Raw genomic sequence first — 131,303 nt, 5'->3', positions numbered from 1 at the left:
CCCCCCCCCCCCCCCCCCCGCCGGCCATGAGCAAGCCCACAATCCCGGAAGCTGCCCTTCCCCCCACCACCGCCCTCGACCTTACCCCAGTTTGCCCTGAGATCCAGTTTGCGCCTCAGCTGAGCCTTCGGAGGCTCGGGCTCAGCGGGGCACCATCCCTCCCTCCTCTTTCTCTTTTTACCCTCTGTTGTGTCTTCATTAGCATAAGCGAGGAGGCCGCCCAGCTTCCTCCAGACAGCGGATGTGTTTGTGAGCTTGCTTGTGAGCTGATGTGAGTCAGCCAGACCTTCGAGGGGCGGAGGGTCAGGACTCCAGGCAGCGCTGGCCCGGAGCCACCCGCGAGACGGGGAGCCAGGGCCCTCCAGCTCTCTGAGCCTCAGTTTCCCCATCAGTCAGCGAGAGGGGCCCGACGCCTTCCCCCGCAGAGGCTCGGTGACATCACCCGTCAACAGAAGCACTGCAGTTATGGCAGTCCCCAGTAGGCCTCGTAGGTGTTTGGAAATGCAGAATATTTCAGACGGGGAGCCCACACCGGGTAACGTGAACACCCGCCTGGCCATGCCCCCAAATGAGTGAGACAGGAAGAAAGAAAAAGAATGGTTGTCAGAGACATTTGGAGGTTGGAATCGTAGATATGGGGTCGTAGATCTAAAATACCTAGCTGGGGGCGCCTGGGTGGCTCAGTCCTTAAGCGTCTGCCTTCAGCTCAGGTCATGATCCCAGGGTCCTGGGATCGAGCCCCGCATTGGGCTCCCTGCTCCGCGGGAAGCCTGCTTCTCCCTCTCCCACTCCCCCTGCTTGTGTTCCCTCTCTCGCTGCGTCTCTCTCTGTCAAATAAATAAAATCTATAAAAATAAAAAAACAAAATAAAATACCTAGCTGGTGGGACCCTCCGTGGAGTCTGATTGAGCTCACGTGTGGTCAAATGTGTGGTGCCTCATAAGCATGTTGTAAGCGCTGCAGTCTATTGCCGTCTCTGCTCTGGGCTGTTAACTGTTACCAGCCAGCCTTTAGTCTGGACCTACTGCTGCAGACAGCTTGGGCTGTGCCCGAGATCCACAGTTTCTCAAACCCGAATTGGGTTCTGACAAGCTCCCCCGGGTGGGCGGGGAAGGGGGTGGCGGCGGGGGGGATCCACACACTTGAATAGCACGGTGTCCAGTGGATATCGAACGGTGTCTGAGTTGCTTCCAGGGTCCTGCAAATGGGATGGACACGTGGGCCCCCAAGGCTAAAATAGGATTCCTTAACTCTTAGCTTTTGGGGGTGGCTGTGTATGAATTATACAAGGAAGAAAGGCGTGTAAGTAACACCGTGATCGTCTTTTTACTGCCCCCCCATTTCTTCCCTCTCCACCAAGAGACTGCGAGGAATTTGGGGTTCATTCAGCTGCTCTTCTTGTTTTTTTCCCTTTGATCGCACAGACTGTGTGGATTCTTCCACACCTTACTTTTATGTGTTTATTGATCTGAATCTTTTTTTCCAATTGAAGTATGGTCAGCGTGCAATATCATAGGAGTTTCCACCTGTATTAGTACAACATAGCGATTTGACGATTCTTTGCGTTACAGAATGCTCATCACAGTACGTGTAGTTACCACACAGAGTTGTTATGATATTATTCACAATATTCCCTATGCCGTACTTTTCGTCCCTGTGACCTGTTTCGTCTGCCCCCCACCCCCGACGTCTTACTTTTTAAATTGAACAAATGTCTTAGAGTTGGTTCCATGTCTGTAGTCTAGAATGCCATTCTTTTAGCAGCTGAGGAGCCTTCCCTAAATTATTTAACCTCCACTCTGCCGAGGCCCTTTATAGTTTAGTTCCAATTTTTGCTGTGAGCTTGTATGTGTCTTTACATTTCAAGTGTGTCTCTGGCAGATAACATACAGTCTGAGAGTCTCCATCTGATGATTGGAATGTTGAGACCAGCACTGTCTAGTAGAAATAAAATGCTAGCCGCTTACACGCTATTTTATTGTATTTTAATTACTTAATTATTTACTTAAAGGGCTTGGGTGTGGGGCAGGGCAGAGAGAGAGAAAAATCTTAAGCAGGCTCCACGCCCAGAGCAGAGCCTGATGCGGGCCTCGATCTTATGACCCTGAGATCATGACCTGAGCCGAAATGAAGAGTCAAAGGCTTAACCCACTGAGCCACCCAGGCGCCCCTTACATGTTATCTTAAATTTTCTAGTAGGCACAGTAGAAAGAAACAGGGAAAACTAAAGGGAGTATATTTTATATAAACTGATATATCCAAAATACTATTATACTGACATGTGATCAATGTAGAAGTCATTGAAATATTTACATTCTTTTTATTGCGGTAAAATACATGGAACATACAATTTACCATTTTAAGTCTATTTTTAAAGATTTTATTTATTGGTGAGAGAGAGCGCGTGGGCACGTGCACAGGAGTGGGAGGAGGGGCAGAGGGAGAGGGAGAAGCAGGCTCCCCACTGAGCAGGGAGCCCGATGGGGGGCTCGATCCCAGGACCCCGGGATCATGACCTGAGCTGAAGGCAGACGCTTAACCAAGCCACCCACGCGCCCCCCATTTTAACTGTTTTTAAGGGTATGATTCAATGTCAAGTCTGTTTACAGCGTTGTGCAACCATCACCACTCTCCATTCCAGAACTTGTTCTTCATTCCAAACAAACTCTCTACCCATTAAACACGCCTTCTCCCCTCATCCGCTCGGAGCCTCTGTTCTCCTTTCTGTCCCCATGAATTTGCCTTCTCTTGGCACCTCACAGAAGTGTAATCATACAGTATTCATCCTTCTGTGTCTGGCTTCTTTCAGCGTCATGTCCTCAGGGTTCATCCATGCTACAGCCTGGATTGGTGTTTATTTCCTTTTTAAGGCTGAATAATAGTCCGTTGTCTGTATATACCCCCATTTGTTCATCCGTTCATGCTTCGATGGCCATTTGGGTTGTGTCCACCTGTTGGCTATTGTGAATACTGCTGCTGTGAACGTTGATGTACATCATCTGAGTCCCTGCTTTCAGGTCTTTTGGACGTACACCTGGGCATGGGACGGCTGCATCCTGTGGGAGTTCTGTTTTGAACTTGGAAGAACTGCTGATTTTCACAGTGGCTGCACCATTTCTTGTTCCCACCAGCAATGCATCAGGGTTCCAATTTCTTTCTTTCTTTTTTTTTTTTAAAGTAGACTCCATGCCCAATGTGGGCCTTGAACTCATGACCCTGAGGTAAAGAGTTGCGTTCTGTATGAACTGAGCCAGCCAGGCGCCCCAAGAGTTCCAATTTCTTCACATCTTCGCCAGCACCTGTTATACCATCTCCCTCTCCCCCGACTAAATTTTTGAAATCGGTGTATATTTTATACATAGCACATCTCCGTTTGGACTAGCTGCATGTCAAGTGCTTGGGGGTCATGTGAGTCTGCTCAGCGTGATCAGCCCCCTTTAGACCATTTACGTTTATGGTCCTTATTGATGTGGCTGGATTTAAATCTTCCATCTTGCCATTTGTTTTCTGTTTATTGCCTATGTTTTTTTGTGCCTTTTCTTTTCATCCCCTGCCGCCTTAAGATTAAATGAGTGTTTTAGTATCCCATCTTCTCTCCATTATTAGCTGATTCATGCTACCTCTTTGTTGTTCTGGAGTTTTCATTTTGTGCCTTCGACTGCCCTGTGGGCTTCGATTCTTAGTAAGGTGGGAGCCATGGGAGGCTTTTGAGCTGGGGAGTGACCCGACCTAACATTTCTGTATCCACACTTTTGTATTCAGTCACTTGTGCTAGAGTGTTTCTACCGGCCAGATTCCTGGAAGAGGCATTGCTAAGGCAGAGGGAAGCGTGCATTTAGACTTGGGTGAGCCCTGCCAAATTGCATTCCAGAAAGGCTTTACCATTCTCACCCCTTGCAAACAGCAGCCAGGATTTATTGAGTGGCTGCTCGGTGCCAGGCCCCTGCCGGGCCCTAGGGACACTGGTGAGAAACAGCCTGGGTCCTGCTGCTTACATGATTCTCAGGCCTCGAGTCCCAGGCCAGCTTCTGGAGCTGCCTCTGAGCTCAAAGGAAGGAGAAGCTTTCACAGGAACCAAAAAAGGAGTGGAGAGGCCAGAGAATATTGTAGGTGGTGGAGGAGGTCTGGCACGTCCCAGGTGGCCTTAGAGCTAGCTGGATCAGGAGACGTACTGTATCAGTCTGGGGACCCCATGTGTGGGCTCCCCATCAGTGTGGGGCACATTGGGGTGCTGTTGAGGAGTAAACTAATAGTACCTCCCTTGTGGGGCTTTGTTTGGGAAGATTTCATGGGAAGGCAGAGAGCACAGGGGTTGGTGTTTGACTGGATTATTACCAGAGTGAGGAGGGGATCAGCGTTGGAACGAGTCGACCCGACGGGCCTGACCCAAGTTTTAGACAGTGTTTAAGGCCTGTGTCAGATCATCTTGGGCTTGGGGTCCGAGCTCTCTCTTTCCTCAGGCAGGTTACTCCAGATCTCTGTTTGTTTGGTTTTTTTTTTAAGATTTTATTTATTTGACAGAGAGACACAGCGAGAGAGGGAACACAAGCAGGGGGAGTGGGAGAGGGAGAAGCAGGCTTCCCACCCAGCAGGAAGCCCGATGCGGGGCTCGATCCCAGGACCCCGGGATCATGACCTGAGCTGAAGGCAGACGCTTAACGACTGAGCCACCCAGGTGCCCCTCTCCAGATCTCTTTTATTTATTTTTTTTATTTATTTATTTTTTTTATTTTTTAAAGATTTTATTTATTTATTTGAGAGAGAGAATGAGATAGAGAGAGCATGAGAGGGAGGAGGGGCAGAGGGAGAAGCAGACTCCCTGCCGAGCAGGGAGCCCGATGCGGGACTCGATCCCGGGACTCCAGGATCATGACCTGAGCCGAAAGCAGTCGCTTAACCAACTGAGCCACCCAGGCGCCCTCCAGATCTCTTTTAAAAGAGGATAAAAGTAGGGGCGCCTGGGTGGCTCAGTTGGCTGAGCGTCCCGCTCTTGACTTTGGCTCAGGTTGTGATCTAGGAGCTGTGAGATCGCCGCCTGCTTCGGGCTCTGCGCTGGACTTGGAGCCTGTTGGAGCCTGCTTGGGATTCTCTCTCTCCCTCTGCCTCTCCCCACTTGCTCGCTCTCAAAAAAAAAAGAGGCTAGAAGTAGAAGCCGCCTTCCCCCCAGGAGTGTGACAAGGGTCACAGTACTTTGGCACCCAGCTCCCCATCTCTCGCCCACCCCAAAACCAAAACCGAAACCAAACCCCAAACCCAGCCCAAACCAAGCCTGCTCCCTCTGGGCTGTCACCGTCTCTTAATGGCAGTGCGATCCTCCCAGTGGCCTGGGTTCAGTACTTTGGCATCATCTCTGATGCTTCTTTCTCTGTCTCTTTTAAATTTAAATTTAATTATTTTAAAAGATTTTATTTATTTGAGAGAGAGAGAGAAAAAGCACAAGCAGGGGGAGCGGCAGATGACAGCGATGCTGTCAGCACAGAGCCTAGTACCCACCAGGACCACAGTAAGGCTCAGTAGAGCTTAGCTGCTTTTACTATTGCACTTGGCATTGTTGCCTGCATTCGCTCAAGGCCTGTAGGGGAACAGCCAGATCCTTCCCTGTCCCCCAGGACCGAGACCCCCGAGAATGAGGCCACTTGCCCAGGGTCAGAGCATTGCAGAGCGGGGAGTTGAAGCCAGGTTTGTCTAAACCAGAGCCCGTGGGCTGCCTCCTGCTGGGCCTTCGGGGAGCCTCCCGGGTTAGCTCACGGAGATTCTCCCCCTCTTAGAGGAGAGCCGGCGAGCCAGGCACGCCGTCCAGACGCCACCACCAACCTCAGCGATGCCGGCTCACCCACGGGGCCTCGGTGGGCAGCAAGACCTGACCTGAAGCCAGGCTGTTTATAGTCTGTCTTTATTGTGCTGCGTGTGACTGTTCATATGTTTGGCTGCAGAAATACTAGTGTTTGATTACAAGGTGCCGCCTTGGAGCTGAGGGTGTTCGAGGAGAGATGTGTGCACACTCTATCCACCTGCAGAGCCTGCAGAAAAGCTGCATTTCGGAACACATCTCACCTCCGGGGTTTTGAAGGAAGGATCGGGACCCGCTCAATTGCGTGTAGGGATTGCACGGTGCACGCACCGCTCGGCGTCTTCCTGCACTCTGCTGGATTATATTTACTACTTGTGTTCTCCGCTCGTTGCTAGACGATTCTAATGAGCAGCCGTGTCAAGCCTTGACGGGGTCTGCAGGCGAGGAAGCAGGGTGGGCGGCACGAGTGGGCGGTGAGCTTCTCGAAACCCGTTCTCCGAGAGCTGCCGAGCCTGGAGTCTGTGTCGGGCTGTGGCTGGTGTTGAGGGAGGAAGGGGGGATGGAGTGATGGGCCAGAGGGGGGCCTGCCCTTGAGGCAGATGCTCCTTGTGGGGCCAGATCTGTGGGAACTGGGAGAGAGAGGCCAACTCCCATAAATGTCAGGTAGTGGGATTAAGGGCGGGCTTGCCAGGGCGGGGATCTTATTCCCTTTCCCCCTTGGTTTCTGGCACTTTGTGTCCAGTCTCTATCCCTCTGCTGAGCTCCCTACCGGCTTGTTTATTAGGCACCCCAGATTCAACGTGTCCAACACCCAGCTCCCCATCTCTCGCCCACCCCAAAACCAAAACCAAACCCCAAACCCAGCCCAAACCAAGCCTGCTCCCTCTGGGCTGTCACCGTCTCTCAATGGCAGTGCGATCCTCCCAGTGGCCTGGGTTCAGTACTTTGGCATCATCTCTGATGCTTCTTTCTCTGTCTCTTTTAAATTTAAATTTAATTTTTTTTAAAGATTTTATTTATTTGAGAGAGAGAGAGAAAAAGCACAAGCAGGGGGAGCGGCAGAGGGAGAGGGAGAGGGAGGAGCAGGCTCCCTGCTAAGCAGGGAGCCCGATGCGGGGCTCAATCCCAGGACCCCGGGATCATGACCTGAGCCGAAGGCAGACGCCTAATGACTGAGCCACCCAGGTGCCCCTAAATTTTAATTTTTTTTTTATTCTAGGAAACAACACATAACATAAAACTTAACCATCTTAAACCTTTCGAAGCGTACCATTCAGTAGCATTAAGTATATTCACGTTGTCGAATTGGTGTTTTCTTCTTCTCCTCTCTTCTGTACCAGGTCAGTCCCACAGTGTGGCCTGGGAGCTCTGCCTCCAGAATGTCTCCAGAATCTGGCCTCGTCTCCCCCCCTCCACTGCCCCCAGCCACTGTCACCTCCCACCTGCACCATCACCTCTCCTCCTCCTCCTGGTGCCCCCACCACCCCATACCCCCCAGACGGCAGAGGGACCCTGTTGTAACCTGAGGCCGCTCACGTCCCTCCCATCACTCAGAGTAAGAGCCAGAGTCCTTACAGTGGCCGCGAGCTCCTCTGTCCAGTGCAGTAGCCACGGGCCACGTGTGACATACACCCTAGATTTTAAAGTCTTAGAATGAAGTGCGTAGGGGGGATAAATGCTCTCATTAATATTTTTATATTGATTACACATGGAAATGATCATGTTTGTAAATATCAGGTTATATACAATATATTATTAAAATGAACATATTTAGGGGTGTCTGGGTGGCTCAGTCATTTGAACATCCGACTCTTATTTCAGCTCAGGTCGGGATCTCAGGGTGGTGAGAGATCGAGCCCCATGCCCAGCATGGAGCCGGCTTAAGATTCTCTCTCTCCCTCTGCCCCTCTCCCTCATTAAATTAAATTAAATTAACATTTAAACTCACTTGCTCTTTTCGCTAGAAGTTTTGTTTTTTTTTAAGATTTTATTTATTTATTTGACAGAGAGATACAGTGAGAGAGGGAACACAAGCAGGGGTAGTGGGAGAGGGAGAAGCAGGTTTCCCGCGGAGCAGGGAGCCCGACGCGGGGCTCGATCCCAGGACCCTGGGATCATGACCCGAGCCGAAGGCAGACGCTTAACGACTGAGCCGCCCAGGCGCCCCTCACTAGAAAATTTTTAATGACATAGGTGACTCGCATCATATTTCTCTCTTCCCTGGTTTAGAAGGTGCCTCTCTAAAGTCATTGAAGGAGCAAATGAATTAACATATGTACAGCTTTTAGAACAGTGCCTGATATATCCAACACGATATGAGTAAAGCGTTAGCTGCTTTGTAATTATGGTAAGATAGGCATAACATAAAATTTACCATTTTCACCTTTTTTAAGTGTACAATTGAGAGGCACTAAGTACCCTCACGGTGTTGTGCGATTATCACCCCTGTCCATTTCCAGAATGTTCTCATCATTCCAAACAGAAACTCTGTACCCATTACTCAGCAACTCCCCATTCCCCCTCCCACCAGCCCCTGGTAACCTCTAATCTACTTTCTGTCTCTGTGGAATCCTATAATATTTGTCCTTTTGTGTCTGGGTTATTTCACTTCGCCTCATGTTTTCAAAGTTCATCAATATTGCAGCACGGGTCAGAATTTCGTTCTTTTTTGAGTCTGAGTAGTACTCCATTGCACGGATCAAGCACATTTTGTTCATCCATTCTTCTGTTGATGGGCTCTGCGGTTGTTTCTACCTTTTGGCTGTTATTATACACAGTCTGGTCCCTGGCTTACAATCTAACCTCATCTTCCACTAACTACTCACTCTCACTCACTCTGTTTCAGTCACACTGGCCTTCCTCAAGTCAGGAAGCATGTCCTGACTTGTCCACCTCAGGGCCTTTGCACTTGCTTGTCCCCCTGCTCTGTGGCTCCCTCCTCCTCACCCATGCCTGCCTTTTTTTTTTTTATTAGATTTTATTTATTTATTTGAGAGAGAGAGAATGAGAGACAGAGAGCACGAGAGGGAGGAGGGTCAGAGGGAGAGGCAGACTCCCTGCCGAGCGGGAGCCCGATGCGGGACTCGATCCCGGGACTCCAGGATCATGACCTGAGCCGAAGGCAGTCGCTTAACCATCTGAGCCACCCAGGCGCCCCCCCATGCCTGCCTTTATCACCCTATTTAAAATTGTGCAAATCCCTGGTCCTTCTATCTCTCTGCTTTTCCTCCATAGCATTTAGCAACTTCTGATACACCATCTATTTTACATTTTATTGATCTTTTTATCTCTCAATATTTTATAATATTTGTAAATGCTTTTAATATAAATAATTCTGTACATGAGATGTCATTTCTATTTTAACATTTATAAATATAATTTATAGTGAGCGTTAACATTTTTTTTTTTTTTAAAGATTTTTTATTTATTTATTTGACAGAGAGAGAGACAGCGAGAGAGGGAACACAAGCAGAGAAGTGGGAGAGGGAGAAGCAGGCTTTCTGCTGAGCAGGGAGCCCGATGCGGGGCTCGATCCCAGGACCCTGGGATCACGACCTGAGCCGAAGGCAGACGCTTAACGACTGAGCCACCCAGGCGCCCCAACATTTTTATTTAATAGATAGAAATTAAATACATGGAAGTTTAACTTGTAAATATGTAGTATAATATGTTATATTACCCTTCTTTTCTGTGTCCATCCTCACCCTGGTCAAAAGCGTAAGCTTTGGGTGAACAGGGATCTTTGTTTTGTTCATGGCCGTTCTCTGCCCCCCCCCCCCCCCCCCCCCCAACTCCCCGTGGTTTCTAGAACAGAGCCTGGCACACATGCGTCTTAGTCCTTAATTGCTGAATGGATGAATACTTAGTGAGCAAGGAACTTGGGAGGATGTGAATGAGCTGAAGGAAAGTGTACTGGGGTGGGGGTGGCAGGGGTCGGGGGGGGGGGTAGTTGAGAACAGTTAAGAAAAGGCCCTGAGGCTTTTAGCTGGTCCAGGTCAGGCTCTGGATTGGGGGTGAGGGGCATTAGAAACAGACTGGCAGAGTCAGCAGGGCAAGTGCTTGGGGTTGGATCTTGACCCGAAACCTGGTCCCCTCACCCATTTGCTGGGTGACCTCAAGTCAGTGACATGCCCTCTCTGAGCCTCATTGCCTCATCTGGGAAAAGGGAAAATAGGGAACTATTTGTTTGTTCATTTATTCAACTGGTATTCCCTACACACCTCCCAGTGCCAGGTACAGTCCTTGGCCTCACTGAGCTTCTCTTCTAGGCTCCCACCTCCTGGGGCCCATAGATAAATTGAGTATTTAAATGCCTGCCCGGCACATCTGTGGTGACCCGCAGTTCCTGTTGTCAGGTTAGCGGCTGTGGGTGTCAGCTTTCCTCACCTGTGGGATAAAGGGAGCTACTATGCTGGGTCGTCGGGGTAGCCCAGTACCTTGGGAATGGTACTGGTGGTTCATAAATTGGGGCTCTCATCCTTGGTGTGGTATCGGGCTGGGGATATAAGCTGAGCTTTGATCATGGAGTTGACGTTTCTTTTCAAAAGACAAACTTGACACGGCTGAGAGCATCTTGGGGACACTTAAGTCCTGGGCCCCAACTGCGGCCCTGAAGCTTTGCTGTAGGCTCTTCTGAGTTGGGCACACCTCTTAGACCCTGAAGCATGCAGAGACTCAGTTTCCCCTGCCCTCTCTTCCCTTTCTGGAACTTCTGCAAGAGGTTCCTCATTCGAGCAGGCTGCCAAGTTGATCAGCCTTCGTTTGGTGGGTATGTGAGTTAGCGGGGGTCCTGCTAGCCGCTGTGACAAATAGCCCTTTATTCGCGGAGGCTCAAGATGATAAAATTTTCTTCTTGCGTATGTTATAGACCAGCGAGGGTGTTTCTTGTCGGGCAGCCTCCTGGGAGGAACTGAGGAACCAGACTCCTTCCCTCTTGTGGCTCTGCCCTCCCCTAAGTCTGGGGCCCGCCGTGGATGAGGAAGGATGGAGGAATAGGTCATGTGCCGGGCCTGGAAAGTGCCCATGTTGCTTCCACCTGCTTCCCGGTGGCGGGAGTGCACTCACGTGACCACACCCAGCTACAAGGGATGCTGGGAAATGTAGTCCTGCAGCGCGCCTAGGAGGAAAACGTGGTTTTGGGGGAACACACAACAGCCTTCACCACAGTGGGTGTGTTTTTGTTGATGCTGGTGTAGCCAGTGGACTGGATGGGAAGGACTCAGTACTAGGGGATGGGGCATCTGGATTAGCTGTTTGACTTGAACTGTATGGGCAACTTCTGGGCTCCTCAGAGGACTGCCTCGTGCCCCATGGGTCCCAACCCCAGTTTGAGAGCACTTAGAACAAAATCCACAGTCCTCCCATGCCTCTTCCCCACCCCCACTCTCTTTCTAACATCATTACTAATGCCCTGTACGCACCACACAGTGATCTAGTTGTTCTTGGAGCCGACCGGGCACTTTCCTGCCTCGGGGCCTTTGCACTTACTGTTCCCTCAGCCCTCTGAGGTGCTTTCCCCCACATATTTGCATGGCTCTCTTCTTACTTCATTCTAGTTTCTGCTTCAATGTCACCTCTGTCCAGGACCCAATTTTAAAATTGAAACCTCCCTTTCCCCATCTCTCCCTCATCCTGTATTATGATCTCCTCCTAGCCGTTTACCACCAGCTGAGATTACGTTATAGATGAATTTGTTTATGAAGGTGTGGTGTGCTTCTTTACTGGGGGGGTCTCCCAGGGTGCAGTAGGTGCTCACTAGGTATGTGTTGTGGAGGGAATGAGTCAAAGGTGTTTGGTTGTGTTTTTCTCTCCACCCAGTGGGAAAGTGCAGGGTGTTGCGCTGGAAGGACAAGGTGGGGGGGCCCCGTTGGGAAGGACAGAAACCAGAGCCGGGGAAACCCTTCCCAGGAGCTCTGTGGAAAAAAAAGAATTGCTTACGAGCAATGTGGTTTTTCCCTCCTCCCTCCTTGGTACCAGACTTAAACCTGACCTCTTATCAATTTAACCTCCTGAGGCACCACAAAGAGCAGGTGGTGGTAGATGGCGGGGGATGGGGGGGGAGAACGGGGGAGGGGTCCCCGCTGGTCCTGTCCCTCAAGGCTGGTTTCCTGTGTGTGTGTGTTTACTTTTTAGCGAAGTATAACCATGTCCGTGTTTTGTTTTGTTGCAGTATAAAGGTATTTATGCTTCTGAAATCAGCATTTTGCGCTTAGGAAATTCTACAAAGCAGGCACATTTCACATTCCTTTGTGGTTTCTATGTCTTCTTGCCCATTTTTGGCTCGGGTTGTGGGGGGAGAATATGAGGCCGAAACTTGGTGCCCACCCTCGTGGCGCCTCTACCAACTGTGGGTACAGAAGGAAAGCAACCCAGGATGGCTTTGCAGGGGTATCCCTGCATCACGTAAGGAGGTCCCAGGAAATACAACCGGGACTGGAGGTGGGGGTTCCGGTTCTGCCATTCTTGACCAGGCCTGTGTGTTTGGGTGGTTGGGGGCTACGCTGACAGGAGATGCCCCAAGTGAGTGTACAGGCTGGGATGAAGAGTCAGGTTGGGGTGGTGAAGTGGGTCATGTGATCAGTTTCTTTTTTTTTTCCTCCACTTAAAATTTTAAACAGCTTATCGAGACCTAATTCACATACCATAAAACTCATCCACTTAGAGTTGTACAATCCAGTGGTTTTTAGGATATTCGCCACTCTCCAGTTCCAGAACGTTTTCATCGCCCCAAAAGGAAACCCCACACTCATGAAGCAGTGACTCCCTATTCTCCCCACTCGCCCCTGGCACCCGCTAATCTGCTTTTTGTCTCTATGGATTTGCCTTTCTGAAGATTTCACGTAAATCCTACATTTCGTGGAACACCACACTGTGTGGCCTTCTGCACCTGGCTTCTTTCACTCACCGGAATGTTCTTAAGGCCCGCCCGTACGGTCACCTTTCATCACTGTGTTCATTCCTGTTGTTGTTGTTTTTCTCTTTTCATTTTCTTTTTCACATTTGAGCTACCTGCATGCTGTAAACGTCTCCTTTTTTTTCAAGTGTACAATTCAGTGGTTTTTAGTATATTCACAGAGTTGTGCAACTGTGACCACAATCTAGTTCTAGAACATTTTCATCACCCAGAAGGAAACTCTGTACTTAATTTCTCCCCCCACCCCCTGGCAGCCACTAATCTGCTTTCCATCTCTGCGGCTCTGCCTGCTCTGGACATTTCCTATACACGGGATCCTACACTATGTGGCCTTTTGTGTCTGGTTGCTTTCCCTCGGCGTGACGTCCCCAGGTTCACTTGTGTTGTAAGCGCGTGTTAGGGCCTCTCTCCTTTTTATGGCCGAATAACATTCCATTGTATGGATCTACCACACTGCGTCTCTCCATTCATCAGCTGATGGACATTTGGGTAGTTTTCCAGTTTGTTGTCGCTTATGAATAAAGCTCCTTGGTGGCCATTTCTTCTGCCGAGGTGGGGGCTGGCCTTTCTAGCAGCTTCCTGCCCAGGCCTGTCCTTGCTTTGTTCTTGCAGGCACTCAGGCCTCCTCCTCCCCCTCTTCCCTTGCCCTCCTCCCCCTTCTTCTTCTCCTTTCTCTTCCTCCAGTTCTTTCTGTATTGTATCTCCCTCTCCCCAGCCTCAGCCAAGGGAGTATGAGTCTGGAAATCGTTCCCCGGGAGCCCTGGGCGGGCCCATGGGTCATTTCTGCTCTCCCTGGAGGGAGGCCTCAGCCCCAGTCTGGTGCCCATTGCCCACCCAGGGGAAGGAGCAGAAGGGACAACCTGATCCTTCTAATCCAGCCCCAGGGGAGATGTGTGGGGACATGGCCATGCTTAGGAAACAGCTTTTCTTTGGGGCTTTTTAAAAATGTATGTGTTTATTATGTATTTTTGGGAGCAGCGGGAACACATGCCCAAGTACAAAAACTCAAATGGTAGCAAAGATTTCTAGTGGAACGTCTCCCTCTCTCCCCCCAACTCCCAGCTATCCTCTTCCTGGAGGTAAAATGCTTATAGTTTTTTTTTTTTAAGGTTTTATTTATTTGACAGAGAGAGAGCACAAGTAGGCAGTGAGGCAGGGAGAGGGAGAGGGAGAAGGAGAAGCAGGCTCCCCGCCGAGCAGAGAGCCCCACGTGGGGCTCGATCCCAGGACCCTGGGATCGTGACCTGAGCCGAAGGCAGACGTGTTACCGACTGAGCCACCCAGGTGCCCCAAACACTTATAGTTTTTAGACTTCTTTCCCAAGAGATGTTCTGTGCACATGTAAGCATCACACACGGGCATATGCACGCACACACACACGTTTTTTTGAGGCACTAATAACGGTATTCTAACATTGCTCTGCCCTTTGCCTTTAATAATATATCCTGGAGGTTCTAACTTATCAACTTCAGGGCCTGTCACAGCTGCATAGTATCCCATCCAAGGGCCCTAACTTACTGAACCAGTGACCTTTTGCTGGATATTTAGGTTAGCTCCAGTCTCTTAGAAACAAGGTGACACTGAGTAACTGTACAGTGTTGATTTGCATGAATGCAAGTAGAGCTGTAAGTTAAAATCCCAGAGTTGGAATTGTTGGGGGCAAATTAAAAAAAAAAAAAATTATGAAAATTTCCAGATGTACCTGAAAGTGGAGACAGCAGCGTAATAAACTCTCGTTCCTTGTATCCCCGAGTTCCACGTACATCCAGATTTGGCCATGCTGGCTTTATCGATCTCTGTTTTGTTGTTGTTGAAGGATTTTAAAGCAAATCCCAGATCTCTTGTCATTTTAATGTTACATACTTTAGTATGTATTTAAAGAACAAAAATAAGCATTTTCTTACGTGACCACCACCACATTATCAAACCTAAGAAAATTAAAAGTCGTTTGGTATCATCAAGGGATATGCCTTTTTTTTTTTTTTTACATTTTTGTAAATGGAGATGTAATTTGCATGCCATTAAAATTCACCCTTTTGAGGTGCACCATTCAGTGATTTTTTTTTTAGTATAGTCATAGGGTTGCGCAACCATCACCACATCAGATTCTAGAATATTCTGTCACCCCAGAAAGAAGCCTACATTCACTTCTCGTGCCCTCATTTCCCCAAGTCCTGCCTTTTGCCCTGGGAGCTCCTGGCAGCCCTGCATCTGCTTTCTGTTTCTGTAGATTTGCCACTGTTCTGGAGATTTCATATAAATGGATTCCTGCAACACCCAGTCTCTTTATCTTTTTTTTTTAAGATTTTTATTTATTTATTTGATAGAGAGAGACACAGCGAGAGAGGGAACACAAGCAGGGGGAGTGGGAGAGGGAGAAGCAGGCTTCCCGCGGAGCGGGGAGCCCGATGTGGGGCTCGATCCCAGGACCCTGGGATCATGACCCGAGCTGAAGGCAGACGCTTAATGACTGAGCCACCCAGGTGCCCCCACCCAGTCTCTTTAATCCAGCCTCCTTTGCTCAGCGTGGTGTTTCCGAGGTTCATCCATGCCATAGCGGCAGATCAGTCCTGCCTTCCTTTTTCTGGCTGAATAATATTCCACTGTGTGGATTTGCCGCCTGTTGCTTCCCCACCCATCGGTCAAGGAGCACATGCATCGTTTCTGCTTTCTGGCTGTCGTGAATCATGCCGCTGTGAATATTCATGCACGAGCACGTGTGTGGACCTGTGTTTTCACTTCTCGCGTGGATATGTACGCCTGTAAGTGGGATTGCTGGGTCATACGCTAACTCTCTGTTGGCTTCCTGAGCAACCACCCACCCGCCAGATGTTTTCTCCAATGGCTGCACTCTTACATTTCCATCAACAAGTCATGAGGACTCTAATTTATCCATCTTTTTTATTATAATCATCCTAGTGGGTGTGAAGTGGTGTCTCATTATGGTTTTGATTTGCGTGGCCCTGACGGCTGATGATGTGGAGCGTCTTTTCGTGGGGCGGGGGGGAGCTGTGTGTTATGAATTCTGATCGGTTTCCAATCTGGCCCTGGTCTCTCAGCCTCGCGGTGCCTAGTCTTGACGGAGTAGTCTTCTTATACAGAAACCCCCAATCCCTCTTGCCCCCTGTTACTCAGGGCATGAAATCTGGGTCTCTTGGAGGTCCTCGATCACGCCCTCCCCTGGGGCAGAGTGCAGGATCCAGTGAAGGCAGTTGATGGAGTCAGACTGCCCTGGGGCGGCAGGGGGACCCCAGCTCCATGCCTTACTTGCTGAGTGACCTGGAGTCAGTGTCTTCACCTCTCTGATCATCGGTTCCTGGACAGGGTGATCATGAAGTGCACTTTTTTCCTTTATCAGTGTTTATAACTCACGTCCCCACATGGGAGTAGTATGTATCCCTTTGTTTACTTCTAAAGTTTTTTTACAGAGTGACTGTGATCTGCCAGGCAGTATTCTAGGAGGAGGCTATGCCACGAACTAGACGAAGGTCCCTGCCCTTGGGGAGCTGGCTTGCTGGTGGGGACCCATGATAGGACCCCTCAGAAGGTGCTGAGTGCTGTGGGAAAAAACCGAAATAGGGAAAGTGGGAGGAGAGGGCTGGTGGTGCAAGTGGTCATTTTAACCAGCCCTCCCCCAAAAAGCTGACATTGGAGCAAAGACCTGAAAGCGAGGGGGCCAGCCCTGTTGCTGTCTGCAGGAAGGGTGTTCCCGGCAACAAGAACAGCAAGTGCAAAGGCTCTGAGACAGAGAAGTGAAGACACTTGCCCCAAGTCACAGCCAGTAAGCATTGGAGCCAGGATTGGAGCCAGACAGACCAGAGTCTGTTTTTTTTTTTTTTTAATGAACTTTACGGAGATATAATTTATGTACAATGTGATACATCCATTTTAAGAGTACTATCGCTGCGTTTTGACAAATAGTACCATCCTGTAAACCACCATCACAGTCAAGACACAACATTTGCCTTCCCCAAAGAGTCCCTCCTGCCTTCTTGCAATCAGTGCTCCCCGCCTCCTGGGCTCAGGCAGTGAAATCTTCTTTCTGTAACAATAGATTTGATTTGCCTTTCCTAGAATTGGATATAAGCGGATTCACACAGCATGCACTCTTCTTACGTCTGGCTTCTGCCACTCAGCAGAGTGATTTTGAGATCCGTCCGTGATGGATTTGTCAGTCGTTTGCTTCCGTTCGTGGCTGAGTGGGATCCCATGGTGCGGGCAGGTCACAATTTGTGTATCCGTTCACCTGCTGGTGGACCTTTGGGTTATTTCCAGTGTTTGGCCCTGACCAGTGGGGCTGCCGTGAACTCTCATGTAGTAATCTCTGTGTGGACACATGGTATCATTTCTCTTGGGTAAACACCTCCGAGTAGAATGACTAAGGCAGATAAGAATGTGTTTAATTGGAGTTGAAACGGCCCCACTGTTTTTCAAAGAGGCTGTGATGGTTTGCGTTACCCCCAGCAAGGCTGAAGAGTTCCAGGGGCTCCACATCATTAACCACCACGCGGTAGCGTCCGTCCGTTTCATTTTAGACATTCTGTTGGGTACCTAGTGGTATCTCATTATGGTCGCAATTTAAATCTCCTGCTGACTACAGAGGTTGAACCTCTCCGTTGGCTTATGTGCCCCTTGTCGATCTTATTTTGTTCTGAAATCAGGTTGTTTGTCATCTTCTTTATCGGGTGGTCAGTTTCTTTCTCTGGGCTGCATCCCTGTCCTTTGTCGAAAGGGGTCAGGCGCTGCTCACTTCTCGTTCCAGGGCCAATATTCCAGTTTTTCAAGAAGAGCTGGAAACCTGGGAGTCTCTTACAGAACACATCTCTGGCTTTCCAAAATTTGGCCCACAGAAGGAACTCTGTGTAAAGCAGATCTATATCTGGGGCTTCTGGTTTGCTGGCTGTCAGAGTGACACAGTTGAATGGGGCTCAGTCCAGGCCCTGCAGGGGCACCCACTTCCAAGGACACAGGACCCTGTCTCACGGTCCCTGGGGCCACTCATGGTGCTATCACCAAGCTCCCCAGCACCAGACAGGGACCAGCCCCCCTGGTAGGTGTCCATGGACAGAGAGACAAAGGAGAAGCGAACGAAGCACCCATTTTCATTGCCTTGGTTCACTCATTGTGATAACAGTTAACTTTGAGCATTTGATGTCTTTTGCGTGTGGACTCATTAAATCCTGCAACAGCTCCATAAGCAGGGGTCATGGCAAGAATATTTAAGCCCCGTTGGAATGCAGATTGGCAGTAAAACACCCCTATGCATGTTCAAGCAGAACACCACTGGCCTCTGAGTCTGTTTTATAGACACAGAAACCGAGGCACAGAGAGGGCGAGTCACTGACTCCATGTTGCCCAGCCGAGAGGGACAGAGCGAGGGGCAGATCCAGGCAGCATGGCCCCAGAGCCAGCCGGACTTTCTATTTTGAAGAAAATTTCAAAGCTCAAGACAAGTGGCAAAAATAACACATACAGAGAAATCTTTCTCCAGATTCGCCGGCTTGTGACATTTTACCGCATTTCCTTCCTCACCCTCCTTTTCTCTTGTTCTGTGGGCCAGTGGTGCAAAAGGTATTCTGCCCATGAGTCTCAGTGCTCTCATCTGGAAAATGGGCCAGTCTGACCTGAACTCTACACACACACACACACACAACACACACACACACGTAAGCCGCTGGAGATTAGGAAAGGTACCAGGTGCTTTTTTGGCCCTTGACACTTTGATGTGTGTTTCCGAAGACTGAGGATATTCTCTTACGTAAGCCCAGGATAGTGATCAGGTGCTCCTGGTTGAACATTGACCCAGCGCTGTTATCTGCTCTACTATTCTTTGTATTCTGGTTTTTGTCAGTTGTCCTAGTAACGCCCCGAATAGCTGGATCCCCCCCCACCAAGAGGATCCTGTTTGGGATCACGCATTGCATTTTAGCCCTCTTATCTCTTTCCCTTCCTTCAGTTGGGAGGCTTTTCTCAGCTTTTCTTTGTGTTCTGTGACATTGCCTTTTGGAAAGGTCCTATCTTGTAGAAGGTGCCTCTGTTGAGGGGGTTTGACTTCTGGTTCCTTCCTGTGAGATTCAGATATTCAGATTTTCAGAACCTGCTCTCTTGAGCACCATGAGGTTCTTCCTTTCAAAGGGACACTTGGCCAGCCTGAGCTCATCTTGTTCCCATCCCGGCGGCTGGCACGTTTCAGTTGGGGACGATCTGTGGCACTTACAATGAGTGTGTTTGGGGGGCATGCGGTTTCCAGAAAAAGTGAAAGCAAAACACAGTTTCTCAACAGAAAAAAAAAAAAGCACAAGATCATTAGAAGGAACAAAAGAGGAAAGACGGGGGCGACACTGGAATATCCAAAGTTCTAGAAATGCTGAGAACACAAAAGTGATTCGTAATTCTATTTCTCCGGGTAGCGCAGCCTCGTTAGTGTTTTGGCATATTTCCTCCCAATCGATCTGCTTTTTCCCCCTTGCCCTTGGGGCACTCATTCTTGCACAGTTGACTAGAATGACGTAGAGAGCTAAAGACAGGAGGAAAATTCGGGAAGTCGAGCTCGGTCTAGGGGCGTTTTGGGAACCGGCCAGGCGGGCACATCATGGGTCCGGGAATGCCCGCTGAGAGGTTGTGCCCCTGGAGCTGGGGTTTCCGCCCCACTATGTGGACACCAGCATCCTCCACTGTCCCTGGGAGGAGATCAGAACCTCGGTGAGTAGGGCTGGGTCCTCGCTGGAACTCTCCCTAGGTCCCCAGAGCCCCTCGAGGTGGCTCGGAACCCAAAGCCCACGGGGCGGCTCAGCCCAGCACAAACCCGGCTGAAGCACATTGCGCCTAAGATCGGATCCCCCCACCCCGCCCCAAGTTGTATTTTTCGAAACTTGAGCCTGGGGATTTGAGAACAATAGCTACTATGATAATAGTGCACACTTCTCCAGCACGTCCTCTGAGCCACAGGTCATGTACTTTGTATGTATTGATTCGTTTAAGCCTCACACCGTATCGTGGGGGTGTTACTGTTCCTGTAGACCCAAGGTAGAACAGAGGTACAGAGAGAAGTAACTTGCCCAAGGTTAGACAGGTGCTTGAATAGCAGAGTAGGATCTGAACCCACGCAGTCTGGGCGTGTGTGGTGCTTTCTGGCTGCATCTGAAGCAGCAGTTTGCCTATTTATTTAGCTCAGGCCTCCATGAGCCCATGTGGTGCTTTTGTGGAACTAAAAACAGATGCCCCTTTCTCATGACCCTTTTCTGCCATCTGCCAGAAAATTGTGGTCATATGTATACACAAATCTACAGTGTCCTAAGATGGGACTGCCTCCCCAGGGGAGAGCAGGGGGGAAGGGTCGGGGGATTGTGCAGTGTACAACCTGCACAACTGTACACAGTTACCCAATATTTAACAAATATTTCTCAAGTGTCTACTTCAGAGACCGACAATAAACAAGATAAGCCTATAAAATATTTACTATGTCAGATGTCAATAAGTGTTCCTAACAGATAAAGCAGGAGAAGAGGGATCAGGGTGCAGGGGGTTGGGCTGCACTTTTTAAATAGAGTAGTCAGGGAAGGTGAGGTCACTGAGGTTGACATTTGTGTAGAGACCTGAGGGAGGTTAGGGGAGAGGCCGTGTGGGTTTTTGGGGCAGAGCAATCCAGGCAGAGGGAAGAGTCAGTGCAAAGGCCCTGAGACAGGTCGGTGCCTGGTGTGTTTGAAGACTATTGAGGAGGTCCATGTGGCGGAAGCTGAGCAAGCCGAGGGGAGAGAGCAGGATATGAGGGCAGAGGGTACAGTGGCAGATCTTGTGGGGTCTTGTGGGCCACAGCGAGGACTTTGCTTTTCTCCAAGTGAGACAGGAACATGAGGGTTCTCAGCAGACGAGGGACATGAGCCGACTCATGTTCTAACCAGATGCTAGTGGGGTGGGGGCAGAGAGACCAGTGGGGAGATCGCTGAAGAAATGCAGGTGTAATGTGGCTCTGGGAAATACTTCTTAATTTTGAGTGAATGAATGGATGCTTTCAGCGAAGTGGAAGGAGACAAAGGAGAGGTCAGAGGTCTGTCCCAGGCACCCCCATGCTGGTTCCTCCTGCTTCCCTCTGGGAGCAGAGCAGGGTCTTAGGAGGAACCAGCCACGAGAGAGCTGGGAGCCCAGCTTCCAGGCAGACCCGTTCTGTGACCAGGGGCGTGGTCAGTTGTCACTGTGTAAAATGGGTTAAACAGGTGCCTTGAGGTGGTCAGTAGGTATTTGCTACTTTTCCTCTTTTGAATTGTGAAATAAAGGGTCTAGGAATATTTTTATACATAGTTACTTTCTTTTCTACTTTTTTTTTTTCTCTAGAGAGACCTGCACGCACAGGGGAGAGGGAGGAAGAGCAGAGGGAGAGGGAGAGAGAGAATCTTAAGCAGGCTCCATGCCCAGCGCAGAGCCTGACACAGGGGTTGATCCCACGACCCTGAAATCATGACCTGAGACTAAATCAAGAGTTAGTCGCTTAGCTGACGGAGCCACTGAATAGGCACCCCTACTTTTTCTTTTCTTTTTTTTTTTTAAGATTTTATTCATTTATTTGATAGAGACACAGCGAGAGAGGGAACATAAGCAGGGGGAGTGGGAGAGGGAGAAGCAGGCTTCCCGCCGAGCAGGGAGCCCGACGCGGGGCTCGATCCCAGGATCCTGGGATCATGACCTGAGCCGAAGGCAGACGCCTAACCGACTGAGCCAGCCAGGAGCCCCCCATAGATATTTAAAAAAAACAACAACAGTTTTACTGAGATAAAATTCACATGCCATACAACTCAGCCATGGAAAGCATACAATTCTATGGTTTATGATACATTTGCAGGGTTGTGTAACCATCATTAGCTCTACGCAAATTGTAGAACATTTTCCTCACTTGAAGAAACAGCCCTGAGCCCCTTAGCTGCCCTCGCATCCGTCCTGTCTGCCCAACACCTGGCAACCACTGATGTACTTTCTGTCTCAGTGGATGTGTCTATTCTGGACATTGTGTTTAAGTGGTGCCATAAAACAGGGTGGTCTTTCGCCTCTGGCTTCTTTCACTTTGCACGATGGTTTCGTAGCGTGGGTCAGGATGCCTTTCCTGTTTTCTTGCTAAGTAATACCCGCTGTGTGGATGTACCACGGTTTGTTTCTCTGTTCATCCATTTATGAGCACTTGGTTTGTTACCACTTTCGGAGCTGTTACGGAGAATTCTGCTCTGAACGTCCACGTAGGGGTTTTTCTGCGGACGTGTGTTCTCACCGCTCCTGGGCATCTACCGGGAGTGAGATTGCTGGGTCGTAGGGTAGCTGTACGTTTAACGTTTGGACGAACAGCCAGTGTGGCACACGGTTGCACCATTTTGCATCCTTTCAGGAGTAGACGAGGGTGTGAGGGTGTTTTCTTCCCTTCTGGGGGATCTTTTTGTTGAATTGTCCTGAAAAGTGTGCACATCCTAAGCGTGCAGCTGGATGAATTTTCATGGGTTGGACGCACTCAACAACCAGCTCCCAGATGAGAAGCAGAACATGCTGTACCTCCCTTCCCGACCTCTACATCCCCCACCAGGAGCCTCCATCCCCATGATAACGCCATAGTTTAGTGTTGCCTGGGTTTGTACTGGACATATGAAATCCTACGATGGTGTTTCCTTTTGCTCCACGTCATGTTTTTGAAGGTTCTTCCTTGTGAGTAGATCAGTAGTGTTGTTCCTTTATCGCTGCTGTGTGGTATTCCACGGTGTGGCTCTACCACAGTGTATTCACGTGCTCTCCCGTTGATGAGGCATCTGGGTTGTTCCTGGTTCAGGGGTGCTGTGAACATTCTAGAACATGCCCTCTGGTCCACATCTGCCATTATTCATAAGGGCGGAATTACACGGAGAGTAGCCCCAGGCTCCATGTGATGCCAGGTGGAGGTTATCCGTAGGCTCCCCTACCTTCTTGACACATGCGTGTCCCATGTCACGTGTTCTAGAATCCTTCCTGGATGAGGACTGAAAGCCTTGATTGTGGTCCTTGCAGCTGGTTTTAGCTCTTTCACCCTTGCTCTATAGACTTAACAAATGTTCTCTTTCATGGTGCCCAAGCACCAGACACCCATGCGGTCAGTGTAGACAGGGAGGCGCTGCCTGGGGGTCCTGTTGGGCTTGACACAGTTCACAGGAGGTGCTGTCGCCCCCTAGGGGGCAGTCTGCACATTTGCCCGGAGTTCTGATTGCCCTCCTTATTGTGGTGGCTCCTGGCATTGAGTGGGCAGGTACCATGGGTGTAGACTGTGACTGGATTAATCTGCCTCCTGGGTTGGTGCACAGGGTGGGAGAGGCAAACAAGTCCTGTGGAGTGTCCTGCACTGACCTGGGGAGATGTGCCCACCTTCTCTGTGTCTGTTCCTCTTGCTCACCCTCTGTCTCTCCAGAGTGCCCTTCCCTCCCGCGCCTCCGCCCCAGCTCACTTCTGCTCTCTTCGCCTCCTCTGAGCAGCTCTCTGTGCTGAAGCCCAAGTTCACCACCCTCCCCCACAGATCGGTCTCATCTGAGACCACAGTGGTCACTCGGGCTGTGACATCCCCCCCATGACCTCTTGCCTCCTCTCCAGCTCATGCTGACAGGTTTCTTCTGGGTCCCTCGGGCCTCCCTCCCACCCAGTGGCCAGTCCTCCATTCTGAGCCCGGCCCCGTGGGTCTCTGGCCAGCCTAGGCATCGGTCCCCCCTCCCCGCGCCCCCCGCAGCCCTGGTCAGTCGTGAGTCAGGCGCCTACACTCTTGAGCATTTGCTGTGGCTGCTGAGAATGGTCCGCCTCAGCCATTCCATCAGAGTTTACACAAAGTGAACAAAACAGACCCGGGGCTCACCCCCTCCTGGCGGAGACAGGCAGCAGATAAGATAAATCACGTTTACAGCACATCAGATAGTAATCAGCGCTGTGAAGGAAAGCAAAGCAAGGAGGTGGAAGTGCCGAGGGGGCGGGTAGGGATTGCAGTTGTAGACGGAATCGGGTTGAGTCTTACTGACCTGGTGACAGAAAAGGAGGTAAGGACAAATGCCTACCAGACAGGAAGCAGCATGTGCAAAGGTCCTGTGGGAGGCTTGTGCCTGGTGTGGTAGAGCCGTATCGAGGAGGCTGGTGTGGCTGGAGGGTCATAGATGAGGGGCAGAGTGTGGGAGACAGTGACAGGAAGTGGGGGCAGATGGTGCAGAGCCTGTAGGGCTATGGCAGGGACTTGGGCTTTTACTGAGGGAGGCAGGAGTCCCGGGAGGGCTCTGAGCAGAGGAGGGACCTGGGCTGACTGAGGTTCTCACGTGAGCCCTTTAGCTGCTATGTGGGGATGAGATTGTGGGAGAACAAGGGCAGGGTCAGGCGGACAGAGGAGAAAGAAGCTGGTAAGGCCACACAGGAAGGCCGAGATCCCCACGTGTCTGAGCCTTCATTCAAGCGGACCCTCGGGCACAGCTCAGGCCTTCAGTAAGTCGGCCGGAGCTGCACCCCCAACACTTTTAGGTTCATTGAAGACCATTGAGGTTTTTTGTTTCTATAATAAACTCTTTTTTAAAAATAATTTCAGATCTGCAGAAAAGTTGCAAAAGTAATACAGTTTTCGTATAGCCTGCACCTGGTTTTCCCTAATGTTCACATCTTACGACTTTACCGTGAAACCAACACCGTCCATTGCCATCAACCAACTGGAGAATGTATTCAGATCTCCCTAGTTTTCCCTTAATGTTCCTGTTCCAGGATCCTGTCCAGGAAACCACACTGCATTTAATCATGATGTCTCCCAAGGCTCCTGTTGGCCGTGACAGTTTCTCAGACTTTACTTACTGTTGATGACCTTGTTGGTTTTGAGGAGTACCAGTCGAGAGTTTTGGAGAACGTGCCTCACTTGGGGGTTTGTCTGATGTTTTTCTTGTGATTAGACTGGCAGTTAGGGTTTGGGGAAGGAAGACCACAGCGGTGAAGTACCCTTCTCCTCATGTCACATTAAAGGTACTACACACTGTCGGCTTGACTTATTACTGCTGATATTGACCTTGATCGCATGGCTAAGGACACAGCACTTTTGATTCTATGCTCCCAGCTATGAAAATGGTAAGCGTGTGACTAAGCGTCGATATATTTGCACGTATCAACTCATTTCCATGCCCACAGCTCTGTGGGGTGGACACAACTTGTAACCTGATTTTACAGAGAAGGAAACTGAGGCACGAGGAGGCTCTAATCGCTCGCCCAAGGTAACACATCAGTTAAGTGGCAGAGGTGGGATTTGAACCCAGGAGGTCTGGTTGCAAAGTCCGAGCTCTTCACTGTCATCTGTTTATTATAAAGTACATATGTACACATTATGCAACCATCACCTCCATCTAATTTCATATAAATGGAATCATATGATATGTGAGCTTTTGTGTCTGTACTTTATTTTGAATCTTTTGGTCCCTTTTTGAGCCCCTTTTTTGTGCCCTCTGTCTCTTTTACGAGGATTAGTTTAGTTAAAAGTCAGTGGTATAATACATATAAGTCGACTTACTCTGGAATGTATTCTCGGGCTAAGGGACATCATGCTGCCTGCTTTGGGGATCCTGTGCCCTTCCCTGAGACACCTCACTCCCCTGACCACCTGTCACCTTTGCCCAGCATCAATCCATATATTGATTACCCGTCCAGCTGAATCTGTTTTATCTCTGAGGTTAGGGAATAAATAGAAATTGATGTTCTACCAATGGAACAGAACAGAGAGCCCAGGACAAGAGGCGGGCGTGTGTGGACATGACATGGGGCCGCAGTGGCCCCTGACTCTTAGTAAACGGAGCTGGTGCCAAAACAAAAAATAGTCATCCATATGGAGAGAGATGGAATTGGATCCCTACCTCACACCATATACCCCAAGATAGTTTTCGGATTCAAAGTCACAAATAAACTTAGAAACTGTTTAGATTTGGGGGTGAGGACAGATCCTGAAACAAGATACAAAGGGCATTTCTATGAGAGGAAGCCTTGGGGCCCTGCACATCTCTGGCCTGCGGGCTCCCCTGCAGCCTTTTCTCTCTCTGAGGCTCCGAGCGTGCGCACACACACACGCCCCTTGCCCTGCATAGGGTGCGTTAACCCAGGTAATTAGTAGCTTTGGGACCCTCAGAATACCTTAGATAAAAATGTTTTCACTGAAGAAGGTGCTAGATCAAACCAGGGAGCTTGTATAAGGCTGTGTTTGCACATCCTGCCTGGCTGCCCTCAATTATCCACTCTGCCCTCCGATCCCACTCAGATTCTGCAGGGCCCTTGATTCTGCTCTTTCCCCACCACCCCCTGGGCAGTTGATCCGTAGACTCTGCTGCTCTGCCATCATGTCAGGAATCTGGCCAGTTTTCACTTTTTCCTCCGCCACCTGCGTCTGCCCTCTGGGCTGCCTGCCCCTGTCCTTACCTCCTGCAATCCATTTTCCACTCAGCAGCCAGAGGGATCCTGTGAAACCCGGGTCAGATCATGGCCCACGCTGTTGAGAGCCGTCCTATCTCTTGGGCTCCTTCAGAATAAGCCCAGGACCTCACCTTGGCCCACCGGGCCCTCCATTGCCTAGCCTTTGACCTTGCCTCTTCGACCCCTCTTCACCTCCTTGCTGTTGCTCAAGCACCCCCAGCACATTTCCACCTCAGGGCCTTTGCATCTGCTGTCCCTTCTGCCTCAGATGCCTTTCCCCGTGTGTCCACATCGCTTCTGTTCTCTCCACGTCTGCTCAAACACCTCTTATCTGGGACGATGTCCTGACCACTTCAGCTAAAAATGCATCCCCCTCCTTCCCTACCCCCTTCCCCCGCCACCTTTCTCCTCCATCCTTGCCATTGTCCACTCTGCTGTATGTTGTATGTCTCCATGGTTGGACTCCTGCCAGCAGAACGTTACCTCCAGGAGAGCAGGGATATCTGTTGTCTTCGCTGCTGCCTCCCCAGCGCTGCTGAGAATGACACAACCTTAAATAAAATGGAATCGTTTTTTTGGCCACTGAGTGGGGAACCAAGTTTAGAAGGAACCGGAGAGGAAGCAGGAAGGCAGTTAGCGACTCCCCCGCAGCACTCCAGGCAGTGCTCATGGACATCTTTACATGGACAGTGCTGGTTGCAAAACCCAGGGAAGGATGGGGGATTTATTAAGAAACAGGAGGAAGCGTGGTGTCTTGGAGCCATCGAGGTTAGCTAGTTCCTGAAGACAGCTCCGCTCTGGTGAGAAATTAGAAAGCTGTGCTTGAATCCAGGAAGAAAAGCATTTCACGGCAGGAGGGTGGAGGGAGGGATGGCCGCTCGCTGCCCGCAGATGCTCGGGCATCCAGGGTTTTCACGGACATCAGAAAGCTGTCCAGGCTTCGGTATCCATGAAATCTGGGTTCAAATCCTGGCACTTTCTTTTACCACAGAGTAGCTTTTGGTCTGTGTGCATTTGGCTGCCAGTAATAGTTTACCTGACCAGTGATGGCTTAAATAATATTCATATTTTTTCAACAAAAATTTTTTTAACAAATATCTTCCCCTGTTTAGATGGACTGTAGTTTTCTGTTCAACCTGTTTTCTACTGACGACCAGTGGATTGTTTCCAATATCTTGCTGTTATAAACAAGGACTGCCTACATGTACACCTCACAGTTGTACCTACAGGATACATAAGTGAAATTGATACGTAAGTGAAGTTCTGAGTAAGGGATGCATGCATTAGAATCTGGAGAGCCTCATTATTTGCAGATGCCATATTTGTGAATTCATCTGCTTGCTCTGTAGTCATCCTTGCAACCTAACCATCAGTCCTCCTCACGCTGTCTTGGTCGTCTGCAGACATGCGCAGAGCGGGGGTAAAAATTTGAGCCTCCCTGTGTGCCCGTTCCTAGTGGAAATCAAAAAAGCAAACACTCTGCCTTCTTGTTTCACCTCCCATACTGCAAACAAGTGCCCTTTCATGATCTAACCTCTAGTGCCCTGTTTTTCACACCACCACTTGGTGGTGGTGATTTCACCGTTTAAAAAATGCCCCAAAGCCTAGTGCTGAGGCTCAGCCCAACGCTCCCAAGTGCGAGAAGGTTGGAAAGTGCCTCATGTAGAAAACACATGTGCTGGGCAAGCTTCATTCAGACGTGAGTTATAGTGCTGTGGGCCGTGAGTTCATTGTGAACGAATCAGCAATATAAAACAAGGTGTATTTAAACGGAAACACACATAAAACAAGGTTACGTATTGATCGCCTGATGAAAATGTGACCAGAGGCTCGCAGGGACGTAACCCTCGATTTCCCCCAGGAGTGATAGTTCAGGATTCCCTAATTCAGTGATCGTAGTAACTTTATAGAACATAACTACCATGAATAATAAGAATCGATTGTATGGGCTTTTTTTTTTTTTCCTCTTACACAATAGCTGTGCTTTACTGGGATATAATTTACGTGCAACAAAATGCACACATCTTAAGTACACACCATGATGAATTTTGACAAATAATTACCCATGTAACCATTACCCAGATCCAGATCCAGAACATTTCCATCATCAGGGAAGATCCCCCTCCCTCTGTCCCTCCGCCTGCCCCCTTGGGGCCACCATACCTCTGATTTCTTCCCACCGGTTTTACTTGCTCAGAACTTTACGTGGAGGGATCACATCGTGGGTAGTCTTCTCTGACTGGCTTCCTTTGCTCAGCACGATGCATTTGAGATTCATCTGTGTTTTTGGACGGTAACAGTAGTATATTCCCTTTATTGTCCACTGTGTGGCTGTTACACAGTTTGTTTTTTCATTTACCAGGCAGTGTACATCTACCTGTGCTGTTTCCAGTCTAGGGCTTTTGTGAAGAAGGCTGCTGTGAAAATTTTTGCGAAAATGTTTTTGTACACATTCTTTTCACTATGGTCATAGAGTAGGTATATGTTTAACCTAAGTTAACCCAGGTTTTTCATCCTCTTCTGGAACAAGATGTCTAATGGACCATTCCAGGGATTTGGGGAAACTCAGTATTGCCAGGCTGCTGGGTTCTGATTCTTTTAATTTTCTCCCTTTGGGGCTCAAAATAGCTGCTGCAGCACCAGCCATTGTCGTCATGCTTCACATCAATTTTTCAAGCAGGAAGAAGGAGTAGGGGCAAATAATCTTCCCAATGTAGGGCTCTCTTTATCCAAATGTAAAAATCTTTCCCATGTTCACAACTTAACTGCAAAGGAGGCTGAGGAAGGAAGTTTCTGACCAAGGGGCAAAGGCCTCCGCTTGTAGTGACTCATCCTCGTGAGCAGGTACATTGCTGAATGAAACCAAATGCAAGTTCTGTTGACCAGGAAGTCAGGCTGGGAGTGGCTTTGGATAATGGGCAACCTCTTCAGGCCTGTTGACCCGTGAGGCCACCTTGTCACTGGCTAGGAACCTGTGGCTTGTGTTCAGTATGAGAGCAAGAGCCCTGGGAAGAGAACGGAGACAGAAGCTTCTAGAACAGTCGTTCTCCCGAGTGTGGTCCCTGGACCAGCAGCATCCGCATCACCTGGGAACTTGTTCGAAATGCACATTCCCAGCCCCGCCCCAGACCTTCTGACCATTAAACCTTACTTTAAAAGCCCTTCAGGTGATTCTGGTGCAGTTTCAAGTTTAAGACCCAGTGGTCTAAAGCATGCACAGTGTTTTGGAGCTTTTTTCTCTTTTGTTCCTCTGAGCTCCACTCGGTCCCGACCTCAAAGCCTTCCCTGTTGCCCAGTGTCACGGGAGGCCCTGTGTCCAGTCAACGTAACTATTCCTTCTGTTCTCTTCCCCCACCCCACTGCCTGTTTCCCTCCTTCTCGGAGTTTCTTCTGTTTTTTTATAAACCAGCGTTCAGAAGAAAATGTAAAACCTTTTGAGATACCTGATTTTCTTGGCAAGCCCGCAGCTTTATAGCTGCATTTAGAACAGCAGCGGATGGTAGATGGTGGGGGAAGAAAAGGCACAAAACATTCTAGTGTGTAACTACCTGTATAAACTAGGCTTTTAGGAACTAGACACCAGTCGCTTTATGAGCAATCCACGTTTTATAGGGCACGCTTTAATGTTGTTAAACTAATTCAATGATTTTAGAACTCTAAAGGTCACTGAAAATAAAGATGGTGTAGATTTTAATTGCTCTTCAAATTGCTTTTTCTCTCTCTTCCCCAAAGGGGTGGGAGTGTGTGAGGAATCAACATTTTTTCCCTGTTTTCCTTTTTTGGCTTTGAAAATAGACATAGCATGCCAGTGGCTACATATTCAGGGCCAAGTTAGCTCTTACTGGGAGGGCACAGTCCCCTAGTCTCCTTTGTGTGGATTAGAAGAGTCCTTTCTCCAGGTGGATGTTGCCCTTTTCTGGGTCTCACTGATGTGAGCAGAGCCTTGGCTGGATTTGAGGCCCCACTTGTCCCCATGACTTAATTCCTTTGTGTAGTGAACAACCTGTGCAACTGTACATGGTGGTTTGTGTATATACATTGTATACCCAGGATGGATCTTACAAATTTATGTGCTATACTAGTTTCCTGTGGCTGCGATAACAAATACCACAAACATGGCGGCTCACGGTTCTGGAGGCCACAAGTCCAAAATCAAGGTGTTGGCAAGGCCACCCGGGCAGTCAGAGTTGTGCCTTCTGGAGGCTCTAGGGAAGAGTCCTTCTTTAGCTCTTCCAGCTTCTGTGTCTTCCCTTGTGTCCGTGAGAAGGTCACTGGTCATTAGATTTAGGGCTCACCCAGACAATTTAGGATGATCTCATCTTGAGATGCTTAATTACATCTGCAAAGACCCTTTTTTCCAAATACGGAAGACCACATTCACAGGTCCGGGGTCGTAGACATATCATTTTGGGGAATTACTATTCAATGTGCTACAGATGCCCTGGGAAAAATCGGAAGAGGGCAGTTTCTGGGCATTGTGGCATGTGAGGTCCACTGCGGGAACTCATCACTCAGTGTTGGACCCAGGTGTGTGGGAAATGAGCTGAGTTTTCTGCGGTGCTTCAGGACAGCGTAAGGGGAAGAGGCCGTAAGAGGTGGGGTACTGAAGGTCCTTGCAGGAAGTGTACCCCTGGGGGTGGGGATGGGGGGCAGCTAGCCAGCCTGGCACCATCATGTAGTTCCCACAAGCTTGGGAGCCTGGTGGCCTGGGTTCACATCCTGACTCTGCCATTCTGCTAACTGAGTGACCTTGGGCAGGTTCCCTAACCCCTTTGTCTGCCTCGGTTTTGTCAGCTGTGAAATGGGTATGAGGATCGTGGCACCTTCTACAAGGGATTGTTGTAAGAATGAAATGTAGGAAGATGGAGCACTTAGAACAGCACCGGGCGCTTTGTAAGTGCTCAGCAAACCTTGGCTTTGGTGATGAAGAGGATGATGAAGCAGGAAGTCGTGGCAATCGGGTGGAGGGGACAGACCCGACCACTTCCAGTGCCTGGACTTCCAAACACCAGGGAGCCGTGTGAGGAAGGCTCCTGAGCAGGGGTGGGCCTTGTAGTCGGGCAGGTCAGCCTGGTGGCCGGTGAGGAAGGGAGCCTGGCCAGGAGGAGGCAGGCTTTGTGTTGTCGTTTGTGTGTGGTTTGATTGATGTTTTTACTGGTGGACTTGAGCTGTCATTGCCCACTCCAATTTGTCAGCGCTGGGCAGAAATGTAGGAGGTGCTGAGTGACACTTGTGAGTGAATGAATGAATGAATCAATCAATCAATTTAATAACATTAAATAACATTTAAATAACATTTAAAACACATAACAAGGGGCGCCTGAGTGGCTCAGTCATTAAGCGTCTGCCTTTGGCTCAGGTCATGATTCCGGGGTCCTGGGATCGAGCCCTACATGGAGCTCCCTGCTCAGCGGGAAGCCTGCTTCTCCCTCTCCCACTCCCCCTGCTTGTGTTCCCTCTCTCGCTGTGTCTCTCTCTGTCAAAAAAATAAATAAAATCTTTTTTTTTTTTAATTTTCTTTATTTATTTATTTGACAGAGAGAGACACAGTGAAAGAGGGAACACAAGCAGGGGGAGAGGGAGAGGGAGAAGCAGACTCCCAGCTGAGCAGGGAGCCCGATGCGGGGCTCGATCCAGGACCCTGGGATCATGACCTGAGCCGAAGGCAGATGCTTAACGACTGAGCCACCCAGGTGCCCCAAAATAAATAAAATCTTAAAAAATAAATAAAATAAAATAAAATACATAACAAGCAGGACACCTGGGTAGTTCAGTCGGTTGAGTGTCCGACCCTTGATTGTGCCTCAGGTTATGATCTCAGCGTTGTGGGATCGAGCCCCACATTGGGCTCTGCGCTGAGTATGGAGCCTGCTTGAGATTCTCTCTCTCATCCTCTGCCCCTACCCCCCACTCACTCACTCTCTCTAAAAATAAATAAAAATAAAATAAAATAAATTTAAAATTTGTAACAAGCAGTAGACCATTAGCATGGACTAGGTGGTGCCTGGTGTGGTGTGGAAGGGTGGTCCTGCAGGCTCCCTGCTGGGCCAGGTGTCACCCTGCGGTTGCTGGGTCCTGGGGGTGTTTCAGGACATCCCAAGAGGCCAAGTGGAGTGCTGGGGGCTCAAGCAGCATTTATTTGCCAATCAGGATGGAAGTGTTTGAGTATTTTAACAATAGGTGCAGTCGGTTGTGAACAAGGGTAATATTAACACAGGCTGGGTGGATGGATAGATGAAAAGAAAAATGATGGGATCTCTATGTGAGCAGGGACAGTGGCTGTGGAAAGGAGGAGAGGGCTTGGGGAGGTTTGGGAGGTAGAATGACGGATAAAACTCGGATGGAGTCAGAGGTGTGAGGTCGAGGTTGGTCGTTTGTCTCTGAAGAGGGCTGTTATCAGTTAGCTGCTGCTATGTAACAACCCCCAAACTATCGCTGTTTAACAAATTATCCACAGGGTGCCGGGGTGGCTCAGTTGGTTAAGCGTCTGCCTTCCGCTCAGGTCATGATCTCAGGGTCCTGGGATCGAGCCCTGCATCAGGCTCCCTGCTCAGTGGGGAGTCTGCTTGTCTCACCGTGCCCCCGCCCCTTGTATGTTCTCTCTCTCTCTCAAATAAATAAAATCTTAAAACAAACAAACAAACAAATTATCCACAAATGTAGCAGCTTAAATGAACAATTGTAGTATGCCCAGGTTTTACAGGTCAAGAGTTTGACATGGAATTTGACAGTGGGTCTCTCTTCCACGATGTCTGGGGTCTTGGCTGGGAAGACTGAAAGCCTGGGGGCTGAAGGCCTGTTCATACACGTTTGGCACCTGGGCTGGGATAACCTGATGATGGGACTTTCTTTCTTAAGATTTTATTTATTTATTTATTTGAGCGAGAGAGCAAGGGAGAGAGAGAAGGAGCAGGGGGGAGGGGCAGAAGCAGAGGGAGAAGCAGACTCCCAGCTGAGCAGAGAGCCCGGCGTGGGACTCGATCCCAGGACCCTGGGATCACGACCTGAGCCGAAGGCAGACGCTTCACCAACTGAGCCACCCAGGCGCCCCAGAAGTAGAGCACCTGTTCGTGGTCTTTCCAGGGACTAGATTAGGCTTCCCCATAGCATGGCGGCCTCAGAGTGGTCAGACTTCTATTTAAGATGGCTTAGGGCTTCCAGGTAAATGTCCTAGCGGACAAGGCGGACACCGAATTGCCTTCCATGACCCAGCCCGCAAAGTCACATAACGGCACGTCTGTTGCACTGTCCTAGTTGAAGTAGTCACAAGCTCTTTTTGATTCAGGAGAAGTAGCAGGGTTGCGCTGTGGGGAATTGGGGGGATCAACAACATTGTTGCATCATCTTTGGAGAAGACGAGATGCCACAGTGGCTTCAAACAAAGCCATGTTCCCAGTGGTCGGAATTTGGACTGGGCACAGCTGGGTACTGCTAGTCTTGCCTCGGTGTCTGTGGTCAGGTGAAGGTCAGCGAGGTGGCTGTGCTTCCGCGGCTTGATTGGATGTGAGCTGGGATGATGGAGGTGACGGGCACGTGACTCTTGTCGCCCAGTGGGCTGGCCCAGGCTTCTTCACACGGGCTGGGTCATGGAAGGCAATTCGGTGTCCGCCTTGTCCGCTAGGACATTTACCTGGAAGCCCTAAGCCATCTTTTTTTTTTAAAGATTTTATTTATTTGAGACAGAGAGAATGAGAGACAGAGAGCATGAGAGGGAGAAGCAGACTCCCTGCCGAGCAGGGAGCCCGATGCGGGACTCGATCCAGGGACTCCAGGATCATGACCTGAGCCGAAGGCAGTCGCTTAACCAACTGAGCCACCCAGGCGCCCGCCCTAAGCCATCTTAAATAGAAGTCTGACTACTCTGAGGCCGCCATGCTATGGGGAAGCCTAATCTAGTCCCTGGAAAGACCACGAGCAGGTGCTCTACTTCCGGGGAGCCTGGGTGGCTCAGTCGGTGAAGTGTCTGCCTTCGGCTCAGGTCATGATCCCTGGGCAGAGAGCAGAAGTATGCCCGGTCTCTTGAGGTGTTGGCTTAGAAAGACACACCATCACTTCTGCCACATTCTGTTGGCCAAAGAGAGTCAGAAGGCCAGCCCAAAGTCTAGGTGTGGGGTGACAGACCCCATCTCTTGGTAGGAGGAGCTGCCAAGAGTATGGGACCAGGGAGAAGAATTGCTGGCCACTTTTGCAATCAACCACAGTGATCTTTTTTTCAGATCCCCTTTCCACCAGCCCTGTTCAATTTTGCTGAGCCCTCTCAATCAGTGACACTCAGAGGACAGTCCTTGACCCGTGGAAGCCGGAGAGAGTCCTTGGGATGGGTTGCAGAGATATCTAGAAATGCAAGCTAAGTCGTCAGGGTGTGTCTGGCTGCAAATAATGGGAAACCCTAATAGTGGTTTGATCTGTAAGGATTAAGAAGTCTGGAGGCAGGGGCGCCTGGGTGGCTCAGTCGTTAAGCGTCTGCTTTGGGCTCAGATCATGATCCCAGGGTCCTGGGATCGAGCCCCGCATTGGGCTCCCTGCTCCACGGGAAGCCTGCTTCACCCTCTCCCTCTCCCCCGCTTGTGTTCCCTCTCTCTCTGTCTGTCTCGCTGTCAAATAAATAAATAAAATCTTAAAAAAAAAAAAAAGTCTGGAGGCAGGCAGTGCAGGAGGAGTTGTTAAGAATCCAGTCTTTTTCTGTCCTCCCAACAGCTATCCTCTGTAGGTGGGCTTAACTGCCGTAGGTTTATTGCCTCGTTGTTGCAAAATGGCTGCAGCAGCTCCAGTCTTCTCAACTATACTCGAAGCTGGAAGTGGGAAGCAAAAGATTTTCTCCCTAGAGGAGCTCTGTCTTTATATTCTGGAAGAAAAACTGTCCCTAAGTCTGTGCCCTTTGGCTCTTCCTATCTGCAGAACCATAGCTGCCCTAGCTACAAGGAAGCCTAGGAAAGTGAACGTTTGATACAGGGGTTAGGAGTGCTGCTGGTGTAGTCTAATTATTTTCAAGCTATTTTGACCACAACCCACAGTAGGAAATACGTACACGTACAGACACACAGAATTGAAACCAATCTCACAAGCTGATATTTAACGCTTACCACGGATGATGCCTTTTAATATTTCCTATTCTGTTCCATTCCGTTTTACTCTATACTATTTAATTAAAAGGAAAAAACAAAAAACAAAAAACTCCTGGTCACAACCTGCTCATTTGATTTCACAACCCTCCAAGGCGTGACCCATAGTTTGAAAAAGACTGACTCAGAACAGGCTTTGTTTACATCTTGGAGTTGGCAAGTGTTACCCTGAACGGCTTCAGGCTTCTGTGAGTAAGGAGAGGGGAGGGCTGGGGAAGTGGTGTTTGGAAAACAACAGTTAGGCTTTGCCACATCGGCTTCTCTTCCTGTCCCTTCCCGTCGGCAGAGGATACGGTTCTGTAGACTTGCATGTTGGTTGCCTATCAATCCCCCAGGGGTTGCTAAAACTTTCGCTGGGAAATTAGAATGAGCCTGTTTCTGGAGCCGAGTGGAAGCTTTGAATCCTGCGTCCTGCTAGGCGATCTGGCTTGTGCGCGGCTCCTGATGACAATGCAGAACTCCCCGCTCACATTACCAGTGCAGGAGACATTCACACAATCTTCTGGAAGGACACTTTGTCATTGTTGCGTCAGGCCTGTTCTCCCCAGCTGCTTGTGATTTTTCGGTCCCCGCTTTTCCTGCTTTTTATAGCGCGGTGGTGAAGAATGAGGTCTCCAGAGTCACAGGGTCTGAGTTCGAATTTTGGCCCCCCTGGTGTGGTTTTGGGGGCAAGTATCCAGACCCTTCTGAGTCCCGGCGTCCTGAGCTGTGACGCTTGAGGCAGCGTTCCTCCTGCCCCATTGGTGACGAGGAGGGGTCCGTGGATGTGACGTTAGCATGAGGCCCGATACCAGGGAAGCACTGGGACGGGGTGGGGGGGCTCTTCGGGGTGCATCGGGCAGCTCTGGCTGAGTTTGTGCAGTAGCAAGCGAGCCCCACTTCTCCGGGGCTTTCAGTGGCAAAGGCTTGTTTCGTGCCCTCGTGGATTGGCTGTAGCTCTGTCCATGTGTCTGTCCCCTTTGTTCTGGGACTCAGAGCCAGGTGATAGTTCTTAAAGCTTCTGCTCTACAGGGGCTCAATATACCCACTCCCATGTGGACAGTTTGGGGCTGGCAACTTTGCACACCAGCTGTGGCCCCCAGTCACTTTTTTTTTTTAAGCTTTTGTGTATGCGTGTGTTGAGGAGAGGGGCGTCCAATGCCACCCCTGGTTGAGAACCACGGGTCATGCCCCACCCCCCCAGGGCCAAGGATTGGGTGTGCTTTTGCTCATTAGGGTATCCCCAGGCTGAACACACATAATAGAGCACTTCATAAATGCCCTGTCTACCAGGCTGCTCTGAACAAATGAACGGATTTGTCTGATGGCCTCTGTATGTTCATTTCTTCATTCCCCAAATATTTATGGAGCTCCTTCTGTGTAGGCACGGGCGTCCCGCAGGGGAACAAAGCAGACAATAAACAGTCAGACATGATACTTGGTATTAAAAAGTCTTTTTTTTTTTAAGTAAGGATTTTTCATTATGGAAAATTCCAAACGTGCACCAAGTGGAGAGAACAGCCAAACGTGGACCACCCCCCCGCCACCACCACCGGTCATCAACCACCTTGATCCATTTTCAGTTGCTACCAGTCTTGCAGACCAGCTCTGTCCGGTGAGAGAGCTTGCTGCAGCGATGGAAATGTTCCCAGTCCACGCTGCCCCGCACGGTAGCTACCAGCCACGTGTAGCTGTTGAGCACTCAAAACGTGGCAAGCGGGATTGAGAGTAAACCTTCGTGTCATTGAACTTTCTTAGGTGAATTTTTAAAAAAGTCTTTGATACTCCTCATTGTCCTTTTTTAAAATTTTCGTGTTTTTTTTTTAATGTGGTAAAATACGCATAACGTAAAATTTACCACTTTAGCCATTTTTTTTTTTAAGATTTATCTGAGTCATCTCTCCCCCCGTCCCCACCATTGTGGGGCTCGAACTCATGCCGCCGCCGAGATCAGGAGTCGCACGCTCCACCGGCTGAGCCAGCCGGGCTCCCCCCGCCCCCGCGACCTTATAGCCGTTTGTAAGTGTGCGGTTCAGCGGCATTGGAACACTCACCCTGTTGTGCAACCGCGGCCCCCATCCACGTCCAGAACTCTTCATCTTGCAGAACTGAAAGTCCGCACCCACTGAACAGTACCACCCCATTCCCCTTTCTCCCCGGCCCCTGGCGGCCACCATTCCACTTTCTGTCTCTGGGCACGTTACACGTCGGATCGTGTGGTGTGGGTCTCTTTGTAACTGGCTCGTTTCACGTAGCGTGACGTGCTCGCGGGTCGTTCGCGTTGTAGCCTGTGTCCGAATGTCCTTCCTGAATAATATCCCATTGTAAGTTGCCACCGCATCTCCGTTCATCCATCGGCGTGGGCTGTTTCCACCTTTTGGCGACTGTGGATAACGCTGCTGTGACTTTGGGTGCGCCCAGATCTGTTCGAGACCCTCCTTTTTCAGTTCTTGGGGGGCGGGGGGAATATACCCAGAAGTGGATTTGCTGGAGCATATAGCAGTGCTATTTTTACCATTTTGAGGAACTGCCAGACTGTTTGCAAGCAGCTGCACCATTTTACATTCCCACCAGCAGTGCACGAGGGTTCCAGTGTCTCCACATCCTCAACAATACTTGTTTTCTGGGGTTTTTCTGTTTTGGGTCGTGTTTGATAGTAGCCATCCTAATAGGTGTGAGCTGGTGTCTCCGGTCTCGACTGCATTGCCCTAACGATGAGTGATGTTGAGCATCTTTTCATGTGCCTGTGGCCGTCTGTGTATCTTCTTTGGAGAACTGTCTTATTCAAGTCTTCTGTCCTAATTCCATTGAATTAACCTGAATTTATACGTAGCTGTATGTGGCTGGGGGTCAGCAGTATCAGTCAGCACAGGTCTGTATGCCCCCCGAACACCCACAACTAGGTTCTTTTGGGGGAAATCAGACATTTTACCATTTCACCCCTAAATATTTCAGGGTATGTTTTTAAAGGGTAAGGACTCTAAAGAAAAAGAAAAGCAACACCATGATGCCATTATTACGCTGTTTTTACATTATTTTTTTAAGTAGACTCCGCGCTCAGCATGGAACCCAACACAAGGCTTGAACTCACAACCCTGAGATCAAGACCTGAGCTGAGATCAAGAGTTGGATGCTCCACCGACTGAGCCACCTAGGCGCCCCTCCACTTTGAATCTTTTTTTTTTTTTTTTTAAGATTTTATTTATTTGAGAGAAAGAGGCAGAGATAGCAACAGAGAGCAAAAGCAGGGAGGAGAGGGAGAAGCAGGGAGCTCAATGTGGGGGCTCCATCCCAGGACCCCGGGATCATGACCCGAGCCGAAGGCAGGCGCTTAACCGACTGAGCCACCCAGGCGCCCCCCCGTTCACATTGAATCTTAATCACGATTTCTTAATATTGTCAAATACCTGGGCAGGGTTCAAATTCTGTCTTTCAGCAGCCGGTGGGTTCATTTGTGTCCTTCAGGTCTCCCTGTGACTGCTGGATTGAGGGCTGCAGTATTGGCCAGCCCCACGCGGGCACGTGTCCTGGGCTGTCTTTGGCCGGGGGCTTCTCCATAACCATTCTGTTCAGCCTCACTTATCTCATCTGAGAAATGGGGGTAAGAACGGACTTGGAAGGATTCGAAGAGCCTTGGTGCCCGTTGGTTTAAGTAGGACCGTATGCACGACCCACGGCCGAAGCAGGTGGTATATAAAGCCTTCCAAAGGTGCTCAAGGGTGACACGGGGTAACTGGCAGCAGGTGGCCAAGCCGGAGCTTGGGGACTTTTTTCCAGCCCGACTGGGCTGGGGCCAGAAAGCTTTGATCTCACTTTGCCCCGTGAGATCCTATTCACAATGGCAGTTGAAATTATTACAGCAGTATACATCACTCACAAAATACTTTACCACGTGCGACGATTAAAGGCATTCCTATAGAACAATCCCGTGGGGGGGGGGGGGCGGCGCATACCGTTATCCGCATTTTCCAGGTGGGGAAACTGAGGCACGGGTGTGGGGGTGTTAAGTAACTTGAGGGCACACAACTAGCAGTTGGCAGGGCCGGGGTGGGTCCTGGGGCAGCCTGCGGCAGAGCATACCACCCCGCCGTCCCACAAGGGACCTTTATCAGTCTAGGGGCACCCGATCCCCCCCGTGAGCACTTGGTGGGCCACTGGTGCCCCGTCGCCTCGGAGCTGTTGGCCGCACTGGAATCTGAAGCATTTATTCCAAATGTAGCAACTCTGGCCCCTCTCCCAATTTCCAACCTCCTAGATCCAGGGTAGGTCCTGGGAATGAGTGTGAAGACGGCAGGGGAGATGAGACAGGGTCAGGGAGGCAGAGGGTGGAAGCCGGAGGCCGCTGCACCTTTGCCCTTTTCTCGTTAGCCAACTCACAGAACAGCAGGATCAAGGCCAGTATTGATGCCACGACCTACTGTGCACAAACCACAGGCCCTGTTCTGAGAGACTGTCCACCGCCACATGAGACATGCAGACTGTGATTCCACCCGTTTGACCAGTGAACGAACACATGGAGGCCCAGAGAGGTGAAGTCACTTGCCTGGGGCCACCCAGCCTCCCATGCATGGTGGAGCAGGAACCTGAACCCCCGACTCCAACCCCTGTCATTTCATGCTGGACCTCTTGGCATCAACCCTACAGGAGACATGGGAGGCGGAGTTACCAGACGTGCTGATCATTGACATACCGTTTTCTTTTTATTATGGAAACTTTCCAGAACGTACAGAGTGACGAGAACGGTACCGTGAAGCCCCCAGGTACCCCTCACTCAGCCTTAACAGTTATCAACATCCTGCCACACCCTGTCCCCCCCCATCCCACTACCACTTGATGGTGACGATTTGGTTTTTTTAGAGCTTTTTAAGGTCAAATTTACATGTTTTGAACTAACATGCACAAATCTGAGCTGTGACATTTTAAACCCTCACGAAACAGGCACCCCATCGCAAGGCAGAGCATTTTCCTCTCGTCTAAAACCACCCCCCCCCCCTTCATTTCTCTGCTGTTACTGGTGGAATGAAAATGCACGAATGGGATCGCCTGGGTGGCTCAGTTGGTTGAGCGTCTGACTCTTGGTTTTGGCTCAGGTCTGATCTCATGGGTCGTGAGCTTGAGCCCCACGTCAGGCTCCACGCTCTGCGTGGAGTCGGCTTGAGACTCTCTCTCCCTCTGCCCCTCCCCTGCTCAAATAAATGAATAAATCTTAAAACACACACACACATACACAAGTGAAAAAAATTCTCACAGAGACGTACATTCACCCGCGGGCCCCATTTGGAGAGTCCTGGTCAGGAAGCACCCACTCCTGGCTATAATTCTGCTGGCCCGAGGTTTGCAGAGCTTGGGCCACACCTGAAACTCAGCGCAGGGGGGAGGGAAGACCCCACCCAAATCTGGCTGCTCTGGCAAAGCCACTTTGGGTGCTCGTGGACACCCCCAGACCATGGCAGTGTACCCGGAATCTAGCTGGGACGGGATCCCATGTTCCTGGATCATGTGACAGATGGTTTCTAGATCTTCCCGGGGCCTGGGCCTGCCAAGCAAGAGGGGAAGCCACTGGGTGCTCCCATTCCTCTCGCTTTTTTGAATCTGAACTATTCCAAGCATTCTTAAAATGATAACAAAGGCTGCCACCCAGCTTCATCTTATCTTGACATTTTTGCCATATTTGCTTCAGATTTTAGAAGAGAAACAGCGTGATGAGAGGAACGAGAGGAACGTGCATGGGATAGCAGTTAAGGGCGGGGACTCTGAGTGAGTCTGCCTTGGCTCAAGCCCCAGCCCGGCCGCTTTACCAGTTGAGGGCTCTTGGGCGTATTGCACACTGTTCTGAGCCTCCGCTTCCCCATCTTCAGAACAGGGCTAATAAAAGTGCCCGCCTTGCAGGGATCTAGAGAAGGTGAAGTGGTTCATACAGGTAGAGCGCTTAAAACCAGTGATGGGCACGTACCATATTTGCAATTCCAAATATTTCATATTTGCGAAGCTATCTACTCGTGAGCACGTGTAACCCGCAGATCAATACCGATGCACTTCCCTGGTCACCAGGGGACTTGTGAAAAATCGGAGTGGCCCCGAGTGCCTGTGCCCGCTGAGGTTGAACAAGGCCACACTTTGCCTTCTTGGTTCAGCTCCCATATTATTGAGTGCCATGGTTTTTGCATCTTTGTGCTCTTTGTGGGTGGTTTTGCTGTTGAAAACGGCTCCCGGCGTAGGACTGAAGTGCTGCCTGGTGTCCCCAAGTGCAAGAAGGCCAGGATGTGCCCTCCGGAGAGAACGCGTGTGTTAGATGAGTGTCCTTCAGGCACGAGTGCACAGAGCTGTTAGCCGTGGGTTCGGTGCTAACAAATCAACAGTTTATATTACCTTAGGTGTCTCTAAACAGAAACACCTGTAGACTAAGGCTGTGTATTGATGGGTTGATGAGAAGGTGAGCAAAGGCTCGCAGGAGGCCACCCTGTGTCTCCCCCCCACCCCCCCGCCCTGGGATCGGTGGCCCAGAATTCACAACCACGTGCTCACGGCAGCTGTGCAGAATGCAAGTGCCTCAGATAACGAGAATCGACTGTGTTTTATGAGGTCCAGGTGTCAATAAATTATCTCATATGATGTTCTACCTTGCTGTAGTACATGTGGCTATGTAACGCCCTACCCCGTGCTCCGTGTGTGCACGTCGCATATGGGATCACGTGTAGTGTTGTCTCACCTGCTCTTAAACTTGTGTTTGACCCCTTCTTTTCTTACCTCTTTACACGTGGCTGGGTCAACCCCTCTCCTGGGCTCCCCACTCCCTCCCTCCCCCCATCCTTCTCCTTGTCACAGACTTCCTTACAGCCTCCCTTATTCTCTCCACAGCTGGCCCCCGAAAGGACACTCCCCAAGTCCCCAGCCAGGGGCCCCGCGTAGACCTGGAGTGGACACCCCCTCCTTCCCTTCATGATTCGTTTGTAGCGCAGGTAACCGGCCAAGGGTCCCAGTTCGTGCCTGGAGGGGCGCTTGTCCCTCATTCCACCTCCCTGGGCCCACCCTGACCCCTGGAAGAGGAAGGAACACTCCTTCTTGGCAGAGCCTGACTTAGCCAACACCCTTCCGCCCCTCCCCCTCCGGCCTTGGGCCCCCTGGGTCATCTGGACCATCCCCCTGCCTCCATGCCAACTGCAGGTGGGATATCCTCCCCATTTTCCCCTTTTCTCCAGATTCTTTGCAGGTCTTGCCTTTCTGTCCCCTGGCTGGGCCTTCCCCTCCCACCCCACCCCTGTCCCGGGCTGGTCGGAAAGGGCAGGGCTGGTAGGCCACTGACCTCGTGGTGACACAGGAAGAAGGAAGCATAGGTGGGCCTGGGATATGGAGCTGGCAAGAGCCCATTGTCGCCACTGCCAAGTGCAGCCAGCGCCTGGGAGGGACCTCGAGGGACGGTCCCCATGGCCAACGCTGGAAGGGAGAGTCATTGGTGTGTGTGGAGGGGGTTGTTCCCGCCAGCTTTGCATGGCGTGTTCTAGGCTGGGCGTGTTGACCCAAGGCCCCGGGGTGTGCACGTATGTGTCCCACAGCCCTTGGCAAAGTGTGTGTCAGTTTCGCCCCACCTGCGTGTTTTTGGCAGAAGGGTCTTTTACCTTCATCACATTCTCCAAGGCACTGTTCAGAGAAGAACCTGAACAGTTCAGGACGGTTCACACGCAGGGCAGACCCCTGTCCCACCCCGCTCTGGGCCAGGCCCCGGCGCAGGGAGGCCGGGCAGGCCAGGCTCTGGGCCAGACTCTGGGTTCGAGGCCTGGCTCTGCCCCCTGCTGGCTGGAAAATGAATGACGAGCTCTGGGCCCCTGTTTACTCCTCTGCAACACGGGTGGGGGTGGCAGGACCCATCTTGTGGGGTGCCGTGAGGATTAAAAGAGTTACGGGTGTGTGAAGCACTCAGCACAGGCCTGCACGTGATCAGGGCTCACTCAGTCTTGGTGGATGTCCTCATTGTGGGCATCAGATGCTGGGGAAGAGGTTGGGGGAGGAGGAAAAGGCAGCCGTCTCTGGCTGCTCACCACCCCCACCCACACCCAGAGGCTCAAGGGAACAGAAACTCTGACCTACCAGAGACCTTGGTTCCAAGGAGGGGTCCTGGAAGGGAGGGTCCTGGCACACTGCCTACGTCTAACCTTGTCCCCCTTGCCCCCTTCCTGCCCCACCCGGTTCAGTGGCGATGGATGATGAGGATGGGAGATGCTTACTAGACGTGATTTGGTGAGTAACAGACTCCCTCCACCCTCCCTGTCCCCCCTCCCCTGCCCCTCACCTCCTCAGTGTCTCTCCCCTTCTGTCTTTCAGTGACCCTCAGGCCCTCAATGACTTCCTACATGGATCCGAGAAGGTGAGTGCTGGGGCAGGCAGGGGCCTCCCCGGGGTAGGGGGCTGTGGAACTGGGGGGCTGAGAGACCTGAGCCCCTGATTCAGTAGACATCTGCCTCTTGCATTCTGGGAGCTGGGCCCCGGGGTTATGGCAAGAGCAGAAGAGATGACAGATCCCTGCCCTCATGCCATACACATTTCCTTGATAAACAAAGTAGTAACTGCTAAGGGTGATCGCGGACAGAACCCTGCAGTGTAGGATAAGAAGTAAGAAAAGAATGTCCCCGGCACAACGAAAATGGTTTAAAACAAAATGAATGGGGGGCAGGGGCAGTGGCTTCTTTAGCTAGTGTGGGCAGGGAGGTGACCTTGAAGGCGACCTTGAAGGATCAGAGAGAGGCACCCATGGTGCTCTGGGCAGGGGAAGGGCAGGTAGAAATGCAGGAAAATTTGCTATGTTCGAGGAATGGAAAGAAGGCTGGTGGTACCGGACAGAAGGGGAAACTAGTAGTGGTGAGACCAGAGTGGACAAAAGTCACAGGTCATGCAGGGCCTGGAACAAAGCTGAGCCACGAGGAGCTGTATCTGTTATCTAGGACTGCGTAACAAATTGTCCCAACACTTAGTGACTTAAAACAACTTGTTAGTGCTCTCACAGTTTCTGAGGGTTGGGACTCGGGGAGCAGCTTAGCTGGGTGCTTCTGGCTCAGGGTCTCTCCAGAGGTTGCAGTCAGGATGTTGGCTGGGGCCACCATCATCCGAGGGTTCGTCTGGGGCTGGAGAATGTGCTTCCCTGATGATTCATTCCCACGGCTGTGGGCTGGAGGCCTCAGGGCCTCACCACATCGGCCTCTCCGTAGGATCCTTAAGCAGCCTCACGACACGGCAGCCAGGTTCCCCCAGAGTGAGTGACCCAAGGGAGAGAGCCAGGAGGATGCTCAGGGCCTCTTATGATCTCGTCTCTGAAGTCACACACCATCGCTTTTGTCACCTTGTATCCAGTAGAAGCAGGTCACCAACCCAGCCCACACTCCCAGAGAGGGGAACGGAGCGCCACTTCTTGGAAGGAGAAGCAGCAGATGATTTGTGGAGCAGGGGCGAGTGCAGTGGGCTGAGGGTGGCCAGGGCCATGGGGTGGGCAGCGGAGGGGGTGCCAGGCGCTGGCTTTGGGGGGCAGAGTCAACTAGACCTGCTGGTGGAGTAGATGTTGAGGAGGAGAGTGTCAGGTTAGCTCCTGGATTTGGGCCTGAGCAGCTGAGTGGCTTGTGTCTCCAGAGCTTGGGAGTTTGGGGCTGACTCCACAAGGGAGGATGTTGGCCGTGCCAGGCTGGGGTTCTGGAAAGACGTCCAGGTAGAGAGAAACCGGGGAGGCTCAGTGGGCATTCGTATGGACGCCGGGCCCTGTTCTAGGAGCTAGAGACGCCCTGGGAATTGGACAGGTCCCTGGCCTCCCAGAGCCGGGCTCAGCAGGGCGCACTGGGTGCCCGGACGGTGGGGCATGCCAGCTACTTGGGCCGCATGGAGAAAGGAGTGGCTTAGTCAGGTGGGACGGCGGCTGTTGGGAGGAGGCGGCGACCGTGACGGGTCGTGAGGGGCGTGCTGTCAGAGAGGTGAAGGGGGAAGGCAGGGGCACAGCTTGGGCAAAGGCATGGAGGCAGGATCCTAGGGTTCCAGGCAGGCATGTTGGGAGAGCCTCGGACTCCATGTTGGGCACACCTTGGGTTTTGAACATGCTGCCAAGCCCCGTTCTTTGGTGCCTCTTTTCCGGAGATGGAGTTTCCCATACTCCTTGCACCGCCCACCCCCACCCCCACCCCATCTTTGTCCTTTGGTCTAGTGTAACTTTAAATTGGTTTTTGTTCTAGAGCAGGGCCTGCCCGCTGCCTGGCTGATCTTTGACCTTGGGTGGGGGCGGGTCTTGTTGCAGCTCGATGGTGATGACCTCCTGGATAACCCCGGGGAGGCCCAAAGTGCCTTCTATGAAGGTCCTGGGGTAAGTGGCCCAGGGGTTCGGGGAGGGCCCCAGGCTCTCAATCATGGCTCATATTGCCCCTGGTGGCAGTCAGCAGGAGGGAGGCCCTAACGGCGAGAGGGAAGGGGTCATGATCGTCCCCCTGGGGCACCTTGCTGGGGGGTTGGGGAGGGCAGTCACTGACAGCAGTGTGGGGTGGAGGTGGGACCACAGTGGGTTGGCCTGGCCCACGGGCTCCTCAGAAGAGGTGAGGGAGGGTCCTGGGTCCCGGGCCTTGGGGATCAGTTGCTACAGAGCGGTCCTGGGAGTTGAGGCAGATGCTAGGGTTCACCAGGGACACTCTTCTCGGGAGCAGAGGGTGTGGGGGCCTGGAGGCCTGTCCCTGCTTAGCCATCATGGTGGGGTGTGACCTGGGGGAAGGGGATCGACTGACACAGACTTCAGTCTCCATCTGGAAAACGAAGGCAGGGGTGATGAGCCAAGCCCAGAGTGGGGAACGTGGTGGACATTAATTGAGCACCTACTGTATGCCTGACTGTGCCAGTTGTCCTTCCCTCTTCTTCCTCCCCTTCTGCTGCTTCTCCCTTCCTCTCCCCAACCCCCCCCCCCCCCCTCTCTCCCCCTTCCCCCCTCCTCCTCCTCCTCATCTCTTCTCCCCCCTCCCTCCTGGTCATCATAACTATGATTCGCTGAACACTTACTATATGCTGCCAAGCCCCTTTCAGTCACTTTTATTTAATGCCCACACCAAGTATAATAATATATTCTGAATAATTCATCTTTCATAGTATAAATATCTATGAAGTCCCTGGTCAGGTTCTAAGCCTCCCATATGTGAGGTCAGCAAAAGTCACGACCGTCCTAGGAGGCGGGTTTGGTTGTGGCCATTTAGCGGTTAAGAACTCAGAACTGCCTGGTTCTGGGTTGGGGGCCGAGCAGGGGACCCCTCCTCCAAGCACTCCCCTCTCTCCGTCTGGGAAAGGAGGATGGGGGGCCGTGCCCGTGTCACTGAGCTTGTTACCGACAACAACAATATGGACGGCATAATGATAACGTTAGGTGATGTTTCTCACACGTGCTAAGGTGCCGGGTACCACGGTAAGCCCTCCGTGTGGTTGAACTCCGGACCTTTTAAACTCCCAAGTTTTGATCTATTATCTGGTCAAATATCAGTGGGGATTACGTGCTCTGAGCATAATTATTGCTCGTGTGGTATTTGCTCAAATGATCACACGTATATCGATTTTGTTCGTCCTGGATCGCAATCCGGGACAGCGTGGGATGCAACGTGGGAAGACGTGTCAGACTCAGCGCCGCCTGCACAAAATCAGGTTCAGGGCGGTAGCTGCTCCTGTCTTTAACATGACCGTGGTCTCTTATCCAAAACCTTTGAGGCCAGGCGCGTTTCAGATTTTGGAATTTTCCAGAAGATGGGAGGGTGATGCAGAATGTCACATAGCATGCTCATGTACCTTTCCGTGGACAAGAAGAGTCCCGTTACGTGGACAAATCATGGCCTTCCCCGAGCGCGCCATGTCACTTTTGGTTAGGTTTTGCTACCGAAAGAGTTGTGAAGACATTTGCCATTTTCAGGGCCCTTTCGAGCTTTGGAATTGCAGATTAAGTATTATGGGCTTTTATGGCTCTTTAAAGGATGGTCTTTATTCCATTCTACTGACGTGTACAGACGGTACAGACGGGGAAATAGGCCAGACTGAGCAAGCCCCAGGTTGTACGGCTAAGCGGAGCTGGGATTTGAACCTAGGTCCGGCCACTTCCAGATGGAATATTCTCTCTGCCCCTTCTGCTCTGGCACCAAGGGTCCCTTTGTTTTAGCCGCGCCCTGAGCCAGCCCCTTGCTAACCTCTGCTCTTCCCTTCCCACCTTACCCGGCCTCCAGCTCCATGTGCAAGAAGCTTCTGGCAACCACTTGAGCCCAGAGCCCACGCAGCCGGCCCCCAGCGTGGACCTCGACTTCCTGGAGGATGCGATCCTGGGCTCGCCTGCCGCGGGGGGCGGCGGTGGGGGTGGCGGAGGCGCCGACCAGCCCTGCGACATCCTCCAGCAGAGCCTCCAAGAGGCCAACATCACTGAGCAGACACTTGAGGCCGAGGCCGAGCTGGACCTGGGCCCCTTCCAGCTGCCCACCCTACAGCCTGCGGATGGTGGAGCAGGCCCGGCGGGTGCCGGAGGGGCTGCTGCCGTGGCCGCTGGGCCCCAGGCCCTGTTCCCAGGCGGCACCGACCTGCTGGGGCTGCAGGCCCCGCCCACTGTGCTGACCCACCAGGCCCTGGTGCCGCCCCAGGACGTGGTCAACAAAGCCCTGAGCGTCCAGCCCTTCCTGCAGCCTGTGGGCCTGGGCAATGTGACCCTGCAGCCTATCCCAGGCCTCCAGGGCCTGCCCAACGGCAGCCCTGGGGGCGCCACGGCGGCCACGCTCGGCCTGGCACCCATCCAGGTGGTGGGCCAGCCCGTCATGGCACTCAACCCGCCCACCTCCCAGCTCCTTGCCAAGCAGGTGCCCGTCAGCGGCTATCTGGCCTCTGCGGCCGGCCCCTCAGAGCCGGTGACCTTGGCGTCCGCCGGCGTCTCACCCCAGGGGGCTGGCCTGGTCATTCAGAAGAACCTCCCCACCGCCGTGGCCACCACGCTCAACGGGAACTCGGTGTTTGGAGGGGCGGGCGCGGCCACGGCAGCGGCCAGCGGGGCGCCCTCGGGGCCACCGCTGGCGGTGGCCCCCGGCCTCGGCACGTCACCGCTGGTCCCGGCGCCCAACGTGATCCTGCATCGCACGCCCACACCCATCCAGCCCAAGCCTGCCGGCGTGCTGCCCCCCAAGCTCTACCAGCTGACACCCAAGCCGTTCGCCCCGGCGGGCACCACACTCACCATCCAGGGCGAGGCGGGGGGCCTCCCGCAGCCGACCAAGGCCCCCCAGAACCTGACTTTCATGGCAGCGGGCAAGGCCGGCCAGAACGTGGTGCTGTCGGGCTTCCCCGCACCTGCCCTGCAGGCGAATGTCTTCAAGCAGCCTCCTGCCACCACGACCGGGGCTGCCCCGCCCCAGCCCCCCGGGGCCCTGAGCAAGCCCATGAGCGTCCACCTCTTGAATCAAGGCAGCAGCATCGTCATCCCCGCCCAGCACATGCTGCCGGGCCAGAACCAGTTCCTGCTGCCGGGCACGCCTGCCGTCCAGCTCCCCCAGACGCTCTCGGCCCTGCCCACCAACGTCGGCGGGCAGATCCTGGCGGCCGCGGCCCCCCACGCGGGTGGACAGCTCATCGCAAACCCCATCCTCACCAACCAGAACCTGGCGGGTCCGCTGAGCCTGGGCCCCGTGCTGGCCCCCCACTCCGGGGCCCACAGCGCAGCCCACATCCTCTCGGCCGCCCCCATCCAGGTGGGCCAACCGGCACTCTTCCAGATGCCCGTGTCCCTGGCCGCGGGCAGCCTGCCCACGCAGAGCCAGCCGGCACCCACCGGCCCCGCTGCCACGACTGTTCTCCAGGGGGTCACTCTGCCCCCCAGCGCTGTGGCCATGCTCAACACCCCCGATGGGCTGGTGCAGCCGGCCACGCCTGCCGCCACGGGGGAGGCCACGCCTGTCCTCACGGTGCAGACGGCCCCCCAGGCTCCACCGGCGGTCAGCACCCCGCTGCCTTTGGGCCTTCAGCAGCCGCCGGCCCAGCAGCAGCCCCCGCAGGCCCCTACTGCTCAGGCCGCCGCCCCGCCTCAGGCCACCACCCCCCAGCCCAGCCCATGCCTGGCGTCCAGCCCCGAGAAGATCGTCCTGGGACAGCCGCCCTCTGCTGCCACCACGGCCATCCTCACTCAGGACTCCCTGCAGATGTTCCTGCCCCAGGTAACTGGGGCTGGGCAGGCGGGGACGTGGGGGGGACGGAGGGGGTGGCCAGGGCAGGGGGTATGCTGCGGAGAGGGGCCAGGAGCTGGAGCTGAAACTGTGTGCGGTGGAGGCAGCGACTGGGGAGGGTCTGGTGCGCTAGGGAGAGCATCTCAGAGGTGGCACCCCAGCTCCCAGGGCGTGCGTCCCCCCTCGGTGACAGGGACTGACAGACAAGGAGGCGGCCCGACTGGCTGACAGACTGACCGTCCATCCTCCTGCTGGAGGGCGTGAGAATCGCAGAGAGAGTGGGCAAGACATGGACGGACAGACAGGGTGGGAGGCTGCGGGCGAGGCGGAGCTGGAAGATCGGCAGGGCCCCGGGCGGCCCGACCTGGGGTTGTGGCCTCCCTGGTGCCTGGACCCTGGGGCTCCCGGCCGCCCTGGCCTCTGCGCCCAGCCTCTCAGTGCCCCTCTGCCCGGTTCCCACCACCCCCTTCTCCGAAGCCTCGGGGAGGCCAGGGTCTCGGGGTGGGGAGGCTGCAGGTCCGCGGGGTGGCCTTCTGACCCTGTGCGGGCTGCCCATTTCAGGAGAGGAGCCAGCAGCCCCTCTCCGCAGACGGCCCCCACCTCTCCGTGCCCGCCTCGGTCATAGTCAGCGCCCCGCCTCCCGCCCAAGACCCAGCCCCGAGCACCCCCATCGCCAAAGGAGCTGGCCTCGGCCCTCAGGCCCCCGACAGCCAGGCTTCCCCAGCACCGGCCCCCCAGGTAGATGAACCCCAGCAGCCTCTGTCCTAGCTCAGACCGAGCCTTGCCCCTGCGACTCCTCCTCCTGCTCCCTCCTCCCCTGCTCTGGCTGCCCTGCCTGCCTCTCTGTCTTGCTGGCTTGGGAAAGGTGCTCCTTCGCTCCCCAGAGAGTTCCCGAGGGTCTTCTGACAGTCATGGACTCCCCCTGCAACCCTGGGGGAGCCCACACTCTAGGCAGAGGTGCACACAGCAGGCAGGTCTTTCCTGGAGTTCTCATTTTCATATCTGGATAAGCAGTACATTCAGAGGGTTCATATCTCCAAAGCTACCAAAGGTCTCGCTGAAAAGCCCCTTCTCCTGAACCACAGCCCCCTGCTTTCCCGAGGGCGGTTTCTTGCAGCCTTTCCCACGCATGGACAAGGAGAATGGCACCTGGATTCTTTCCCTCCCGTGGTTGCAAACACGGTAGCGCACTCGGCAGTTTCGCACCTTTGATCACTGAAAGATCCATCTTGGAGACGGTACTTCATTCTTCCATAGGACTGCACGGTACTCTGGCTGTGTGGATGCGTTGTTCTTTATCTCCCCGGTCCTTGTTGTCAGGCAGTCAGGTCACTTCTGATCTTTTCGCTGCGATGAGCGAAGCTGCAAAGGATGACTGTACATATGTCATTACGTAGGGTCAGTTCTCAAAGAGGAAAGTGCTGGGTCCGTCAGAGGCCATTTGCACTTGCGGTGTTGACAGATGCTGCCAGATTGCCCTCTGTGGAGTATCAGTTGGTTTGCCCTTGATCATCAGTCTGTTGCTTGTACCTGTTCTTCTGCAACCTCAGCAGCGTATTGAACTTAGCCAATCTGGTCAGGTGAAAAGTGGCTCCTTGTTTTGTTTTAATTTGCATTTCTTTTACTGTGAATGAGGTGGGGCAAGTTTTCATAGATTGAGAGCTGTTTGTGTTTTCTCTGGAATTGTCGGCCCGTACCCCTTGCCAAATTTAAAATTGGGGTTACTGGTCCTTTTCTTGTTGATTTGTAGAAACTCTTTGCATATTAGGAAAATTAGCCTTTGTCTCCTATGAGTCGTAAGCACATGAGAGTTTAGAGAGCGCCCCCTTTTATGGTGGAGGGGGGATGTTGCACTCATTCAGAAAGGACTGATGGATGGGTAGAGGAGGTCGGTAAGAGGAGGAGGAGGGAATGACATTCAGCAAGGTCAGGGTGACAGAAAGCAGCGTGGGCTTTGGCCTTAAACAGCCATGATTTCACTCTCAGGTTCTGCTACTTGCCGTATGACCTTAAGCGACCAGTTTCTTCTTTCCTTAAACAGATTATTCGGGGAAGAAGGGCACTTAGTACGTGCCTGGCCTTGTGCTGCCCTGAGCAATTCCCCGTAACTGCTGAACCTTGATTACCTCATCTGGAAAGTGGGAATAATAGTTTCTTAAAGGCCTATTAGGAGTAAGTGAGTTAACATAAGCCCTCAAGAAATATTTGTTATTATCATTATTATGGTTGTGGGGTAGAACAGGATCAGGTCCGGAATCACAGTCTAGAGGGACTCGGGGCCAAGATGGCCTTAAGCCATCTCTCCCCCAGGAGGAGAAAGAAGCAGAGGAGGGGGAGGGACAAGAGGCCAGGAGCTGCCTGGCCTTTGAACAACTCAAGCTGGAAGCAGCATCTCTAGAGTGGGTTAGATGCTGCTGGCCTAGGTCCCTCCAGCAAGCGGCCTCTCCTCCCCGAGCCTCCCACGGTCAGCTGTACCAGGGGGTTTGTAGAATTGGATAAATCAGTGGAGGAAATCATTTATTGATGAAACCAAGCACACGCACAGGAGCCCGCCCTGTGCTCACTCTGTGCTGAGTACGCCACAGTGCAGTCAAAGGGAGAGAATGTTCTCAAAGGAGATGTGGGTCAGCTGCAGGGAAACAGCCCGAAAGATGAAAGCATTGAAGGGATCAGTGTCCCCATGAGGAAACAGGGGAGGAACCCACTCTAGGGAGAGTAGGCAGGAACCACGTCAGGGAGGGGGATGTATTTAAGCCAAGGCCTGAAGGAAGAGAAGGGGGGTGGGGAGGGCAACAGCATGTGCAAAGGCCCTGAGGCAAGGACAAGCTTGGGATATCAAGGAATGGAAAATAGGCCGAGGGGAGTGGAGGGAGGTCGGGTCAGAGAGGTTGGCAGTGCCTCGTGGGCCAGTGAGTTTGGACCTGGCCAAACCACTGGAGCGCTTTCAGCTGGGCCGTGGCATGGGCTGATTATATGATTTTCAGTGATCCCTCTGGCTTCCATTGGAAAATGGTGTGGTGGGCAACAAGAATGAAGTCCAGAGATCCTCATGGGACAAGATGACAGGGCTTCAAAGACCAGGGTGGTCACAGCGATGACGAGGGACGTTGGAGGATTCAGGGCATAATCTGGAGCTTGCCTCGGGGATTAGAGGCATGAGGAAGAGGGCATTATGGTAAAAAAGTCATGAATGGTAACATTTCTGTTATTTCTAAGTGCTGTTCAGAATCATTTACAAGCATCATCTCGTTGAAACCTCCCATCAGGTAGGTGATAGATATTCTCCCCATTTTACAGATGAGGAAACAGAGGCACAGAGATTAAGTGGCTTGCCTAAGGTTACCTAGCTGGTAGGGCCTGGATTCGATCCTGAATGGTCAGTGGCCGGAACACCTGAGGTCTCGAGAAAGCCAGACCTGAGCGTGAATCCCAGCTCTGCTTAGCATCAAATGCTCTGAGACATGGTTTATGGGAAATGGTGGCTCTGCACAGAACGGGCATTCAGTGAGCAGGTACCTGTCATCAGCAACTGTGGATGGCCTTTGAGAAGAAAGGTCAGCTGTGCACGTGAGCTGATTCCCAGTCACCCGCACGCAGGCCAACGCGGGGCCAGACACATCGTTGGCCACATGCAGCTTCTGCGCCCACGACAGTGCACGACGGGAGTTCTTGATGAATGTTTGTTGGGTGAGCAAGTGGATGGAGAGGTGGGGGTGGGTGGATGGACAGGGGGATGATGGATGGACAGGTGGACAAGTGGGTGAGTGGATAGACCGAAGAATACAGACACACAGAAATACCAGCAGTGTGACAACTTGTGCACGTGTGCGTGCGTGCGCGTAAGAGCCGCTCCCAGACCGGAGGTGGGTCATTGCTTCAGCCCACGTTCCCCAGGCACCTGCTTCGTGCCCAGCCCCAGCCGTGCCCTCTCAGGGCTCACCCTCCAGGGGTGGATTTTGTCATCAATATCCCGACTCTCGAAATTGTCCCTTGATGGGACCCTGACTGTCTTTTCAGAGAGGGAACACTGACCATCCTGCTCAGGAAGCTCAAGGCTTGCTGTGTGTTGCTTATGGTAGGCTTAAAACACACACACACACTTAAAACACACACACTTAAAACACACACACACACTTAAAACACACACACACACTTTGTCGTGATTCAAAGAGCGTTACCCAGACGTGGTTTTAAAAATTCGGTTTAAAAGGAAAAAAGGGCATACAGTGAAAGCGAGTCTTCCTTTCTGTGGAATTTCTGGCCCTTTCCCCATAGACTCCCACCCCTGTCGATTTCTCTGTGGAGCCCCACTGTGTCCTCATGGCGCAGGCACTAGGGACACTTGGGATCGGGTCATTTTCCATTGTGGGGGGCTGTCCTGAGCATGGTGGCACGCTGAGCAGCATCCCTAAGCCTCCAACCATTTGTTGCTGGCAATACCCCTTCTCCAGGTGGGACAACCATGGCGATCGCCAGAGATGGCCAGGTGTTGCCTGGGGGACGGAATCACCTGGGTGGGGAACAGCCGTCCTGTGCGCATGACAGGCCTCCCTCATTGTCTGAGCTCGGAGCCAGCTAGACGTGACAGCCTGCGTGTGCACATGCGGGCGCGCACTCTCCCTTCTTACACACAGAAGCACACCGTCCCGTTCTTGTGTACCTTGCTTTGCTCGTTCAGCCAGATCTCTTGGACCGCTGACTTGCATGAGAATCCCATTGTACATCACCCCCTGGGATGCACATAAGTGTGTGTGTGTGTGTGTATGCATATCACCGAAACAGCTTTCACAGGATAATACGCTATTTTTTATTTAGTTTCCTCTGTTCTTTTTCTTTTTTTTTTTTTTTAAGATTTTATTTATTTGAGAGAGAGTGAGAGAGAGAGCGCACGAGCAGGTGAGGGGCAGAGGGAGAAGCAGACTCCCCGCTGAGCAGGGAGCCCCATGTGGGACTCGATGTCGGGACTCCAGGATCATGACTTGAGCTGAAGGCAGACGCCTAACGACCGAGCCACCCAGGTGCCCCTCCTCTGTTCTTTTTAAATGCTAGTCACGACCTCCTAAAGTGACTGGAACCATTACTAACAGGCACTAGGTGTGATTTGAAACCCACCATCCGAGGTAGTCGTTAGGCACGGGGGCTCCGGAATCCCAACTCTGCACTTACAGGCTCGGTGACCTTAGCCAAGTCACTTGCCTCTGTGTGCCTCAGTTCCCTTCCCTGTAAAATGAGGGTGAGCATAACAGCGTCTAGGTCACAGGGTTGTTGTGAGGAATAAATAAGCTAATATATGTTAAGATGCTTGAATGAGGTCAGGCGCGTTGAAAGGAAGCCAGGCCAACACTCTATAAAGGGCCAATGGGAAACATTTTAGGCTTTGTGCAGAAGCCGCCCTAGACCATATACGTAAATGAGTGAGCGTGCACGTGTTCCAATAAAACTTTATTTATGGACACTGAAATTTGAATTTCATATCATTGTCACCAATCACAATATCTTTGGTTTCTTTTCCATCATTTTTAAAAAAGATTTACTTATTTATTTTAGAGGGAGAGTGTGCACATGGTGGGGAGGGGCAGAGGGAGAGAGAATTTCAGGCAGACTCCCTGCTGAACATGGAGCCCAACCCGGGGCTCGATCTCACAACCCTGAGATCATGACCTGAGCTGAAATCAAGGGTCGGATGCTTAACCGACTGAGCCTCCCAGGCGCCCCTCTCTTCCACCATTTAAAATTGTAAAACCCGGGGCACCCGGGTGGCTCAGTCGTTAAGCGTCTGCCTTCGGCTCGGGTCAGAGCCCCGCATCGGGCTCCCTGCTCTGCGGGAAGCCCGCTTCTCCCTCTCCCACTCCCCCTGCTTGTGTTCCCTCTCTCACTGTGTCTCTCTCTGTCAAATAAATAAATAAAATATTTTTAAAAATTTGTAAAACCCGTTTTCAGCCTGTGGGCCATACAAAATGATAGGCCAAGCGGGCCAGGCCGGCCGGAGTTGGCCTGTGGGCTGCAATTTGCTGCCGTCTGTTTTTCATTATACAGACACACCGTGAGTTATTTACTTGGTTCCCTATTCGAGAGAGCACTTAAGGTGGTTTCCCGTGTATGTCAACAAATAACACTCCTCTGAATATTCTGGTGCCCAGGCTTTGCACTTTTGTGTGGGTAAATTTCTAGAAATAGAACTGCTGGATCAGAGGGCGGATGCGCTTCCCAAACATTTTATGGAAAGCGCTAACGCAGTTGCGCCTCCATGGGGTTTTTGCCTGTGAAGGCTTCTTCCGGCGGCTTCATCAGCCCCAGATCAGCAACCACTGTGCTCCCAGCCAGGCTGCAGGGTATCACCCCTCTGTGCTTGCTCTCGTTCTGTGTGAATTTGAGCACATCTTTCCAGCTATATCTTAAGATTTTATTTATTTGAGAGAGAGAGAGAGCATGAACAGGGGGAGGAGCAGAGGGAGAAGCAGACCCCCTGCCGAGCAGGGAGCCCGATGCGGGGCTCGATCCCGGGACTCCAGGATCATGACCTGAGCCGAAGGCAGTCGCTTAACCAACTGAGCCACCCAGGTGTCCCTGAGGTTTTCTTTTAGCCTAATTTTTCCCCACCCATTTAAAGCATTTTTAATTTTTACAATTAGGTATTAATGTTCACATGACTCAGTCATCAAAAAGCATTTTTTTTTTTTTTTGAGAGAGAGACAGCATGAGCAGGAGGAGAGGCAGGGGGAGAGAGAGAGAGAATCTTAAGCAGGGTTCATGCTCAGCACGGAGCCCAGCACGGGACTTGATCTCACGACCCTAAAATCATGACCTGAGCCAAAATCGAGAGTTGGACACTTCATGGACTAGCCACCCAGGTGCTCCAAAAAGCATTTTTTTTAAAGTGAGGGGATTGGTTAAGCATCTGCCTTCGGCTCAGATTATGATCTCAGGGTCCTGGGATCGATCCCCGAGTTGGGCTCCCTGCTCAGCCGGGAGCCTGCTTCTCCCTCTCCCTCTCCCTCTCCATGCTACTCCACCTGCTTGTGCTCTCTGTCTCTATCTCTCTGTCAAATAAATAAATAAAATCTTTAAAAAATAATAAAATAAAAAAGGGGGGAGTGTCCCAAACCCATGCCTACATTCCCAGCCCACCTGCCCCTCCAGATAACCACAGTACTTAGCTCTCGTATATCCTTCCAGTTCTTTACACATGTACAGCTTAGCATAAATGTGGATTTACGTTTCTCTCCCATTTCTGTCTGCCCAGAAGGCAGCACATTATATGCTTGCTTTGGTAGCATGTGGAGAGTTTCCGTGATCCCTTGTTAGAGTTGTGAAGTATTCCTCCATGGGGACGGACTGTCATTCCTCTCCTCTGTAAATGCTGGGTAGATGCACACGAGCCCAGTCCAGCTTTGTCCCTCCCCGCACAGCTGTAGTAAACAACTTGTCGACCTGTCATTTCCCACACATGCACGTGCATCTGTCAGGTCATTTCCCGGAAGCCTGTTTTCTGGATCAAAGCGAATGTGTACTTATAATTTGCACAGCTGCTGCTGGATTGCATTGTCCTGGAGTTTTAGCAGATTGTGCCAGTAACCCTCAGAGGCCGTAGAAGAGAGTGTTTTTATGAGATATGGCTTGTTCCTAATGCGATGAGTGAAAAAGGTTCCACAGGGTGCTTTGGATGGGCATTACTCTTAGCACAAATGAGGTGGAGCCTCTCTTGAACTATATAAGCCTTTGTGTTTCCTTCTCTGTGCACTGTCTGATCATATACTTGGCCCCTTTTTCTCACCGGTTGTTATTCTTAGTGATTTCTGGAGGCTGTTTATATTTGATGGAAATGAGCTTTGACTGCACTGTGAATTGCAGCTGTTTCCCCCAGTGTATCATTTGGGTTTTTTTGACGTGATTAGGGGAGGGGGGGTGTGTTTGTCTGTATTTTTAATGAGTACAAGATTAACTTTTTCAATTTTTCTTTTTTAAACGCTTAAAAAGAATTTAGATAGCAACGTTATAGGAATAGTACAGAGAACTCATGGGAGTTCTTTACTCTTTACCCGCGTATATTAGTTATCTGTTGCCGTTAACAAATGACGCCCCCCAGACTTAGCAGCTTTAAACCACGAGCATTCACTTCTCACACGTAGCTTGTAAGGATCAGGAGTCCGGAAGCACTGTGGCTGGAAGGTGCTGCCTCGTAACCTCTCAGGAGGTTATAGTCAGCCAGGGCTGCGGTCATCGGAAAGCTCGACTGGGCTGGAGAATATGCCTCAGCCCCTCCCTACACAGGCTTCTCCAAGGGCAGCTTATAACATGCTCCAAAGGTGGCTTCCCCCAGAGGAAATGATCCACGAAAGGAGAGTCCCGGGATGGAAGGCGCAGCCCTTTCTGTAACTGAAGCTTGGAAGTAGCGTCGGATCACTTCTGCCAAATCTGTTGGTCCCAGAGACTAACCCTGGGCACCATGTGGGAGAAGACCGAATAGTGAGGAGGTGGGGATTGGCAGGGGGACCAGGGGACGGGGGGAGGGCGCCTTGGAAGCTGGCTACTGCCCAGATTTTCCCACCGTAAACGTCTGGCTACATTCGCTTTATTCTCCGTTCTCTTGATATGTATACATTTTTATTCGGAATTGTTGGAGAGTAAATTGCAGACGTTCTGCTTCTTTACTCCTTAACGTCTCAGCCTTTGAGAACAAGGACATTCTCCTACTTGGCCACGGTGGAGGCATCAGATTCAGCCCATTTAGCGCTGAGACAGTACTGTTACCCACTGTCCATAACCTAGGGTCGCTGGTCGTCCTGCCATCATGTCATGCGTTACTCTCCTGATTACACTTAGCTTTCGGGCGCCTTTCTTTCTCCGCACCAGCCCCGCGCACACACCTCCCAGGGCTTCATGAGGTGGCCAGCTGTCTTCCCTACCCTTACCAAAACCTGTTGTTTTCCTCTGTTCTCTATTCTAAATGCTCCCACAATGGGGGAGCCCTGTGAGCCAGTGCCTGAATGGTTCCTCACTGATTGCTCAAGGGCGGATTGCCAGGTCAAAGGGCGTGCGACTCTTTCGAAGTCTGCAGACCAGAGTGCTGTCCGGGTGACACCCTCAGAGCCGCTTCCGAGAGCCAAGGGCCTCGCCGATCTCTTCCTAGAGGTGGCTAGCCTTTGGGGATGTGTGTGGATGGATTGGTGCGGGGGGCTTTGTTTTGAGTTGCCAGAAGTTATTCAGGGTCAGCCTCGGACGGGGTGTTGGAGAAGGGTCCAGGGCGTTCGATGCTTCAAGCAAGTCGTAATCTCAAAATCACGAGTCGGTCCACTTTGGGGGCTCACGGTGAAGAGCCCCAGCTTTGGAGCGTGGCAGCTTTGGTGGCCTTGGGTCACCCCCCCCCCCCCGGGCCCTCTGAGCCTGAGTCATCCTCGGACAACTTGGAGGTCACGGGGGAGGGGGATGGGGGAGGTGGGGAGGCAGGGAGACTCAGGACCAGCCGTTTTGGCTCCCTGGCCTCAGTTTCTCCTCTGTCACCGGGGTGTGGATTCGGTGACAGCAGAGGGGTGCCAGCCCAGTGTCGGGGACTCAGCTGGTACCCCCTGGGGAGACAGTGGCTGCCGAGGTTAGGACTCTGGGGGAGGACAGTGCGGAGGTGCTGTGTCCCGGCTGTGTTTTCGGCAAGGTTGCGGTTATCACAGACCAGTGCCCGGATGTCATGTGCGAGTCTGATAACACACAAGCTCACATACCTGCACGCTCACCCAGGACCCAGGGAGGCCTGCAGCCGCGGCCACGTAGGCACACGGAGGCAGAGGTCACGGACACTTAGAGGCACCCGGCCCCGCCCCTCAGGTGTCATCCTGGCCCCCACTCTCTGCCCCCCTCAGCCCCTCCCAGCCCCCCCTGCCCCGTGCCTTCCACAGCCAGCAGCCCCGTGCTCTGCAGCTGCTCCACCCGTGCTGGCGTCTGTCCTCCCGGGGTGGGGGGCTGGACAGTCGGGCCCCGCGGGGCTGGCAGCTGGGATGCTGCCCCCCACCCCCCAGCCGGCCGCCTCCTTCCCCTCCGCTGCTGTGCTCGCGCTCCCTGGCCCCCCGCCTCCCCGCTGGACAGCTGGTGTGGTGCCCCCTGCCGCCGCCACTGCTTTCTCCGCTGCTGCCCCCAAACCCTGCAGAGCTCACCTTCATCTGGGGGGGGGGGGAACGGGGAGGGGGCGAGAGCAGAGGGAAAGGTCTGGAGATGAGGCGGGGGCAGGTGCAGGGTGAGGTGGAGGACCGGTGGAGGGATGAGGAAGGGAGAGGTGCAGGGGTGGGGTGGGAAGAGGTGGAGGGGTGAGGTAGGGACAGGTGCAGGGGTGGGGTTGGGGGCAGAGGTAGACAGGTGAAGTGGGGAGTTCAGAAACGCGAGGTGGGAAGGATAGGCATGGCGGAGTCCTTTCTCTCAAGACAGGGGTGGCTAGGAAGGAGGGTTTCTGGTGGGCGTGGCTGGGGTCCCCAGTGTCCTGGGGCAATGGGAGCCAAGGTTGGTTCTGACCCCCACCCCCTCGCCTCTACCTCCCTCCCCTGCCCAGATCCCGGCAGCGGCTCCGCTGAAGGGCCCAGGCCCCTCCTCGTCCCCGTCACTACCTCACCAGGCCCCTCTGGGAGACAGCCCCCACCTGCCCTCGCCACATCCCACCAGGCCTCCCTCCCGCCCCCCCCCCCGCCCCCACTCCCGCCCTCCCTCCCAGCCCCAGAGCTTGTCCCGCCCACCCTCAGAGCCCCCCCTGCTCCAGTTCGCCCCGCCCCAGGCACCCCCCACTCTGCCTGGCATCTTTGTCATCCAGAACCAGCTGGGAGTCCCCCCACCTGCCAGCACCCCGGCCCCCGCTGCCCCAGGCCCACCCCAGCCCCCCCTGCGGCCCCCATCCCAACCCCCAGAGGGGCCGCTGCCCCCAGCCCCCCACCTCCCTCCCGCCTCCACATCCTCTGTCGTGGCCTCCACGGATACAGCCACCAGGCTGCCAGCCCCTACGCCCCCCGACTTCCAGCTCCAGTTCCCGCCCGGCCAGGGGCCCCACAAGTCCCCCACGCCCCCTCCGGCCCTCCACCTGGTCCCTGAGCCCGCAGCGCCCCCCCCACCGCCTCCTCGGACCTTCCAGATGGTGACCACCCCCTTCCCGGCGCTGCCCCAGCCGAAGGCTCTTCTCGAGAGATTTCACCAGGTAATCGGAGGCAGGGACCGGCCCCACCACCCACTCTGCAAGCCTTGCCCTCCCCGTCCAGTCTGATGGGGAGTCCCTCCCATGCTCCAGCTTTCTCTTCATCCCCAGCCCTGGCGCCTGGCTGCCGCCACTCCTAGTGTGTGCCCCCTACCCCTCAACCACCTGTCCCCCTCCTCAGGTGCCGTCCGGAATCATTCTCCAGAACAAGGCCGGGGGGGCCCCCGCCGCCCCGCAGACCTCCGCCAGCCTGGGGCCCCTCGCCAGCCCCACTGCCTCTGTGCTGGTCAGCGGGCAGGCCCCATCCGGGACCCCCACCGCCCCCAGCCATCCCCCCGCCCCGGCACCCATGGCCACCGCAGGTAGGGGAGAGGTAGCCCACGCAGGAGAAGTGGGGGGCCTGAAGGTGGGTGGGCAGGGGGAGGGGGACGGGCTGGGCAGAGCTGTGGGGGTGTGAGCCCCAGGGGTCCCCCAGACCTCACAGGACAGGGAAGGTGGAGGAGATAGGACTGTCTCCCCAGATCTGCGGGGGCACTCGATTCAGGGCTGGCGGGGCTGCCGAGGCCAAAGGACCAGAGGAGAGCGGGGCGCAGGCTTGGGGGTCACGTTGTGGAGGGGCCTTTGTGCCAGTGACCCCTGAGCCCTGTCTGCCCCCACCCCCACCCTCAGGCCTCCCTCCTCTGCTTCCTGCCGAGAGCAAAGCTTTTGCCAGCACCCTCCCGACCCTGAGTGTGGCCAAGGCCACTGCGGCTGGGCCAGGGAAGTCCTCCGGGCTGCAGGTAAGAGGCCTCCCGTCGGGGGGGGCACTAGGGCCAGAGCAATGTTACCAGGGAGCCGGGAAAGGGGCTGGCAGGGCGGAGGAGGCCGACAGGCCGTCACAGAGCAGTCTGGGCGGTGGGTCCAACACCAGGACAGCCCAGGTGGGCGCATGCCAGAGAATGAGACAGATGGAGACCCACAGACACCAAGACACAGGGTGACGATAGGAGCGGTGGCTTGCGGGCATCCCTGAGGCCATCATTGGGGGTGGGAGCAGGGAGAGTTCGAGGCTCGAGGAGGAGGGACGTGGGGAGACCATTGGATGAGGGAGGCAAGAGAAAGGAGGTGGTGAGACCCTAGACAGAGCTGGGGGCGGATGGGAAGGCTGGGGTGTCTCACGATGGGGGGCCCGGAATGGAGGGGACAGGACGGAGACTGAGGGGAATGGGGGAGACTGAGGCAGAGACCCTCTGTGGGGAAAGGGAGGGGAGGCAGGAAGACAAGAACACAGCAGGTGGAGGGACCAGGATGCCGGCCTCCAAGGCTAGCAGCCTAGAGGGAAGTCAGGGTGGAGAGGTTTGAGGCATAATGGGCGGAGCCGGGGCAGAAAGAGAGAACCCTGGCAGCCAGGTGGGCCAGACCCGGGACCATCAGCAGAGGCCAAGGCCATCAGATGAGCAGGGAGGGAGCCTGCAGGAGCCTGCCTGGTGTCCAGACCAAGAGTCAGGTGGAGGCCGATACCCACGCCGTGGGAGAAGGGGCCGGCGGGGAGCCAGGCAAGGCCCAGCCCAGGTCTTGTCGGCAGGTTCATGTGCTGGGCAGCACATCCGCAGCTGGGGCCAGGATCCCACCCCGGGAGGGAGGGGGGCCCGGTGGGGAGACATGGGCCGGCTCTCCTCTTTGTCACGGGCGGGGTCGAAAGGGGGTCAGGGCGCCAAGGGAAGGCCCCTCGGCGGCGCGGCCTCTCACTCACCTCTCTGCCCTGCAGTATGAAAGTAAGATGAGCAGTCTGAAGAAACCCCCCGCGCTTCAGCCCAGCAAAGAAGCCTGGTGAGTTGCAACACTGCGCACCCCCCCCGCCACCCGCCTTCCTGGAAGCTTGGGAGCAGGGTGTGGGGACCACCTTTCAGAAGTGGGGTTGCGCGGGCCCCACCTCTTGTTAGCTGTGTGGTTTGGGGCAATATAATTTCCCTCAAAGACCTTTAGTTTCCCTTCTAGAGAGCGGGGTGGTTATAGTAGTGATGAGAGGGTGACAGGTGAGCATCCCTTGTGACTGTGGTAAGACGGGTGGGTGTTTGGGCAGATGGATATGGATGGGAGTTCGGGTAGGTGCATGGACGAATGTGGGTCTGCATGGGCGTTTGGTTGGATAAACGGGTATTTGGATAGATGGATTGATGGGTGTTTGGCTGGATGGCTGGATGGAGAGGGTCTGGGGTGGGTGCCTGCAGGATGGAAGGGTGTTTGGGTGAACGAATGGGGATCTGGATGGATGTTTGGATGGATGGGGTCTGGGTGGGCAGTGGGTAAATGTTGGATGCTTGCCTGCATTCTCTCTCTTCTGCTCTCCTTCTACTGTGTTTATGAAATACTCACTCAGTGCCCAGTCCCGTGCTGGATTCTGAAAACAAGACAGGGTTCCGGCCCCCATGGTGTGGTGGGGGTGCTGGTCTTCAGCTCAGGGTAGAGATGAACATGTCTGGGGAGAGAGAGACAGTCACACAATGAAGAGACATAACTCACTGCCACACGATGTGGTAGAAAACAGCCCAGGAGAGAACTGGATGGTACCACCCAACGGACCAGCCTCCCTCGCTCCCCAACTTCCCGAGGTTGCTGTTGGGCCTGAGGCAGAGTAAGGACGTGCTGACCCCAGGTGGCAGGAGACAGGATAGCACGAGGGGGATGAGGTTCAAGCCCTGGCATCTGGCTCCCAGCTCTGCCTCTTGCCCACGCTGTATGTGCTTTGGGTGGAGGAACATCACTCCGCCGGGCCTCAGTTCCCCCATCTGTAGAGCGGGGATAATGATAGCACCTGGTCCCTTGCGTTGTCGCCAGAGTCCGTGAGACAGAACAAGCGCGTCCGGCCCACGTTAGCGCCATTTCCCTGCTGTCTGTGTTGGGGCCTGGGGGCTCAGGGTCGGGGTCTGGTTTCTCCCGGCCTCACCACCAGCTGTGTGTGTGTGTGTTTGTGTGTCTGTGTATTTGTGTGTCTGTGTGTGTATGTGTGTGTGTGGTCTCTCCCCACCCCACCCCCCAGTTTCCTGGAACATTTGCACAAACATCAGGGCTCCGTCCTGCACCCTGACTACAAGACAGCCTTCCCCTCCTTCGAGGATGCCCTGCATCGCCTCCTGCCCTACCACGTCTACCAGGGTGCCCTCCCCTCCCCCAACGACTACCACAAAGGTGAGCCCCCCACTCCGTCCCCCTGCTCCCCCGGGACTCTCCCTCCCTGGTCCCTAGTGTGGGGAGGGGGGTGGAAAGAGACCACACACACACGCAGGGGCAGACACCCCTCTGCGTCCGCTTGACTGAGGCTCAGGACAAGCAAGCCCCGCTCCCTGGCGTCTGTGCCCCTGGACCTTTTCTCTTCCTCCACAGTGGACGAGGAGTTTGAGACGGTCTCCACGCAGCTGCTGAAACGCACCCAGGCCATGCTCAATAAATACCGCCTCCTGCTTCTGGAGGAGTCCCGGGTAGGGTGCTGGCACCTTCCTCCCTGGGAGGCCCCGCCCATTCCCCTTGCCCACTTTGGGCCCGTTGGGGTGGGGGGCCTTCTCCTTGAAGCCTCGGGAGGAAGGGAGGCTGGTAGTCAGATCCCAAGACCGTTTGGAACCCGTTCCCATCCTTCCGGGTTGCCCACGTGCCCTCCCCCGCCTGGCTCCTTCCCTGGCCCATCCTCTCTTCCTCCCCCTCAGAGGGTGAGCCCCTCCGCGGAGATGGTGATGATCGACCGAATGTTCATTCAGGAGGAGAAGACCACCCTTGCCTTGGACAAACAGTTGGCCAAGGAGAAGCCTGGTGAGAGGGGAGGGGAGGGGAGGGAGAGAGGTCCCCAGCTCCTGCCCCTGCAGTGGAATTCAACCTGGGGGCAGGAAGATGGGGTGCACGGCCTGACCTTTCTCCACCCCACCTTCCTGCAGTGGCGGGGCCTACCCTGACCTCCGGGCTCTGGAACTGGAGAGAACTGAGTTTGTTCTCCTCCATCCCTGTGTGTCCATTCCACTCCATTCTGGCTGGGACATCCCACCACCCCCAGGGGGACAGAAAAGCAGGGAGCAGAGCCAGGACTGGGGTGGTTGCAAAATTTATTTATTTATTTATTTTTATTTATTTTTTTTAAAGATTTTATTTATTTATTCACGAGAGACAGAGAGAGAGAGAGACAGAGGCAGAGGGAGAAGCAGGCTCCCCGCAGAGCAGGGAGCCCGATGCGGGATTCGATCCCAGGACCCTGGGATCATGACCTGAGCTGAAGGCAAACGCTTAACCGACTGAGCCACCCAGGCGTCCCGGGGTGGTTGCAAAATTTAAGGGCCATTCTCTGGCGTCAGATCCTGCTTGCACATTAGGGGGTTTGGGGATTGCTGAAAAGAGTGGTACCCAGCAGTGCGTCCTGAGGGTCTGATGAGTCAAGGGTTTGGCCCCCAGGCCTGGCAGATTGTCGATGCCCATCGCATGCGGGCTCCTCTTAGCTCCTCACAGGCGTCTCATGCTTTCCCTGCCGCCCCCCCTTTTGCAGATGAGTATGTGTCTTCCTCGCGCTCTCTTGGCCTCCCCATCGCTGCCTCTTCCGAGGGACACCGGCTCCCTGGTCACGGCCCAGCACCATCCTCAGTGTCCGGGGCCCCCACCCAGCCCCCTCTGCACCTGCCAACCAAGCTGGTGATTCGGCACGGTGGGGCGGGGGGCTCCCCTTCGGTGACCTGGGCTCGGGCGTCCTCCTCCCTGTCCTCCTCCTCCTCCTCCTCCTCAGCCGCCTCCTCCCTGGACGCCGATGAGGACGGCCCCATGCCCTCCCGCAACCGCCCTCCCATCAAGACCTACGAGGCCCGTAGCCGCATCGGCCTCAAGCTCAAGATCAAGCAGGAAGCTGGGCTCAGCAAGGTTGTCCACAACACCGCCCTGGACCCTGTGCACCAGCCCCCGCCCCCTGCCGCCCTCAAGGCAGCAGAGCCCCCGCCCCGGCCCCCGCCGCCACCGCCACCCCCGGCCCCGGGCCAGATGAACGGCACCGTGGACCACCCGCCGCCCGCCGCCACTGACCGCAAGCCCACGGCCCTGGCCCCCCACTGCCCCCGGCTGCCCCTGCGGAAGACATACCGCGAGAACGTGGAGGCCCTGGGCGGCGGGGCCGGGGAGGGGGCGGGCAGCGGCAGAGCCCGGGGCAGCAGTCCGGCGCCACTGCCCACCAAAGTGGACGAGGCCACGAGCGGGCTCATCCGCGAGCTGGCCGCGGTGGAGGACGAGCTGTACCAGCGCGTGCTGAAGGGGGCCCCCCCGGAGCCCGCGGCCAGCGCCGGGCAGGGCAGCGGCAGCAGGGACCCCGGCTGGGAGGCGCCCCCCGCCAAGCGGCGCAAGTCCGAGTCGCCCGACGTGGACCAGGCCAGCTTCTCCAGCGACAGCCCGCAGGACGACACGCTCACGGAACACCTCCAGAGCGCCATCGACAGCATCCTGAACCTCCAGCAGGCCCCGGGGCGGACACCTGCACCCCCGTACCCCCACGCCGCCCCAACGGCCGTCCCGCCTGCCTCCCCGTCGCCCCTGCACAGGCCAGAGGCCTACCCGCCCTCCAGTCACAACGGTGGCCTCGGCGCCAGGACGTTGAACAGATAACACCGGCCTGGTCTTCGCTTCCCTGGCCAACGTCCTGCGTACGCGGGGACGCCGGCGGGGGGGCCGGGGGGGTAGGGGGTGGGATAGGGCAGCGCGGCAGCCGGGCACGCCTGACCTCAGCCTCCTGGGGGACACGAGCCGGGGATCCCCTGACCGGTTTTTCTTGCCTAAGTTATTTGAGTCACAAAGGCCTCCTCCCCCACTTCCTGCTTCAGCCGGGTTGTTGGGTGGGGGTTGTGGGTTGAGGGGAGGGGGCTGTAATGTAAAATGTCCCCCTGCCAAAGGTGGGGGTGATCCCGGTGTGTCATTTCCTATTTCTTCCCGCTTCCTGCCACACTCTGCCCCTCCGTGGGGGAGGGGAGGGGGGGACACGTGTGTGTTTGCCCGGGATGGAGGTACCCTGGTCGTACCCACTGCTCACGCGTGTCCCGGTACTGGGCTTGTCCGTGTGGCCTCACAGATCCACACGCGTTGAGGGCGCTCAAAGCCGCGAGGGTCCTTTGCGAGCCTCGCTCAGCCTCTCCCTACCGCCCCCCACAGGCTGTAAAAGGAAACGCAGGGAAGGGCGGGCGTCAGCCAGCGTCCCGGACCCCCACCTCGGAGGGCTGTGCCCGCGGGCACCTGTGTCCCATCCATGTGTGTGCGTCCAGCTCCGCGTCCCGTGTCCCTGTGTGTGTGCTCGAGTGAGCAAGAGAGAGAGATTTCGAACCCTCCCGCCCCTCGACTGAAATCCGAGCACCTCCAAAACAGGAAACCCGGGTCTTCCTCCCCACCCCTCCATCCCTCCCCAGCCAGTCTTCCCTCTGTTCTTCCTGCCGCCAGCCACCCGCGCCAGATTTTGAAATCTCGGAGACAAAACTAGTACTGTAAGATAAATTTTTTTGTACTGTATTTATTGTGTATAACGATTTTTTTAAAGGAGAATTCTGTACATTTAGAACTCTTGTAAATTAAAAACTGATCCTTTTTTTAAAACTGTACTGACTCCGTCTCGGCCCCATTGCTTTTGGGTCCTTGGGAGGGGGGTGTTGTTTGAAGTCTGGGGGTTGGGTCCAGACCTGGGTGGGGGAAGGGATTGTGAGGGTTCATTGCACATATTATTTGTTGAATACCTATTAGGGGTGCCAGGCCCTGTTCTGGGCACAGGGGTGCAGCTGAACATGGCAGGCAGAAGTCTCGACCCCTGGGGGGGCTTCGAAGGACAAATTTGGGGCACCTGTGTGGCGCAGTCGGTTAAGCCACCGACTCTTGGTTTCAGCTTGGGTCGTGATATCAAGCCCCACGTCGGACTCTGCTCAGCGGGGAGTCTTGAGATTCTCTCCCTCTCCCCTTCCTGCTCATGCACCTGCTCTCTCTCTCTCTCTCTCTCCAAAGTAAATAAATAAATCTTAGAAAAAGAAGAACAGAGATTTATTCTTTCCCGTTCTGGAGGCTGGACAGCCCACAACAAGGCACCAGCAGCGCCATGCTCCCCCTAGAAACTCTGCAGGGGGATCCTTCCTTGACTTTCCACTTTCCGGGTGTTCCTGGTCCTGTGGCTACATCCTTTTTCGGCATTGGTGTCTCCTCTTAAAAGGAGACCATATTGGATAATAGCCTACCCTACTCCAGTATGATCTCAATCTTCACTTGCTTACATCTGCCAAGATCCTCTTTCCAAATAAGATCACATTCACAGGTGCAGGGGGTTAGGACATCTGCGTATCTCCTCGGGCGGGGGTAGGGGGTGGGTAGAGGAATGGACAAGGCTCTAGTCCCAAACTAGGACGCCTTTGTGTGAACTAGAAAGCAGTGCCCCTTTCTTCCAGGCACTGAGTTTTGAAGGGCAGAGTGTGAGCTGGATTCCAGCCTCCTCTCACCCATTCAGTGAGTGCTTTGTGCAGTGAACAACCTGTGTAACTGCACATTAAGGCGTCCGGGATCGGGTGGGAAGGGGAGACTTCTTTGAGGAGGTGACATTTGAGCAGAGACCTACATGAAATGAGGGAGGGAGCCACAGGGAGTTCTTGGGGGGAGAAGCATCTGAGGCAAGAGCATGTCTGGAGTGTTGCGGGACAGCAAGGAGGCCCATGCGGCTGGAAGCTGGGGGGTGGGAGGGGGACGGAGGGAATGAGAGGTGAAGTCAGAGAGAACAAAGCTGGCCTGTGGTGTAGGACATGGTGATGATTTTGCTGAGCTATGGCGGAACCACCGCGAAGGTTCTAAGCCGAGGGCTTAGCTGACTTGGGTTTCCTGAGCGCCCTCTGGCGGCCGCGTGGGGAACGGATGGGGCGAGTGCGGACCCGGAGCCCAGCCCAAGAGGCCACTGCTAAGGTCCAGGTGCCCGGTGACGCGGCAGGACCAGGGTGATGTTCCAGTTTCTCTGCAGGCCCTAGGGGTGTTTGTGGCGGGGAAGCTGGTATGTGGGGCCACGGAGAGAGAGACGGTCCCCCTTCCTAGCTGTATATCTACTTCCCCACGTGCAAAACGCAGTTCTTAACATCCTTGGATCCCCGAGAGCTCCGGGGAGACCCCACGTGGCTGCGCCAAAAAGTTTGCCGGTGATTTCCGCGGGCTTCTGGAAGGCCGCGGAAGGTTCTGGACATATTATTTGTTGAATACCTATTGGTTCTGGAAGGTTGACTGCATGCAGCCCCAGCAGAGAATCAGCGATGACTAACTATGGAACACTTACCATGGGCACTGTTTCAAGCCCTTCACCCAGGATGTTTTATTTGATCCTCACAGAAGCCCCGGTATGGGGATTGATAGCCCCATCTTGCGGATGAAGAAACTGAGGTCCCGCGGCAGTCAGTGGCAGGCTGGGCTGCACCCCAGGCGGTCTGGCTGCAAGCCCACGATCTTGGCCTCTGCACACCCAGCTTCCAGGGAAGTGGGGGGCGCGGTGGGCAACAGCAAGGCCTTTCCCAGAGGGCAGTGCAGGAGCCAGAGGGCGCCCCCCCTGCTGGGGAGGAGACCAAAACTGGGGACCAAACTTCATAGACCCTTGCTCCCAGAACCTAGAACCAGCTTGGTGGGTGCGTGTGGCGTCTCCTCTTCCATAGCTGAGGCATCTGGGGAAAAAAGAGTCGCCTGGGCACAGAGCAGGATTGGAACCCTAGACTGACCGCGGCCGAAGTTCATCCCTAACTTCTGGCTGGCCACCTGCTCCATCTGTTTTGTTTGTTTGTTTGTTTGTTTCCTTCTTTAATTGTGATAAAATATACATAACATAAAACTGACCGCTTTAACCATTTCTGAGTACACTGCTCAGTGACGTTCAGTACCTTCCTTCACATTGTGCAAACAACACCACCGGCTCTCCTCTGAACTTGAAGATCTAACCCCTTACACGCTGACTCCCGCTCCTCAAGCCCAGCCCACCACCTTCTGTCGGGATGGATCCCACTGCTCTCAGCACCTCCAGAGTGGGATCATACAGTATCTGTTCTCTTGTGACGGGCTTTTTTCACTTGGCATGACGTCTCCAAGGTTCATTCATGTTGTAGAATGTGCCAGAATTTCTCCACCCGGTTTTGACAACTGGGGAGGGAGAGAGGTAGGGGGGAAATATATATATATATATATATATATATATTTTTTTTTTTTTTTTGGTGAGTTTGTGCCGTGGGGAGAGGGCTCCCAAGACTGTAAGGGCACTGGGAGACTTGTCACACGGAGACTTCCCAATTCAAAGATCAGCGACACAGCAAGACAAGACAGTAGCCCCAGTAACTGAAAGCTCAAAGCATGTTTAATGAGGCAGCGTCATCCAGGGCGCCTGGGAGCCTCAGTCGGTTAAGCGTCTGCCTTTGGCTCAGGTCATGATCTCAGGGTCCTGGGATTGAGCCCCGAGTTGGACTCCCTGATCAGTGGGGAGTCTGTTTCTCCCTCTCCCTCTGCCCCTCCTCCCTGCTCAATCTCTCTCTCTCTCAAATAAATAAATAAAATCTTATTAATAAAAATAAAATGAGGCAGGGCAGGATGACAAGGGGACCAATTATACTGAAATCCAGCTATCGGTGTATTTAAAGCCCCCCCACGAATCTGTGACACGGTAATAAGGGCTCTTGTATTAAGACACTAATTAGAAAGAGCTAGCGGTGGGTCTAATCAGTGGTGAGTAAACAATCACTGGAAATCCCCAAAACAACCACGATGCGGTGAAAACAACCACATTCCCCTCCGTGGCAATAATACAGTTCCCACTGATGTCACTGTGCTTGTTGTTCACGGTTGACAGAAACCGTGAAATCTCAGCAAGCGATCCAGATGTCATGTTTCTCTCCATGTCCAAGTTCACGGACCCTCCCAAATCTCATCTGAGCACGACGCAGTGGGCTGAGCAGTCCCGGGGTCGCCTCCGAGGGGGAAGGAGATGCCCCATGTCAAGGTTTGAGAAGAGCACCTGGCTCCTAGCTGTAATAACGTTAGTCGCCACTAAGCCCCAGGCCTGTTATTAAATATATATCATATATACCGTTATACATTGTATGTGATCATGTATTATAATTATATAATTATGTATAAAATGTATTATATCCATACACCTCTTTATAGAATACAGTTGACTCTTTTTATTTTTTATTTATTTATTTTTTTAAGATTTTATTTATTTATTTGACAGATAGACACAGCGAGAGAGGGAACACAAGCAGGGGGAGTGGGAAAGGGAGAAGCAGGCCTCCCGCAGACTGGGGAGCCCTATGCGGGGCTCAATCCCAGGACTCTGGGATCATGACTTGAGCTGAGGGCAGATGCTCAACGACTGAGCCACCCAGGCGCCCCGACTCTTTTTATTTTTTTTAAAGATTTTATTTATTTATTTGACAGAAAGAGAGACAGCGAGAGAGGGAACACAAGCAGGGGGAGTGGGAGAGGGAGAAGCAGGCTTCCTGCTCAGGACCCTGGGATCATGACCTGAGCCGAAGGCAAATGCTTAATGACTGAGCCACCCAGGCACCCCATAGAATACAGTTGACTCTTGAAGAACATGGGGGTTATGGGTGCCGACCCCCCCAGTCGAAAATCCACGTATAACTCTTGACTCTCCCCAAATTTACCGACTAGCCTACTGTGGACCAGAAGCCTTACCGATAACATAAATAGTCGATTAACACATATTTTGTATGTTATATGTATTCTTACAATAAAGTAGCCAGAGAAAAAATGTTAAGAAAATCTTAAGAGGGGCGCCTGACTGGCTCAGTCAGTACAGCATGAGACTCTTGATCTCAGGTCGTGAGCTCGAGCCCCACATTGGGTGGAGAGATTACTTAAATAAATAAATAAATAAAATGTTTCTAAAAAAAAGTTGCAGTCCTTCGATTGTTAGCCACTCAAATCCTTTGTTAGTTAGGGTCACACTAGCAGCTGTAATAAATACTCAAAATATGTAATACTCAAGCCTAAGAAAAGCTTATTTCTAAAAAAAATAAAATCATGAGAAAAACTACATTTACAATAGTGTACTGCATTTCTCAAACAAAATCGACTTATATGTGGACCCATGAACGAATATTGTTCAAGGGTCAACTGTATCTGTCTATCTGTCTGTCTATCGATCGATCTATTCAGCTTTATTGAGATATTTCAGAAGCCATTCGCCCATTTAAAGTGCACAATTCAATGGTTTTGGTGTATTTGCAGGGGTGTGCAAACATCACCGCAATCAGTTTTAGAACATTTTCACCACCCCCATTATGTACATTTTTTAAAAAGATTTATTCATTTATTTATTTGACAGAGAGAGAGCACAAGCAGGGGCGAGTGGCAGAGGGAGAGGAGAAGCAGAGTCCCCACTGAGCAGAGACCCCTTCCCCCCCGCCCCCGACGCTGGGCTTGATCCCAGGACCCTGGGATCATGACCTGAGCCACAAAGGCAGATGCTTAACCAACTGAGCCACCCGGGTGCCCCCCCCCCCATTATGTACATTATTGAATTCAGCCAATTAAATATTTAACTGAATGCCTGCTGGCTGGGCCCTGTTCTAGGCACTGGGGTGACAACAGCAAACAAAACAGACCCAAGCCCCTGCCCACGAGGAGCTGACATTCCTGCAGGGAAAGATTAAAAATAAGTCACACTGAAAATAAATACATGAAAATAAAATTGCAAAAAGAAGTAAAAATAAGGAACATCTCTCTTCTGGCTGATAGCGCTAAGTGCTAGGAAGGAAAAGGAAGTAGGAACCAGGGTGGTGGGGGGTTGGGGGGAGTCAGGGTAGGACTTACAGAGGAGGTACCATCTGAACAAAGACCCAAAGGAAGTGGTCCTTTGTAGTAAGACAGATGGGGAAACTGAGGCTCAGAGAGACTGAATCGCTTGCCTGAGGTTCTCTTGCGAGCAAGTAGCGGGGCTGGGATTTGACTTGAGGCTTTGTATGCTCTGACTCCCATGCTGAGAGAAAAAAACCCAGTTCCAGACCTGGATTATATGACCCGATGTTTTTTAAGCACCAGTTAGGGGCCAGGTGCAGGGCTAAGCCCTGAACAATCCCTCTGTGCTTTTTTATTTCACTTCTCTGGGACTCATTTATCTCATCTGTAAAATGGGGATAACGATAGCCACTTCTCAGGGACATTCTAAGAACTCAATGAGCTAATACTCTTAGCTAATAAGCCTGCACATAAGGAGGCGCTCAATAATCGTGAAAGATTAACTCAACAAATATTTACTGAGTCCTTTTGGTGTGTCCAGCACGGTGCTAGCCTGGGGACACGACAGGAAACCACCCAGTTGTAAATCCCTGTCCTCAGAGGGCTTGTGTTCTTGCTAGGGAGACAGTCACTTAAGCAGAGAAATGTAGAATAATCAGAACTGTGGAGAAAAATAAAGCAGTGATAATGGATAGATGGTGGGGGCAGCCTTATATAAGGAGATCAGGGAGGGCTTCTCTGAGGAGGTGACGTTTGAGCAGGCATGAATGAGGAGAGTGAGTGAGCTGTTCGGATCCCTGCGGGGAAAGTGGTTTAGGTGAAGGGAACAGCAAGTGCAAAGGCCCTGAGGTTGGAGGGCTGTTGGTGTCCTTGAGGAACAGCAAAGAAGCCAGGGTGGCTGGAGCAGAGTGAGCCAGGGGGAGAGGAAGGGAGGTGAGGGCAAAGGGAACGGGCAGATCCGCGTAGGGCCTTGTGGGCCCCATTGAGGGCTTTGGCTTTTACTTTGAGTTCTCTAGAGAGGAGCCAGGATGGGTTGTGAGAAGAGGAATTTCATGAACTCAGGTAAGTTTTTAAATTATTATTATTGTTGTTGCTGCTGCTGTTGTTGTTAGTAGCAGTATTAATATTAGCACTCCCATGCTGAGAGGAGAGACAGAGATCGGGGAGTGGCCCAGTGTCAGAGGTGGAAAGGATTTTGAACAACCGGGATTCGGATTCGAAGCCCGCTCTCACCCATCTCGAGAAGCCTCCCTGCCACTCCCCACCAGGGGGCGCCAGAGGCCGGGCTCCCGGTTTGGGGAGGGGGGGCGCCTGGTCCCGCCCCCCCGCCCCTCCCTTCCCTCCTCCCCGCTCCGGGCCCCACCCGGCTCAGACGGCTCCGGACGGGACCTCGACCACAGGCCGCTCCGCGGGCGCCTCGGATCCCCGCGGGACCCCCGTCCAGCCCGCTGCCCGGTGCAGCCGCCTGCGCGCCCCATCGGTGAGTGGTCCCCGACCGCCGCTGTCGCCTCCCAAACCCCGCCCGGCCCGCGGAGCCTAGGAGCGTGATTATTCCCCTGCCGCCCCAAGACTCCCATTGCCCCCCCGCAATGTGTAGCGGTGTCCCCGGGGTCCCCAGCACCCCGCTCCGCGAAACCTCCTTGTCTTCCCCACTCCCTCCAGCTCCTTCCAGCCTGTGACAGTGCCCCCTGCCCTCCTCGTTTCTTCCCATCGTGCTCAGTTTCCCCCACTCCCAACTGGCCTCCCCATCCTCTCAGCCAGAAGAGAGCCCCTCCTTGGAGTCTCCCTCTACTGCCCTTACCCATCTCTGTCCTATTTGGTCCCTCCTCCCACTCAAGAGCTCCTCTCCTACTTCACCAACCCCACGGTCTGTCCAGCTACCCCTAAAATGTCCCTCGGACCCCTCCCTGCCTAGGACACCGCCCAGGGCCCCCTCCCTCTGCCAACATCCCAGTTCCCAGTTCCTGCCTCTCCTTTACCTCTCCGGCACTCTTTCCCCTCTACTCCTTTTCCTTTCTATTTATTCATTTTCCTTTAAGTATCATTGTGATTTTATGGATTTTAACATTTTGATTTGCAGTTAATTTTGATGCTCAAATCCTCCCATCTTTGGCCAGTGGGAGCTCCTTCAGGCTGGTCCTTGCGTCTCTGTGGCATGCCCCTTCCATCCTTGAGCACCTTCCCACTACCTGATCCAGGCTCACTTGTTCTTCCCCTGCCCCAGCCCTAGAATCAGCCATTTCTCCAAGAAGCCCTATTTGTTTGTTTGTTTGTTTTTTTAATGGAAAATGGTGTTTGGAGACTCCCATCTGACCAAAAGCTGGTTCTGTGAAAAGATCAGTAAAATTATAAGCATCTACTTAGACTGATCAAGGAAGAAAAAGAAAAAGAAAGACACGAATGACTGATATTGGGAATGAAAGAGGGGACATCACTACAGGTCCTACAGAGAACGAAAAGATAGTAAGGGAATATAGAGAACACAGTCTGGGTGCTGGGGGTGCTTGCCGCTGCTGGATTGGTAATTCTCTCTTCCTAACTCAGATAAGAACACAGGTTCCGAGGTCAGGTTGCCTGGTGTCCCAGACTGAGTGCTTTCCAACCAAGTGATCTTGGGCAAGTTATTGCTATCTTCGTGAGCCCCCTTTGTGAGACAGAAACATGGGGATAATAACAGCCCTACCTTACCATGTTGTTAGGAAGATTAAATGAGTTAGAGCAGCGTCCGGCATGCAGTGATCAGAAATGTTAATATTTTTGTGATCACCTGAGGACCCTCATGACCTGGGTGCACCCAGGCAACTCCTCAGCTTTATTTCTCACCCCTCCTGTGTCCAGCAACCCCCTCCATGCATTTCACAGCTCGGGGCCTTAGCACACACCACCCTCTCTGCCTGTCTTGCACGGTATCCCTGTTGCGCATTGAAGGGAGCAGTTCAAAAGTCAGCTCAGCCAGAGTTTGCTGATCCCGTGGTCGGTTCACTATGTCCCCATCTGGTGCCCACAAGTCCACTGCCTGGCATTTCCCAGGCATCACTGGCTGCTTGGTGCCAGGTCCCCTCCTCAATGGGGGCTTTGAATGGGTAAGGGCCCGTCTCAGGCCTCTTTCTGGATCCATAGCTCCTGACACATGAGGTGATTTCAGTGAAAATATGTGAAAGGATGGGGAGGGCGGAGGATGGAAAGAACAGATGAAGGAATACATTTTTTCTAGGCAGCTTCTGCATCCTTCCCTTTGTCCATCATCCCTTGGCCTCCCACCATCAGTCCTGCTTCTTCAATCATCCCACCATTAATCTCTTTCTCTTCCTCCCGCTGGAATAATCACCTTCTTCCTCCATGAACCATCACCTCCTGCCCTGCTGTGCTCTCTGCCGCGCTCTCTGCCGCTTCCTCCTCCCCATTCTCCCACCCTCCTCTGCCCATTCCACCTCCCAGCTCCCTTCCTTCTCTTCCTCCTCCTCCGCCAGGCAGGCCCCCATCAACACCCTGTCCCCCCCTTGCAGGCAGCTCTCCCCTGCCCGTCTCCCTCGGCGAGACCAGTGGGCAGCGTGCAGCCACCATGTTCAGCTGGCTGAAGCGGGGCGGCGCGCGGGGCCAGCAGCCCGAGGCCATCCGCACGGTGACCTCGTCCCTCAAGGAGCTCTACCGCACCAAGCTGCTGCCTCTCGAGGAGCACTACCGATTCGGCGCCTTCCACTCGCCGGCCCTGGAGGATGCCGATTTCGACGGCAAGCCCATGGTCCTGGTGGCTGGCCAGTACAGCACGGGGAAGACCAGCTTCATCCAGTACCTGCTGGAGCAGGAGGTGCCAGGCTCCCGCGTGGGGCCCGAGCCCACCACCGACTGCTTCGTGGCTGTCATGCACGGGGACACCGAGGGCACTGTGCCAGGCAACGCCCTTGTGGTTGACCCCGACAAGCCCTTCCGCAAGCTCAACCCTTTTGGGAACACCTTCCTCAACAGGTGGTACAACTTGGGAGGCAGGGGTGCATCTCCCCGTCCCTGGCCCCCACCCCCGCCTGTGTTTCTTTCTTTCCCGCTCCAATTCCCTCCTCTCTTCATGCTCCTCCCCCTTCCTGCCTCCTCGAGAGTAGCAGGGAAGCCAGTGGAGCCAGGCTGCCTGGGTCCACCTCCTCTCTACCTGGGTGGCCTTGGGCAAGTGACTTAACCTCTCTGTGCCTCTCTTATCCGCATCTGGAAAATGGGGATAACCATAGTCCCCACTCGCTTATAAAGTGCTTAGCACAGCACTTTATAATCACAAAGTATGTGATCAGTTAACATCAGCTCTCAGTTTTGTTTTTTTTTTTTTAAAGATTTTATTTATTTATTTGAGAGAGAGAGACTGAGAGAGAGAGCACATGAGAGGGGGGAGGGTCAGGAGGGTCAGAGGGAGAAGCAGACTCCCTGCCAAGCAGGGAGCCCGATGTGGGACTCGATCCAGGGACTCCAGGATCATGACCTGAGCCGAAGGCAGTTGCTTAACCAACTGAGCCACCCAGGCGCCCAGTTTTGTTTTTTTTTTAATAGCTCTTGTTCTTTGTCCTGATCTTTCGAGATTCTTCCCTGCTCTGTACCTGAATCACCCTCTGTGTGGTCCCGGTTTTCCCTTCTTATGGGTCCTCTCCTCCTGCCTCTCCCTGTGTTGACCCCTGACTTTCCTTCTGCCTCAGGTTCATGTGTGCCCAGCTCCCCAATCAGGTCCTGGAGAGCATCAGTATCATCGACACTCCAGGCATCCTGTCAGGCGCCAAGCAGAGAGTGAGCCGGGGTGAGTGGGGCCCGAGTCCTGGGTCTGAGGGAGATGGCGGCTGGGTCTCTGCTAAGACTCGGGCCTGTGTCAGCCAGCCCTGAGCTGGCTGGGGGCAGAAGGCTGTGGTTCCTCCATGTCTGTGCAGGTAGAGGGGACAGGGGAGGCGTGTGCCTGAACACGTGTGAGCAGGCTGCCGCTCCGTGTCTGGGCTGGTCTGGAGTATGCGGAGGGAGAGATCAAGAGAGACAGAGGGAGACCGGGTGAAGTCAGAGACAGATCCCGAGTGCGGGCAGCCTTACAGAGACACAGGAGACCCAGAGAGGAGGGAGGCCCTGGGCCCTGGGCATGCTCCTGGCTCCACCTCTGGGCCGCAGATGGGGCTGAGCAGGGGTTGGGAGGGGGAATCTGGGCGCGGGCCAAGGCCGGGCCTGGAATTTATAAACAGCTGTGCAGGGGGAGCGGCGGGGGGTGAATTCCAGCGGGCCTCCGGGGGAGCCGGTCCCCACCTCTGCCCAGCCCGCTCAGCATCTGCGCCCCGCCCCGCCCCAGTCACCCCGCAGTGTCTGTCCCGCGCCAGCTCGGCGGCCTTCGAGGCCCGGGACTGGGGCAAAGGAGGCTGCATTGTGGGGCAGAGGGGACGGGACGCTGGGCCGCCGGGCAGGGCGGGAGCGCGGAGGGTGATGATGTCCCTGGCTGCTACCCAGCGGGCGCGTGTCCCCCTGGGAGACAGGCAGGGGGCAGCTGCAGAAGCGATCGGAGGGCGGGCTGCCAGCCCGAGGGCGGGGGAAGGGGGGCGGGGGGGCGGGGCGGGCAGGAGGCGGGGCGGAGGGCGGGCAGGAGGGCGGGCCGGGAGTTCCTGGGGCACCGCCCCTGGGGCTGGGCCTGGGAGAGTGGGAGGGGAGAGCGGGAGGGGAGAGCGGGAGGGGTGCTCGGTGGGGGCCCAAGGTTGTGGGGAGGCGGAGAGAGTAGAGAACGGGGTCTCCTTCCCTGGCAGCTTGGGTAGAGGAAGAGGAGGCGAGTCGGTCGGTCTGTCTGTGGATTTGTGTGTGTGTGTGTGTGTGTGTGTGTGTGTGTGTGTGAGCAGGGGTGTGTCTGGGAGTCCACCTCTTGGAGCACGCGGCTACGATTGTGTCCGGATGTGTGTGCTCATGTGTATGCATTGGTGGGATGCGTGGCTGGCTGCCCTTGCGTATCAAATCTGTGCCCACATTTTTGTGTGATTGTAGCCTACGGGAGCCTCTGGTGGGGCTCAAATCTGGGCTCTGCTATTGCTACACCATGGCTTTGGGCGAGCCACTCATCTATCCCTGTCTCAGTCTCCTCATCTGTAAAAGGGGAATAATGATAGCATCAGCCTCGTAGGTTGCACGGAGGGTTCACATTAAATGTCAAACCTGCAAAGCACTTCGGGGTGCCACACACAGTGGGCGCTATGGATGTGCGGACAGCTGTGTTCCCGGTGAGTGTCGTAGCTGTGCGTCCCGGGTACGCTCTGCCGCGTCTCCACGTCTCTCGTTCCCACGCTGATTCAACCTCCCTCCTTCCTCCCACCCCACATGAGACACACTTTCCAAATCCTGGCCCGTGTGTGCGTGTGTGTGTGTGTCTGTCTGTGTGTGTGCACACGCATTTAGACATTGGGGAGGGAAGGAGCCCCAGCTGCCATCCCTCTGGTTACCTGGCCCTTCCTCCCCCGAGCAATGCCCCCCCCATCCAGTCCCCAGGGACCATAAGGAGCCTGCTCCCTCCTTGGCAGGATGCGCCCAGCACCCGCTCTTCAGTGGAGCATAGAGACCCAAGCAGGCTCCTGCTCCGCGCCTCCCACCCGCGTGTCTTGAGTCAATCCCTCAACCTGTCTGTGCCTCAGTTTCCTCATCTGGAAAATGAGGATCACAAAAGCGCCTGTCTCCCGAGGGTGTTTTGAAGATTCAACTAGATAATTCAGGGAGAGCAAGCCGTGATGGCTCCCTGTTCTGCCAGGTAATGCCTCGTCCCCCAGGTCACCACCGTGTCCCCTGTTCTGAGAAGCCCTCCTTGACCCCCCCCCAAGCTGGGTCAGGTGCTCCCGCTGGGCTCCTCCACCCCGACCTGACCACTCTGGGGATGGGTTTGTGTCCTCAGTGGACTGTGATCCGGATGAGAACAGGACAGGGACGGCTCTGGGGACAGTTCCCGAAGGAGGCCCCCACTGTGTCCCGCATGTATCACAACTGATAACTGTTGAGCACTTACCGTGTTCCCAGATTGTGTTTGCTTGTTTTAACGGCTTATTTTATTTACGATTTTATTTATTTATTTTTTTAGAGAGAGAGAGCAGGGGGAGGGGGCAGACAGGGAGGGAATGAGAATCTCAAGCAGACTCCACCCTGAGCTCAGAGCCCGATGCAGGGCTCAATCCCACGACCCTGAGATCATGACCTGGGAAATCAAGAGTCCGGCGCTTAACCCACTGAGCCACCCAGGCCGCCCCTGTTTTAACCGTTTAATTGAGGTACAGTTGACATGCCTAAAGCGCACCCATTTTAAACAGGCACTGTTTTAAGCTCTTTATAGATAGGCTCTTATTGTATGTTATATATTAGCTCATTTATATTCTTTTAATCTCCGCAACAGCCCTCCAAGTCACATTCTGTTAGGACCTCCATTTTACGGAGGAAGAAACAAGTTCAGAGAGGTTTCCTACTTGCTTAAGGTCACACAGCTGGGGGGGCAGAGGTGGGATTCAAACCCAGGCCTGCCTGACCGCCGAGTCAGGGCGTCCCACCCCCTCCTCCCTACTCTCCTAAGCATCACTTGCTGAATGCACGAGTGAGCAGCAAAAGCGAAGGGTGTGAACGAATGAGTGAACGAGGAAGGAATGAATGAATGAAGCGCGTTGTTGAGACAGGTACTCCATGAAGGCCAGGACTTGTCTCTGTGCCCTCTGTGGTATCTCCGGGTGCCCAGGATAGGGCCTGGCACACAGCAGAAGACTCTCTGTAAATATTGTTAAATAAATTCAAAATATTTACCATCTGCTCTGGCGAGAGCAGAGCCAGAGCCAACGTGAACTCTTCAGTTGCTGGATTGTGGGGAGATCCAGAAGTCCTAGGGAGGGGCTGGGGTGATGGAGGCACTTGGGAGACCCGGGGGTTGGGGGTGGGGGGGAGGTTCATAGAGGCACAGAGAGCCTGTTAAGAAACGCTTCAGTATTTTAACAACCCGTACATCCGGACCTGCGCTCGCCATTAATATCTGCCTAAGGAATGAATGAAAAGGGGGCGGGTGATAGCCCTCTGTAGCCAGATGGCCTGAGGGCCTGGGGCCAGAGTGATGAGGTAATTCTGGGGCCTGGGGGGGGGGGCGGGGCAGAGCCGTGGGATACTCTTGGGCCCTTGGCTATTTCGCCCAGAGAAGGGTTTCGAAAGTTAACAACCTGAACGTCTGTACAGTCCGCTATCCAACCAAAGGAATGGATGCTTGCGAAAGGCTGGAGGGAGGGGGGCTGACCTCTGCGCTTCGTGCCGCTTCCACTGCGTACCCCCAGGCTACGACTTCCCGGCCGTGCTGCGCTGGTTCGCGGAGCGCGTGGACCTCATCATCCTGCTCTTCGACGCGCACAAGCTGGAGATCTCCGACGAGTTCTCCGAGGCCATCGGCGCCCTGCGGGGCCACGAGGACAAGATCCGCGTGGTGCTCAACAAGGCGGACATGGTTGAGACCCAGCAGCTCATGCGCGTCTACGGGGCGCTCATGTGGGCGCTGGGCAAGGTGGTGGGCACGCCCGAGGTGCTGCGTGTCTACATCGGTTCCTTCTGGTCCCAGCCCCTCCTGGTGCCCGACAACCGGCGCCTCTTCGAGCTGGAGGAGCAGGACCTCTTCCGCGACATCCAGGGCCTGCCGCGCCACGCCGCCCTGCGCAAGCTCAACGACCTAGTGAAGAGGGCCCGGCTGGTGCGGGTGAGCAGCGCAGGAGGGCGGGGGTGGGGGGCGGCAGGGCTGGAGCGCGGAGGCAGGGGCCGCCCTTGCCCTGCCTCCCATCCTGTCTCAACTGGCTTATGGGCTCTCTGATGAGGTAGTTCACCAGTCTAAGAGAGTCCTCCAGGCCGGGTCATTCTGGTGCAAGGTGGAGTGGGGGAAGCCGAATGGCATGGGGAGTCATCCCCCTGCTGCTGCGCATCTATCATTCTATTTCCGCATCTCCCTGTCTCCTCTGTGTCCTGTCATCCACGTCCCACCACCAGTCACGTTGTATCATGGCCCATCTCTGCGCACAAGCCACCCAGGACTCCGGTGAGGTCCACAGCCGTCCCATTCCCCCTCCCCCTCCACGCTGCTTTTCCTCGCTGTCCTGCTCTTCCACTCCGTTCCCATCATCCATTGCACTTCACGCTGGCCTCCTTGCTCCTACCTCCGGGCCTTTGCACTTATTGTTCCCTCTTCCTGGAACCCCTCCCCCTTCCTCGCCTCTCTCCCACTTGGCTCGCTCCCCACCTCCTTCACCTCCTCTTTGCTCCACATGCTCGGGAAGGCTTCCCTGTCTGCCCTCCCTTCTTATGACTATAACTCCCTCCCCGCTCCTGTCATGTGAGTCTTGCTTTATCCTCGTTGTAGTTTCCTTCATAGCATTCATTGCTGCCTGGCCGGACATCATCCATTCATTGGGTTTCTGGGTTTACTACCTGTCTCCACTCGCATGTAAGCTTCACAGAATCAGAGACGTCTAAATTTGTTCGCTGCTGTATCCCCAAAACCTGGAACAGAGTTGGTGCTCCGTAAATATTTATTGAACGAATGCCGTTGAACCAACACTCTTGTTCGACAAAATCTCCCCTGTCCCCAGCCCTGTGTTGGGTGGTATTGAGGACACAGCAGTGACCAAGGCAGTTCAGGGGAGGAGACAGACCCATCCCCAGACAGTGATGAGCCAGCATGGTCAGGGCTGGTCCTGGGGAGCCCAGGGGGAATTGGGGCGGGAGGCTTCTTGGAGGAGAGGGCATCAGAGATGCAAATGGGAGGAAAAGGAGGATGAGGAGGGGAAGGAATTCTAGATGGTAGGACCAGCAAGTGCAAGGACCGGAGGTGAGAACATGGCCAGTTCAAGGAAGAGGGAAAATGTCAGTGTTGAACCCAGTGTAGATAGTGCAAATAACTGAATCTGAGGCTGATGAGGTGGGAGTCAGACCACCCAGGGCTGTGGCCTGGAACCTGCGCTTTGTCCTGAGGGTACTGGGGAGCCATGGAAGGGTTCAGAGCAGAGGAGGGACAGGGTCCTACTCAGGCTGCCTTTTGGTGGGTGGATTCAAGGGCTGTTAAACTGGGGACAGAGACCATGGGGTAGGCTGGGGACAGAGGAACAAGGAGGAGCCTGGATCCCAACAGGGCCTTGGGAGGGGGAGGGGAGCACTGGTTTGAGAGCGATTTTGGAGGCCAAATGGAACATTCATAGGGGAGGCTGCCAGGGTGGAGGTGGGGCAGGAAGCTGGGCAGGCAGGGAGGCCTAGAAGGTTATGGGGGGTGGAGGAGCCTGAGGTGTTGGTTTAAGGAGCAGCAGAGAGGGGGTGAGTCAGGGCCCCCACCCCCGCCCCAGGAATCCTCCTTGGGAGGGAGCGGCCCAGCAGGGACGGCTCTGAGCCTCGGAGTCCACCTTTTCCTCCTCCCCCACCCAGGCTCTGGACTGTCTCTGTGTCTCTGTCTCTCTCTGTGTGTTTCTCCTCATTTCTACCTCTTTCACAGCGTCCATCTCTCTCCCTCTTACTCGTTCTCTCTTTCGGGCTCTTCCTCTCCCCTTCCCTCATTCTCTGTCCCTCTCTCCTTCTATCTCCCCGCCTGTCTATCTCTCCCCCTCTGTCTTCCTCCGTGTCTCTCTCAGCACCCCCCTCCGGTTCGCCCTGGTCTCCCACGGACCCCCGGCCCCTCGGGGACGCAGACAGCGGCGGGGGCTGGGGCCCAGGGCCGTGGGACAGAGGGGCGGGGTCGGGCCGGACACCTGGTGCCCCCGCCGGGCAGGAGGCGGGTCCGGAAACCCGGACAAACCCCGGAGTCCGGGACCCGCGCCCCGGCCCAGCCCGCCCTCCCACCTTATCTCTTCCTGGCACCTTCCCCCGCTTCCTCTCTGGAAAAGCCATCAGCGCCCTCCCGCCTTCCCTCTTCTGGGTCCCCGAGGAGCCACTTTAGGCCCCGCCCCCGCGCCCCCATTGGCCCGCGCTCGCAGGTCCCGCCCACCAGCCTGGCCACGCCCCTGCCCCATTGACCCCCCTCACACCTATCGACCCGACCATTCCTTCCCCTACCTCCCTCGGATCCATCTGTGGCTCCCCAGTGCCCCTCACCCAGGGTCCAACTGTGACCGAGCCTCCCTGCCCCTCCCCTGCTCCGTGTCACCCACACATTCCCCACGTGTGATTCCGCCACCACACTTGGTCTAGCCATCAAACAACAGTCCCCACCATTTACCTCCCCACACACTCTCCCCCAAAGTACAGGGCCTTTCTGGACTCTGGGTAACTACCCCTCGGTGTCTCAGTTTCCCTGTCTGTACGATATAGGGTGTGGATGAGTCACCTGGCTCCGTCCTTTGGTTGAAGTGGTAACGGTGAGAAGGGGCGATTTCACTGTGTTGCGATATTTGAGGCCAAGACCTTGGGAGAGTCTGATACGAAAGAGGCCAAGGTGCCCTGAATCTTCTTTTTTTTTTTTTTTAAAGATTTTATTTATTTATTTGAGAGAGAGAGAATGAGAGACAGAGAGCATGAGAGGGAGGAGGGTCAGAGGGAGAAGCAGACTCCCTGCCAAGCAGGGAGCCCGATGCGGGACTCGATCCTGGGACTCCAGGATCATGACCTGAGCCGAAGGCAGATGCTTAACCAACTGAGCCACCCAGGCGCCCCGCCCTGAATCTTCTTACTGAGCTTCTCTGAGGCGGCTCAGTGACATTCATTCAACAGTTACTGAGCACCTAAAACGTGCTTCTGCACTGTTTGGGGCCCTGGAGATAGAGCAGGGAACAAACGAGTTAATGTTGTTTTTTTCTTGTAGAATTACTTTTCACTGGGGAAGTGGATATTAAACAAATGAATCTATAATATCATACAGTATTGTATGTGATAAGGATCAGGAAGGAAAATGAAGCAGGAAAGGAGATTGGGGAGGGACTGTTTTAAGGAGGTCAGGGAGGGTCTCCCAGCAGAGACCTGAAGGAGGGAGAGTGGAGGTCTGGGGGAGGCCCTACCAGGAAGAGGGAACAGTAAGTGCAAAGGCCCTGAGGCAGGAACAGGCTCAAACAAGGAGCCCAGGATGGCTGCAGGAGGCAGAGTGGTGGAGGTGGGAGGACGTAAGGATTCAGAACCAGCCAGGGACCGCCAAAATTTTTAGCATTCTAAACCTATGATTCATTAAGAGAACTTTCAAACAAGTGTTTTCCATCGAACATTTAAGACCATCTCATGGTAAAGCATTTAAGCTCAGTTAAACATGTTCCCTCCCAGCCCTGATCCTCCCCCCAACCCCTCCAGGGCCTCTTCCCTGGAGGCAGCCCCCATGAGGAGTTTCTTGTGTCTTTATCCAGATATAGTCTATTTTTATTTAAGCATATGCAGTTAATTACTGAGCTTCCAGTTCAAAAATGCAAATGTTCATGATTCTGCCCTCCTTGTTTGTTTTTTGATAGCTCTGGAGATTGGGGCTCAAAGGTTCCCAAGTTCATTGCTTCCCTCCACAAGTATTTCTTGAGTGCTTTCTGTGCATACCGTGCCCGTGCTGGGGACAGAGGGAACAGATAAGGTCCCAGCCCTCCTGGAGCTCACATTCTGATGGAAGGAGACAGAATAAGTAAACCACCAGATAAACAAAATAAGGATGGGTTGCAATAAACATTGTGGGGGGCAGGGAAGTGACGGTAGAAAATAATTAGATGGTGGTGGTTGGGGCACCTGCTTCTCATAGGATGGCCTCTGTGAGGAGGTTAACATCAAGAGGAAGTTGAGAGAGCCAGCTTGGGGAGATCAGAGCAGGGCTGCAGGCAGAGAGTGGCATGTGCAAAGGCCCTGTGGTAAGAAAAATATTAGCATGCTGGGACAAGGATGGCAGGTGAGGAAGCTGGCACGGGGGCAGGGCAGGGGGGGATGCAGGATGAAACACCAGGAGCCAGACTCTAGAGAAACTTCCAGTCACAGGAGCTCACGACACTCTTGAAATGATTGAGCGTCCCAAAGAGTGTGTAGGTACATGGGTTGAATCTGTCTACATTGGCCATACCAGAAGTTAAAACTGAGAAAATGTTTAATATTTATCTAGTAATATTGGCTTAACCAACAATAACCATTTAACTATTAATAAGTAGCAATTTATTGATGATAAATGTTATCGATGAGTTATGATAGTTCGATTTATATTAATTAATATGGATAATAGATATTATAAGATCAGTTTTTAAATAACCATAAGCCCAGGACTTGGTAACCTAAGTCCCATACATTTTATGAAAATTCTGTCCAAACCAAAAAAAAAAAAAAATTCCAGAGGACGGTGGCCTGGTTTTACATTTTTGCAAATCTCTTAAATGTCTGGCTTCGAAGGAGACCTCTGAATTTTGCACATCTGTTCCTGCTTCAGTTACAGTATCACACCTCCTGTTGCCTTTAAAAACTCCACTGTCCCCTGGGGGGGGCAAATGAGAGCACAAAAGACAAATAGCACCTTAGTATCGTTATTAAAATAGCTTTGACTATGTGAACCCCTGAAAGAGGCTGGGGTGGGGGGGGGAAATCCCTGGGGTTCCCCGGACCACACTTTGAGAATTGCTGCTGTAGGGACTTGTCAGCTATGGTCGGAATTTCGTACTTGGATAAGAAGCAAATCGAAACTTTGGAGCAGTGTTTCATGATCTGGTGTTTGTTCCTAAAAAACAAAAAGACCTCTCCAGCCGCTGCCTGGAGAAGGCATTGTAGGGGCAAGAGAAGCCAGAAGACCAGTGGGGTGCCTGCTGTGTCTCCCCAGGCAGGCGTGGGGAGGTGGGGGTGGTGGCCTCCTGAGGTGGAAAGCAGTGAAAACAGAGCAGACAGATGTAGGAGGTAAAAGGCAAAGGGCTCGCTGGTGGCTGGATGTGGCTGGTGAGGAGTCAGAAGCATCAAATCAGGAAAGGTTTTGGGAAGTCTGGCCTAACCTGGGGAGGGTGCAGGTGGGGGTGCCCTTTGTTCCCGTGATGGGCACAGCTGAGGGTGACACAGCTCTGGGGGCCGGGCCCAGAATCCACTGGGCGTCAAAAGACGGAGCTGTCCAGGAATGTGGACAAGGCAATCCAGGGAGAGGCTAGGGCTGGTATGTAGATTGGGGGCTGGGGGTGGATTGCCTAGGAGAGGAGGGGGTCTTCTGCCCTCAGCTGCCAGCTGCCGCAGCAGCAACTCACCTGTAAGGGTCAGAATGCACATTCTCAGGCCCCCCTCCGGGCCATGCGAATCAGGAGCTCTAGGTGTGGGGCCCCGGGTGATGGTGCTGCAGGCTCAGGTGAGCGCTCTCCTCCTACAGGTCCACGCATACATCATCAGCTACCTGAAAAAGGAGATGCCCTCCGTGTTTGGGAAGGAGAACAAGAAGAAGCAGCTGATCCTCAAGTTGCCCGTCATCTTTGCCAAGATCCAGCTAGAGCATCACATATCTCCCGGTGACTTCCCAGACTGCCAGAAGATGCAGGTGAGAGGTCGCCCGGGAGGGAGGCAGAAGGGGTCAGCTTCTGTGGGCTTTGGGATGGGGCCTCGAAAATGGGAGGGATGGAGGGCAGGTTCTGGAAAGCACCTCCTGCAAATGGTTCCATAAGAGCATGGTTGTGTGCGTTAGGACAAAGGAATGAAGAGAAAACCCCAAGGAACAGTGGCTTCATTAGGATGGAAGTTTGTTTTTCTCCATAAAATCCTAGAAGGTGGTCCAGGGCTGGTGCTTTACAGAGCCAGGGACCAAGTCCGCCTCTGTCTCAGTTCTCCTCCATGCCCGGCCTCCAGTTCCAAGATCCCCACATGGTACAGAATGGCTGCCAAAACTCCAGCCATTTTGTCTGCATTCCAGCCAGCAAGAAGGGATGAGGGAGAAGGGAGGGAAAGCTATCTGTACAGTCTCTGTCTTTACGGACACTTTCTAGAACAGTGCTGTCCAATAGTACTTCCTACCATGATGGAAATGTTCTGTGCTCTGCCTTGCAATATGGTAGCCGCTAGCCCCATTAAAACTGACATTTTAGATTTTATTTAATTTTAGCTAATTTAAATTTAAATAACCACACATAGCTCCCGTATTGGAAAGGACAATTCTAGAGTTGTGTATGCAAGGTACACTGACATCCAATTGGCCAGAAGGTAGCCACATGGCCAAGGCTGGCTGTAAGCTGGAAAGTGTAGTCTTCCTTCTAGGTGGCCAGGTGCCCAGGTAATGTTCAGGGACTCCAGTGCTGAGGATAAAGGGCAAATGGGAATGGGGGGACCCCTTGCATGTCCAGGTCTAGGATTAACCAGGTGTGGAGGAGGCGGGGACTAGCCCCCCAGCCCGGCGTTGAGCCTCTGTTTTGAGACTACGTTAGGCTGATACTCCAAGCCTGTGACCTTTGGGTCTGAGATGGTTTCTAACCCAAGACTCTGAGGAATTCTGGTAGACTGCATTTCGCTTCGGCCACTTACTAGCTTCTTGAGTCTGGACGAGTCACCTTGCCTGAGCCTCAGTTTCTTCAACGGGGAAATGGGCATTGTCATAGTACTTACCTATTGCTGTGGGTGCTGAATCCGCCAGCGCTTGCAGCCCCCTAAGATCAGTGTGTGGCACAGAGCTGGGGCTAGATCAAGATTCTCAACCTCCGCGCTACTGACATTTGGGGTCAGAGTGCTCGTGGTCAGGGGTGTCCTGTGCATTGCGGGATCTTTGCATCCTCCTGACCTCTAGGTGCCCGTAGCAGCCCCCCTCCCAGCTGTGACAATCAAAAATGGCTCTAGATCTTGCCACGTGTCCACTGGGGAAGGACAACATCTCCCGTGGCTGAGAACCACTGGGCTAGATAAACAGCAGCTGGTAAGATTACACTGACAGTTCTGGAACACTATCCAGATGAATTCATTAGCCTTTCCCATCCCCCCAAGGGAGGGGAGCGCGAATGTTATTGATCTGTTTTACACGTGTGGAAACTGAGGCCCAGAGAGGTGAAGTCACTTGCTTGAGGGCACACAGCTCCTAAGTGGCAGAACTGGACTGGGACCTGGGCAGGCTGGCCCTGGAGTCCAGACCCCCCCACCCCTTTATGTCCAGATCAGCGGGCCTCTCTGCCTCAGTGTGGTGCCATGAACCGGATCGGTCTTTGCTGTGAGTCTCCTGGTGCAGGCGACTCAGAGTGACTCAGAGCAGCCGCCGGAGAGAAGCAGCGTGACCACAAATCCAGCCCCACAGCTGCTCTAGCACAAGATGACTTCTGGAGGGAGGGGGGCAGGGGGAGGGTTGTCCCAGGAGCTCCTAATAATCTGGCCATCCCAAACCTAACCTCCAAACTTGGCAGCAAGCCACTCACCCGTTGCTGTGAAGTGGGGTGACAGAGCTAATGGAGCAGCAGGAATGGAATTTTCTCGATTTGCACAACTGGGATGGGGTGCCGGCCAGCTGCAGCTGGGGCGCCCCAGAGGCTGGGCAGAGCCAGGGCTGTGCTGGGTTAGGCTGGGAGCGCTGTCGGAATACTGAAATCCTCTGCCGGCTGGTAAACAGCTACTGGTCTAAGTCCTCACAGGGCCACTTACGTCCCTACCGTCCAGTGATCCTGGGGACACGCCTGGCGCAGGGGGAGGGCCCCTGGGACCCCGCTGTCCTAGTCTCTTCTGAGTGGTGGGTGCCCGAGTGAAATGGGTTGCACAGGTACACACCTCTCAGCCGGGACGTGCTACCAAGTGAGCTGCCCCAGGGTCCCGCTGCCCCCATGGGGCTGGGGGGCCTTGAGGACGGTGCCCCCTGACTTCCCAGTGCTCCCCTCTCCCCCTCACCCCACAACAGGAGCTGCTGATGGCTCACGACTTCACCAAATTCCACTCGCTGAAGCCAAAGCTGCTGGAGGCCCTGGACGAGATGCTGACCCACGACATTGCCAAGCTCATGCCCCTGCTGCGGCAGGAAGAGCTGGAGAGCACCGAGGTGGGTGTGCAGGGCGGCGCTTTTGAGGGCACCCACATGGGCCCGTTTGTGGAGCGGGGGCCCGATGAGGCCCTGGAGGACGGCGAGGAGGGCTCGGACGACGAGGCCGAGTGGGTGGTGACCAAGGACAAGTCCAAGTACGACGAGATCTTCTACAACCTGGCACCCGCCGATGGCAAGCTGAGCGGCACCAAGGCCAAGACCTGGATGGTGGGCACCAAGCTCCCCAACTCGGTGCTGGGGCGCATCTGGAAGCTGAGTGACGTCGACCGGGACGGCATGCTGGATGACGAGGAGTTCGCCCTGGCCAGCCACCTCATCGAGGCCAAGCTCGAGGGCCACGGGCTGCCCACCAACCTGCCCCGCCGCCTGGTGCCGCCCTCCAAGCGGCGCCACAAGGGCTCTGCAGAGTGAGCCAGCCACTGCCTGCCGGCCCTCCCTCCCTCTTGCCCTGCTGTGGCTCCCCAGCACCAGCTGGCTGCACACACACCCCCGCCCCAGCCTGCATGCACGCTGCCTGCCCACTTTCTCAGCTGTAAGGATGGGGGTCTCTCTACTCCCCTCTGCCAGACAGTGGGGACCAGGGGAGGGGCAAGGCTTCTCTGCCCGGCCTTTGCATCTCTACCCTCACATACACTTAGGCACATCCCGTTGACATTAACACACACACGCACAGAGGCATCGATTCAGTCATCGTTCATTCAAGTATTTATTGAGCACGTACTATGTTTGGATGTGCAGGGCTTGTTCTGGGCACTGGGGAGTACAGCAGAGAGCAAAACAGACACGTGTATCTGCCCTCAGGGGGCTGACGTTCTCAGGAGGGAGCACACACACAGTCACACAAACACACACAGACACAGGCCCTAACCAGCCCGATCCCCAATTCTGGGCAGGACCCCTCGCCTCTCCCCATAGTCCAGTGGCCCCTTGTTTGAAATAACAAACACAAAGGCCCCCTTCCCCACTTCTTGCCCATCCAGGCAAGGACCGCCCATCCCCACAAACTCCATCCTGTTCTCAGGCCTTGGGACCAGTGGGGGCTCAGAGGGGAGACACAACCTCCTACTTCCTCAGAGGGACCCCTCTTCAGCCCCTCTGCCCAGTTCTGGTTACACCCCTTTCTGTACTAAGGATTCTTAGCAGACAGAAAAGCCCCTTCTATCCTTGCTTCGCCCAGACTGTGCCCACTTTGAGGTATTTTTGGCTTCGGCCCACAGGCCCTGGTTTGAAAACCCAGCCTGGCTGCCCCCATCCCTAAGCTCCCCACAGCTGGTGGCCTGAATTGTAGACCACAGGGGCACAGTCTCTCTGCCATCAGCCCATATTTAAGTAGAGCCCCTACCAGATATAAAGGCCCCAGGGCTTTATTTTAGTCCCCCTTTCAGGGATGCGTTGGGGGGGGGGGCTCTTGGTGCTACAGCTCTCCCTTCTCCTCCCTAAAGGGACCCCTCACGTCCGGCCTTCCACCCTTCCGTGCCTTCACCACTTACTAGTGCTTGACCCTGGTGGGGGACCCCATGGAAAAGATGGGGAAGGGTGACATAGGTGGGGACGACGCCCCCCCACGATGCTCGCGGGGATTTCCACACCCACCATCACCACCCCCCATGCCTAGGAGGGGCCTGTGAACCGAACAGCGAACAGCGAACAGCGTTCCCACAGAGCAAATAAAGCCAAGGCTTCTAACCACGTGGAAATCAGGCTGTCTTGGGATGGGTTGGGGGGGCGGGGATGGCTCTCCCCAGACTCCCAGGGAAGAAGAGTCCTGGGGAGGGCTTGAGGTTTGGGGGGGGGGCCCCCCCCAAGGCCCCAAGGGGGGGGGGGGGGAGGCCATGACTCAATGCAGCAGAGCCTGATGACTCAGGCCTGGGCTGGGGGCCAGACCGACATATTTTCCGAAGAAAAGTTATTCAGGGGCCCTCCCTCCGGGACATCCCTCCCTCCCACCTCCCGCCGCGGGGGCCTGGGAACCAAGCCCTGGGGCGTGGGGTTGTGTGCGCGCGAGCTCGGGCACATCGTGCCTCCGCCCCGCCCTCCAGCGTGCGCCACCTGGGACGCCACCCCTGACACGTAACACCAGGGACAAACGGGCTCTTGGAGGAGAGGTGACGCTGCCCACAGGGACCACCATGTGTGCGCACGCGCGCGCGCTCACGCCCGAGGGCCTCGGCCTGCGGACCCCGCGGGCTGAGCCCCCCGACCACACCCACCGCGGCCGGGACACGCTGACCGCTCGCTCTTCCCGCCCACGCGCGCTCTCCCGCTTTCGCGGCTCCCAGCGCCCCCTGGCGAGCACCCGGGAGCTGCGCGGGCTGCGCGCTGAAACCCCGGAGCCAGGCGGTCCGCGCTTGGGGCTCCAGGGCGGGTCGCGAGGATCCCGCTGGGTTCCGCTGTGCGACCACCGGCGTGGCGCCCTCCCTCTCTGTCCCTTCTTCCCTTTCGCGTCCAGAGCGGCCTGTAGGCAGCCCTGGATCCCTGTGAATGGTTGCCAGCGCCCAAGGGCCTCCGAGCTTCCTTCCTTATTTGTAAACAGCAAAGATTAGTTGATTCTAAGATGAAACCTCAGGGGCCGAGCCAGTAACAATAGCTAACATTGAGATATACCAGGCACAATCTTTTTTTTTTTAAGATTGATTTATTTATATTTATTTCAGAGAGAGAAAAAGCACAGAGGGAGAGGGAGAAGCAGACTCCCCGCTGAGCGGAGAGCCCGACTGGGGGCTTGATCCCAGGACCCCGAGATCATGATCCCAGCCCAAGGCAGACGCTTAACCTACTGAGCCACTCAGGCATCCCCCACGCACAATCTTAAACGCCGCGCGTTTATCTCGTTTCCTCTCCTGAATAATTTATAAGGTTGATGTACCATAATCGTTCCTGTTTCACAGATGAGGAAAGTGAGGCACAGCGAAGCAGTTTGCCCAGGATTGATTCCGAGCCTACACTGCCAACACTGTATGTTTCTAACACTCCTCGCATATATGAGGTTCTGTGCTCCCAACTCGACATTCGGAAATCTCTTGGATTTCCAAGATTCTAGGATCGGAACACTGAGAAGCCAAACATTCTGAGACTGGAGCGTGTCTTCTGCCCAATCTCCCACCGACGGTTCTGATTTTCTTTTTTAAGACAGCTGGACTAAAAATAATAATCAGTAAGTTACAGATTAAAAACATACGCAGATTTTAAAAATATTCCTGAGCCGCAGTAAAACTGTCTGCTTAGGGCTAAAGCCGCGAACCCGCGACTCGCGGCCGACGGGACTTGGCATAAGAGGGAGGAGACATTTACCCTTTATCCCCGCCCCTTGGCGGTTCCAGACACTTTACCAAGATGGCGGTAACCGGAAGTAAGTCACTGGAGGGGGCGGGAGATCTGCGCGCGCAGGCCACAAACCGGCTTTCGGGGCGCCGGCGATCCGAGGCTTCCTTTGCCAAGATGGCGCCGGGAGGCAGTGACGGCGGCAGCACGCACTGCTCGAAAAGCGAGGCCGATTCCGGCTTCCTGGGACTGCGGCCCACTTCGGTGGACCCGGCGCTGAGGCGGCGGCGGCGAGGCCCAAGAAATAAGAAACGAGGCTGGCGGCGGCTCGCAGAGGAGCCGCTGGGGCTGGAAGTTGACCAGTTCCTGGAGGACGTGCGGCTGCAGGAGCGCACGAGCGGGTGCGTGGGGCGGGACTTCCGGGAGCCGGGCCTCGTTCGGAGTGGCGGGGTGCGAGGCCGCGCGTGCTTGGGGGGACTTCCCGGGGGGGCTGCGCGTGTGTGTTCCGGCCACCGCTGGACTCTGGGGTGAGGTTTGGGGTTTTGGTTGGGTCAGCAGATACAGAACTCCCAGTGTTAAATTAGAATTTAGGGAAGTAAGTAATAATTGTAGCGTAAGTGTGCCCGTGCACCCGCCTTAGCGTAGCGCTGAGGATTAAATATTACGATATTTTAAGCATTATGATCTGTTAAGTACTAAGTTCTGTGATTTGAAGGGAGAAGCTTTAGCGTGGAGGGATCCCATGGCGGACAGAAGGCGCTTGAATGAGCATAGTACTAGAGGAAAGCCTGGCCCCTGAGAGGTTAAACCTCCCTCCCCAGCAGCTTGCACCCTCCCCAACGTCTCTGGCTGACCTTCTGCATTCCTGTCTCCCAGTGGCTTGGTATCAGAGGCCCCAGATGAGAAACTCTTCTTCGTGGATACCGGCTCCAAGAAAAAAGGTGAGGAAGAGCTTTCGGTGGTGCCTGCTTGGTCCTTATTTAGTCCATCTCAGTTTCCGAGAGAGCCTTTATTATTGACATGGCTTGGATGGCAGGCATAGGCTAGAAAAGGTCTTTACTATAAATAAGAGGGCTTGGAATGAAAGACTAACAAGTCAGATTTTCTTTTTGAGGTTTCCGAGCTCTCAGTCTTCAATTTGGCAATTCCCAAGTCTCCATCTGGCACAGAGAAGCCAGCAGGGGTCTTGCCTCTGAGTAGATTAGATGTAAATTAGCAGGTCTCTGCTTAACTTGCAGAAAAGCTGTAAGGGACGAGACCTGTTTTAGTAAGATGTGCTTGAATAAGAGTAAGAGGATCTGCTTTAACGAGTAGGTAATAGGTAAGTAGGTAAGAAGCTCGTCTTAATCTGCTTGCTTTTATTTGCCAAAAAGCCGGGGTGGCGGCGGGGGTGGGGGGGCTGCTGAAACAGAGTACAGGAGAGGGGAGTTAGGGATGGCTTGAGCGAATGATAGGCTTTCCATCAGTAGGTAGAAAAACAGACCAAAAATAGACCATCGCTTTAATGAGGGGATAGAAAACAAGCTAAGGGTCTGCTTTAATGAGCAAATGGCAAGGGGCTTTAACAGCAGGATGCCCTTAGGGAGCATGTGTGGGTTCAGTCCAGGGGTCTGGAACGTGAGAGGGCCTGTTTCAGTGAGCCGGAAAGGGACCTGCTTTGAGGTGCAGGAGACTTTGAGCAAGCGAGTGAGAGATGATTATTAAAGAGGTCACCTTTCACAGGAGTGAGCTGATCGGGCGTGGAACAGCAAGGGGAAGGCAGGACCCGCCCTAGTGAACAGGTAGGGTAGTCACGAAGGCCTGCTTTGGCCAGTATGAAGTCTGTTTGGGAACAGAGGAGAGGCAGTTTATAGATTCTGCTTTTGGCTTAAAAAGGAAAGATACAGGCACTCTTCGTGGCCTTTTGGTCTGGCTGTGGCTTACGGGCTCCGTTCTGGTGGGACAGCAGCCCCAGTGGCACGTGACTGACCGACTCGTGGCTCCTAGTTTCAGGTCCTGGGGACACAGAGAAGAAAAGAAAAAGATAATAGGGATTGTGGACTTTCCCAGGTGATCACGGTGCCTCATGCTGTCGTAGTCCTTACCTTTCCAGACAACCCCGTGAGTTAGGCATGAAGGTTTTCATTTTGGAAGCACAGAGGAGTAAAGTCTTCTATGATGTAGCCTAGGAAACGAAAGGACGTGGGTTCTGTCCTAGTGTGTTTGGTCGTGGAGTTTGCTTTTTGCTATCAGGTGAAAGAAGGTGGAAAACCGTTGTGCGAGAATCAGCCATTTTGGGTCCTGAGTCCAGCTCCCTGGGCCTCAGTGTCACTTGGTCGCCTTCTTTCTCGTTAGCATTCCTGGTTTTCCTGCCTTGTCCGGGAGTCCTTAGAGGGCAGGGCTGTGGGTCTGACCCTGTCTTTGTTCCCAGCACAGGGCTGCCTCCAGGTGGCCCAGGAAATGGGTGTGTTGGGGGGCTGCGCAGAGCTTGGACACCTTGGGCACCTCTTTTCCCAGGTGGAAACCTGGGGCCAGCCTGGGGCCTCCGTGTCTGCACCAGGATGCGGGTCTGATGGCTGCCGTGGAGCTGAAATGCAGGGGGTGGGGAGTTGGTCTTGGGAAGCAAGGAGGCCCGAGCCCTTGATTGCGCTCCTTTCTTCCAACCCCAGAGCTAAACAAGAAGAGGACCAAAAGCCAGAAAAGGTCACTTCTTCTCAAGAAACCCCTTCGTGTTGACCTCATCCTAGAGAACACATCCAAGGTCCCTGCCCCCAAAGAGTGAGTGTCCCCCCACCCCCAGACCCGTCTTCCCTGCTGGGCTCTGGCATCGTGCCCTTCTGTGCAGCGGTGCCACTCACTTCTGGCCCTAAGGGAGTTCCTAGGGAGGGAGGGGGGGTCAGGTGAGCATCACTTGGAGGAGAGGGATGGGGTCAGATTGGGGCTTTGGGGGGTAGATCGGAGGAAGTGAGGTGGGGGCCGGGGTGTTGTGGCTGAGGCAGGCAAGTGCGGGGCCTCAGCCCACCCGGGAGCTCTGGGGATGGAGAGGAGGGATGGCCGGGAGCCATCAGGAGGCCCATCAGGCTGGCTGAGTGACAGCTCTGAAGGAGGAGAGGTTGGATGGGTGATGGGGTGGACAGAGGGCGGCTCCTGAGATGGGGATATGGGAGAAACGGTTGTGGGGGCGAAACTGAGGTCGGTTTTGAAGTGATATGGGAGGTTCCTGGGAGAGCCACAGGGCGAGGGCTGCCGAGGCCACCGTGTTGTTGGCTCTCGGGTCAGGAGATGGGCTCTGAAGCTGGGTAGGAGAGGCAGGAGGAGCTGCCGAGTAGTGGGGGTGCAGAGCCTGACTGGGAGGAGCTGGGCCCTTTCTCAGGCCTCTGCTTCACTCCACCTGTGCTGCTTCTCCTCCACCCAGCGTCCTCGCCCACCAGGTCCCCAATGCCAGGAAACTCAAACGGAAGGAGCAGCTATGGGAGAAGCTGGCCAAGCAGGGCGAGCTGCCCCGGGAGGTGCGCAGGGCACAGGCCCGGCTCCTCAACCCTCCCGCGACCAAAGCCAAGCCTGGGCCCCAAGACACCGTTAAGCAGCCTTTTTATGATCTGTGGGCCAAAGACAGTGAGTGCCCCTGTTGTTACTTGTGGGTGGGGACAAGGCTGCCATGCACGGTTGTGCAGGTTGTGCACTGCACAAGAGCACAATGTCTAAGGGAGGTACTCTGCAGGTGTTGATTCGATGACCCTCACCAGAGTTCAACGTCTTGGAGGGGCTCCCCTTTCCCGAGTGCATTTTCCTGAGGGCCGCCCCCTGCCCCTTAGCCTTGGCTCCCTTCTGCTTTCTGGACCTGTCCATATGCTCTTTTGCCTGGTATTCAAAACCCGTTGGGGTCTGAGAGTCAGTCCTTCCCTTACCCATGTTTCGGTGCTGTCTTTATGCGGGGGAGGGATGGGAGGGAGCCCTTCAGGCCACACTGGCAAGCCCCAGCAGCCACCCTTCACTGCCTCCACAGACCCTCTGGAGCGACCCCTGGCTGGCCAGGACACCTTTTTCCTGGAGCAGACCAAGAAGAAAGGGGTGAAGGTGAGACTGTGGCAGCAGTCCCCTTGGTGATGGGTCGGAGGAGGGCTGGGGTGGTGGGAGCTACACTGGGGCCCTGGAGCCTCGGTCTCAGCCTGTGGCCAAGACCACACGTGCAGGAGCTGGGCCTCGAGCTGGTGCCTCCAGAGGAGAGAGCCGGGTGGTGGCAGTGAGCGGGAGGTGCTTCAGGGGGCAAGCAAAGCTTCACTGGGAAGAGGCCTGGACCTGGACGGGAGGGAAGGGCCTCCAGGCAGGGAACTCGAGGGCTCAGGGGCAGGGCTGAGTAGGAGGCCCGGAGGACGCTGGCCTGGTGGGAGGGAGCGCCACTCAGGTTGTGGAGTGTTCCTTTGAGTGGTTTTGCATAGGAGAGTGATGGGGTCCAGGTGGCAGTTCTGCAGAGGCGGGATCGTGGGGGTGGGGGGGACCCAAGATGGCACCCTTGGGCAGAAGCACTGGGACTGGCGGGCAGTCGGGGGTGGGGAGCAGGTGGGGGCAGGGGGCTTCCAGGGTTACCCCCAGGCTTCTGCTGGGGACTGAGGGCCTTTGCTGAGGCAGAGGCCAGTTGGGAAGCCGCCACCACCCCATCCCCCCTGCCCCTGCCTCAGTCTTGTTGAGGTGCAGGTCCTGATTGGATTCAGATTCATTCCTTGTGGACCTGGGTTTCTGCATTTGTCACCAGCTCCCGGCAGGGCCCAGGACCATACTAAGAGTCTTTGCCAGCTCTCTATCCGCTGTCACCTGCTCTGAATGACAGAGAACACCCCCACCTTCTCCCAAGCCTGCTGCAGGTGTCAGGGTGACAGACTGGGGACTAAAATCCAGGTGCCCTCTACCCCTGTTTTTGCCAGTGTTGCCCACCACAGGGTCACGGGGACTTTTCTCAGGAAAGGCAGGCAGGACCTCTCCCTGCAGGGAGCTTGCTTCTCCTGGGGATGTGGCTCCCGTGGGTAGCACAGCAGCTGGGTAGCAGGTGTCCATTGTTCTAGACGCCAGACCCACAGGCACCTCCCAGTTTGAAGGCCGTGGGCCCTGCCGAGGCCTCTGCCGCCTACCAAGCCTGGAATCCCAGCACCCAAGCTTGTGAGGTCTCGAGTCGTGGGGCTGCCAGGCTTCATGCTGCCTTGTCCTCCTCCAGCGGCCACCACATCTGCACACCAAGCCCTCCCAGGTCCCTGCCGTGGAGGTGACACCGGCCGGAGCCTCCTACAACCCATCCTTTGAGGACCACCAGGTACGTGGTCTCTCCTCAGTTGGGGCCTGGCTGCTTCGTTGGATTGGCCTCACCGGGTACCTCCTCTGTATCCACCCACTGCTGGGGAGTCAGCAGCAACTGAGGCAGCCCCCCGCTTGCCCTCCTGGGGCTCATGGTCCAGCGGGGGAGACAGACCTGTTCCCAGACAGTGATGACCCAGAGGCCTGGGATGAAGAAACCCAGAGGAGTTGCCAAACCCAGCCTTGGGGGTCAGGGAGGGCTTCCTGGAGGAAGGCAATATCAGAGTTTAGACCAGAGATGTGAGGAGGAGCTTGCTGTGGGAAGAGGGGAATGGGTGTTTCAGGCGTGTGCAAGGAACAGCATGTACGAAGGCCCGGGGGTGTATGAGACCACGCCATCTTTCGGGGAGTCCACGGGACTTAGATGCAAAAGGCTTCAAAGAAATATTAGCAGTCTGAGCGGCTAAGATTTATCTCAGGCCTAGGCTAGGTCAGCAGTGGGACACCTGGCTGTGAGAGTCACTGTGTATTTTGGCGATGGATGTCATGAACAGAGGAGACAGACCCTTTGCCCCCAGGGAGCACAGGTCCCCAGAGAGAGATTGAGATCGTTGAGGAGACGCAGGACGCTCGAGCGAGTGCCGTTCAGCCTCATTCGTGATAAGAGGGCCTCTTAGCCGACCAGGAGCGGAGCGAGCAGTTTTCCGCTCCGATAAAAGGTGTCTGCAGAAACAGACCCCGTGACCCTGAACGGGAGCAGGATGAAGCTGGTCACAAGCAGAGGAGACCACGAACCGTAGTCCGTTCCCCCGTGGACTGACGTGGCTGCTGGGGGACAACGTGGAAAGATCAGTCCGTGTCTTTTGTTCTTCACAGAACTGTATTACAGAGATAGGATTCCCATGCCTGAGGGTTCGCCCACTTACTGCACACAATTTACTGGTTTTTAGCGTATCCGCAGAGTTGTGTGGCCCTCACCAGTACGTTAGAATGTTTTCATCTCCCCAGAAAGAAACGTGGCGCCCATCGGCCATCACCACCACCCCCCCATGCCCCATCTTCCCTAGGCAGCCCCCACTGTCTTTCCTGTCTTTACAGATTTACTTGTTCTGTGTTTCGCGTGAACAAAACCGTACTGCGTGCAGAGATCAGGGATCAGGCGGTCCTCTAAGAGAAAGGACAGAGCAGACAGGAGGCTTGGGAGTAGAGAGCGCCCCCTGGCTGTGCGGGGTGGAGAGGGGCCTTGGGTGCAGGGGTGGGGCCAGGTCTGAAAGTCCCAGGAGAGGCCTGGGGGGCCTGGGGCCTCACCCCCGACCCCCTTCCCCACCTAGACCCTGCTGCTGGCAGCCCACGAGGTCGAGCTGCAGCGGCAGAAGGACGCGGAGAAGCTGGAGCGGCAGCTGGCCCTGCCCCCCTCGGAGCAGCCTGCCACCCAGGTAAGCTCACACCTGCCCACCCCTCCCTGCCCGGCCGCCCGCACGGCCCCCGACTCACCGCTTCCCTCCTGCCCCAGGAGTCTGCCTTCCAGGAGCTGTGCCAGGGGCTGCTGGAGGAGTCGGACGGGGAGGGGGAGCCGGGCGAGGGCCCGGACAAGGGCCCCGAGGCTGGAGGGGAGCAGGCCGCAGGCGGGGAGGCGTCCCCTGCACCCATACGCCTGGCCGCCGTGGAGAAGAAGACAGAGCAGCAGCGGCGGCGGGAGAAGGCCGCCCAGAAGATGGTGAGCACCGCGGGCTCCAGCCTGCCCCTGCTGCGCTGGCAGGATGCAGCCGGGAGCGTTCTAGACTGAGTCTCTGTGCCCTGGTCGTTAATATTTGGGGAGTGGGATTTGCAGGCCACCCGTGGGTAAGGACACTGGTTTCAGGAAACGGCTGTGAAGAAGTCGGGGGAGGGGGCGCTGGAGGGGCCTCAGTGGAGGGGGGACGGCGCTCTGCCCGGCCCCTGACTCCGCCCGGCCCTGCTGCAGCGGGTGCAGCAGGCCGAGGTGCGGGCCGCGCGGCTCCGGCACCAGGAGCTCTTCAGGCTACGCGGGATCAAGGCCCAGGTGGCGCAGCGGCTGGCGGAGCTGGCGCGGCGGCGGGAGCAGCGGCGGGCACGGCGGCTGGCGGAGGCGGACAGGCCCCGGAGGCTGGGGCGGCTCAAGTGAGACCCGGCAGGGGGCTCCTGGGGGGTGGGGGGGGCCAGGTGTCCTGGTTCTCTGCCTGGTCTCCTCCTGGAAGATCATCTCTTCCCCACAGAGCCCCATGTTCTGGAAGGCCTGCTGCCCCCGGGTGGGGCCTTTGAACTCTGCCCTGGGCAAGGCCGAGCCCCCGAACACCCCACGCCCGTGTTCTCTAGGTACCAGGCCCCCGACATCGACGTGCAGCTCAGCTCGGAGCTATCTGACTCACTCAGGACCCTAAAGGTACTTGCCCATCTGGGGTGTTGTGCTTTGGGGAGACCCCCGTGCCCAGTGATGATACCCATCCTTGCTCCCCGTGCCCCCAGGGGCTGTGGGCGACATCATGGCTGCCCCAGGTTGGGCCGGTTGGGCTGATGCCTGGGGGCTGAGGGCACGGGGTCCTTGGGGGTGAGGGGCTTGCTGGTATGATGATTTGAGCCTGTGACCTGCAGACGCTTTCCTCCCAGCCACGTCCTGAAGCTGGTGTCCTGGCCCTGCGGTGCTGGACAGGTCTCCCTACAGCTCAGCATGGGCCCTGTCCCACCCCCACTCAGAACCTGCCATGGCTCCCAGTGGCCCCGGGCTCCTTGCCGCGGCCGTGGGCCCTGTGCCTGCCTTGGGGCTCCAACCAACTCTACTTCATTAGTGGGCCAGCCGTGCGCCCTGTGGTCTGACCCCCGGCCTTTGGTGCCCCTCTTGCCCTGCATGCTCTCCGCTTCTTCAGCAGCCTCCATCCTATAGATTCTGCAAACCTAGCCCACGCGGCCCGGGGTCCACACACATCACCCCACCAGATCAGGGCCAGGCTGGGCCCCGTGGAGACGTCAGAGCCCCCCCACACACACAACTGAGGCCTCCCTCTCTGTGTCCCACAGCCTGAAGGCAACATTCTCCGCGACCGTTTCCAGAGCTTCCAGAAGAGAAACATGATCGAGCCTCGGGAGAGAGCCAAGTGAGGGTCCCCGGGGCTGCATGGGGAGTGAGGGCTCCGGGAAGCTTCGTGCCTTGTGCTTGGTGGGCTTGCTGGCCCCTGACCGCTCCCTTTCCTCCTACAGGTTCAAGCGCAAGTACAAAGTGAAGCTGGTGGAGAAGCGGGCGTTCCGCGAGATCCAGTGAGTGGCACTCCCCTTCCCTGCCAGGCCGACTGGGCTCCTGGCTGTGACAGAACCCCTCCAAGCTGCTTGAGAAGAAGGAGCCCTTGTCCCTCCCTCCTTCCCGGTGGGATCCCCTGGCCACACCCGGGAGGGGCAGCCTGCTGGATGCCCTTGAACCCAGAGTCGGGGTGGGGGAGGGTCCCCAAAGGGAAATGGAAGAGCCCGAGCCAGAGTTGGGGGATGTCGAGGGGTTGAGGCCGTGGGGCCCTTCCTCCCCTCACGCACCCTCAGTCCCCTCTCCTCTGCCCCCAGGTTGTAGCTGCCGCGGGTTGCCGGAGCCCCCACCCCACAATAAAACACCGCTGACTGACACCCTGGGCTCCCGTGTGACTTGTGTCCCTTCTGGGGGCATCTTCCCTCTCTCTGTGTGTCCCTCTCTAGCACCAGAACATTCGTCTCCACTAAAGCCTGGTGTGGCAAGATCTTAGGGAAAGTAGGCAGAGGAGATGGGGCTTGCAGACTGGTGGGGGGCTGGGGGGAGGAGGAGTGGAGATCCCAGCTGGGTGTCTGACGGGACACAGCCCACATCTTTCTGCCTGGGTGACTGAGAGGCAGGTCTTGGCTACAGCCCTGTCACAGGGGTGTTGCTGACGTTGGCCGAGCACCTACTGTACTTTTACGCAGGTGGATTCCCTCCCAAGAGGGGGCCATAAAGGTGAGGGGCCTGAAGTGCATCAGAAGGAACTAATCCCTCCTCCCCGTACCAGTTTTTTTTTTTTTTTAAAGATTTTATTTATTTATTTGACAGAGAGATAGTGAGAGCAGTAACACAAGCAGGGGGAATGGGAGAGGGAGAAGCAGGCTTCTTGCCGAGCAGGGAGCCCGATGCGGGACTCGATCCCAGGACCCTGGGATCATGACCTGAGCCGAAGGCAGACGCTTAACGACTGAGCCACCCAGGCGCCCCTCCCCATACCAGTTTAAGAAGGATTTATTAAAGACCTTTTTTCTACAAGTAACAAAGGACTATATTCTCATTGTAAATCACTGATTTACATAAAGATACCAAAGCACCATAATTACTGCCCTGAACCTTTGTTTTCCAGTCAAACCCATTCCCTTCTCTGCAAAAGTAACTGTCACTGCAGTTCAGTGTGAATGATTCTGGTATGTTCCATGTGTGATTCTATTAAATTATACACAAAAGTACATAAGAAAATAGAATAGTTTTAATTTTTCTATGTCTTGGATACACTCCTACTACACGTAGTTCTGTAGGTTGCTTTTTAGTGTGTCTCAGAGAACTTTGTGTCTGTACAGGGTGCTTCTCTTACTTTCTTACGGCCGCATACACTGAATTGCAGTGAGTGAGTGTGCCACGCCGTGACCGGCTTCCGTGGCTCAGTCTCATGACGTGGCGGGAACATCGTACGTGGGCCATTCCACAAGTATCTGTAGGACAAGGACCTGGAGGTGAATCTCTGGGCTGTAAGAGAAAATATATGTAAAGGGCCATTTGATAGGTTCGGTCAAATCCTCCTCTGTGTAGGATGTACTGGTTTTTACCCTCTGGCGACACCGGAGCCCGCTTGTGGGCTCCTAGCTTTCCTACTGTGTGATCTCAGTTCTCGTTGTGCTCTCTGGTCGTCAGTGAGGCTGAGTGTACGTGTGCGGCGCATCCCTGGCGCATCTGTACTGCTCCAAACCTCGCCATTGTCCTCCTGGACTGTCATTTTGTTGTTGTGGAGCGGCTCTTCATCGGCTAACGGCTCCTGAAGTCTGTCCTGCACATTCCAAACGTCTCTCCCAGGCTGTTGCCTTCTCACTTTGTGTCAGGTGTCCTCTGTCAGACGGAAGAAGACCGTGTTGGTCGTGTTCTGTTAGCCTGGCCTTCTTTCTTATCGTGGCCTTTGGAAAGGTTTCTCCATTTCTCTATTTTATAAAAATAGAGCAAGCAGTTTATAAAAGAAGTGGATGGAGGGAGAGACTAATGTCAGGGCCCCCCCACCCCACTTCCTCCCACATCCCATAAAATATCAGGGCTTTAAGGAACTGTTCCTGCTCTTGCCGCCCCCCCCCCCCCATAAAAGTAAAAAAGAGTGTTGTGCAGACAGGAGAATGGCTCTTTGTGCGTATGGGTGAGGAGGGGCCGGGGTATGGTCAGCTGAGGTGAGAATGAGAGCCACGCTGTGCAGAAGGAGCCTGAAGCCTCAGCCTCTGACCCCCAAATCCCGAAAACCCATCCTGGGGAGGAAACTCTTAACGCCCGGAGCCGGCCATCAGCGCATACGTCAAATACGAGGGTACCCAGTGGTGGGCTGCTCACAGCTATTCCAGGGTCGCCCCGCATCCTGGACATGAGGCGGAGCCCTCCGGAAGCTTGCGCCGTGTCCTCGCCTAGGGAAATGCGTCCGTCCCCCTGCGTGCGGAACACGGGTCTGTGGCAAAGACACATCGGGGCGGTTTTCTCCACGTAAATTACACTTCACATCTGAAGTTTACATCCAAAGAGAAAAAAAATGCTGAGCTCCTGAGCTCCTAACGCTTTGCTGATGTCTGCAACTTCCTTTGAAATGCAAAGGACAATAGGGTGAGTTAAGTGGACAGAGGCCTGGATGCCTCATAAAACAAATACAGTGACATGTGAATGGTAGAACGGGGGGGGGGGGGGGGGGCATAAAAAAAACGACTGTTTGAAAACGCATAGTTCTGGGGGGAGTGGGGGGTGACCCAGCGTGCTGCTGCTGGAGCTCCAGTGTCAGGGCCATTGATTTCACGGGTTCCTTCCAAGGCCCTGCACCTCCTTTTCAGTCTGCAACATTATTTTCCCTGAAGGGGGTCCCCCAAATGGTAAAAGCTCCAGGTACCACAAAATCTGGATCTGCCTCTGACCATCCGACACCAAAAAATGGAAGAACCATCAAGAGCTTGGATGTGGGAGCTGGCTTCCTGGCTTCAAAGGGGGCTGTGTGACACTAGCCGTGTGACCTTGTGAAGGTGACTCAACCTCTCTGTGCCTCAGAGTCCCCATCTGCAAAATGGACATAATGATACCTCATGGTGCCTTATGACAAGGATTGAGTCTGCCCCGGGAAAGTTCTTAGCACAGAGTAAGCGCTCCGTGAGTGTTTGCTCTTACAACAATGTCAGGAAAAAAAGAAAAATTTTAAGTGGAAACTTGGAGTCCATGCCAAACACTCCTCACAAATGCTCTCACCTTTTGCCCGACGAATTGCACTCTTGGGAACGTGCCCTAAGGAAACGGCCGGAAGTTTGGGGAGAGGCATCGTGCAGAGGCGGGGGGACCAGACCAGAATGGAAGGAAGCCGGTCATGGCCCCGGGCAGGCCCGGCCACTAACCGAGGGGACAGGCGCGCCGGTAGTAACCGGGCCGTGTTTATGTGCAGATGCCTTGTGGACGGAAGCAAACAGGACCCGCCGCCGTCCGTGCGGCGCTCATCAAACACACGGGCGCCCAGAGTCTCTCGGGTGCGGGGAATTCCGGGGGATTCTTTTCCCTTCTTACTATTTCCAGCTTCTCCGAATTTCCCATCATGGAGAAAGTCTTTTCAAAAACGGCAATTCAGAAGCGGACGGAGACCCCTCGATGCATACAAGGGTGTCCGCTGTCGCGCTATTTGGAAAATTAAGAACAGAGACCGAAGCAGCCCAGAGACGCAAGAGCAGGACACGGGTATTTACAAGTGGGTTGTCTCCACTTGGGCCGTTTCACCGCCATTTGTAAAGAGTCCGCTTTCGGAAGAATGTGTAGCGAGCTGGGGAAACACTTAGGATCTGTCTCCGGGAACTGCTCCACCGGCCAAGGGCGCCACACGACCTTGACCAGTGCGCACGAGTCTGGAGACGCATGCGCAGAGAAAGGCGCTGGAGGCTGCGCCAGGGAAGGCGGGTCGCGGTGGATTCTTCCTCCTTCCATCGCGTTTCTGCACCTTCTCCGTTTCCGCCCGTGTTGCTCAGGGCAGGGGGACCCCGGGTGGGCCCGGCTGACCCCCCTCACCTCTGGCGGCGGAGGCTGGAGGCGGCGCCCCCCGCAGCCGGACTCTGGCCGCGGAGCAGGTTCCGGCAGGCGGACCCCTCCAGAGACGGGGGGGTGCAGAAGACACCCCAGGGTCCCGGCCGGGGCCGGGCGTTCTTGCACCCAGCGGTCCCGGCGTTGGCCTCCGAGGGTTCTGTGCTGTCGTCCTGGGGGTCGCTCCTGAGGGCCCGGCCCGGAGCCCGCCGCTCCAGCCTCCCGGGCTGTCGTCAGCCCCCATCCCCGTAGTAACCCCCTTCCTGGTTAAAACCCCTGCCGTGGCTTCTATTTAGGCTCTGATCCCTGCCCCCACACAACCATGCATTGCTCTCAGACTCAGGAAAATCGTTTTTAAAATACTAAGAGCTTTCTAAGGTCTGCGTGAGCGTAAACCACTGTGAAAAGTTGACATTTTTTGCTGTGTTCATTTGCCAGCTAACGAGACGATGGCCCAGAGAGTGCAAGGGGTTTACCCGAGGCCACACAGACGTCCTGAGAGTCCTGGGTCCAACCAGGATTTTCTCCATTCCCCTTGGAGAGCCCAGCCTTCCATGAATGAGGCAGGAGCACAGACAGACAAGACAGCTGAGGATGTGCCTTACCTTTTCTACATGTTCGTGGGGTCTGGGGGGTGGAGTGGAAGTAATGTTGAGTGATGATCGAAAGTCCCGTGACCCAAATTCTAGAACGATACTCACATGAGGCCCCCAAGCCAGAAACCTGGCAACATGGATTCCTCCCTTTCCTTTAATAGCAATAATGCCATTTAAAAAATTAATACTTGTTTCATCTGTACAAAGTTGTCTCTGTCCCAAGTCCTTGTGTCTGGATATTGTGACCTCCTTTTTTACAGCTGAGGAATCTAATGCACAGGGAAGGGGAATGATTTGCCCAGACTTGCTCAGATTTGAGATTCCAACCGAAGTCCTGTCCACTGTCCCTTTGAAACAACCCTTCAGTTTGTCCCCAGCCCCATTCAGCCACCTAAGAACTAAGCCAAAATACTGAGTCCTCTCCTGGTAGCTGACATTTGAGCAGAGACTGGAATAAAATGGGGGGGGGGGGGGGGCAGCCATGTGGGTATCACAGGGAAACTTCCAGGTGGCCAGAACAGCCAGTGCAAAGGCCCTGGGGTTGGGAACTTCACGAAGGGCAAGGGAGACCCGGCTGCCTGCAAGCAAGAGAACCGAGGAGAGAGTGTGGAAGGTGGGGGCCCCTGATGACCCCGGGGACCAGATCATGCCGGGCTGTAGGGACCATGTGAGGAGAGAGTCCCTCCGACTGTGGGTGGGGAACAGATTGTAGGGGGCCAGAGATGAAGCAGGGAACCCAGTGAGAAAGCAACTACTGTAGTCCAGGTGGGAGATGCTGCTGCTGGACCGGTGTGGAATCGGTGGAAGTTGCCAGAATCTTGATGGGTTTTGAAGGTGGAATGCAGATTGGGTGAGAGGGTGGTGTTGGTGCAAAGGCCAGAGGGAGATCAAGGATAACACCAAGTTTATTCCAGGCAGAACATTTGGATGGATGGAGGTGCCCTGCACTGAGATGGGGCACGGATGGTTTGGGGAATGCACATGCCAGAAAGTAAAGCTCTGTCACCTCCCTGGCTGATGGAGAAGGAGACAGTATGAATGAGAACGGAATGAAAGAATGGAGGAGACGGGAGATAAAAGACCAGAGTCGGAGTCTGGGACACCTGGAGGGACACTGGGTTTTGAGGGGGGGAGGCAGAGAAATTGGACTTTGGCCCCATTAAGCCTGAGCCTCCTATCAGGCTTGTAAACGGCGAGGAGGCAGAAGTGGCTGGACTCGGGTTGGAGCGCAGGGGGCTGTTCAGCTTGTGGGTACGGGTGGCCTTTGAAGCAGGGGCAGTGGGTTCTAGGAGTTGAGTGTAGATGAACCAGGGAGGAGAGAGGGAAGGGAGAGGGACGGTTGAGGGAGGGAAAGAGGAGAGGAAATTGGGGGGGGGGGAGGAGTCCAGCAAAGGAGACTCAGCGGAAGCGGCCAGGACGGAGGATCGCCCGCCACCACCCCCACCCCGCGAGGCTGGAAGTACCCCCAGGAGGGAGGGAGGGGGGCCGGCTGGCGTCCGGGGCCGGATAGCTGAGAACTGCCCCGGGGATCCAGGGCAGGGGTCACGCCGCTGGTGACCGTGCCGCTTGTGGCGCCGCCGGTGGTCCTGCGTGAACGTTAACGTCCTCCTCTCTCTGAGTGACTGGCAGGGACCGTCCAAATGCAGCGTCTCCAAGTTCAAGGGGAAGCGAGTGGAGATGCGGGGGAGACCGTGGCCGCCAGGGGGCGCCCAGAGCCCGCGCCCGGAACCAGCCGTCGGGGGAGGTTCCTGCGCGACCCTAACTCCCCCGTCACCCCTACTCAGGACCCCTCAAAGGGCCACACTGCAACAAGCGGGATAAAAGCTAGACTCGGGTGGGAGGAAGCTGCTGCTTCCCGAATAGGGAGGAGCCGATTCGAGAAGTCTCTGTAGGTCCGCCCAGAGGGGCTCCTGGGGGTCTGCGGGTCAGCGAGCTGGGGTTGGAGGCTCCAAGGTCCCGGTCAGTCGATGAGACTTGATTAATATGTCCGCGCTGGTTACAAACACCCACTTGGGCCTGGACCAAGTGGAGAGAGGGAGTGGGGGTGAGCAGGGGTCCCAGACTTGGAGGGGGCGGCGGGAGGGGTGAGGACCAGCGGGAAGACAGGACGGCCGCGGATCCAGGTCACGCTGGGGGTGAGGCCAGAAGCTCTACAGGTCCTTGTCACTTTGCTGTGGGCAAGGGGTGTCAAGCCTCACACCTGACTATCCCACCCTCGATCCCCTGCCCTGTGTCTTATCCCATTGCCAGGCTGAGACCTTACCCAGAACCCCTAGGGGCCGGCGGGCGTCAGTTCACCCCGTTCATCCATCAATGGATCTATCTCTTCATTCATTGATCCGTCCACCCGTCCACTTACCCACCCATTGGTGTATCAACCGTGTGCATCCGTTGATCCGTGCATCCGCATATAAAGAAAGTGGGCTCTCGGATTCCATTTACCGGATGCTCCAGAACAGGCCAGACTGATGTGTGGTGATCCTTGGGGGGGAACTGACAAGGAACATGCATGAGAGAACTGCTTGGAAAATGGAAATGATCTATATCTTGATCCGAGAGCTGGCTCAATGATGTCATGTGTATGAAAAATTCACCAGGCTGTCCACTTAAGATTTGCACACTTGGGTCTGGCTGGTTAAGTGGGTAGAGCATGCGACTCTTGATCTCGGGGTCGTGAGTTCGAGCCCCACCTTGGGCGAGAACTTACTTAAAAAGAAAAAAAAAAGGTTAAAAAAAAAGATTTGTGCACTTTACTGTGTGAGAAAAAGGTAAACTTAAAAAAGATGCACTTCAGGCCTGGGTGGCTCAGTCATTAGGCGTCTGCCTTCAGCTCAGGTCATGATCCCAGGGTTCTGGGATCCAGCCCCGCATCGGGCTCCCTGCTTGGTGGGAAGCCTGCTTCTCCCTTTCCCATTCTCCCTGCTTGTGTTTCCTCCCTCGCTGTGTCTCTCTCTGTCAAATAAATAAAATCTTTAAAAATTTGTTCTAATAAATAAATAAATAAGGTTCACTTCACTGTGTTTAAAAAAAAGGATGGGGCACCTGGGTGGCTCAGTCAGTTAAGCGTCTGCCTTCGGCTCAGGTCATGATCTCAGGGTCTGGGGGTAGAGCCCCGCATCCGCCTCTGGCTCCCTGCTCAGCGGGGAGCCTGCTTCCCCCTCTCTGGCTCCCCCTGCTGGTGCTCTCTCTCTCTCTGTCAAATAAATAAATAAAATCTTAAAAAAAAAAAAAGGATGGTCAGGGAAGGTCTCACTAAGGGGGTGACATTTGAGTAAATACCTCTGTCACCGGCAGCACTGGGTGCCTGTAGGCTCCCACAGGGACAGGCACACATAGTCCTTGGTGTGGCCCACACCTAAATACTTGCTGTAGCTCCTTCGGGTACCCTACTTGCCAGAAGAGGCCACACCTGGCTCCTTCCCCCTGCACTTGTGTTGGTGGCCCCGCGTGCCCCATGGGAACGGAAGAGGCCTGAGGGGAACTCCATGCAACTTTGGACAAATCTGCCCCCAGTGGAGGAAGACCCTATAAGCCCTACTTTTTAAACCTATAAAATCTGAAATATGCCTTTCCCTTTTAAGGACGCAAATCTGCTTCTTATCAGCCAAGGTCTGCAAGGAAATGAACACTCCGCCCCTCCGGCTAAACATGAACATGCACACCACGATTTGCCTGGATTCTGAGCGCCTGGTACTTGCCTAGAAAGAGATAAAAATTATCACGGGGGGTGGGGAGGAAGATAAGGACCCTCCCAGTGCTAACAAATGCCTCAGTTCCCTTTCCTGTTTTACATATAGTTTTTACATGATGTGATTGTTTTGAATGTTTGTGATATTTTAAATGGTGTGTTGTTTTCAAGATGGGTTTGTGAAAATTCGCAATGTTCACAATTGTAGCTGTTGATATAAGCAACCCAACGATAAGCTTACTAAAAAGACTTTTTTTTTTAAAGATTTTATTTATTTGAGAGAGAGAGAGAAAGCAAGAGCAGAGGGCATAGGTAGAGGGAGAAGGGGGCTCCCCGCCGAGCAGGAGCCCAATTCGGGGCTCAATCCCAGGACCCTGGGATCATGACCTGAGCCGAAGGCAGATGCTTAACCAGCTGAGCCACCCAGGCGCTGCATTATTATTTTTTTTTAAGATTTATTTATTTATGAGAGAGAGAGAGAGGGACGAGGTGCTAGCCGGGGGGAGGGGCAGAGGGAGAGGAAGAGAGAGAATCTCAAGCAGACTCCCCAACAGGCGTGGAGCCTGACGCGGGGCTCCATCTCACCACCCCGAGACCATGACCTGAGCCGAAAGCAAGAGTTGGATGCTCAACTGACTGAGCCACCCAGGCGCCCCAAGACTTAAGGATCATTTTAAAAATTAGGAAGAAGCTCTGTGAACATACTAAATGCCACTGAATTGCACACTCTAAAATGATTAATTTTGGGGGCGCCTGGGTGGCTCAGTCGTTGAGCGTCTGCCTTCGGCTCGGGTCGTGATCCCAGGGTCCTGGGATCAAGCCCCACATCGGGCTCTCTGCTCAGCGGGGAGCCTGCTTCTCCCTCTCCTACTCCTCCTGCTTGTGTTCCCTCTCCCGCTGTGTTTCTCTCTGTCAAATAAATAAATAAAATCTTTTAAAAAAAAATTAAAAAATAAAATGATTAATTTTGTTATGTGAATTATCCCTGTTTAAAAAAAAGAAAAGAAAAGGGGTGCCTGGGTGGCTCAGTTGGTTAAGTGTCTGCCTTTGGCTCAGGTCATGATCTCAGGGTCCTGGGGTTGGGCTCCCTGCTGAGCAGGGAGTCGGCTTCTCCCTCTCCCTCTCCCCCCCCCGCCCCACCTGTTCTCGCTCTCTCTCTAATAAATAAATAAAATCTTTTAAAAAAAGAAAAAAACAGGGATGCCTGGGTGGCTCAGTCGGTTAAGCGTCTGCCTTCGGCTCAGGTCATGATTCCAGGGTCCTGGGATAGAGTCCCGCATCAGGCTCCCTGCTCTGCGGGGAGCCTGCTTCTCCCTCTGCCTCTGCCTCTCTCTCTCTGTCTCTCATGAATAAATAAATAAAATCTTAAAAAAATAAAAAGAAAAAACAAACAAAAAACTCTGTGAGGGGGGGTAAGCCCAGAGATGAGGGAGGGCGTCAGAAGGTGTGGGCCCCTTGTCGGCCCCAGTGAGGACTCTGCTTAGACTGAGCAACGGGGAAGCCATGAAGCAGAAGAGGGGCCTGAGCTGCCAAACGTGGGCCTGGCGCCCCCTGGCGGCCTTGAGGGGGACAGGCTGCAGGGGACAGAGGATGAGGATGGGGCAGGAGGACCCCAGTGTGCCCCAGTAGGAGGTGGGGGGGCAGGTGGAGGTGGGGAGGGGTGGGTGCACCCGGCATACACTTTGAGACTAAATCCACCATAAGTGGCTGATATACAAGGAAAAGGAGAAAGCCAACGTTTATGGCTGGACTGGAGCTGCCGTTCCGAGATGGGAAGGAGGGGCCCAGAGGTGGGGGTGGGAGGAATCTGGAGTTCCAGTTTGAGGTTCCAAGTAGACAGTTGGATGTGAAAATCTGGAATTCAGGGGCTGGAAATATGCATTTGGAATTTGCATTAGACCCCCAAACGGCCTGCAAAAGACCCCTTCTCTCCCTACCTAGCGCAGTAGAATTTTTATTTCGTAGAGTGATTCCAATCAGGCCCCTCAAGCCCAAACACAATCAAACAACATGGGTGCCTTTGTGTCTTACTGGCTTTTTCTTCCACATTCTTTCCTCTCCGTCAGGGTCTGGCCAGGGATACCAGTGGGTTTGGGGCCCCTAAACCACCACCCACCCTCTGCGTTCTGAGATTCGCTGGAAGACCCCATAGGAGTCGGTATATAGTTGATTTATTATAGTGACATAGTAGGACACCCTGCGGATCATAACGGGAAAGGACAGGTGCGGTCTGGAGGGATCCACGTGCTGGCTCCCTCCCAGCAGCGAACATGAGGCCACCTGTGTGCAATGCTTTTGCCCACGGAAGCCCACTAGAGACTTGGGACCCAAGGATTTGGGGTAGGGCTGGTACGTAGGCACCATCTGCCTAGGCTGTACCCCAATTCCAGACTTCTAGAAGGACAGCAGGTGTCAGCATGAACCATATTGTTTTGTACAAAGGGCCGAGGCATGGTGAGCCCCTTTATCATTTAGGGAAGTTTTATATCTTGGAAGGAAATGTTTATCAGCCAATTTCCCAGATGCTAAGTGAGGGCCAAGCTCACAAGCAGGGAAGGTTAGCACAGCGGTTTCTCTCCTCCCCCCGGTGCCACCCAGAGGCCTGGTGGCAATGATTGATTTGAACAAGATAAGAAGCCAGGTGAGGGAGGGACACCTGGGTGGCTCTGTAGGTGAAGCATCTGCCTTCGGCCCAGGTCATGATCCTAAGTTCCCGGGATTGAGCCCCGCATCGGGCTCCTTGTTCAGTGGGGAGCCTGCTTCTCCCTCTCTCTCCCTCTGCTTGTGCTCTCTCTGTCAAATAAATAAAATCTTTTTTTTTTAAACCAGCAGAATCTATTTTTTTTAAAGATTTTATTTATTTATTTGAGAGAGAATGAGATAGAGAGAGAGAGAGCATGAGAGGGGGGAGGGTCAGAGGGAGAAGCAGACTCCCCGCTGAGCAAGGAGCCCGATGCGGGACTCGATCCCAGGACTCCAGGATCATGACCTGAGCCGAAGGCAGCAGCCTAACCAACTGAGCCACCCAGGCGCCCCTGTCAAATAAATAAAATCTTAAAAAAAAAAAAAAAGAGCTAAAACCACAAACACTTCTGGAAGAAAACATAGGAGGAAATCTTAATGACCTTAGGTTTGACAGAGATACCTTACATATGACACCAAAAAAGGACAAAGTATAATTAAAGCAAAAACAAACAGGACTTCATCAAAACTAAAATCCTTTGCTCTTCAAAAGACGCTGCTGCAAAACTGGGAAGGCACATCACAGACTGGGAAAGTGTTTGCAAAACATTATGTCCAGCAAAGGACTTGTAGCTAGAATATATAAAGAACTCTTATAAATTAACGATCTAGAAGATCGACAACCCAAGTAAAAAGTGAGCCTTGGCTCATGCAGGTCCCAAGAATGGTGGAGACGGGGTCCTCCCCAGTCTGGGGCTTAGTCTGCTCAGGGCTCAGTGGTCATCCCTGGATGGGGGGAGGAGGCATGAGGAGGAGCCACAGCTCCAGGGAGGTCCTGACCCCATGCAGAACGACAGACAGACAGACAGACAGACGAAAGTGGCCTGGCTGCTGGTCTCGCCTGCACCCAAGTGTTAAAGACACTGAAGAACGGGAAGGGCTTGGCTTGTCAAGCTCCAGGAACACATTGGACACAAAACCTCAGAGCAGAGCTTCATCTTCCCTGGGGCTGGAATAAGGCAGAGGCTGGGTGTCCTGGACCCTTAGAAGTTCAGGCCTCCTTCACCCCTCGGGGCTTTTGGGGTCCCTCACAACTCCCCCCCCCCCGGCCCTGCCCAGCCTGGCCCCACCTTTCTCATCTTGCCCACAGGAAGCCGGCTGAGAGTGCAGGCTCCGCAGCAAGTCAGCTAGGGTCACCTGACCTCAGGTGAGTGTCTTTAGTCTGCCCGTCTGTGAAATGGGTTCTTCACGGTTCATGCCTCTTTAAGGGCTGGCTGCTCTTATGAATGACATAGCGGCCTCCCTCGCTCTGTTTACAAAATTGGCCGCCCCAGCCCTGCCTACCATCCTTCCTGGCTTTATTTTCCTTCCCAGCACTCACGACGCCCTCACGTAGTACGTATTTGTTTATGTTCCGGGGACAGGTGGAGCCGTGTGTCGCGGGCATCAATGACCCTATGATGTTGCGTGTCAGCAGGATCTGCCTTGTCTGTGATTGTGTGCCCCCCAGGGAGCTGACTGGATCTGCCTTGTGTCACGCTCTTGTGTGTCTGGAGCGCAGCTGTGTGTCCCCCCTCCCACGGGTGGAGGTGGCTGTCCTTGGGTCTGGCGCATTTGGAGGTGTCGTGACCCTGGCTCGGCTGTTGTCTGCAGGGGTCCTGGTGTGCCTTTGGCGTCGTTGTGTGGCCGACTAGAGAGGTGTAGGCTATTGTGTTGTGTTTCTGGCTGGGTTGTGGTTTGCTTGGCCGTGCAGTGGTGTAGCCAGGTGGGGGGGCTGAGTCCTTGTGTGTTACCCTTGGTCTGTGTGCATGTGTGTGTTTATGTGTGTGTGAGAGGGGGAGAGAGAGAGAGAGAGAGTCCCAGCCCCCAAAGTCATGACTAATTCTTCCAGCCTCCCGCACTTCTGGACAAGAGACCCCTTTGTTCTCAGGGCAGAAGGGGGGGGGGCTGTTCCTTTTCTCTGGAGCTCCTGGCAAGGTCTCAGCCCAGAGCCGGGCCAACAAAACACTCTCAGAGCTTCTGTGCTGTGCCCGGCCACTTGCTGGGTGTGCTGGGAAAGCCAGTGGGGTCACCAGACCTGTGAGAACCAGAACGGCAGCTGCAGAGATGGGGGGAGCCCCGAAGAGACCCCGACCCAGCCTGCAGGGCTCAGGAGACCTTCCTGGAGGACAGTATTGTTACAAGATGGGCTCTGGGGAAAATGGGAAAATCATGACGCATACAGATCTAAACGTGAACCTGTGTTAGAAGCTGGACTCTCCCTGTTCAGAGGAGGATCAAAGAACAGACACATTTAGAGACTGGGAATGTTGAAGCAAATACTGGAGGCAGAACATTTGGGGAGGTGCTGTGGCCTGAATATTTGTAGCCCTCCCCCCCATAAAGGTTTGTTGTTCATAAGTCATGCAGTCCGTGGTATTTTGTTATAGGAGCTCAAGCTAAGGGGGAGAGGGTTGTCCCTCCACAGACAGAATTCACACGCACGTCTGCGGAAAATTATTGTGCGTCCCTTTCACATATCCACAATTCACAGGATTATAAAACAAAGCCCACAGCTCTGAAGGATTTGTTATGGGTTGAATTGCATCCTGCCCCAAATTCATGTATGTTGACGTCCTAACCCTCAGGACCTCAGACTGTGATCTTATTTGGAAATGGGTTCACTGCAGATGTACATAGTTAAGATGAGGTCCTATTGGAGTAGGGTGGGCCACTAATCCAACATGACTTATGTCCTCATAGAACAGGGAAATTTGGACACACATACACACACAAAATGCTATGTGTGATGCTTTTACAAGGAACATCAAGATAGCCAGCAAAACACCAGAAGTGAGGAGAAAAGCATGAATTCTTTCTCCCAGCCCTCACAGGGAACCAATTTTACTGACACCCTGATCTCCAACTTTTTTGGGGGGGAGATTTTATTTTATTTATTTTATTTTTATTTTTTAATTTTTAATTTTTTTAATTTTTTAAGATTTTATTTATTTATTTGTTAGAGAGAGAGAGGGAGAGAGCACAAGCAGGGGGAGCGGCCAGCAGAGGGAGAAGCAGGCTCCCTGCTGAGCAAGGAGCCCGATGCAGGACTCAATTCCAGGACCCTGGGATCATGACCTGAGCCAAAGGCAGATGCTTGACCAGCTTAGCCACCCAGGTGTCCCTGAGATTTTATTTTTAAGTAATCTCTACGGCCAGCATTGGGCTCAAACTCACGACCCCAAGATCAAGAGTTGCACGCTCCACCGACTGAGCCTGCTAGGCGCCCCTAGATCTCCCAACTTCTGACCTTTAGAATTGTGAGCTAAATCTCAGTGCTTTAAGCCACGGTTTATGGTACTTTGTGATGACAGACAAACAAATATAGATGTACTGTGGAGAAGGCATTGCTTTCCACAGAAGCACAACATTTTCCTTATAATATTGCAACTGAACCAACGTGAGTTCGCTCCTTGGTGAGTCAGAAACTATACCAGGTTGAGCTGTCACATAAGGAAAAGTTTATTTGCAGCAAATAAGAGGATCACGGGGAATAGCTTCCAAAAGTGACTCCCCAAGCAAGGCTGGATGGGTTCCTTTTATTTAGGGTTAGGATGAATATTTATTTATTTATTTATTTATTTATTATTATTATTTTTTTAAGATTTTATTTATTCACTTGAGACACAGGGATACAGAGAGAGAGAGAGAGAGAGCACGAGCAGGGGGAGAGGCAGAGGAAGAAGCAGGCTCCCCGCTGAGCCAGGAGCCGGACGTGGGGCTCGATCCCAGGACCTTGGGATCATGACCCAAGCTGAAGGCAGATGCTTAACCATCTGAGCCACCCAGGCGCCCCAGGATGAATATTTATTTATTTATTTATTTATTTATTTTATTATTATTTTTTTAAAGATTTTATTTATTTATTTGAGAGAGAGAATGAGAGAGAGAGAGAGCTTGAGAGGGGTAAGGTCAGAGGGAGAAGCAGACTCCCCTCTGAGCAGGGAGCCCGATGCGGGACTCGATCCCGGGACTCCAGGATCATGACCTGAGCCGAAGGCAGTCGCTTGACCAACTGAGCCACCCAGGCGCCCCGAGGATGAATATTTAGATAGGGAAGCCTTGTCATCCTAGGTAGAGGCGGGCATAAGGTCCCGTATGCACCTTAAGGCAACAGGCCTGTACACGCATTGTATGTTATGTAAATGAGGCGTGTGCTCCACCTTGGGTGGGAATTTCAGTATTATAATGAGATAAAGGTCGGGGCGCCTGGGTGGCTCAGTCGTTAAGTGTCTGCCTTCGGCTCAGGTCATGATCCCAGGGTCCTGGGATCAAGCTCTATGTCTGGCTCCCTGCTCGGAGGGAAGCCTGCTTCTCCCTCTCCCACTCCCCCTGCTTGTGTTCCCTCTCTCGCTCTGTCTCTGTCAAACATATAAATAAAATCTTTTTTAAAAATGAGATAAAGGTAGTTGTCATTCTAGAGATCACTCCATCGTCCATCCACCTGCTCAGGTGCGAGTCAGGGGTTGAGCTCAAACTGGTCTGGGTGGTCTGGGGGTCTGGAGGTCTTTTTAGGGCAGTTGCTATGCCTGGCGGGGTGGTTTTCCTTTCCATTTGCCTGAGTTAAGAGATGAGCTGAAAAGAAGAGCTTAAGGAAAAATGTGGGACAAAGGTCGATGAGTATCAGCAGGTGGGCAGTCAAGGTCAGGTCCTGGGGTCTAGCTGGTGACAATCTGTTGGAGCTGATTCCTGCAGGATGACCAGGAACAGCATGTGCCAAGGCCCAGAGGCAGGAAAGTGGGTGAGGTCCGGGTGGCTAGGGCACTGAGAGAGGGGGCAAGAAGGGAAGGATGGGACCAGGCGGGGGCAGATGGTGCCAAGATTTGGGTTTTTGTTCTGACGGCTCTGGAAGATCTCTATTTAGGGGACACTGATTGCACCCAGCCCTGTGTTGGGCGCTCTATATCCCAGGCTCATTACATCCTTCCAAGACCACCGGGATCAGAAGTCACACAACAGAGGCAGAGTGGAACTTGAACCTTGTGTGCCATCCGCCCTGAGCCAGGGTTATAGCAGGTGAGGACCAAGGACCAGGAGGCAGAGACAGAAGGTGGGGCAGGAAGATCTCTGGCAGAGTTGGTCTTTATTGAGCCATCTCCAAGTGCAAGATACTCAGGTCCTTCCAATTTGAGCGCGCACATCAACTCCCTTATCCTCCAGCCCCCAGGCTAAACCACTCCCAGTAGGGAAGGGATTTTGTCTATCTTTTCATCGCTGACTGCAGGTAGGTCCGCAGTACATATTCGGTAAATGAATGAGTCGTCCCTGAAGGCAATTACGCCCATCTTCCAGACAGAGAAACTGAGGCTCAGAAAGGCGCCCACGCCCTAAACCCTTAACTAGCGGCCAGCTTCCAGCACTTTCCTGAACCCCTCCCCTCGGAGGGGGCTGGAAAGCGCCAGAGGAGGAACTGCCACGGCGCTCAGCCGGCGCCCGGGTCCAGCTGCCCGACCCGAGGGGCGCGCTGGAGACCTGGGCTTCCCGGGCGGGCCCCTGCGTACCCCCAGTGCTTTCGGACTCTGCCCTCCCACCCTCTCCCCGGGAGGAAAGGGGCCCGAGAGCTGCCCCCTCCCGGCCCACGCTGGAAAACCACCACCCTCCTTGGCAATTGTGTTTTCTTCGCCGATCCTCGGGTCCCAAACCCCGCCCCGCGGGGCCATACCATTCTGGCTCGGAGGGGGGACCGGGAGGGGGGACGCGCAGAGGCTTCCCCCGGGGCTTCTGTCGGGACGCAGCCTGACCCCAGCAGGGGAAGGGAGGGTACTGCGTGGGGGCACAGGGTGGCGGGCCGTAGGGTCCCTGGACGCCCACCGTGGGGGCCCGCCGTCCCCCGCCGTCCCCGCTCCCCCGCCGCGTTGGTTCGCGCCGTGGAACGCCGAGTAACCACCTTTGTGCCGCGGTCGCGGAGCCGCGGAGTTCGCCCGTCCACGCCCCAGGTGGGTAGCCGTCCGCGTCCCGCCCATGCTACGGTCCCCAGCCATGGCCCTCGCCATCCGAGTCGTTTATTGGTAAGCACGACGGCCAGGGGTCCCCCTCCGCGACCCCCACTCGGCCCGACGGTGCCGGGCGCTGGGGCTTGGGGGCTGGACCCACGAAGATCCCTCCCCGAGAAAAGGGGTTCCTGCGGGTGGGCTGGGCGTGAGGGGACCGGCGGGAAGGAAGGGCGTTGATCCACCTCCGCAGTGCGTGGCATTCAGGACAGCTCAGGTTATCGAAGGTGGAACCGAGACACGTGTGTCGCCATTTAAGACACCCGACTCCGGGGGCTCCGTTTGCGGAGCGGGTGGGGGGTCACTTTTGCAGTGGGAGAGGAGCCTCTGTCAGCGTTTAGGTTTCCCCTCCCCCAGTACCATGAACAGTCATGGGGTGGGGACGGCGAGAGTCGGGAAGGTTCGAGAATGTTCCAGCGTGGGTTTGAAAGGAACGAAGACTGTGGGTGCCCATCGTTAGTAGCCCTCCTTTCGGGTCTGGGTTTCCCCATCTGCATAGGATGAGAGCGTGATCTCGGTAGTGACCACGGAGGGAGTGCATGTTTGAGCCAGCTTCCCCGCTAGCGTGAAAAAGCCCCGAGTGGACAGGGGATTTTTCTCTCTCGTTGACTGCTCCGTCCCCCTGCGGGCACCTAGCACTGTGCGGACTTGCAAAGACAGGCCTGCCTGTGGGCCCTTAGTAAATGCACGATCAGCGCATTTCCCCTCCCAGAAAGTGCTTGCAGGAGGAGACTATTAGCTCCGTCTTCCTTATAGGGGAGGGTGGGGTCAGGTCCGAAGCTTGAGTGAAATGCCCTGGGGCAGCCGCTGATTCTGAAAGGCTCCGATCTGCGGGCGGGCGCGTTAGAAATGTCCCCGCACCCTCCGCAAGCAAAGCGGAGGGTGGAGTGACATTTTGAGGCCCCCACGCGGCCTGTCCTGAAATAGCCTGCCGTGGGGGTTGGGGAAGCGTTTGGATTCCGGCCTCAGGACTGGGAGGACCTGGGAATCCGGGAGTAAAGGTTTTCTGGACACCTTACCCCACCACCCGGGGCTGTGGGTGGGGGTGCTGCTTCTGTGGTTCTCATCCTGACCGCGTTTTCTGTTTCCTCCCTCCCGCCTGTGTCTCATACTTGTGGTCTCTCCTTGTCACCCACTTGCTCTGTGCCCCCTCTCCGTCTCTTGGCTCCCCTGCTCTGTATCTGTTTTCCTTGTGTGTGGGTGTCCACCTCCTGTCCCCCGTCCCCGTGCCCCTTCCAACATTCTCTGTGTGTCTGTCCTCTCCTCTCTCTGTCCCCTCTTTGGTTTTATTGTCTGCGTTCCTCTTCATGTCTTTTTGGGCCCCCTTACGTTTCCCTGGGTCTCCCCCACCCCCCCACCCGCCTGCCTCTTCTCCTCTTCCTCCTCTCCCCGGATCCCCACCATCTCTCTCTCTCTCTCTCACCTGGGACCCACTCTCTTGGACTCTCTCCCACCAGTGGCGCTTGAGGGTACAAGTCCAAGGTAAGTGGAGGGGCCAACCCCGAGGTGTCCCTGGAAGATGAGGGAGGAGGGCGAGCTGGTCTGGCCCCTGTTGACCACAGTTGTGACCCCCACACCTCCTTCCCAGTATCTTCAGCTCAAGAAGAAGTTAGAAGATGAGTTCCCCGGATGCCTGGACATCGTGAGTCTTGGGGATGGGGAAGAGAATCAGAGATGGGTCTCCTTGTGTGTCCCTCAACCCTGAGGCGGCAGCAGGGTGGTTCGGGCTGGCCCTACCCTTCACCCCCATAATCTCCATTTCCCGGGAAAGTGCAGGTGTCCCCAAGTGGGCCGCTCGGCCCCTCCAACAACATCTCTCTCCCCAGTGCGGCGAGGGGACTCCCCAGGCCACCGGCTTCTTTGAAGTGATGGTAGCCGGGAAGTTGGTTCACTCCAAGAAGGTAATGGTGTCTGTCCGTCCGTCTCGCCTTGTTCTCAGGCTGGCTGGGTGTTGGGATCTCACCCCTTCCCTCTTCTTCCCCTCCCCAGAGAGGTGATGGCTACGTGGACACAGAGAGCAAGTTTCTGAAGCTGGTGGCCGCCATCAAGGCCGCCTTGGCTCAGGGCTAATGTGCCCTGAAGGCAGAGGTGAGGGGTCCCATCTCCTACACACCGCAGCCGACAGCCAGTTCCTAACGTACTCCGAACTTAAGACTCGTTTCCAACCCGATATTATCTAGAATGGGTAGTGGCGTCCATATTATTCTCTGGGTCATAGAACTGCTTTTCAGTACCTCCCGAGCCTGATTTCCCGTTTCCAAGCCCGTGTGTTCCAGATGAGCTCCAAACCCCACCTCTTCTAGAACTGGGCACCTGGGCACCCGATGCTAGCCCACTCCAGAACCAGGTTCTGGCTCCTGACACTGAGAGCCTGGCCGTACTCTCCCATTCTCTCTACTTGAGCACCAGTCTCTCCCCCTTCTCCCCTGTTGTTCCGGAACTGACTCTTCTATCCCAGTATATGGTGGACCCAAGTTCCTGTCCCCAGGAGGCTTGGCTCCAGCGGACTGGTTTCCAAATGCTTGAAATTCAAGTTCTGTTTCTTAGAGTCCTTTACTAGGGCAGAGCGAGGTCACCTTCGCTGTGAATTTGAACGTGCGGATTGAATTAATGCGATACACACAAAGCGGTGTCTTGCTTCCCGTGCAGGTCTGAAATGGAGGGCTCCCCAAATTAACACAGAGAAAGTCAAGAATTACATAATTCCGAAGCAGCTTGAGCGGACTCAATTATGTGCCTCGGCTGTGAGGGTGGGGGCAGGGCTTGCAAGTCTTAAAACCCGAAATAGAGCACATCCCTGGCATAAACACACCGGTGGTGGCTTCTTAGCTGCTTCTCGAAGCTCTCTGTAACTCACAGGGGGCTACTTACATTAGCACGAGGTTGCTTGGGGTTCCGAGAAGTCCCATCAGTGGATGCTTTCTTTTTTTTTTTTTTTTTTTTTTAAAGATTTTATTTATTTGACAGAGAGAGACGCAGCGAGAGAGGGAACACAAGCAGGGGGAGTGGGAGAGGGAGAAGCAGGCTTCCCGCCGAGCAGGGAGCCCGATGCGGGGCTCGATCCCAGGACCCTGGGATCATGACCTGAGCCGAAGGCAGACGCTTAACGCCTGAGCCACCCAGGTGCCCCTAGTGGATGCTTTCATCCCGCATAAGCAAAAATGGGATTTATGTAAGGGAAAGGAGGGAGCGGGGGCTCTTGTTGGCCTCTTTTGTGGGTGCAATTCCCAGGGGTCCCTAAGACCATCCCCGGGTTCAGGGATTCGCTAGAAGGACTTCCAGAACTCAGCAAAGTTACACGCGTGGTTACAGATGATGATAGCGACAGGATAGCCGTGAAAGTCAGCGAAGGGGAGAGGCGATGGGGCAGGACCAGGATACCTCATTGTCCCCGCGGTCTTTCCGGGGCTCGCGGATGGCGTGGGCTGTCGCCGGCATCACGGAAACCCATTTCAGCGGACGGCTCTGCTAGTGGCTGTCCTGCGATTCCGCGACGCCCCCCCCCCCCCCCGCCCCCCAGCTTTATTGAGAACTAAGTCTTGACCCACTTTGCCTGTTGGATTACAACTTTTCCCTCCTGGGCATCCGGTTGTCCTTGTGCCTCGGTTTCTCCCTGGGACTGCATTTTGCCCATCACTTGTCTCCCTTTGTCATGGGGTCCCCACTGGTCTCGTCCCCTGCAAGCTGACTCCTCTCCACCTCTTCTCTGCACAGTCCAGTGACCTTGGCCCAGCCCCTCGTGGCAGACGCTTCATGACGGGAAGGACTGAAATGTCTCATGGACGCCTGGTCTTTCCCTGATGTCCCTGCGGCCGCCGAGTGGGGGCAGAGACTGATGCCCCTGGTCCTTGCCTGTGTGTGTGCGCGTGTGTGCCCCCCAGCCCCCCGGAGTGTAGCCCTGCACCCTGCCTGCCTTGCTCCTTCCTCTTCCCCCCACCGCCTTTTCCCATCTCCCCACATCCCCCAGCCCCCCTGACTACTCTCTGGCATTTGGGGTGGTCCTGCTCCTGGCTTCCTTCTCAGGGTGGCCAAGAGAGGGATCCGGGTGAGTGAGTTGCAGAGTTCAGCAGTATTGACAGCAGTTCACTATTCAATAAACATTGGAAGAGCTTAACAGAACGGGTCTGTGAGTGTCTGTTTTTCCCATGGAATCTGGGCTTCAACATGTGAGCTTGAGGCAGGGGTACTGAGTTCAGCCCACGATGACAGGGCTCCCATGGAAGCTGGGGCTCGCACCCTTCCTCTGCATCTGGGTGGGCTGGTGAGTCCAGCAGCAATGGGACAGAAAGCAGAGGAGTCCTGGGACGTCAGAGCCAGCTTAGGTCACCACCTTGAGAGCATAGGAGAGCTGTTTCCATGCTCCATTCTGTCGGCTCTTGGAGCAAGTCACAGGGCTGAGCCCACTGGCTAGGGGACTGGGATCCTGGGTGGGCTCTAGCACTTGCCAGCGAAATTAGGAATTGGTTGAGTTGGATTAGCCCCTGGTAGAGCAAGATCGGCAAATGGCGGCGGCGGACAAGCTTGCTGAGGACCCCGTGGCCAGCCTTCACATGACGGCACGGGGCTGGGTTGGCTGTTACGGCCACTCAGGCGGAGGATAGAGACTCGGGCGCCCCTCGGACCACAGCGTTGGGACTGTCGGTAGGGGGAAGTGATCAGAAGTCTCACAACCCACTTAGGAATTTTTCATGGGGCTGGACCATTTGTAAGACCTGCAGGGAGGCTGGCCACTCCAGTCTCACTTCAAACAGACCACCGACTTGGTACCTCGGGACACCTTTCACGGAGGGCCATTTCTTTTTCTTTTTCTTTCTTTCTTTCTTCCTTTCCTTTTTTTTCTTTCTTTTTCTTCCTTCCTTCCTTCCCTTTCCTTTCTTCCTTCTTTCTTTTCTTTCTTCCTTTCCTTTCTCTTCTTTTTCTTTCTTCTTTCTTTTCTTTCTTTTTTTTTTTTTTTAAAGATTCTATTTGACAGAGCACAAGCAGGGAGAACAATGGAGAGGGAGAGGGAGAAGCAGGCCGATGCGGGGCTTGATCCCAGGACCCTGGGATCGTGACCTGAGCCGAAGACAGACGCTTAGCTGACTGAGCCACCCAGGCGCCCCCAACACCCCTTTAAAGTGTATAATTTGATGGCTTTACTCTATTCACAGATAACAAGCACACAGCACAACAATTTGAGAACATTTTCACCACCACAGAGGGAAACCCCTCCACTCCCCGCCCCGAGCAACCAGTAATTTGCTTTCTGTTTCTGCGGGATGTGCCTATTCTGAAGATTTCATATAAAAGGGGATCATACAATGCATAGCCTTTTGTGTCTTGCTGCTTTCACTTTAGTGTAATGTTTTCAAGGTTTATCCCCGTAGTAGCATGGATCAGCATTTATTACTTTTTTTTTTTTTTCTTGTGGCTGAAGAATATTCCACTGTATGGATCCACCACCTTTTGTCTATCAGTTCCTCAGCTGATGGACATTTAGGTTGTTTCTACTTTCTGGCTCCTGTGAATCATGCCACTGTGACCATGAGTTCACAAGGGTTTGTCTGAACACCTGTTTTCGGTTCCTTTGGGTGTACGCCTAGAAGCGAAATTGCTGGGTCCATGGCAATGATATTTTTTCTTTTTTTTTTTTAAAGATTTTATTTATTTGAGAGAGAGAGAATGAGAGAGAGCGAGTACATGAGAGGGGGGAGGGTCAGAGGGAGAAGCAGACTCCCTGCCGAGCAGGGAGCCCGATGCGGGACTCGATCCAGGGACTCCAGGATCATGACCTGAGCCGAAGGCAGTCGCTTAACCAACTGAGCCACCCAGGCGCCCGGCAATGATATTTTCTAACCTCTACGGTGGTGGGTCACACAAAGACCGTTAGATTCCTCAGCACTGGGGAGCTCTTAATGCTTTTGGAATTACGGAGGCCACTTGCCTCAACTCAGATACAGTTCTAAGCTGAAGAACTCTCAAACCTGAGCCGCTCGTTCCAGGAGGACAGAGATGATGTGGTTCCTGCCTGAAGTCAATGCCGATGGCTCACGAGGTTGTGCCTGTGTTCCGCTGATCTATACACTGTGATTTCCGGGAAAAGTCCCAAGACAACCATCAACAATAGCAGTGAGAAACAGTGCTCCCCACCCCCGAGCATGTCTTCATTTCTAACGATTCTGATGCTTTTCTTAGTCAAACTATTCTTTGGTGGCTGCGTTCTAAGCCAGGTAGAGACAGATCACAGAAAGTGGGCAACTAAGACTTGTCGGAGCCTGACCTTGACCCCGTCTGCCCGCTCAGTTCATACTGGGGTCTGCCTAGTGACACCACCTGCAGCTCTCACTTCTCCATTTGGCTTAGCATTGGTTGTGCTGCCAATTGACAATTTAAATGACACAAAACTCTCAAGCCCTTTACGCAAGACATCCGACGTGTGAGGCTAGGCTAGGTTATGCTTCAGTGGAAACAAGTAAACAAAACCAAACCCAAATCTCAATGGATGAACACAACACATGCAAAGGCCTCTCCAGGGCAACTGTCCTCTGTGTGTGCGTTCAGTGGTCTAGAGAGGCACTGTCCAGCAGAATTTTCTTTGAGGATGGACTTTTTCTGTGCAACAATATGGCCGCCGGCTCCACGGTGCTATTGAGCACTTGAAATGTGGTGAGTGTCACTGAGGAGCTGCTGAATGTGTTATTTTACTTTATTTAAATTTACATTCAGGGGCGCCTGGGTGGTGAAGTCGGTTGAGCATCCCACTCTTGGTCTTGGCTGGGGTGGTGGTCTTGGGGTCATGGGACTGAGCCCTGCATCTGGCTCCACGCTGGGCGTGGAGCCTGCTTAAGATTCTCTCTCTCCTTCTTGCTCTGCCCCTCCCCCTTGTGCACACGCTCTCTCTCTCTCAAATAAATCTTTTTAAAAAATAAAAAATAAATTTACAATCAAATACGCATGGCATGTGCCAATGGTTACCTTATTTTTTAAAAAAGATTTTATTTATTTATTTGAGAGAGAGAGCCTAGAGGGAGAGTGAGAAGGAGAAGCTGACTCCCCACCGAGCAGAGAGCCCAAGGGGGGCTCGATCCCAGGACCCTGAGATCATGACCTGAGCTGAAGGCAGATGCTTAACGGACTGAGCCACCCAGGCGCCCCCAGTTCCCTTATTGAGCAGCTGCAGATCTAAACTTTTGGAGACTCCTGTTGCTGCATCTGGACCCACAGCATCCTCAGTACACCTGGCTGGGGAAGAGCGGAGAGACCCATGCACCGTCTCTTAAAGGCGTCAGCAAGGAAGTGACGCACACCAGCTCTCCTCGCAGCCCATTGGCCAGAACGGGCACACGGCCCGCCCACCGGCAGAACTGGGCAGGGGACTGCAGTCTTCCTGTATTCAGGAGGGGGAGGTGAGCTGGAACAATTGGTGAGCACTAGAAATACCTACCCTGGTCCTTTTATTTTAATTTTACCTTGTGCCTGGAAGAGAAAGTGCCATGATCCTATTTTTGCTTAACTGGGACAGTTCACACCTTCAAGAACAAAAAGAATGCAGCCGGGAAGGTCCCTCCTTTCCGGAACCGGGAGACACAGTGAATTCTTGTCCAACAGCGACACCGTGTGGCCATTTTGAGAACAGCACCCCCGCATCCCTCCGGGTAACCAGAGCATCCCCTTCTGGTCGTTGAGATTTCGTGTAGTCGAGTGAATCACCATGTTTGGCGTGGTGACATGACCCTTTTCAAATCAATACAGAGAAGGGAAAAGTATATCTTCTCTCTCTTCAGGTTCTCTCTCTGGGCCCCTTCCATTTAGTCTATAACCAGTCCCAGCTTCAGTACTTGCTGGCTGTGGGACCTCAGACAAATGTCCTCACCTATCAGGGTGATGATTTAATGGAGGGAGGAAGCAAGGGAAATGGGGGTGAGGTATCAAAGCAACGCCAGGTGGAGGCTGGGCGTCACCAGGATCAAGTGCAAAATGAGAGGTTTTGCCCTCGATGCTTCTGTAGCATCTTCCCTGTGATTCAGAGAACTGCTTGTCTTGCCTCCCTGCCCTTCCTGACTTTTCTCCATCTGGGGGAAAGACTGAACCCCCCTCTCCCCTCAGCCCTACCTCGCAGCGGCTCCATGTCGCAGTGCCTCATGACAGGCTGTTCCTCTCACCTTAAAAAAAGTTGTGTGTTTTTTTTTTTAACTTCAAGGACATTTATTGGGGCACCTGGCTGGCTCAGCCCATAGAGCGTGGGACTCTTGATCTCAGGGGCGTGAGTTCAAGCCCCACATTGGGGGTGGAGCCTATTTAAAAGAAATTCAAGGACATGTATTGTTAAGAAGTCTTGAGGTTGGTGGTCAGCTCAACAATGTGATCAAGGTTTCAGAATTGTTCTTTTTATTCTCTTCTCTTTAGTTTGTTGGGTTTTTATCTGCTTGCTTCTTTGCCTCATGGTGGCAAGATGGCCATTGCAACTCCAGGCATCACATCTGTGTCCAAAACAGGAAGGAAGAGGAAGACACCCTGCCAGCACACTTTCTTTTTGTACCTGTCACCCTGCAGTTTTTTTAATCGAAGTAAAATACACATAACCTAAAATTTACCATTTTAACTATCTTAAGGTACACGATTGATTCGGTGACATTTAGTACATTTCCAATCATGTGCAAATATCACTACTTTCCAGTTCCAGAACACTTCATCATTCCAAAAAGAAACTCTGAACCCATTAAGCACCCACCTCTCATTCTCCCTCCCTCCATCTGATGGTACCCACTAATCTACTTTATAGATGTGCCTATCCGGGGGCCCCTGGGTGGCTCATTCAGTTGAGCGTCTGCCTTCAGCTCAGGTCATGATCTCAGGGTCCTGGGATCGAGCCCTGCGTCGGGCTCCCTGCTCAGCAGGGGGCCTGCTTCTCCCTTTCCTGCTCCCCCTGCTTGTGCTCTCTCTCTGTCAAATAAATAAAATATTTAAAAAAGAAGACCTTATTTTTTCAGAGCAGTTTTAGGTTCACAGCAAAGTTGAGCAGAAAATCCAGAGAGTTCCTGTATACCATCTACCCTCACATACGCATGGCCTCCCCCAAATTGACAACCCCCCCCCCACGGTAGTGGTACTTCTATTGCAATCAGTGAAATTCTATTGACACGTTATCACCTCGAGTCCATAATTTACATTAGGGTTCATTCTTGGTGTTGTACATTCTATGGGTTTTGACAAATATATAATGACATGTATTCACCATCACAGTACCCTATAATACCCTACATGTATTCCCCATTGCAACACCCTTACTGCCCTCAAAATCCTCTGTGCTCCATCTGTTCATCCCTCCCCCTTAATTCCTGGAAACCTCTGATCGCTATACTGTGTCCCTAGTTTTGTCTTTTCCAGAATATCATGTAGTTGGAATTATACAGTATATAGCCTTTTCAGATTGGCTTGTTTCAATTAGGAATATGCATTTAACTTTCCCCCATGTCTTTTCATGGCTTAATAGCTCTTTTCTTTTTCTTTTTCTTTTTTTTTTTTTTTAAGATTTTATTTATTTGACAGAGAGAGAGACAGTGAGAAAGGAAACACAAGCAGGGAGAGTGGGAGAGGGAGAAGCAGGTTTCCCGCTGAGCAGGAAGCCCGATGTGGGGCTCCATCCCAGGACCCTGGGATCGTGACCTGAGCCAAAGGCAGATGTTTAACTGACTGAGCCACCCAGGCGCCCCCAAGATTACTTAATTCTAAGGTTCCTTCTTTAGCTATTTGTTTACACCGAATTACAGTTTCCACAAGAAAGGCAGGAGGAATACACGATTCTTCCTAATGTAGCAGTGTTTGGAATATTACACTGGAGTCTCAACAACTTTCTCCAGTTTTTTTTTTTTTCTTTCTTTTTTTTTTTTTTTTTTTTAAAGATTTTATTTATTCATTTGAGACACAGAGATACAGAGAGAGAGAGAGAGCATGAGCAGGGAGAGAGGCAGAGGGAGAGGGAGAAGCAGGCTCCCTGCTGAGCAGGGAGCCCGATGTGGGGCTCGATCCCAGGACGCTGGGATCATGACCTGAGCTGAAGGCAGACGCTTAACCATCTGAGCCACCCAGGTGCCCCTTTTTTTTTCTTTCTTTTTTGAGGACCATTGTGAACCCATCAGTGTTTATGTTTCTGATGTATTTCAACCTGTTGCAGATGTATTTCTTTTGAAGCTTAAACTGAAGCTTCTTGGAGGTGGTCCCTGGGTCCTTGGACATAAAAGCTCAGTAATCTCTGAGAGCTTCGTATCTTTGTGGGGGACAAGATGTTCCAGGCTTGTCTTGGTTTTTCCCACCTCAGACCTGGGGTCAGCCTTGTCGCCAAAAAAACCCTCAGGGTACCCTCAGAGGGAGATGCTATTTAGAGACCCCCTAGATATCTAGATGAGAGGTAACGAAATCTGCAGGCACTCAGTGGGTCAAGATGCCCGACACTGCCCACCCTGATGCTTCTGTGCTGGGTCTCCCCGCCCTCTGCACCTGTCTCCCCGATGCCCTTCTGCGTCTGTCCCTACCAGCGTCTGTTGGATAAGTGGAAGGAGCTTTTGTTGCATCCTGGAAGCCCCCGGGCCTGTCCACTCTGTTATATGTCTGCCCTCCCCCCACAGCCTGTCACATGTCTCCCCCCTTCCCTCCCCTCCACCTGATCTAATTCTCTCTCTGCTCTGCTGAGGCCGGGCTGACCTAAGAGGATTGGAGCATTTGCTAAATAAATGGGACCAGGACAGGGTCAGAGAACTGCTTGTGGCGGACAGCCACAGGGGAGCAGCAGAGGGAAGCGGGAGCAGGGGGGAGACAGCGCCCCAGCAGAGGGGGCGAGGGGCGCTCCCACCAGAGAGGAGAAACAGAGGGAGGGGGAAGGTCTGGGAAGGAGGGTTGGGGGGGGTGATTTCAGATTTACAGAAAAATCAAGAAGATACATATCCAGCGCTCCATTCACATCTTACCTGATCAGGTGCATTTATTACAATGAGTAAACCAATATTGATACACTCTTATTAACTAAAACCCTTAGTTTATTCAGTTTTCCTTAGTTTCTCCCGAATGTCCTTTTTCTGTTCCAGGATCCTGTCCTGGACACCACATTCTGCGTCTCCTTAGGCTCCATTCGGCTTGGGCAGTTTCTCAGACTTTCCTTGTTTTGATGACCTGGATGGTGTTGAGGAGTATGGGTCAGATATTTTGGAGAACACCCCTCTATGGAATTTGTCTGAAGTTTTCCTCATGACTAGATTGGGGTTATAGGTCTGGAGAGGAAGACGGCGGAGTTCACATCAGATCAAGGCTACACAATCATCTGGCTGTGGTAGGGTCTATCCAGTTGTGCTCTTGGGAAGGAAGTCACTACATGCAGCCTGTTGCATGTCCAGCTGAGACTGCTGAGGCTCAGAGAGGTGTAGTTGCCTGCCCCAAGTTACACAGCAGATACCTGGTGCTGCCGGGGTCTGGTCCAGCCCTGAGTTACTCTACGCTACAGAGACTCAGGGTGAAAGAGATACAGAGACTGAGAGATGAGAGTCCAAAATGCAGGAGGGGAGAGGAGGAAGGGGGTCAGGAACAGATGAAGAAGATGGGAACCTGGGAGGAGTTGAGTGACAGATGGAGACTGGGGTCCCAGACAAGAAGGCAGGGAAGGGATGCAACAGGTGGAGGGTTGGAGAGAGACAGAAGCAGAAAAAGACAATGAGAAAGTTCTTTATGTGATGCTATCATTAACCATCGTCTTGGTGGATGCTATTTGTTGAGCACTTAGAAGCTCAGGCTTGGCTAAGATTTATATGATTTGGGGAGTCTGGGTGGCTCAGTCGGTTAAGTGTCTGACTCTGGATTTGGGCTCGGGTCATGAACTCAGGGTAAGGAGATCTATCTCTATCTGAGATAGAGCCCTGCAGTAGGCTCCGTGCTCGGTGTGGAGCCTGCTTGGGATTCTCTCTCTCCCTCTGCCCCCTCCCTTAAAAAAAAATTATATGATTTGACTCACTTAATCCTTCTCAAATCCCTGCTTCTCACCAAGAAACCCTTACATTAAAAGCTTACACACTTCTAAAAAATCTTTCCTTAAACTTTTAAAATTGTTATTTAATTTGCATTAAATAAAGTATACAGGTCTGAAGTGTTCATTGTAATTGATTCGATATCAGCACCCATTACCCCAAAAAGCTCCCTGGGGCATATTTGTAGTCCTTTTCTCTCCATGCTTCCAACCTTGGAGACCACCGATTTGCTTTCTGTTAAAAATAGATGTGTTTTTGCCTCCTATAGAATTTCATAGAAATGAAATCCCACAGTATATCATCTCTTGTGCCTGGCTTTTTTCCCCACTCAGTATAAGGATTTTGAGATTCTCCCATATTGCTGTGTGTATCCATAGTTTGTTCTTTTCCATTGCTAAGTGGCAGCTGCTGTATGGATATACCATAATTTTGTTGGTCCATCCACTCGGGCTGTCTCCATTTTTGTCTGCCATGAATAGAGCTGCTATGAACATTCTTGGATTCTGGAGAGGCTGACCTGGCCTAAGAGGGTGGGGGCAGGTGGTAAGTCGGGTCAAGTCCAAGGAAACCTGCTGGGGAGAAGCCCAAGGACTGGGGGATGGGCGGGGCGGGGGAGGGGGAGACCAGAGAAGGAGAGGAAATGGGAAACATGGGTGCGGGCAGGGCAGAAAGGTGGGAGAAGAGGGAAGAGATGTGGGGGGTGGGGGCTTGTCTGGTGGCAGAAGGGTAAGACCACCCACTTGCTCAGTGCTTCCTGTAAATCAGGCTCTGTGCTGAGCATATAAATGGCACACTCCATATGACTCACACCCGTGCACGGGGAGAGGGTGTGGTTGTTATCCAGAGTCCCATGGACGTCCAGCTGTCCACGTGTCCTATTCGGAAGAGTCCAAGAAGCAGATGGGCTTGGCACAATTTGTTGGCGCAGAAGGTTAAGGGCTATGCTCTCCAGCTGGGCGGCCTGGTGCTTGCCCATGTAGCTCGGGCACTTGCTGTTTTCTTGGAAAGGCACTCGAATGCTCTGATGTTTGCTGTGACCTCCTGGAGGCAAGGGATTAAGCTGCCTGCCTTAAAGGACCTTTTTGTAAGGATATTAGAGCATATAGGACAGCTGCTGTCACATGGGAAGTGACATGCTGGGGGAGGGGGGCTGCATGTTCTGGTTTTGAGAGCAAGAAACTCCAGTGCCTCAGTTTCCCCTTCTTTCTGTCCCCCTCCCCCCATCTCTACCCTCTCTTCCCATTTCTCTGCCCCTCTGTCTCCTCGTGGGGTCTTAGGGTGTTTTTCTGTGTACATTTCTACCGGGGGCTCTCTCATAAGCAGG

At 53.9% G+C, this 131,303-nt stretch overlaps 4 protein-coding genes and 2 non-coding genes across 8 annotated transcripts; all 6 read left to right on the top strand.

The window, feature by feature from the left end:
* The first annotated feature begins 19,163 nt into the window (after positions 1-19,163).
* Positions 19,164-66,213, top strand: BICRA (BRD4 interacting chromatin remodeling complex associated protein). Its single transcript, XM_044921980.1, has 15 exons — positions 19,164-19,406; positions 42,071-42,171; positions 43,402-43,447; positions 43,532-43,574; positions 45,480-45,545; positions 47,425-49,386; positions 49,957-50,133; positions 59,930-60,562; positions 60,741-60,921; positions 61,229-61,338; positions 62,307-62,368; positions 63,579-63,727; positions 63,923-64,017; positions 64,240-64,342; positions 65,064-66,213. Exons 3-15 carry the CDS (start codon positions 43,407-43,409, stop codon positions 66,158-66,160), a joined length of 4,719 nt encoding a protein of 1,572 aa, XP_044777915.1. The 5' UTR covers positions 19,164-19,406; positions 42,071-42,171; positions 43,402-43,406; the 3' UTR covers positions 66,161-66,213.
* A 7,453-nt stretch (positions 66,214-73,666) lies between these two features.
* EHD2 (EH domain containing 2) lies at positions 73,667-90,875 on the top strand. 2 transcript variants are annotated; one of them, XM_021681207.2, is made up of 6 exons: positions 73,667-73,778; positions 75,805-76,264; positions 76,975-77,072; positions 80,581-80,987; positions 86,559-86,723; positions 89,046-90,875. In XM_021681207.2, exons 2-6 carry the CDS (start codon positions 75,861-75,863, stop codon positions 89,595-89,597), a joined length of 1,626 nt encoding a protein of 541 aa, XP_021536882.1. In that variant the 5' UTR covers positions 73,667-73,778; positions 75,805-75,860; the 3' UTR covers positions 89,598-90,875. The 2 variants fall into 2 exon arrangements, with proteins under 2 accessions (XP_021536882.1, XP_021536881.1); XM_021681206.2 differs by having other exon boundaries at positions 80,581-80,993.
* A 1,741-nt stretch (positions 90,876-92,616) lies between these two features.
* Positions 92,617-101,709, top strand: NOP53 (NOP53 ribosome biogenesis factor). Of its 2 annotated transcripts, XM_021681208.2 has the most exons (13): positions 92,617-92,848; positions 93,324-93,388; positions 95,096-95,204; positions 95,842-96,041; positions 96,433-96,503; positions 97,636-97,731; positions 99,044-99,148; positions 99,226-99,429; positions 99,676-99,851; positions 100,047-100,113; positions 100,746-100,822; positions 100,926-100,982; positions 101,277-101,709. In XM_021681208.2, the coding sequence occupies exons 1-13, from the start codon at positions 92,625-92,627 to the stop codon at positions 101,281-101,283; spliced, it is 1,458 nt and encodes a 485-aa protein (XP_021536883.2). In that variant the 5' UTR covers positions 92,617-92,624; the 3' UTR covers positions 101,284-101,709. The 2 variants fall into 2 exon arrangements, with proteins under 2 accessions (XP_021536883.2, XP_021536884.2); XM_021681209.2 differs by lacking the exon at positions 101,277-101,709 and having other exon boundaries at positions 92,618-92,848; positions 100,926-100,986.
* On the top strand, positions 94,332-94,454 carry LOC123323311. The gene has a single exon (XR_006539325.1). It is a non-coding gene; the product is annotated as a small nucleolar RNA SNORA54 (small nucleolar RNA).
* On the top strand, positions 100,156-100,264 carry LOC123323315. The gene has a single exon (XR_006539328.1). It is a non-coding gene; the product is annotated as a small nucleolar RNA SNORD23 (small nucleolar RNA).
* A 16,170-nt stretch (positions 101,710-117,879) lies between the features above and the next one.
* SELENOW (selenoprotein W) lies at positions 117,880-122,098 on the top strand. Its single transcript, XM_021681210.1, has 6 exons — positions 117,880-118,007; positions 119,447-119,471; positions 119,578-119,631; positions 119,816-119,890; positions 119,979-120,077; positions 121,704-122,098. Exons 1-5 carry the CDS (start codon positions 117,961-117,963, stop codon positions 120,057-120,059), a joined length of 282 nt encoding a protein of 93 aa, XP_021536885.1. The 5' UTR covers positions 117,880-117,960; the 3' UTR covers positions 120,060-120,077; positions 121,704-122,098.
* Positions 122,099-131,303: the final 9,205 nt, after the last annotated feature.

This window comes from Neomonachus schauinslandi, chromosome 16 (genome assembly GCF_002201575.2).
Source record: "Neomonachus schauinslandi chromosome 16, ASM220157v2, whole genome shotgun sequence".
In the NCBI taxonomy this organism is placed as follows: Eukaryota; Metazoa; Chordata; class Mammalia; order Carnivora; family Phocidae; genus Neomonachus; species Neomonachus schauinslandi.
Note: the sequence above shows the minus strand (reverse complement) of the source record. Positions and strands in the feature narration are given on the sequence as shown.

What these genes read in the sequence shown, in the direction of transcription:
- BICRA (XM_044921980.1), top strand. Translation starts at nt 43,407, where the DNA reads ATGGATGATGAGGATGGGAGATGCTTACTAGACGTGATTTG. An exon ending in CCTTCTATGAAGGTCCTGGG is followed by an intron (nt 45,546 to 47,424) that starts GTAAGTGGCCCA and finishes CCCGGCCTCCAG; the next exon opens with CTCCATGTGCAAGAAGCTTC. An exon ending in TGCAGATGTTCCTGCCCCAG is followed by an intron (nt 49,387 to 49,956) that starts GTAACTGGGGCT and finishes TGCCCATTTCAG; the next exon opens with GAGAGGAGCCAGCAGCCCCT.
- NOP53 (XM_021681208.2), top strand. Translation starts at nt 92,625, where the DNA reads ATGGCGCCGGGAGGCAGTGACGGCGGCAGCACGCACTGCTCGAAAAGC. An exon ending in CCAAGAAGAAAGGGGTGAAG is followed by an intron (nt 96,504 to 97,635) that starts GTGAGACTGTGG and finishes GTCCTCCTCCAG; the next exon opens with CGGCCACCACATCTGCACAC. An exon ending in GAGCCTCGGGAGAGAGCCAA is followed by an intron (nt 100,823 to 100,925) that starts GTGAGGGTCCCC and finishes TTCCTCCTACAG; the next exon opens with GTTCAAGCGCAAGTACAAAG.
- EHD2 (XM_021681206.2), top strand. Translation starts at nt 75,861, where the DNA reads ATGTTCAGCTGGCTGAAGCGGGGCGGCGCGCGGGGCCAGCAGCCCGAG. An exon ending in GGGAACACCTTCCTCAACAG is followed by an intron (nt 76,265 to 76,974) that starts GTGGTACAACTT and finishes CTTCTGCCTCAG; the next exon opens with GTTCATGTGTGCCCAGCTCC. An exon ending in CAAGCAGAGAGTGAGCCGGG is followed by an intron (nt 77,073 to 80,580) that starts GTGAGTGGGGCC and finishes GCGTACCCCCAG; the next exon opens with GCTACGACTTCCCGGCCGTG.